This window comes from Taudactylus pleione, unplaced genomic scaffold, assembly GCF_031769625.1.
Source record: "Taudactylus pleione unplaced genomic scaffold, aTauple2 ptg001084l, whole genome shotgun sequence".
In the NCBI taxonomy this organism is placed as follows: domain Eukaryota; kingdom Metazoa; phylum Chordata; class Amphibia; order Anura; family Myobatrachidae; genus Taudactylus; species Taudactylus pleione.
In genome coordinates, this window is record NW_028285485.1 from 166222 (window position 1) to 310400 (window position 144179).

At 46.9% G+C, this 144179-nt stretch overlaps 3 protein-coding genes across 7 annotated transcripts; 2 read left to right on the forward strand and 1 right to left on the reverse strand.

Annotated features, from left to right (window-relative positions):
* Nucleotides 1–27894: 27894 nt before the first annotated feature.
* On the reverse strand, nt 27895–71754 carry TACC3 (transforming acidic coiled-coil containing protein 3). Of its 3 annotated transcripts, none has more exons than XM_088461625.1 (16): nt 71621–71754; nt 48963–49125; nt 48659–48804; nt 46325–47791; nt 43658–43733; nt 42379–42562; nt 35639–35697; nt 35324–35448; nt 35141–35249; nt 34658–34804; nt 32022–32098; nt 31582–31625; nt 30306–30466; nt 28872–28978; nt 28591–28711; nt 27895–28072 (listed from the first exon to the last, which is right to left on the reverse strand). In XM_088461625.1, the coding sequence occupies exons 2-16, from the start codon at nt 49122–49124 to the stop codon at nt 28007–28009; spliced, it is 3051 nt and encodes a 1016-aa protein (XP_088317751.1). In that variant the 5' UTR covers nt 49125; nt 71621–71754; the 3' UTR covers nt 27895–28006. The 3 variants fall into 3 exon arrangements, with proteins under 3 accessions (XP_088317751.1, XP_088317753.1, XP_088317752.1); XM_088461627.1 differs by lacking the exon at nt 71621–71754 and adding an exon at nt 71595–71614; XM_088461626.1 differs by lacking the exon at nt 71621–71754 and adding an exon at nt 71554–71614.
* A 4786-nt stretch (nt 71755–76540) lies between these two features.
* Nucleotides 76541–91178, forward strand: TMEM129 (transmembrane protein 129, E3 ubiquitin ligase). The gene is made up of 4 exons (XM_088461635.1): nt 76541–76838; nt 78140–78614; nt 87610–87769; nt 90836–91178. The coding sequence occupies exons 1-4, from the start codon at nt 76634–76636 to the stop codon at nt 91082–91084; spliced, it is 1089 nt and encodes a 362-aa protein (XP_088317761.1). The 5' UTR covers nt 76541–76633; the 3' UTR covers nt 91085–91178.
* A 12149-nt stretch (nt 91179–103327) lies between these two features.
* SLBP (stem-loop histone mRNA binding protein) lies at nt 103328–117401 on the forward strand. 3 transcript variants are annotated; one of them, XM_088461637.1, is made up of 9 exons: nt 103328–103649; nt 104309–104437; nt 105914–106048; nt 106888–107025; nt 107684–107746; nt 108520–108651; nt 110772–110918; nt 112886–112937; nt 114219–117401. In XM_088461637.1, exons 1-9 carry the CDS (start codon nt 103612–103614, stop codon nt 114318–114320), a joined length of 936 nt encoding a protein of 311 aa, XP_088317763.1. In that variant the 5' UTR covers nt 103328–103611; the 3' UTR covers nt 114321–117401. The 3 variants fall into 3 exon arrangements, with proteins under 3 accessions (XP_088317763.1, XP_088317764.1, XP_088317765.1); XM_088461638.1 differs by having other exon boundaries at nt 103333–103649; nt 106918–107025; XM_088461639.1 differs by lacking the exon at nt 103328–103649 and adding an exon at nt 103650–103725.
* The last annotated feature ends 26778 nt before the right edge of the window (nt 117402–144179 follow it).

Below are 144179 nucleotides of genomic sequence, written 5' to 3' on the forward strand. Positions count from 1 at the left end.
CAAACCATGTTGCAATGCAAATATTGTTTGTCGCACTACTGTGATTTCCTGTGTTTTTTTAATTCTTTTTTTGTTGGTGTTAGTTTGGTTATTTTACACGTTTTCTTTTCATTATAAAATTAATTATGATTAATTGATTTTATTTATTTTTTGTTTAAAACAGATGAAATCCCGGTTGCCATGGCAGCTAGATCTAGTAGGGGGTCAGCTCTATAGTTTGGTCCCGATTGTCTAGACCAGGGGTCTTCAAACTTGGCCCTCCAGCTGCTGTGGAACTACACATCCCAGCATGCACTGCCACCTTTTTGATATAACAGCATGCTAAAACTATGTGCAGTGCATGCTGGGATGTGTAGTTCCACAGCATCTGGAGGGCCAAGTTTGAAGACCCCTGGTCTAGACCATGTGACTGATTAGACTGAAGTTTCCATGCTGTATGTAGCAATAGACCCGTCATGATGAACAACGAGGACCCACCCCATTTCTGGATTGGAGGAGGATGTTTGTGAGCGATCTTTCTTTCATCACTGGCCACCAATTTCAAGTCTCCCGCTGCAGAGCTCAGCTCAGCTCTGCCAAACCCAGTCCCTATATCATGAATGCTGAAGAGGGCTGAGGTGATCCTGTTGCCTGGTCTGACCGATCAAGCTGAAAGGCTATCACAGTCCGCAGCGGGTGAGCAGCCAGGAGATGCACACTGCACAGGATACATAGGGATTTATGTATCAAGCAGTGAAAAGTGTGGAGAAGTGGACCAATGGAGAAGTTACCCATAGCAACCAATCAACCCCTACCTATTACTTTATAGACTGTACTTGATAAATGCTACTTCAAAGCTGATTGGTTGCTATGGGCAACTTCTCCACTGGTTTACTTCTCCACACTTTTCACTGCTTGATACCAGTACATCAACCCCATAGTCAGGTAAATTGCCTGTGTTGGGGAGAGACGTGATTCCTAGCCTGATTATGGTAGGTAGCTTAGTGGTGGATTCCATTAATGTGCACAGGTGTCACCAGAGAGGTCCTGGGATGCCATCCAATAGCGGTGTTCCCTGCCTGTCAGGTGCAGCACCAGTCAGCAGTGTCTCGCTGTGAATGCATTGGTAGATGAAAGCAGTCAGACGATTGTACAAGCAGTTATTATACAATCAAAAGGTACAACTGCAAGCCCACAGGGTCAGGAACCTGGTGGTGTTTATGTTTGGCCAGCAATGTGTATAGATAACACACGGGCAGATGTATGAAGCTCTGAGAAGTGATAAAGTGCAGAGGGATAAACGACCAACCAATCAGCTCCCAACTGTCATTTTTCAAACACAGCCTGTAACATGACAGTTGGGAGTTGATTGGTTGATCTGTTATCACTCTGCGCTTTATCACTTCCCGGAGCTTCATACATCTGCCCCATTGTGTGGTATGGAGCGCTCTAATATACCATCCAGCCCACTTGGAAACCAAACCATGCTCCCCTATTTGGCATCATTTTAACGTCTTCCCTCTAAAATATTATTATTTATTGGAGGCAATACTGTGTGGCATACTATGAATTTGAGGAATACTGTGTGGCATACTATGAATTTGGGGCATACTGTGTGGCATATTATGAATTGGGGCATACTGTGTGGCATTCTATGAATTTGGGGAACACTGTGTGGCATACTATTAATTTGGGCATACTGTGTGGAATGTTATGAATTGGGGCACTACTGCATTAAATATTTTGAATTTGGGGCAAGTATAGGCATGTGGCAGAATCCGATGACCATTGAAGAGGCATGTGTGGTGGTCTGATGACATGTGAGGGTGTTGAGGGGCATTGAAGGGGCATGTGTGGTGGTCTATACAGCTTTTCATATATTTTGGTCTCATACGATGGTCTGGCTCGTAAACCTTTAAGCTGGCCCCTATATTTTACAAAAATTTGTTGAGCCCTGATCTAGGGGCCCCACACCCTGCACCCATAATAATACTTACCTCTCCGGAGTCCCACGTCGGCGCGGGCGTCCGGCGCTGTAAAACAACTGGAAAATGGCAGCAGCGGCCATTTTCCCGTCGGTGACTATAGACTCTGAGCACACTCTAGTATGCTGGCCGCGCATATCTCAGTGCGCTGCCGGGCGGAGAGGAGGGGGCCTGTGTCGGAGACTGCACACAGGCCCCCTCCTCTCTAGAAACGCCCCTGCAGCTCATGTACTACTTAACTGAACAGTTAGCACCTGGCATAAATTATCTGTACAATGAAGATATTTTGCCATGATTCAGAGTTGGGAATATTGGTGAAACCATGCTGCACTGCAGGTGGGGCAGATTTAAAATGTGCAGAGAGATTTAGATTTGGGAGGGAGGTGTCCAAACTGACATCTAAATTGTAGAGTAATAATAAAGCTGTGCAGTATTTGTGGGCTACATGTAAAAGCAGCCAGTATTTACCCCACATGCAAAAAAAAAATTTGTATTTACACCCCTTGCATTGCAACATGGTTTGTCCAGGTACACAGTTAAGTGCTATCTCTCTCTCTATTCCCAACTCTGATTCAGGCCCATTGTACCCATTATCCACAGCAACCTGAAATACAGAGAACAATTATACTAGAAAATACTGCTGTAATAAGGAAATAAACATGGATCAGATGTATGCATATGTGATGTATGCATATTTATTAAAATTATACAAAATATATTCTGCAAGATATAACCTAAGCATCAGTGGTGTCCTTACCTGTCTTTGCACCTGATGCGGCGCCGACTAATGAGGGGGCGTGGCCTCGCGGGAGGGGCGTGGCCTCACGGTCCGAACACCCGTTTTTATTTCACACCGGGGGTGCGGGAGGTGCAGGCTGGCTTCGGGCACCAGCCTGTGTGAAGTGCCGGCTCCCTCACTGTGCTAGGAGCCGAGTGCGTAATGCAGCACCCAGCTCCTGTCACTGTGAGGGAGCCAGCACTTGGGTGTCACCCCTCAGACCACTGGAGCGGAAGCAGTGTGGTCGGTGTTTGCAGGCAAGTCTGCAGTGAGATGTAGCCACCGTCAGGTGTACACTTGGTAGGCCAAGGGGCACACTAGATGTTGCCAATATTACACTTCAGGAGTGAATAGGAGGCAAAATGAGTAGAGATGGAGCAGAGTAGAGGGTAGGGGAGTCCCCAAAAAGAAGGATCAATAGCTTGGTAAGCAGGAGCTCCAGGGGTAAAAGTCTGGTGCAGTCGGCAGTTCATGTAACAGGCGTGGCCCTGTTGCGCCTTAAAATACATTGCACATCAATATTCTCATCCAGCCAGAGCGTGAAGTATTTCCTTGGATATTACAGGCAGTGTGAAGCAGGGGGCGGGGCCACAATGATGCGATTCGGAATGAATCGCGTCACAGGCCCCCCGCTGCCGGGGATTTTCTTGTAATTGTGGTGGTGGGCAGGAGGGGTTGGCAGCTGCCAGGAGACTTGCCTGACTTCCCGGGAGGTCGGGAGTGTCACCTGATTTTCGGGAGGCTCCCGACCAAATCGGGAGGGTAGGCACGTATGAGAAACCCTCTTTTTTTCCGTTTTGGAAAGCTGAATTAAAGTGGAAGGAAAAAGTATTTCTATGAGGTGTCAATTTGCTTTTAGTTTCTAGCCACTTACATTTTATTTAGAAAATCACTTTTCTTTTCTTTTAAAGAGGAATAAGCAAATCATATTATTATCTGAAAAGTCAAAGTCTTCTGGAACACAACAAACAAACCCCAAAAGGTATCATTTGTGTGGATACCGCATAAACAAATGACTAAAGTGCCAAACTAGTCTCAGCAACGGGGTGTAAAAGAATAGGATGATCATGAGACCCAAATGAAGTCAGTTTGTAGAATGAAAATGTTGCCCCATCCTTCTGTAGATTCAAATCCCATTTCTGCAGTGCTCCACATAACTCCATCCAATGCCTCCTATCGGATCTGCTCCAAAACCCATCTTGCATCAAAAACCTCTCCACTTTGGCATAAACCTAGTTCCACTTGCTGTAATGAAAGTAAACAGTACGTCCAAAGACGGTTTTACACTGAACCTCTTATTTTTTGTGCTACATAAATGAGGCTAATGCTAGCTACACACCTGAGCAACTCCACTCACACCTGAGCAACTCCACTCACAATCTGACCAACTGTTCTGGAGGAATGTTGTGTAGCAACATTCTTGCGATCCGACTAGGTTCTGAACAATATCCGGCGTACACACTCTGAGATTATCGGCCTGAGCAGCTGATTGGCCTGACTGTTGCATAGGGGATGTAGTTAGTATTTTGGCTGTAGGAAAGCTGATGCTTAGAATGCCGGGGTCGGAATCCCGACACCAGTCACAATCCCGGTGTCGACATCCCGATGGTAAGTATTCGGGGTAAGGGGTTAGGCACTAGGGGGAGGGTTAGGCTGCGTTAGGGTTAGGCTGTGGGGGGGGGGGGAGGTTTAGGCTGCTCGGGGGAGGGTTAGGTTTAGGCTGCGGGGAGACAGGGTTAGGATGCCAGCATCCCGTTCCCAACCCTTGCATACTGATGAGAAGATACAAGATTAACGAGACGAAAGCTCAACTCTGCGTTCTACACTCACTGTGATCTAAACTATGTTTTAATTGTTAAAATGTTTCAATCTACAATACAGACAAAACCTGGAACACATTGATTATAGAGCAAGCGCATTAGAGCATGATTACAGCATGTTAACGGCTTCTTCTCTGATTTGTACAAAGCAAAGTAATGTATTTTCTTTACTTGCTGTACTCCAGAACAGATGTACATTTTATTTGTTTATCCGCAACATTTCTGGCTAGTGGCCGGACTGTAGGAAATGAGATGGATGGTGCCTATGACCCCGGATATATAATAGGCTGCTAATGGGTGACACATGCTCTTTTACTTGAACTTAATACCTTACATACAGGCTCTCTGCTGGGACACAAATATACTGTAATATCCCAATTATTATACACTCATAGGACTGACAGTGCGGATGCAAAGCGCTATCAAACTGCTTCTACTGTGACCTATGCGTCAGGTTATACCTTCCTGCGTTATGATTCTCTGATCACCATACGCGCATAGGTGCTGATTGCTCCTGATTTCTGTTTTAGAGATTTATCTATAGAAATGTCCCCGTTTTCCAAGAATAAAATTCTTCTTTTCTTGCTTCTATATTTTCTTGGCTTTCTAAGTATTTATTTATTGGGGAGAAGTATTTGTAGTCACTGAGCCTACTGTACATTTTATTTCAAATAATGATAGCAGAACGGTCTATGTGCTAAGCCTTGGAGAGAGATAAAGTGGATGAAGATAAAGTACCAACCAATCAGCTCCTGTCATTTTTCAAACTCAGGGCCTTATTCAGCAAGGAACGCTATTCTGCTTATACGCACGCAACGCAGTTGCTAATATCAGCGGTGATATGTAAATGTTTGCATTCGCATTGCGATTGCAGCCTGACATCCGTATACTTAGGCAACATAGCGAAACAATCGGTAACATCGAGTAACATCGGACCCATACGTACAGATAAGGCAGATCGCACCTCACTGAAGAATTGCTGAGTTCAGCGCACGCTATGAGGCCTCAGGCTGCGAATCGTATCGCAGAGGATAATTTATGCACGCCCCTGCAACGCCTTTGAAACGCACTGGAACGCCGGCGTTCCCCCGACCACCCCCCATCACCACCCACAAACAGCGCTTCCTGTCAATCACTCTGCCATGGGTCTGCGTGGCCCTGATCGCAGTTACCAGTTTGCGCATGCACACTGCGATGCGTACGAGCGCACAGTACGCAACAATTGGCTGATTGCGTGCGTATAAGCAACTGCGATCCTTGCTGAATCAGGCTCAGTCTGTAAAGTGACGGGAGCTGATTGGTTGGTGCTTTATCTCTGTCCACTTTTTCTCTCTCTAAAGCTTAGTACATAGACCCCAATATTCTGTATAAATCTGACGGATAAACTGAATTGTTTACTGACTGCACCTCATTCTGCCGCTGATCCAGTATAAGGCAAATATAAACGGAAATTTTTTTTGAATGTTCCAAATAAAGGAAAACTTCTCCCAGACCCAACATTAAACTGGATGTGAAACCAATACTGTAATTACAACAACACAACCGTCGTTTACATAACATGAGCCTAAACTCGAACACTCTAAACACGATCTTATATAGTCATATCCACACTTACCTACTCTCCTGGAAGTATCGGGAGGCTCCCGAATTTTCGGTGAGGCCCCCCACACCCCTGGAAAAGTATCCTCATCTCCAGCATCCCACCCAGTTCCTAATGAAATTGCCGTGAACCGTGGCTCCGAATGGAAGGGGCGGGGCTAAATTATGCGGCAGTTTGCAGCAGTTTGCCGTGGCGGGGGCGGGACCTAATGACATAGGAATCCAGACCCGCCCTCCAAAGTGGCCAACTGTGTCTGCTCCCCGGGTACCCACCCCCTAGTGGTAACAGTTCCCCAGTTAAGTGGCATCTCCCGTGGAGCAGATACTAAAAGTAGGTCAGTATGGTCATATCGTATGCACAGTATACTGTAGGCAAATATGCATGCATTGCAAAACGATAAAACAGGATAAAAACAAGCAGCAATGTTACAGAAGGTTTATTCCTCCAGTTATTTCTAGCAGTTTGGTTTCCCTGAAAGGATGTATACATTACTTCATACGGTAAATACAACTTAAATGTTTCGACAAGCGGTTTATGCAGTAGAGACCGTCAACATTTTCCAGGAGTCTAAACATGTCAGTCAGATCAACAGGAGCCGATGTGTTACGCTTTGTTTATTTGTTGTCTGTTTAGATGAATTGGTGGTACTAGCCTGGCCTTTCCCACTTCCACTGTCGTCAGGAGCCGTGCACAAGTCCTCCTGGGTAAACAGCTTATTTCCACAAACACATTCAGCCATCCAGGATGTGTTTGTTTATAGTAATTACATCACAAGCCGCGCTCTCCGCGCTCTCTGTGCTCTTGCTGTTAAAATTTATTGGAATTCATATAAAAAAAATAATAATAATCTCTGTCTTGAAGAAAACATATAAAGACATTCTTTTCCAGAAATGTTAATCTTGGCAATTAAATAAAAGCCTATATTAAATTGAAATATACTTGGCATGTATCTATAAATGAATTCGGGAAACATAACCAAAATAATCAATTTTAAACATGTATCCTGTATTAGAGTGAAATTAATAACGCAAATGGTATTGTCAAATTCCAGAACCACCCACATCACCTCCATAAGCTATCCTGCCCAATACGAGCAAAAATAACCAAACAGGGTGGAAATGACATCATGACCGGGCCGGTTCTCCCGTTACGCATGGTACGCAGCTGCGTAAGGCGCCACATAGTGAAGGGCACCACAGCTGCGTACCATGCGGGCCGCGGGCAGACTGTGTCTCTGTGACACAGCTGCACAGTGTGTGTAGCGATGACCGGATGGAGTTCGGTCAGCGCTACACAGCATAAACACACAGCCGCCGGCGCTTTAGCAGCTGATGAGAGTCAGACAGACTCTCATCGTCTGCTGCACCCACTACCAGAGCCGGAAATCTTCTGGCTCCCGCAGTGGGTAATGGGAGTGACATCATGACATGACGTCACTCCCATAATGCAAAGCGGCGGTCGGAGGAGCTGATATCGGCAGCAGGAGCGGGTTCCAGGTAAGTGTTTTTATTTTATATTTTTTTATTACGTCTCTACTGTGGGCGGGGGGAGGTGGATTACTACTGGGGGCACCACAAGGGGGGATTACTACTGGGGGCACCACAAGGGGGATTACTACTGGGGAACCACAAGGGGGCACTGAGACTTTGGGGCACTACAAGGGGCGCTACTACTGGGAGCACTACAGGGGGGGCTACTACTGGGGGCACTACAAGGGGGTTTACTACTGGGGGCACTACAAGGGGTGGAATACCACTCGGGGCACTACAAGGGGGGGGAAATACTACTGGGGGCACTAAAAGGGGGGAAATACTACTGGGGGCACTACAAGGGGGGGATTACTACAGGGGGCACTACAAGGGGGCTACTACTACGGGCACTACAAGGGGGGCTACTACTACGAGCACTACAAGGGGAGATTACTACTGGAGGCACTACAAGGGGGGGAATACTACTGGGAGCACTACAGGGGGGGCTACTACTGGGGGCACTACAAGGGGGGGATTACTACTGGGGGCACAAGGGGGGTACCACTACTGGGGGCACTGCATAGGGGGAGTACTACGGGGGGCACTGCATAGGGGGAATACTACTGGGGGCACAAAGGGCACTGCACAGGGGGGACCACTACCGGTGGCACTGTAAAAGGGGCACTGCATAGGGGGGCGCCAAAAAATATACTCGCTTACCAAAAAATTTGTTCTAGGTCCGGCCCTGATCATGACCCTTGTCAGAGATTAGGCTTTTTGTGGACTCTGGTCAGGAACCGCTGGTCTGGCTGGTGGCGGAGTGAATGACGTTAGGTGGTCTGATGAAGCTCCTCCTCATTCAGTAGTTCTAGCTGGTGAAGGGCATTGTGGATAGGTACCAAAGCAGAAAGGAATATTAGCAGTGATTCTCTGCAGAAGGAATGCTGACACCTGCTGGAGTAGCTGAGGAGTGCGCACAGGGGGAGTGCTGGTATTCACGCAGTAGAAATGGTGATATTGATAAGAGCGCACAATAGGTGAGATGCTGGCGATTGCTGCACAGAAGCATAGGTGTTCCCTAAAGAGAGCGCACAGCAGGTGAGATGCTGGCGATTGCTGAATGTTGCACAGGAGCACAGGTGTTTTCTGAAGGGAGTGCACAGCAGGTGGAATGCTGATTGCTGAACAATAACACTGGATTCACAGAGGATGCACAGGAAGTTATAGACCAGAGCCAGGTAACCGGTCACAAGTGACGTTGCTCTGGCAATGTGCTGCTGCACCAAGGGTAGTGTAAGTAGAGCACCCAGGATCCCTATTGGCTGCTCAAGTCAGCTAAGGGGAAAGGAGCTTCTGATTGGTGAATCCGGATTCAGCCGAGTGTTACCAATATGGCGGCGCCATAGCAGCACTGGGACAGGGAAGGTTCTGGAAAGAATCTAACCTCAGACACGATGCTTCATCGTGGCTGATGCATTGTCAAGATTTCAGTGGGTTAGATTTCGTTCTTTGGCTATTTAAGCAGATGAGGTTGGTGAGCTTTGCTATTCTTATGATTGGCAGGTGATTGAGCTGGCATGGAGGGCTTAGCAGTGTGGCCCACGGGAAACTCTGCATGCTTATTGGTGCACTTGGAAGAGTGGAAAGTTTTTTCCCATGCTCTCAGGCATGGAGATAAGAGAAGGCATCATTTGATATTTTCTTTGCGTCTGCCCTATTGCCCTGGTGAGCGCTTGTATGACTTTCCGTCCGACTCTTGGTAGATTCACGCAGATGGTACACCACTAAGTACCAATTTAGTTTTGAAGCAGTGTCTCTGGCATCGACCCTCACTGCAAGAATTTGGTACGCATTCCTTCCGTACCGGGGCTGCTACTTCTGCGTCAGCTGCTGGTTTTTCGGTGCTGGAAATTAAAGCCTTGGTCCAATGGAAATCGGCCATTGTAATGACCTGTTTGATGAACTTGCAGTTGGTGTTATTGTTGTTCTTGTTCATAGATCCTTAACTGTTTATACCCAACGTTCTGTGCGGTCTACGTGTTGGTCTCTCTGGTCTCCCTTGTCTTTCCTACTTAGCTTTACTGCTCATCACTGTTGGCAGTGGGAGTCTTGATGGATTTTATTTATTGGCAGAACTAACGGACCTAATTCGATTAATTGAATTATAATGATGCATTCTCTTATTGTACCTCTGCGGGTTGTTTATTTAATCACCTCTCGCCAAGTTCACTTGTTTTTTGTTTTTCTTTTCCTTCCTTCCTCCCCAGATTTTCCCATTGTGTATTTTGTTTGTCCATAATTCCTCAATACAATCTTATTGGCATGAGCAACTAAATGTTATGGTTTTTTTTTGGCAGATCCTCTTTAATAATTTCAGAATTTTATATATTTAAATTTATGTATTTTTATTTTATTCTTTTGTTTAGCAGCTAGACCTGATGTGTTGCAGGTGTGGGTTACTGGCCACTCCTATTTATTTTGGGCTAAGTTTGTGGCTCGCAGTGGGGCCCCAGGTCTCCCAGGCTCTGAGATGGTTAGGTGGATTGGTTTTAGAGGCACGTTATGGCATTCCTTTAGAGCGAGGCTTTTGGAGTCGGTTGGTAAGTTTGGTCTTTCGGAATTGTTGTATAGGAACGATTAGGGGATGGTGCTATTTCTTGAGTATCTGGGGGGCGTTGGATGTGTGCACCTATCTGACTGGAATTTAGGAACTGGATACTCCTTCAAGTATTGGGACCCTGTGTTTGACCCCTCAGGAACTCCAGATAATCCAGGGACCAGTTACCTAGGGGTCCCAGTGCTCTCTCACTGAGTGGGTACGTGTTCCTACCTTTCTTACCTTGTCTGCATTTCATGTTCCCAGAATAATGGTAATTGTTAATTTGCATTTTGCACATTGTATGTTCTGTTTATTCCCTCAGCTTTGAGGGTAGTTTGTTTTTCTACCTTGGATTCCACCATGTAATAAATATGTTTGAGTTTATCTGACCACCTACTGAAGCCTTTACTTCTTAATATGAGAGAGGTCTGTGTTTTGTTTTAGATTGGACAACATTCCAAAGTGTCATCCACGCTATATACCTTTGAGGTTTTTGCCAATTCTAACCTGATAACCTTTCAAGTGCAGATGCTCCAGTTATATCATACATTGTTCTCTATTCTCTCTACACCTTTTGTCCCCTAACACAGCGCTGCAATGAAAATTATCCATTATTTTGGCTTTATTGTATGTACCAGACCTATTGTGGTGAAAGGGCATGATCTTATTTCCACCAGCTGCAGAGTCTTTCCCTGACCCTGCGTCCAGAGTGTTCACCATTTTTATTTATATCTGTTGTTTCTTCGTTGGCTTCGTAGCTTTTGGGTGGTGGTTGTGCAGCGGCTCTGTAATCAGAACCTTACTGTGGCGGTAAAGGATGGTGGGTCAACAAAGGAAAATTAAATACCTTGGGGTCTTCCTGACATCCCGTTATGAGCATTTATATCAAGAAAATTTTCCCCGTTAGAACGACTCTGTAAATATTGCCCCATGTCTAAAGGGATGATCTCTCAAATATACGGCATTCTTATTGATGCTGCTCTGCCTATTACTAATCGCCATGAACCCTCCTGGGAGATAGATCTTGGCCCTCCACCTGACACAGAGGCTTGGGATAACATGAGACTGGCAACTGCTAAAACCTCTATCTCTACCCGCCTTAACCACTTAACTGACGAATTCTTTTTCCAAAAACCGCTCCAAAATTGTCGGTTTCTTTTATGATTGAATTACGTCAAGAACATAATTTTAAACTTATTCATCACTATTTTATTTAAAAAAAAATTTTTATTTTAAAACCCAGTATACCATAAAAATAGCAATTTTTATGTTATACTGTAGTGATGGCCATTGACAGCTGTACCATTGATGGTTCAACCATCGTTAGAAGCCATCAATTGTTTAGCAATTGGGCAAGATCTGTGTAGACCACAACTGTCGATGTTTCCTAAAGATCGATTGATGACTACCATCGATGGTGCAACATTGATGGCCACCAGCAATGGCAAACCACTTGTTTTCAGTCAGACCAACGATGTTTGCAAACCATCGATGGTTGGTTGCCAACCCTAGACAGAGGCTCTGCGATATCTATCGATTATATATATATATCGAACATATATATATAAATGCATATATATATATATGTATATATATATATATATACACATATTTTATTACTAATTTTATATTTTGCCTGATCACTGTGGCCAGCAGTGATCGGGACACATGGGGACTTGGGGAGGTGGAGCTGAGGCCAGACAGGAGTGGGAGGGGCTGTCGTGGTAGCATAGCAGATCACTGTGATCCGAAGCCGCAGCGGGAGGATGTCCCGCTAGCAGCCCAGCTACATAGCAGCAGCAGCGGCAGCTACCAGAGCCGCCGCTACTGCCTATTACTGAAATGGCTGCCCGATCACTGCTGGCCACAGTGATCGGGTCACAGCAGCAGCAGCGGCTACATGAGCCATGGCTGCTGCTTCTAGGGGGGTGCCGCCGGGGCCCGATCACTGTGGCCAGCAGTGATCGGGACACAAAGGAGGGGGAGCCGCAAGTGTAGAGGGACCAGCAGGTCACTCTGAGGTGGGCGGCTGCTGGAAGTTAACTTCTAGCAGCCGCCCAATGTGTGTTTCTGACAGGGAAAGCCCAGTCTGGTATGGTCGTATCTGATACGACTGTGCCAGGCAAGTGGTTAAAGAAACTTCCTATAAATTGTATTACCGTTGGTACTATAGCCCAGTACGGCTCTCTCGTATGTTCCCTTCTGCCTCACCCCTTTGTTGGAGAAATTGTGGCCTCCGGGGTACTCTAGCCCATAACTGGTGGACCTGCCCGCCCCTTGAACCTTTCCGGACCTCGGTTCATCCTCTTCTGAACACTGTCTTTGGAGACCCAATTCTTTTTAAGTTACCCCCCTCCAGATCTCAGCAAACGCTCCGTTAAATTGTTGTCCCACGTTCTAGTTGCTGCTAGAAGTTTGATTGCTCGTAACTGGAAAAATCGTCTTCCACCAACGCTCTCTGCCCTAAAATCACAAATCCGGCATATAGCGGAAATGGAGAACATTACCTATCTTCACGATAGAGGCCATATGTTTTCTCAGGTTTGGGCCCCGTGGCTCTCATACGATAGTACACCGCCACCTCTGCTCCCTGCGCTCGCTGCCCATGTGTGACTCATGCGAGTCTGCTCCTCCCAATCTGACTCCTCTGTGACAAACCCCCCTAAATAATTAACTGCATACTCTTCTCTCCTGTTCCCCAAATGACACGTTTTTTTTCCTTATAACGCTTTTTGTCTAGCATTTGGTACTCTCTATGATCTTCTGCTTCCTTTGGTAGTCCTGTTCCCACCCCCCCACCCTTATATGCTTATTGCTATATAAAAAAAATGGCTCATTTGTACTGTTTATTACATTTGTGTTTTTTCTATGTTCTTCTCTGTGAGCTTTCTAAATAAAGAATTAAAAAAAAGAATGGTGGGTCATCAGTCCAGGGGCAGCGTCATCACCCTAGCGGGTGCTTAGTCTAGTAAGAAGGTCACGTGCATACCTTTGTTGTGTGATTGTTTCGGTTTTGTGCACCTTGGACGGTATCCATATACAATGCAGGTTGTTGTTAGTTTGTACTGCATTATTGTATCGTTTTCATTCTGGATGTCCTTTCTCTGCCACCATACTTATTTAGGGGTTTATGGGGCTGACTCGGCACAGCAAAGCTGAATGCTTGGTACTTTATCTCCCTCCAAGTCTTAGTACATAGACCCCTTAGTTTTTAAGATGTTCAATTAATTTAAATAAACAGCTAGCAGTATTCTGCCAAATTATCTGTGTCTATTATTATTATTGTTGTTATTATTATTATTATTGCTGTGGTTTGGTATTTATGTGGTACGCCCGCATTACACCCCTACACAGCCTATAGAAGGTTTCAGGGAATTAAACCCGCTGGCGTCATGCACATCACTATTTTTTATAGAAGATCATTTTGATTTCATCTCATACAGATATTAGTATTCATAGTTCTCTCTCTAGCTGGGAGACTGATTCATGCTGAGCACCTGCTGAAGATCTGAATGGGGAATAAATATGTATTTAAAAGGAAAAATATTAACCACTTTACTGCAAGGTCAGTTCCTCTGCTGATGGTGTCAGTGTAAATGGGGTCAGACCTGGAGAGCACCGATCAGCGTCAGTGTTGCAGATGACATGTTATTATGCAGGTGGACACTTTACAGCTTATTGGATGTAGTTCATGATGAGACCCTGGTGGGCTGACATTAGACACTTGGCCTTGAAGCAATACTTTCACACTGTCTCAAAAAGTATTCAGCCTTTTATTACTAAACTTAGACTGTTTCGGCTGAAGTGGTCACAGCCCTTACACAATCCAAAGAACAGAATGAATGAATCACTGTACTCCCAGCTCTATTTAAATGAAACGTTGTGTCTGATTCTGAGTGGGACATAACCGCGTCCCTGTCTGCGTCTTTTGCCGCTGTTGCGTCTGCGACTTATATGCTAATGCGGCTACAAGGCCCTTCCCTGCTATACATCTGTGCGTATGAATGTGCAAGGACTGGGACGCCCACTGTCAGCTTCCATACATGCTGTAATACCACTTCTATAGATGCCACCATCGGACACACCATTGAAACTTGCGCCAGCCTATGGCAGGTGCAGATTGTCCGTCTGAGTATGGCCTCCTATGTGTGCGATTCTGCGTCTGTGTACGCAGGCACTATCAGCAACACTCCCATAAGATGCAACATCTCTGCGCGTCTGTTTAGCTGCCCCCCCGCCCCTGTTATAGTCCAGTACATGCCACATGTACAGTTCGACTACCCCAAATCGAAATTTGTACTGCAACAAACAATCAGTATGTATGCGCGGTGCCACTCAGACGTTTTTGAAAAACATATGTGAGGCGGCAGTACGAGGCAGCAATGCAAGGCGGCAGTACGAGGCAGCAATGCGAGGCGGCAGTACGAGGCGGCAGTACGAGGGAGCAATGCGAGGCGGCAGTACGAGGGAGCAATGTGAGGCGGCAGTACGAGGCAGCAATGTGAGGCGGCAGTACGAGGCAGCAATGTGAGGCAGCAGTACGAGGGAGTAATGTGAGGCGGCAGTACGAGGGAGCAATGTGAGGCGGCAGTACGAGGATAATCTGAACCAGGGACCAATTCAGATGGCCTCTTGCCAGTATCATAATAAGGGATAACAATCAATGTCGCCAGTCACAAGTGTGACACCATAACGTCATTGCCAAAATTTAGATACAAATAGAAATTTTAGGGCTAGGCTTAAAATAAGGTGTTGACATTTTGTACCTGTTGACAAGTCGACATTGTGGTTGACAACATTTTAAACATGTCGACATTATGGTGTCTGTATAATGACCGCCAACATTATGATCGTCAACTATACATTCCAAGAGTAATTTGCATTTAGAACAACTGACAGTGACACGCAATGTGTAGCGCAGTTTCTCTGAAAATTTTTTACTTTATTTTAAGTGGATTGTACATAACACAGTGCAGCAATGCCACCTGGTGGTTACTGTTGAAAGTGCATAAGGAGACTTGCAGTTGCATTTTCGCAAATGAAACCAAAGTGTTTCAAACACCATTATTATGGACAACTTGATACATTTAAAGGGCTGCACCTCTCGCCTTCAAAGGAGTTGCACAGATTAATCCCTGCATTCAGAAATATCACCTATATACTCATTCTACAATTCATGTATGTTCTTGACAAGACAGTGTGTGCGCTTGGTGGAATGTGCTTTGCTGTATACTTCAATGAGCCTGCGGAGAGAATAACAGAGTTTATCAAGTATGTGCCACTTAAGGCTTACTGCCTATAGAAAAACATTTGGGGCAAGAGACTGGGGCTGTGTGCGCAAATCAAAATTTGATGGACAGGAAGTCCTAGGAGTGTTTCAGTGGGTACCTGTGAAGCTCCAAACCTACATCAGTGGCCCAAAGTTAATGGTTGTTTCAATCCACCATGACACCCCACAGCTGGAGATTAGCAGCTCTTCAGTGATTCAGGGGCTAGTCGCAACATTGCAGATAGGGGGAGATTTGCCAAAGTTTGGCGAGAAAGTACCAATCAGCTCCTGTCATTTTTCAAATACAACCTGTAAAATGTTAGTTAGAAGTTGATTGGCTGGTACATCTGCCCTATAGTTACATCATAAACAAGACAAATTTGAATCTTATTATCTGGTTCAGAGATGTATAAATTGTTCCAATTCTATCCTCCTCTAAAGACATTTATGCCAGAGATTGGGCATTTCTTTATACAAAGCCATGTGTGAGGCCGAAAGCCTGGCTTCTCACCCTCCTTTCTATACAAAATGGCTACTGTTCGTGTGGCAAGTGCACAGGAGCAGGGGTAAATAGTGACCTACAGTGCTCCATATGGCGTGTGAACTGATGTTTCTAGAACTAACAAAATATACAGAAATCCCTTTGTAGGTGTCTATATAGTCCATTAGCTAAATCATGAGGCAATTTTTATTTAATTTTTTTTGGCTTACTTACCTTTACACAATCAAACCTCTGCAACAATAACACAGAGGTATCTTTCCTGTTTGACATCACCATTGGTTCTGGATTATGTGTGTGCATTTTTATTTTACATTGAGATGTGATAAATTTAGGTTTCCACACATCAATCTCTTATCTCACTATGCGCTGCATTCACCTCAAGCTGGTTACAAGTCTTTCAACCAACTACAAAAGGATATATTTATATCATAGATAAATTCATGCAATACTACCTCCAGCCCTTTATCTAATTCTATGCTCATTGCACAAGTTTACAGCTAAAACCCAAAAAGGATTTTCAGTTTCTGGAAGAAATTTGCTGTGTTATAAGTATAACCATATCAAATGCAACAATCCACATAAAGTGACAGCTCAGGGAGGTATACAGCTTAATTGCAGTCACAATATACACTAGACTTCAATACTGCCAAGGCCCTATCCATGTGGAGTATCTTTTCCCTGTGTTTGTGTGGGTTTCCAAGAAGAAGAAGAAAAAAAAAAAGCTTTGTAGGTTGATTGGCTTCAGAGAAAATGAGAGTTATGGTAAGAACTTACCTTGGTTAACTCTCTTTGAGGTCCACAGGGGGACCTTGGGGTGTAGGTTGGATCTGGATCCCCGGCACCACACAGTTAAAGCTTTGCTCTCAGGATGCACTATTTCATCCTCCCTATACCCCGCCCCCGAGCCAAAGGCCGAAGGAAAAAGAGAGAAGGAAGACTGGAACACTCGAGAATCACACTCACAGAGAAGGAGACGGGAAACCGGTGACCAGCAACATAGCCCATATGAAGCCAAGTGAGTCAGGGTGGATGCCCTGTGGACTTCGGAGAAAGTTAACCAAGGTAAGTTCTTACCATATATCATTTTCTTCTTCAGGGTCCATAGGCTCCACAGTGAGACCTTGGGGATATCCAAAAGCAGTCCTTTTAAGGCTGGGGACGCTCCTGCGCTGAGAGGAGAATCCGCCGCCCAAAGGAAGCATCCTGAGAGGCAAAGGCATCAAATGCATAGAACCTTAGAAAGGTCTGAATGGAAGACCACGTGGCCGCCTTACAAAGCTGAACAGCCGAGGCGCCACGGCGAGCTGCCCACAAACATAGTAGAATGACCAGTAACAGAAGCCGGAACAGACAAGCCTGCCTGTATGCAAGCCTCCGAGATAATCATACGAAGCCATCTGGCCAATGTTTGTTTATTGGCTGGCCATCCTTTCTTGTGAAATCCATAGATCACAAATAGAGTCTGATTTCCGAAGGGAACTAGCCCGGTCCACATAAATCCGGAGAGTACGGACCACATCCAATGAGGCCTCACCTGCCGAGAGGTCAGGTGACTGAAAGGCCGGTACAATAATTCCCTGATTAATATGGAAATTAAAAATTTTAGGAAGAAATTCAAGGCGAGTGCGAAGCACAGCCCTGTCCAGGTGAAATATCAGAAAAGGAGGAGAACAGAAGAGCGCCCCCATTTCTGACACTCTCCTGGCAGAAGCAATAGCCAGGAGAAAGTTTTAGCCGTTAATCACTTGAGATCCACCAAATCTAGTGGTTCAAATGGAGGCCCCTGGGGGGCCTGAAGAACAACCGCCAAATCCCAAGGAGCTACAGGGGGGACAAAGGGAGGATGAATCCAGAGAACACCTTGTAGAAAGGTGTGGCTATCCAGGAGCGACGCTATCCTTCGTTGGAACCACACTGTCAGAGCAAAGACATGTACTTTCAACGAGACCTGGCGAAGGCCCGGCCCAATCCTGCTTGAAGGAATGCCAGCATCCTGGAAATACAAACCACCTGAGGGTCGTAATCCCGAGAGCGACACCACTGAAAATATGTATGCCACACCCTGTGATGTATCCTGGATGAAGCAGGTTTACGTGCTCAGAGCATCATGCTGATGACTGAGCTAGAGAATACCTTGGGATCTAAGGATGGATGTCTCAAGACCCACACTGTCAAAGACAGATGATCCAGGTCCGGGTAAAGGCAAGGACCCTGAAACAACAACAGCAACAACAGGTCCAGACGTTGAGGCAGCAGGAACGGAGTGTCGATGGAGAGACTCCGAAGAGCCGAGTACCAATGACGTCTGGGCCAAGTTGGAGCCACCAGCAGGACCGTGCCTCAGTCTTGTTTGAACTTCCGAAGAACTCGAGGAAGCAGTGATACTGGAGGAAACAGGTACGCAAACTGAAAGGTCCACTTCACCAACAAAGCATCCATCAAGGTTGCCTCGCCATCTATTGTTCTGGACCCGTACACTGGTAAACTTGTGATTGTGTCGGGAGGCCATGAGGTCCACCTCCGGGAGGCCTCATTTGTCCACTAGGAGTTGAAACACCTCTTGGTGAAGAGACCATTCCCCTGGATGCATGTTGTGACGGCTGAGGAAGGCCACTTTCCAATTGAGAACTCCTGGAATGAACACTGCCATAATTGCCGGGAGGTTGCACTCCGCCCATGTTAGAATGCGTGACACTTCTATCACTGCTGCCTGACTTAGAGTGCCTCCTTGATGGTTGATGTAAGCCACTGAGGTTGCGTTGTCAGACTGAACCTGCACGGGCTTTCCGTGGAGAATGTGACTTGCCATCCTGAGGGCCCTGTACACGGCCCGAAGTTCCAATATGTTGATGGGCAGGGCTGCTTCGACTGCTGTCCAACGGCCCTGAAAGGAATGCGGACCGGTAACTGCACCCCAGCCCCGCAGACTGGCATCTGTTGTGAGGAGAACCCAGTCCGGGAGCTAAAAGGGCCGACCGTTGGCGAGATGAGCCACCAAGACAGAGACAGGCGCACCTCCGGAGAGAGCACCATCGTCTAATCCGGTGGGCTAAGCCGTTCCATGTGGAGAGGATCAGCCCCTGCAGGGGCCTTGAATGAAACTGAGCATATTCCACCATGTCGAATGTGGACATCATGGACCCTAGAACCTGCATCGCCGAGTAAATGGACACCCGACGACTGGGGAGGAATCTGTGCACTCGCAGCGAGGAGATCTTTTCTGGAGTTAGGAAGATTCTCTGCTAGTGCAAATCCAGAAAGGCTTCCAAATGAACCATCCTTTGAGAGGGAATTAGGGAGGACTTTTTCCAATTTATCAGCCACCTGTGCGCTTGTAGACAAGCGATCGTCAGGCGTAGGTGGTGGTGAAGTACCTCTGGAGAACCCGCCAGGAAGAGGCGGTCATCCAGGTATGGCAGGAGTCGTACACCCAGACTCGGCAGATGGGCTGCCATGATAGCCATAACTTTTGTAAAGCCACTTGGAGCCGTGGATAGGCCAAAGGGCAGCGCCCGAAACTGTAAGTGTTGGTGCAGAATAGCAAACCGTAGATAACGTTGGTGAGAAGATGCTATGTGGATATGCAAGTAAGCTTCCTGAATGTCCAGGGATACTATGTAATCCCCAGGTTCCATAGCCAGTATGATGGAACATAGAGTTTCCATCCTGAACTTGGGCACCCTGAGGAACTTGTTCAGAGATTTGAGGTGGAGGATAGGCCGATGAGACCCATTCTGCTTCTGAACCAGAAACAGTAGAATAACAACCAGTCCCTCTTTGAGATAGTGGGACTGGTACAATTACCCCTGTTTTCAGCAAGGACTATGGCTTCCTGGATCTGCAAGGCCTTGTTCTTGTCGGAAGGAGGGCTTTTACAGAAAAACTGGTGGTGAGGTCTTCGCCGGAATGAGAGGGCGTACCCGAGAGACGACTTCTTTTACCCAAGCATCCTTGGTGGTTTGACACCAGCACTGGGCGTACTGAAGAAGTCAGCCTCCCTCTCTGGGATCCCCCTAAGGGAGGCCCGTCCCATCAGGCTGAGGGTTTATCCTCAGACTTGGAAGCAGGGCGTCTTGCGCTCCAGGGCTGTTTCTTAGGCTTGGTGGTAGTTTCAGTCACCGATTGTCTAAGGAAAGACTCTCCTTTGGGATTTCCTTGAAGACGAAAGGACCGAAAGGAAGAGGTTCTAGCCTTGGAAGGTGCAGATGCTGATGGCAGAAATGCAGATTTAGATTTTGCCAGTGTCTACAATTTTCTCCAGATCCGGGCCAAACAATATCTCCCCATTGTAGGGCAAGGCCTCCAGGCCGTTTTTAGAGTCAGCGTCCACCCTCCAGGAGCGCAGCCACAGAGAGCGGCGAGCAGACACTGCCGCAGCCGAGACTCTGGAGGTCAGTAGACTGGCATCCAAAGAAGCCTCACCAATATAAGCAGCCACATCTCTAATGAGACTCAGAGGTCTTTGGCGGGTCACAGGAGCCTCCACGGGCAAAGTGTCTCCGGAACATTTGCATGGGCAGCGTGGCACTTTTTATTAAGCGAATATGAGAATCCACCGCAGAGGATTCCCACTTCTTGCAGTGCCCCTCAAGGAATGGATAACATGAGACCAAACGCTTTTGCAGATGATACCTCTTACTAGGTGCTTGCCAAGCCTCCGCCGTATGATCTACCAGCTGGTCAGAGTGTGGAAAAACTGCCGAAGTCACCTTTTCCTGTTTAAACCGAGGGTATTTGGATTTAGGGGCAGGAAAGTCATCCTCTATATCTAGTATGGATCAGACCGCCCGCACCAAAGCCAGAACATTAATGTTTGATGTAGGCTCACCTCCTGTGAAGGGGAATCAGACGCCTCATCCACTTCCCCATCAACCAACAACACATCTGTGTCTGATAGTTGTGTATACTAGGAAGACCTACTCTGTCTCCTCCACCTCCTCCTTCCTTTATCTCCCCTCCTCTGTCTGCTGTCCTCCCTCTCCTCTCCCACTAATACACTTTCATTCTCTTCTACCCCTGCTTTGTCCTACTACCCCACTGATAATCCTTCCTCCAAACCTCCTTTCCATGTCACCCCATACCACCCCCATCATATTAAACTCTCTCCCTGCCAACCACCTACAGGTTCCCTTCCCAGCACTGGTCCCCGCATAATCTCTCCACTACATTCATCTCGGCCACCCATATTAAACTCACGTTCTCGCTACAGCAACCCAAATAATCTAATTCACATCTCTCCCACAAACACTGTCCCTCTATCCTGTGCTCTCTGGAATACCAGATCAGTATGTAACAAACTCGTACCCACCCATGACCTTTTCATCTCTAAAAACTTGCATCTCCTAGCCATTACTGAAACCTGGATTTCACCCTCTGACACCACTTCCCCTGCTACTCTCTCCTCTGGGGGCCTCATCTTCTCTCATACCCCTCGGCCTGGGGGTCACCATGGTGGTGGGGTAGGGGTCCTTCTATCCCCCGGTTACTTCTACCTACTCCTACCCTCTGAACCATCTCTTACTTTCTCTACATTTGAGGTTCATGCTATACGCCTCTTCCAACCAGTTCACCTTAGAGTAGCTGTGATTTACCATCCCCCTGGCCCTCCTTCCAAATTCATTGACAACTTCGCTTCCTGGCTTCACTTTCTCTCCTCTGACCTTCCCTCTATTATCCTAGGTGACTTCAATATTCCTATTGATATCCCCACAGAAGCCTCTGCCTCCAAACTCCTCAACCTCATGTCTTCATTTGGTCTCTCCCAATGGACCTCCTCACCCTCTCATGTGAGTGGGCATTCACTTGACCTGGTCTTCACTCACCGTTGTGATATTTCTGATTACTCCAATTCCCCATTCCCCCTCTCTGACCATCACCTTCTCTTTTAACCTATCCCTCTCTCCCTTCCTCTACCTCCTAAGGCCACTATCACTAAGCGTAACATTGACGCGATTGACAGTTTCTTTTTCTTCCCAGCTTGACTCACTTCTCTCCCCTATCCTCTCTCTCCTGCCCTGAACAAGCCATTTCTCTATACAATACCTCCCTTACTTCTGCTCTGGAGTCTGTTGCTCCGGCAATCACTATTCACCCTCGCAGATTTACACAATCCTGGCATTCCAAATGCACCAGATACCTGCAAAAGTGTTCACGAACTGCCGAACGACAGTGGAGAAGATCACGCTCTAAGGCTGATTTTCTCCATTTCAAATTTATGCTCTCATCATACAGTGCTGCCCTTTCACTCTCTAAACAGTCATATTTCAAGAACCTCATCTCCTCTCAGTCCTCAAATCCCCAACGTCTCTTCACCACCTTCAACTCCCTAACACTCTCTCCAACTACTGTCCCATCTCTCTCCTCCCTTTTGCTTCCAAGCTCCTTGAGCGTGTTGTTTTCAAGCGCCTTACGACCTTTCTTTCCTCTCATTCCCTCCTTGACCTTTTTCAGTCTGGCTTCCGTTCTCTCCACTCCACTGAAACTGCCCTCACAAAAGTCAGCAATGACCTCCTTGCTGCTAAATCCAAGGGCCACTACTCTCTGCTCATTCTCCTTGACCTTTCTGCTGCTTTTGACACTGTGGACCATCCTCTCCTTCTGCAAATCCTTCACTCCCTTGGTCTGCGTGACACTGCCCTCTCCTACCGATCCTTCTGTCTCCTCTCATGACTCCTTCTCCCCCACAGCCTCACTCTATACATCCTCACTAGGTGAACTCATCAGCTCTTTTGACCTCAAATATCATCTCTATGCTGATGCTACTCAGATCTACCTTTCCTCCCCTGACCGCTCTCCTCACTCGTGTCTCCAACTGTCTCTCTGCCATTTCTTCCTGGATGTCCCAGCGATTTCTTAAACTTAATATGTCTAAGACAGAGCTAATCATCTTCCCTCCTCCCTACATAACCACACTTCCAACCATTTCTTTATCAATTGATGGCACAACTATCTTCTCTAGCCCCAAAGTGCGCTGTCTTGGAGTCATCCTGGACTCCTCCCTCTCCTTCAAACCACATATCCAGAATCTCTCACAGTCCTGTCGCTTTCATCTTAAAAATATTTCCAAGATTAGACCCTTTCTCACCAAGGATGCCACTAAAACCCTCATACACTCATTGGTCATTTCCAGATTGGACTACTGTAACCTTCTCCTATCTGGCCTCCCCAGTCTGTCCTCAATGCTGCTGCTCGGCTCATCTTCCTCTCAAAACACCCTGCATCTTCCTCCCCTCTCCTACAAGCCCTCCACTGGCTCCTCTTCCCCTTTAGAACCCAATTTAAAGGTTCTTACACTCACTTACAAAGCCCTCCGCCAATCCTCTCCCATTTACATCTCTGATCTCATCTCCCTTAACTCTCCTGTCCGCCCTCTTCGTTCAACAAATGCACGCCGCCTCTCATGCCAATTGATTACTTCCTCCCACTCCCGCCTCCAAGATTTTGCCCACGCTGCTCCACACCTTTGGAACTCTCTCCCGCTTCCCATCAGACTCTCCACCTCTCTACAATCCTTCAAACAGGCTTTCAAGACCCACTATTTCATCAATGCCTTCCAGCTCCCATCTTAACTTGCTGCTACATACTCCCTCCTCCCTGCCTACCCCATCTGTTTCACCCCTGTTTGTCTGTCACTCCCCCTTAGAATGTAAGCTCCTATGAGCAGGGCCCTCTACCCTCTTGCGCATCTCCTTACTATACCTTCAACTACTTCTTACTCTCTACCAGGGCACCTAACACTTGATTGCTTTGCATTGTTGCTTATCTGGGTGTTATGGTCGTGAATGTAGCAATGTATATTATCCATGTCCTGTATTGTATTGTACTGTACATCAATCTATTTGTTTATGTACTTTGTAAGGCGCTGCGGAACACTTGTGGCGCCATATAAATAAATTATAATAATAATAATAAGACCATACAGGGCGTTAAGATGCCTTCTTAGGCCTCTCATTCTGCAACATGGTCTGAAAAGCCACAGAGGAAGCTGCCAAACTTTGAACTTAACTAGAGAAAACATCCACCCAGAGCGGATGTACAGCTTGTGTTAGTCAGGCCAGGGACTGGCAGACTGTTGTGATATCGAAGGGGATTCTATATACTGTGGTAATCCCTGGTAGGGAGTAACAGACTGTGGAACAGGAGTAGACTGTAAACAATGCGGGATACCCCGAGAGGGAAGGATGGTTTGTTGAGATAAGCCCATATGGGGTAAAACAGCCGGGACTGCCAGGCGACCCGCAATAGAGGCCAGGACCTGAGAAAAACACACCCAAGGGCAATCCTGTCCCATTGTTGGGGGGTTTGAGGGGCCATGTAACTGATCGCACCTCACACATAACCCATCCTGAGTTAAATCCTCCTTACTGGAAAATCAGGAAGCAGTACAGTGGTCCTGACTAACGCTAAGAAACTTATGCAACACACTGGTCCAACAATATGGCACCGTGCAGCACACAACCATATGTGACAGACTTCACAACTACTTGAATCTATATATGTGAGGTCAAAGAACCACCCCAACTACACCTGTTAGGGCTGGTAGTAAAGGAAAGGGATAGGTATAAACTGAGAGCAGAAAAAAAAAAAAAGTCAATGCCAGCATAAGCCACATACCATGCTGATATATATCATATACTGCAGATTGGCACTACAATCAACTGCCCAGATTCAGTGTCTGGGAAGGCTATAGTGCTGTATACACTAACCCAAGGGAGAGTTATACAGGGGGACTGGACCACAGGCTGTCCTGAGAGATCTGCGATGCACCATCCAGAGAAAATGGCCACCAGAGTGACTTTTCGCCTACTTCACCTGTTTTGTAGGCAAAGTATTGCACGCGTGCCCACTTTACCCCGTATTCAGGAGTATTTTTTCCAGAAAATTACTTATCCCAGCAAATTTGGGGTACTTGAAAATGGGGGTTAGCATTTTTAAAAGTTGCTAAATTGAAGTTGAAAAAAAAAATTGTGAAAAGGCCACCTGCCGCAAGCACCTGCAATATAAAAAAAAAAAAAACACACACTTGGGGCATACTTGGTGAGCCCCCAGGAGTCAAGTTAACTAGTTTTTAACTTTGTCCCAACATTTTTTTCACCCCCTTTTTCAGTAATTTTTTGGGGTGTCCTTAAGTGTTTTTTTAGAAAATGTTTGACACCAGTTTACCTTTGGGGTACTGTCTGAAGGCTGCAGGGGGGTTCCCACAACATTGCACCCCCAATTCTGCATTTTTTTCTGCCTGCTATTCATAGGTGAAACGGTTTCGCCTAGTACATTGCATTGACTTTCCGCCTATGCAAAAAAAAAATCTTTCAAATTGAATACGGGGTAAAGGCAAAACAGGCGAAAATGACGTCATAGCGAAAAAGTATCGCGGATCCGGACTTTTCGCCTCAAATTGAATACGGGCCCTAATACTTTACCTTGAGTGACCTCTTGTGGTGAAAGACTGAATTTCACACCAAAGCAGTTTATTACTAGCGACATTACATAGATTTATCCTAACAATAAAGGTTATATTACTGACAAATGTAGCATCCAATAATATTCCAGGGGCATTGTCACCGCCGGTGACACCGAATATCCTGGGCAGTTTGTTGTACATGTTATTGTGTGCCGGATAAATGGCAGCAACTCATTGGGGTGCACATATTTTGTTATGTTTTCAGTACACTTTGTAATCCAAAGATTAAAGGAAGGGACACTCAAATTTTACCAATAAATAACAATCGCCCCTAACCCTCCCGTCCCCTAAACCTCTAACAGCCGAAAGAGGCAAGAAAGATGCCTAATGCATTTCTGGAGTATACAGCAGTGGGCTATGGACAACACCAATAAATCAAAGTGAGTGAATCAGACTGTTGAAGGCACCGTACAGCAGATCAGGACGGCACCACATAAAGGCGACAGAATTTAGTGCCAACATCAAGAATTCCAGACAACCGTTAAAATTTATAGGTAGAGTTCTTTAATATTGTTAAATATTCACATCATTTTCCATTTAGTGCCACCTAACTGCTAATTTCCCAACCCCAAAGACTTGTACATCAGCTATGCAGCTAATGGTGGACAAATCAGAACCCAATTGTTAGCTTGTTTACTTTTGTTGCAACAATGTTGCTGCACTCTACAAACTAGGAAAGCCACAGCAGTGCAGAGGAGCCAGCACCATACTAGGACAGCCACAGCAGTGCAGAGGAGCCAGCACCATACTAGGACAGCCACAGCAGCGTAGAGAAGCCAGCACCATACTAGGACAGCCACAGCAGCGCAGAGGAGCCAGCACCATACTAGGACAGCCACAGCAGCGCAGAGGAGCCAGCACCATACTAGGAAAGCCACAGCAGTGCAGAGGAGCCAGCACCATACCAGCAAAGCCACAGCAGTGCAGAGGAGCCAGCACCATACCAGCAAAGCCACAGCAGTGCAGAGGAGCCAGCACCATACCAGCAAAGCCACAGCAGTGCAGAGGAGCCAGCACCATACCAGGACAGCCACAGCAGCGCAGAGGAGCCAGCACCATACTAGGAAAGCCACAGCAGCGCAGAGGAGCCAGCACCATACCAGCAAAGCCACAGCAGCGCAGAGGAGCCAGCACCATACCAGCAAAGCCACAGCAGTGCAGAGGAGCCAGCACCATACCAGGAAATCCACAGCAGTGCAGAGGAGCCAGCACCATACCAGGAAATCCACAGCAGTGCAGAGGAGCCAGCACCATACCAGCAAATCCACAGCAGTGCAGAGGAGCCAGCACCATACCAGCAAAGCCACAGCGGTGCAGAGGAGCCAGCACCATACCAGGAAATCCACAGCAGTGCAGAGGAGCCAGCACCATACCAGGAAATCCACAGCAGTGCAGAGGAGCCAGCACCATACCAGGAAATCCACAGCAGTGCAGAGGAGCCAGCACCATACCAGGAAAGCCACAGCAGTGCAGAGGAGCCACATTCCTTTTAATAACGTTCATTACTGCAAATATACAAGCATCTGCCCACCTAACCGTTTGCTAGACACATTCTGCATATAACGTCTCATTTATATCAATATATTCTATCATAGTATATGAAAGGATAAAGCGGACTGTTTTCCCTCATACCATCTGGTAGGGGAGGGAATATACCATTACACTGTACAACAAAATACTTTTAAATTTGTTTCCTTTCTAATAATAGTCATACATTACTAATTTGAGGGCAAGAAAAACAAAAAATTTCAGAATGTTTTTACTAGCTCTATTTTTTGAGCTACACTACTTGCACTATACTGTATGTACATTAGTAATATAGTCATAGTGAAAAGCGATTTTAAAATAATCTATTTTCTTGATTGAATTAAAACTGTTATTTTCTATCACAAATAAGAACACAAAACAAACATACAGCATAGGAAAGTACTATGTAATATAGTGGTCTATTCATGGGGGTGCTTTCTCTGTGCTTGTACTCCTCTTCTCACTGTCCAACAGTAGTGATCACCGACCCTGATATCTTTGTTCCATTGCTGAAATGTCTTGGTGGAATCGCTCACTATGCTTGTCACTCAGTGCACCACAGTTATCTTGTGGGGGTAATCCCATGTATCGCATATATTTGAATAGGGGAGGGGACAAAACGGATTCATTTAATTGGGTCATTAGGCCCCGCCCCCTCTGCACAGAACGCAGATTGCTGGTAAGATTCTCTCCATTCTGCCCACTACACTAGGAATACCCCATACATCGTCATAAATGGGCTATATCTCGGAACTCAGCTAACAGAGTTTTAAATGTCATTCATTCTTTGCATGCTGACATCAATTAGAAGTAACTATTATCACATCGGAAACATTTTCATTGTTATGCAGCGTTATTATAGTTACACAAGTGTCTCAAGGGATATTGAAAATAACCACACTAGCATTAAATTAAAAGGTTCTATTTATTAGTGCTTAACATATAAAAACCACACACAGGACCCTGCGACATAAATGGGAGAGACAACATGTATAAAGTGCTGTGCACAGGAGGACGCTCAGATTTTCTCCATCTTTAGGATCAGGTCATCGCATATTTTTGTCAGTTCATCATTTTCTTTTGCCTGAAATGAAAAACAAATATTCATAAGTCTGTTACGCAGAGTATTCCAATTCCATAGCAAGTGTGCAGCCCGGCCACGTGTGCCTTCTGCTCACAATACTACATATCTAGTGTGGCCCAGGACAAAGGCCGCTGTATGGGCGACTGCTGCACCCGTAATCGCAATTAACCAGTTACTATACTTAGAGCTTAAAGCCGTTGTATAAACAGTTTTTAGGTAAATAAAAAGTACGATGTTGTTGCCGGCGTTCAAACACCATCACATGGTCGGCATCACCGAAATCCTGCTGGTAACTGAACACAACCATAGCCCCATGTCTATATATTACCAGTAGCCTAGTGTGGCATAAGGGGCAGGAGACCTTAGGGGGAATAAGTTCCGGTAGTCCACAGACATAAGTATGGGGAGAACTGGAGCACCAATAGTTACTTATCCCCTGGCTAAGGAACAGGTTTACAACTTGGAAACCCAACGCAGAACAGTGGCTGGTGCATTGTATTATAATAAGGAGGACTCGCCTTTTGCTCGAGGGAGCGCTCCAGTGACTGAGTCTTCATCTGCTCCTTGCGGAGGGAGGCCTGCAGTGCCATCACCTCTCCCTTGGCTTTGTTCCTTACTTGGGCAATTTCTTCATTTGCTCTGTGAAAATAGAGAAACTTTACATCAGGGCAGAGAACATGAATAGCAGAATTTGACACACACACACACACACACACACACACACACACACACACACACACACACGCCATCAGGCCGGCAGCATAAGGGGGAAGGCAGGATCGCTTATCCCATGCATTACCGATTGAGCTTCTCTTCCGCGTGCGCTTTCAGTGCTTGGTAGCGTTGCTCCTCCTTTTTAATCCGTGCAAGATAATCTTCCACGCACATCTTCAGGGCCTCTTCATTCTGAGAAGGTGACAGTAAACATTGAGCATCTGGCACATGTAAGATTACTCTCCTACCCATATGATCTGTCCCGACCGAAGTTCCCTTATACAGAGAACAGCGTTAGGAGAGTGCGAGCGGGAGCTCCTCCATTTTATAAAACAGAAGAGTTTGATTGCGTTAATTCAATTTCAAAAATGGACCCAACGGACAGGTTCTCTTGGACCTCACCTCAAGGAATGGCCTGTGTGGACCATGGCTGTCAGTGCTGGTGGGCTGAACCTGTCCCTAACGCTGCACTAGAGAGACTTAATGAAAAACTGAGACATAACTCAGAGCCCATGAGCATAGTTCAGTGTTGGAAAGCGATCTGCTCCACACCAAGAGGTCCAGAAGAGGGCATGATAGGACACATGGTTTAGGGATCACTATCTATATATAATCAGAAATCCACTGCACTCGCCACTCCCAGATTTGGGGTGCAAACCTGCACTCACTATTCCCAGGACTGGGGTGCAAGTGGCTTGTGACCACATTGCTTAAATAAATAAAAACAGAAAATTCAGCACTCACCATTGTTAAAACACTCACAATAATTGGTTCATGGATTGATCATTGCGTTTAAGCCTGCAGCCCACATCACAGGACCTCATTTCTCTGTAGGTCCTACACTATCTGTCATACTTATGGAAACCTGGTAACTGCTATCAGAGTTTAAACTGAAAACATGTTAACTGTTTAAAGCTCACCTGCCAACTAACTTATGGCTTTTAAAGGCAAGACAGTCACCAAACATCTTCTATCATACTACCAAAAGGGCAGCTGACACAGGTTATTATAAATGAGCTAGCACAGGGGTGCATGAGAAAGCAGTGATCACAAAAACACTAAAATTAAAAAATGTAAACAAGTTCAGTTTAAACTGATAGCAGCTACCAGGTTTCCATAAGCATGACAGATATATATATATATTTATTATACACACACACACACACTGAGACTATTCCTGCATTGTTTTGCACAGTTTCCAATCTTTTAAGGTAGAGGAGGCAAATAAAATTCCTGGGGGTAAGTTCACCCCCCCCCCCCCCCCCAAATAGGAAAGTAAAGTTGAGGTGAAAACCTGGTGATGTCAGGGGGGATGTACAGTGACCTGTAATTTAATTTCCCTCACTGAATCAAAATGAAAATAGCGATGAGTAAAACTACCCCAAATACATCTAATATTTACAAAAAAAAATTAATAAAAATGAGTACCACCCTTATTAGTGTATGCACTCAGTGTCGGGCTCTCCATAGCATATACATCATATGGGCGATTAAACAAATAGATAAAAAGACCCTTTACCTTGCGATACCCCTCCAGCACATCTTTCTGCTTCTCAAACCTTTTAAAGAGCTCTGAGAAGGAGTTCTCCATGGAGTTTAGGTCCATCTGCATGTGCTGCTTCTCCTGTAAGACTTTCTGCAGCTCTAGTTTGCCCGTTTCTTTGTGTTTCTGTGAATCCTCTTAAGGAAAAGAAAGGAAGTTTCAGGTGCATATAATAAGCTGCAGTATTCGTTGCCACCACTATGGCAACAGGGTCATGTGCATCACTGGTGTAGACTAATGGACAATAAATCCCGTTTCTGGAGGAAGAATGCAGAGAGGCGGCAGGACCAGGGCCGCAACTAGGGGGGGGGGGGCGCTGGAGTTGCACGTGCACCAATACACCAGACGCCTCCAGCCCGATGCCGCAGGGAGGCTCCAAGCCGGAGGCCCGCTGAGAGTACCAGCGGGCACCCGGCTCCTATCCTGCAACGCTGCAGTAGCCGGAGGCTGGAGTGCTCTCCTGAACTCCAGCTTCCAGCTCTCCCCACGGGCACTATGGGAGAGACGTCATGACATCTCTTCCATAGTTCCGAGGAGCAGCTAGGCGGACCAGACGTCGGCGCAGGGTTTAAGGTAATTAATTTTTATTTTTTTCTGTAAGTGGCACTACTACAGGGGCATTACCATATGGGCACTACCACAGGGGCTTTACTATAGGTGCACTGCTTAAGGGGGCATTACTATAGGGGCACAAAAATCCTAGTTTCAGCCCTGGCAGGACCCAGCGAGCGGGCGCAGACTGAGGTGTTATACAAGTCCTTGTATTTAGTAACACTTAGGGGACATCGGAATCAGACTTCTGTGCAAACAAACTTTTTGGGGTGCAGTATAACATTTGTGAGTAGCCTTATCCTCATTTTGAAGGCTAGACTTTAGCATTTATATTGTTAATCCCACAATTCACGTTAGGCTAGCAAGTTGGGGCTAAAAGCTGCTCTTACTTGTGGCATCTTGAACAGGGCAGTGTAACTCCTTATCTCTAGGGTGCCTGTGTCCCAAAAAAACGAGAGAGGTCTGCCATTTAGTAATGGCAAACATAATTTTGGCAACAGTCTGTCCCATGTTTTACAGGAATCTGGGGGGACCAGATTTTACTTTGATATCGCCGACACATTAGAACATGGAAGCATACACGCAAAACGCACGCACAGCTTGCAGGTCCGCACTACAGTCCATTTCTTCCTAAGGAAGGGTCCTGTAGCTCAGCCAAATACATTATCCCCTAACACGTAAGGGAAAAACATACAATTACCCAGCAGCTGTGTGATCGTGCTTTCAAATTCAGCAACAATTTTCCTACAAAAGAAAAATGAGATTAGCTAACAAGTCACAGAACAACAAAACCTAAGATATGAAGTGTTTATGATCTCCCACTCCTAAAGTGGAGCTAAAAAGGAAAAGATTCTGTGAATCAGCCAATGATAGAGCAGATGGAACGTAAGCTCCAACACTAGAACTGCTGTGCGAGATCTTCTCAGGGCCTAACAAGCCCCACAGGTGGGTGCCTGCTGGAAAGGAGTCTCTAGGTCACCGCTAGCCTTTCATACTGCCCCCAAAAGAGCCGGCTGAGCCCGGGACACCGCAGTCTCCAATACTGGTCTCACCTTCAGAAAGTGCTCCAACACCCAAACCTCTACGTAAGCTGGGTTCCACCCTGCTCATCAACAATATATACGTGCATACAACACTCACCCCATTTCCACATATTCTAAATAAAGCTTTTCATGCTTTTTTCTCCATTCCAAAACTTCAAGTTCTTTTTCTTGAACCTTACAAAAAAAAAACAAACACAAACTTCAGTTAACGCCGCTATTTAAACCTTTGACAGATTTACAGGAGAGGTTTTAATAACTAGATTAGAGCATGTCTCATGAGCATTGGAGGCTGGGATATGAGTCAGGGGGTTTCTGTATACACCAAATCGATTTATGGTCGATGTGATGGGCAAAACCAGTTCTGGTGGCTGTCAATCATAATACATCTATTCAGCAACCCATAACTAAACCGAAAGGATGACGACAGATCAATATTAAAAGTAAATTGTGCTTTTCAAATGAATCAGAGATGGATGCTAGTGCGATCGCAGCTGCGAAAATATACTAATAGTTCCAAAGCTTAAGCGAGCATAGGGACGCCCACTGCTGCCATCTTATCTTTACACTGGTACACGACGTAGAACGCAGACAGGCAACATCGCTCAGCCATGCAGGATTGCAAAATGATGTACACAAGGCCAGGCATTCTGGTGCACCAAACAGACTTTTTGCCAGCAGCGCTAACAATTTACTGCAAAATCTTTCTGTATCTAGCAAATAAAAGCATAGAGATTTAGGGCCTGACTTCGCATGGATAGCAATTGCAGATCGGCCGATTGTTGTGTACTGCACGTGCACGGCGATCGCACTGCGATTACGGACGCACTGTGGAATCCATTGTGTGCATTTGGGGGGCGGCGTTGTAGGAGTGGTTGCAGAAAGGCAGGCGTGCCTGTCCGTTTGAACGACGTTGCTTGGGTGTGCATAAATTTGCCACTTCGATTGCATACGCAGCTTATGTACTCACTTCGTGCGACGAGACGTGCAAATTCTGAGACAGGACAGGCCTGCTGTAACTGTGCGCGAGGAGCAGATGTTCTCCGCTGTTACTGAAATACACGCGGGACGGCGAGGTATTACGGGTATGATAGGGCAGTAGTGGGCATCTCTATGCTGGCTGAGCGGTGGCAGACCTGAACATTTTCGCAGATTCATTGCGCGCGATTACGCAGCTGCGATCGGTGCTTAAATCAGGCCCTATTTTGCGGATTCTAATTGAAGGTTCTCTTTTCATTTCAGATTACTAATGTTGAATGGATGCAGGACTAAGTCAATACCACTGTTACTGCAAAAAAGGCTTAGGAGATGGAGTTACAGGATTTCAGGCAGCACCCTGGAAAGGTCAAGCAACCGCTCTACATAAACTTGGGACATTACCAGCTACTGACGTCTGTCGGGTAGAGGACTGACAGAAAAGAGGGGTCAATAAAACCAACAGAAAACACAGACGTACTTGCCCAGAATGCCCTTGGTGGGCCCCCATGGTCTGTTACAGATTACTTGCTCAGATATTACATTTTTAGTTACCGCCACACCAAAATCGCTTTATGTAACGGACCCTGCATAGCAGCGGAAGCTAACCTACAATGTTTTTCCATTTTAAATGGATTCATCCCCTACACATTCCAGAAGTAGTTGTTTTTTTTTGTCGGCCAATCTCACATTTTCCAAAAGTTGCCCATGAAAGCACTGGGAACCAGCACCTCACTAATAAAAGAGTCAGGTATCCTGAATATGTAAATGGCACCCCTTGATTGAGTGGATAAGCAATGGCATGCATCATACATGACTGCAGAGGAAGAGCCCATACAAAGGGAGATTAAAACCATCCTACCAAAGCATGGCAAGACACTGCTCACCACATGCCTAAGGAAAGAGCCAAGGCAAATAATGCCCCTTGGTTTATACTGCGAGAACATAAGTTTGGTGTGAAACCCTGTGTCCAGATTACACACGCAGGAGGTAGATCTTGTGCTTCCCAAACTGGGTGCCGCAGGTTGGTATTCCAGGAGCATAAAAGATGATATTTATGGTCCATGCGATTGGCAGCCGCTATCAAAACAGAAACGCAAGCCTGCCCACCATCACATAAAATAAGGATGGCCGGTACAACTTCTCAATAAGAAACTTTTGGCCTTTGGAGTGTCATGAAAAAAAGTTGCCAATACTCCAGGGTACAGTGATTTAAAAAAAAATAATAATTTAATAACCAATATGTATACATAATTTTTTTTTTTTTTTGCAGCCACCGGTATATACAGACATTGACTGCTGTTGGCTCTGCTTCAGCCGTGTTCTGTACAGTTTAAGCTGCTGTTTAAATAGTGATCATTTATGCCTAGAGCAGTGTAAACACAAGTCACCAGTACATCTATGATTTAACCCGCATATAACAGAGTATGCAGTGTGTTCTACTTTTAGTCTATGATAATAAGCTAGTGACTTTCTGCACCAACTATACACAAGTGAAGGATCCACATTTTAGAAGCTGTTCAGTATATAGTAACAAACCATATTTATCTTTTTATAGAAGTAGATGTCAAATATCTCTCCTGCAAAACTATAAACGCACCCACAAGAAGCAGCAAAAAGGCACAAGACCTTTAGACATCCAGTACTAGAAATAGCTCACTTAAAATAATGTGTATTTTACTAGAATGGGCATAAAACAGATAGCACAAGTCAGCATTACAATGTAGCACCGTTGATAGAACAGACCACTACGTCACTTACCTCCAGCCTGACATGCTCTATAGCCGCGTCCATGTCCTTTTGGCTGTACTTAAGGACTTCGACAATTGCTCCCACATCAGACGGCAGGAGGAAAGGATCGGCGGCTGGTACGCTGGTCGTGATGTCTGGGATTAAGGGAGCAGCGTCCTATGGAATAAGTGGATATTTAGACAGGTCTGCTGTTAGTAACTAAACACCAGACGAGTACCTGCTGCTTAAACACACAGCTGCTATGGTAACAAAGAGTTAAGGAGAGTCACTATAGCCAGGAGGAAAAGTGACAGCAGCTATCTGGAGGGAGATCAGGTCACTGGCTGCTGAGCCAGGAGACTACAATATCTTCAGACTGGTTTACAAACTCAGTGTTAACAAGCCAACTGGGTAAACACGGCGATTGTTAGACAGTAGCAACAACACAATGACAATAGACGTTGGCACACCTGAGGGTGATGCGAGAGCTTTGTGAATGCGTCACATACTTACAGAGACTGTGAATGTCCCCAGGAGGTCGAGACCTTCCGGCTTCTCTTCATTTTCGAGAAACGGTCGTCTAGGGAAAGGCGCTTCGGCTAAGGGTCCAAAGAGATCTGAACTGCAGTGATAAAAAAGGAATTTAATTCAGTATCATGTCTCTGGTAAAGAACGAGCACAAGGCACGATACCTACCAGCTCCGCAGCGGCACATGGTCCATCAAAACACTGCCGGCAGGAGCAGACTTCTTCGGAGACTCTCGCAGCAGAGGATCGAATTTCAGATACAGGGACTGTTTCCTGAGGGCGGACTCTTTGAACTGAGACAAAAAGGAGCTGGGTAAATTCCAAGGGTCATATGTCACAGCAGCCAAAACTAATATACGGAGCAGGAGTGAAATAATAATGCAAAGAGGAATACAACAAGGAGAACAAAAAAAAACAAAAACAAAAAAAAAAGTCATTTGACATTGAGAGCCAAGGGCAAGAAATAAGATAATTCCTACTTACTAAAGAAGTACCAAAATTCTCAAGATAGTCTATTTCTATCGGCTGGCCAAATCCTTCAACTGCGATATAAAGATAAACGGAAACAGGATTAGTATAATTTGTGCTGCACAACACTGAAAAATGATAAAAGCAATAAAATAACCAACACATCACAGTCCTGCCAAATAATTTTCTTTCCCATTAGAAACAGTCATACCTCAAACAAACCAAGGTCCAGGAAATATAGGGAGACCAATTCCAGGAGTCTATAAAACATACTTAGGTCACAGACACACCGGTGCCCTGCGATTTACACTGGTGACACCAGATACATGCATTAGTCACCTCTATGCACTGTAGGCTACATCACGTGACAGTGTACAGAGATTAGTTTTTAAACTATGTAGACAAAAGTGATTGGACACCCCCGCGCAAGTGAAATGCATACCTTTGCACACGGGTTCCTAATGGCCACTAATGTGGCGGTTTTAACAAGAACACTTGGTAGGGAGGCCCATGCACTTCTACGGAAACAAATGTTATTATCGACGACGACGCCACCTGTCATGGTTTCCAGGGCGATGCTGGACTGCTAAACAGAAAAATGGGATTTTGTTACCCACCGGTAAATCCTTTTCTCTGATTCCACAAGGGACACTGGAGGTTGCTTACGCTGGGGTATAGAGGCGTGGATAGCTGGAGCTGGCACTTTAAATCATTTAGAAGTGTGAAGCTCCTCCCCCTCTATGCCCCACCAGCCCTCAGTTTAGAAAATGAAGACTGAGAGGAGATGGAGAACAAGTGGAGTAAAAGGGAGAGAAGAACACACAATAATGAAAACATACCACATACGGAACAAACTGAACAGGCAGGCTAAGAGCGCAGAGGTGGGCGTCCAGTGTCCCCTGTGGAATCAGAGAAAAGGATTTACCGGTAGGTACCAAAATCCCATTTTCTCTTTCATCCACTAGGGGACACTGGAGGTTGCTTACGCTAGGGACGTCCCAAAGTTTTCCCCACGGGTGGGAGCGCTCTGCAGAACCTGTATAACAAGACGGCCAGAACGTAATGCTGAAGCAGCAAACGTGTCAAATCTGAAAAAAAGGATTTTCAAAAGTGTGAACAGAAGACCAAGTGGCCGCACTGCACAATTGTGACGTGGAGGCTCCCCTACCGGCCCCCACGACGCACCCACAGAACGTGTGGAATGAGCCGAAAAGGACGAAGGAGGCCGACGTCCAGCACTAATATATAAGCCTGATGAATAGTCAGCCTATCCAACGTGCCAACGTCTGCTTAGAGTTGCCCAACACCTCCGAAAAGCATCATAGGACAAAAAGCGACTGACTTACGGAGGGACGCTGTCCTGGCAACATAAATGTGGAGAGCACTAACCACCCCCAAGGTAGAAGAATCACCCGAGTCCTCCACCAACGACAGAACCACAATAGGCTGGTTGATATGGAAACTGACAACCCTGGGAAGGAAGGCGGCTACAGTCCAGAGTTAAGCCCTATCAGCATGAAACACAAGGTAAGGTGGCTTATAGAACAGATCGCCCAAGTCCGGAATTCTACGAGCCAAAGCTAGAACCAGAAAGATGACCGTCTCCCAGGACAAGTACTTAAGATCAACCGCTTCCAAAAGGTTCGAACAAGGGCGACTGAAGAAACAGAATTACTAAGTTCAAATCCCAAGGAGCTACCGGAGGTACAAAAGGAGGTTGCACACGCAAGACCCCCTGAAGGACTGTTTGCACCTCAGGAATGAGGGCCAATTTGCGTATAAAAAAAAAAAAAAAAAAATGGAAAAAGGGCAAAGACCTGCACCTTTAAAGTTCCAAGGCGAAAGCCATAATCCAATCCAGTCAGGACGAAAAATCCTAGACGGAAAACCACGACCTATAAGAACGCCTGATTCGATGATAATGCGCAGCCGCAAATGGCTTCCTGACGCGCAGCATGGTAGGAATAACAGAGTCTGGGATACCTCTACGTCTTAAGATATCGTTTCAAGAGCCACCCCGTTAAACTCAGCTGCACTAAGTTGGGGTGGACGAAAAGACCTTGCTGAAGAAGATCCGGCCGCAGAGGAAGGGGCCACGTCTCATCTACCAATAGGGACCGAAGGTTGGAGAACTAGCTTCTCAGAGGCCAGCTTGGAGCCACTAGAATGAAAGAAGCAGACTCGTGTTGTATTCTCTTAAGACTAGCAAGAAAAGGAATCGGAGGAAAAAGGTCAACAAAGTCGTAGATCCATGGAACTGTCAGAGCGTCGACTGCCTCTGCCTGCGGATCCAGAGTTCTTGACACTTATACTGGGAGCTGATAATTTAATCATGACTCTGAGGTCCACCTGAGGACACCCCCCGCGATGAATCAGTGCATAGAACACGTCTGGATGAAGCTTCCATTCCCTGGGATGGATGTCCTGGCGACTTTGGTAATCTACTTCCCAGTTGTCCACACCCGGGATGAATACCGCCGACAGGATTACTGACTGAATTTCGGCCCACGGGAGCATCTGAGTTACTACTCGCATGGCCATGCGACTTCGAGTCCTGCCCTGTCGGTTGATTTAAGCGACGGTCGTCGCGTTGTCAGACTGAATTCTTACCGGACGAGACTTTAGAAACTCTGTTTCTATAAAGAGAATTGTAAATCGCTCTTAGTTCCAAAACATTTATGGGCCACTTCTGTTCCAGAGGGGACCATCTACCCTGAAAGGGAGATACTTGAGGACTACTGCTCTCCATCCTCAAAGGCTGGCATCCGTTATTACGATAGTCCAATTCCACTATCCGAATCTTCAGCCCGCCAAAAGATTGTTGGATTGTGACCACCAGAGGAGAGCCCCTCTGGTAACCGGGCTCAGACGGATCTGTCAATGCAGAAGCAGATGAGATCCTGAGACTTGTGACAGGAGGTCCGGTTGAAACACTCTGGAGTGGAACCATCCGAACTGTAGTGCATGGAAAGCAGCTACCATTTTTTTTTTTTTTCCAAGAGACTCAGACAAAGTAGGGACACCTTCTTCGGTCTGAGGACCAACTGAACTAACAACAGATATCCCGGGTTTTGTCTATCAGAAGAAAAAACCCTCTGATGCCGTATCCAAGAGAATGCCCAGAAACAGGAGCTTCTGGGATGGATAGGGATGTGATTTCTTGAAGTTGATTATCCAACAGTGTTGGATTAAAAAGTGTGATATGTCAGTAAGGCATGGTCTGAGAGAAGGGTTACCGATGAAGCCTTGAGTAATAGGTCGTCCAAATAAGGGAATATGTTCACTCCCAATGACTGAAGGAAAGCAATCATGGCTGACATGAGTTTGTAAAAATGTGGATAACCTGAACGGTAATGCTCGAGATGGGTAGTGATTCTGCAATATAGCAAACAGCAGGAAGGCTTGATGCGGTTCCCAAATGGCAACATGAAGATAGGCATCCTTGAAATCCATGGATAAAAGGAATTCCCCTGGTCTCACCCCTGACGGACTGCAGAGATTCCATTTCTGGAACAATACATCCTCAGGTACAGGTGTAAGGACTTGAGGTTTAAAATGGATCTGACCGAACCAACCGGTTTGTGCACCACAAACAGGTTAGAGTAAAAACCCCATAACCTCATTGATGCTCCGGAACCGGAACTAACCCAGATGACACTATTAGAGACTGGATAGCCTCTTGTAGAACCCTGGCCTTGTCTGTAGGTAGTGAAGAACCGAGGTGGATGGGGGACTCTGAAGTCTAAGAGCGGCCGCGGAAGGTGCGTGTGGGAGCAGCGACAGTGCCTGCCGGCTCCCACATGTAACAGTGCCGGCATACAGAGCCCCTCTGCCGCAGTGAAGGTCCCGGCGGGCAGGGGAACACGTGTGAGCCCCGCTATGCTGCAGCCGCTAACGCGCGGCTACCAGCGTGGGCTGAATAGTTAACAGCGCTGTAGCGCTAAGTACCTGGGCAGTAGGAGAGGCACGATAGGTAGCAGAGGGGGGAGGTGTGTGAGGGGAGCAGCGGGGAACACGCAGCCACATACTCACGGCGTTCCCCGGAGGGCTCTCTCAGCTTCAGCACTCTCTTCTTCCTTGTTAGAGATGTGCTGTGGTGATAAGGAGCTGTGAGTGCTTTTAGTATAAGCACTGTGCACTCCTTCCTGCTTCTAACAAGTCAGGGTGCCGGGTACCCGGACCCCACCTTTAGAGAGGTGGCGAAGGGTACCCATCAAGTGTAAAAGATGTAAAGAAAAAAATAAAATCTAAATTAAAAATATATGTATTGCTGGAGCACAGCAGATTGTGACCAACTCCAAAGGGCACATTTTCTAAACTGAGGGCTGGTGGGGCATAGAGGGGGAGGAGCTTCACACTTCTAAATTATTTAAAGTGCCAGTTCCAGCTATCCACGCCTCTATACCCCAGCGTAAGCAACCTCCAGAGTCCCCTAGTGGATGAAAGAGAAATTTGGTAACTTGGATGGACTGGTCAGCTCAGAGTCCAGATCTTAGCCCCATTGAGAACCTCCGGGACGAATTGGAGCGTCAGCTGCGTTCTAGGCCGACTCGACCTTCTTCAGTGTCACAGTACTTAATGGATGACAGCAGGCGGTATGTCTTGCCAATCTGCCTTAACTTGGGTAAAGTTTGCCAAGAAGGGCGTTTTGCAGTAATCACTGCACGTGGTGGACCTACAAAGTACACACGTCAAATTCTTGCTGATCTATTTGCCATCAGTGTCCCATCACTTTTGTCTACATAGCGCAAGTTGTATGCTGCTCTTCAGCACGAATATTTTATACATACCAATATGTTGGGCAAACATACCATCCATGACCAAACTGCACAGAAGTCAGTGTGTACACCCAATCATTCATCGCATCATCCCATCTGATTCTATGTACGATGTGGCACAGAACGTGTGTACATGTGACCAACAGGAGCAAAGATTGATTGGATAGATCAACCATCACGATAGATTGTGCAGTCAGTGCGAAAACTGCATTGTCTGTATGCTCAAAATCATGTGTAATGGGATCGTATGGTCGTAAGTGAAATCGGAAGAATTGACGCATCATTTGTTACATCATTCAGGTGTGTAGCCAGCTAACATAGGCCCTGCAACTGGGGACCCAGCATTGCTGCACCCCAACAGGCTGGCATTGGTCATTAATATCAGTTATTCTCAGGCTGAGAAAGAACAACCTTTCAGCAGGTTGGGTGACCACAGCAGCAACAGGGATGTCTGATCGAATACCCGAAATATCTGTTGAGCAGACGATCGGCTCTGGACCACAAAACCAGAATCTATAAAGGAAACAAGCAAAAAGGTACGGCCTTAAAGCAGACTACCATTTTCCTCACAACTGCAAGCACTGGAGAACGGACACTTGTCTCCACCCCAACACAGACCTCACCCGAGTCTGTAGAGGCATTTTCCGACTCTTTCAAAGAGACCGAGAAAAGGGCCAAAACCAGATGGAACTTTGCAAAAAATTGTTTGGTCACAAATTGTAATCAAACTTAAAAAAAACCACAATGGCCAGCTGTTACCACTGACACAGCCTTGATTAGAAGGTCATCCAATAAAGCTCGATGACGCAGTAGTTCACCCCTGTCCAGGATGTCTCCAAGTGTCCTGAGGCTGCCTAATCCCAGTTGGGAGGCGTCTGGGAATAGCACAGCAGGACTGGGAATGTGCACCGCCACTTCAGACTGAAGTGCCATCACCTGGCTATGTTCCACAAAAGTATTGTCACAGATTTAACCTATTCAGGAAACTCCGTTTAAGAGTCGACAGTCATCGTTCAATCGCTCGTTATTCGGGCACAAATCGGGCATGCAAATGTCGAAAACTACCAGCGATGCGTGCTCCCGCTGGTAGTTTCCGACACCAATTATCGCCCAAACATGCTGGTCAATCTGCCGATGACAGATTGACCATGTTCAGGGATGATGGAGGGTGCCTACACTGAACGACTGATCGCTCAGTGTAGGCACTACAGGGGATGGGGAACGAAGGTACGATTACGATGTCGTAATCGTACGGTGTTCCCTGGGTCTGGTAGTGGATGTGCAGCATAAGACTCACCTGTATCTTTTTCTATTTAAAGAGTTTTTTTCCTCAAAGCTATGCACATGGCTCTACACACCACGGAAATCCATTTGAAATTTCTCAAAACATTTACCACTAAACGAGACTCAAGTTTCCCTCTGAGACCTGGGGGTACATTTACTAAAGTGCAGGTTTAAAGAATTGGAGGAGTTTCCCATAGAAACCAATCAGATTCCAGCCGTTATCTTCTAGAAGGTATTAGATAAATGAAGAATCTGATTTGTTGCCATGAGCAACAACTCCACATCTAAAAACCTGCACTTTAGTATATAGAACCCCAGATAATCGGTTTTAAAGTTTCCCCTACAGTGCACCAGTCCCCTATACACATTGGAAGCTCTGGCCTAGACCAACATTAGCAAGAATGCAATCCAAGATCTGGCATAGGATGCCAACATATTCCACAAGGACTACCTTGGTACATCAGGTTCTGCCCTAGTAAGTCTTCCTCCTCTACCAAAGGTACGCAGACATATGCCAGAACCAATTCATTTACTAGGTTTCTTTATCAGAGAAGGAAACAGTACTCAGATTGGGAAGGTTAGGGGCTACACAGCCCACTAGGGTTGAACAGATCACTAATATGGTTTACATTAGAGAAAGAAGAGTAACAGTGTAATAGGATAAGTGCAGCTTATGAGTATAGATGTTCTTACATTCCGTAGCAGGCTTGAAGTCATACTCCTCTGCCGGTCTGAAGTCACTGAATTCCGGTACTCCTGAATCATTATTGGGCGCTGCTTTAGGTGTTGGAAATTCCAAATAATTTTCGGAGGATTTGTCACAGTCATTCAACAATTGCGTTTCCTCTGCGGCCAAGATCACGGTAGCATCTACAACCTGGTAACAGAAGGGGTAGGACGTTAAGGGGCATGCATGAAAATACATCTGATACAGCGCTCACCGTACAGCGTCAGGTACTTGATTGGCTGTGACCTAAGAGAATCATACTCACTGTGGGTACATACCAGCTCCTATCCATACAAGCTGGGACCAGCTTGAAGCATTAGGGGTCCACTTATGAATAAATTTAAAACCATGAATGCTGGGAAAACAAGTTTTCCCAGGATTATATGAAAGTGACGCAATTGCATCTCTATGGTGAAGTGACTATTTAATAACCTCTCCGATAGCAAACGCCATCTGGAGAGCACATTAGCGTGTGGCACCTACGGTGAAAGCTGGTCAGAGGGGTATCTGCTGGTCCTCCTCCCCTCCCTCCAGTGTAAGGTTTATGTGCAACTTTTCTGTGACCAGAAGCAAGGTCTCAGCAAGCGTTTAATGATAGTTAGTAATTCATTCATTATTGCACGAATCTGAGCTATTACAGATAACAGGAAAAAATAGCCACTTATTGAGTTAGTTACACTCTACAAGTAAGCAAATGACTAATGGAGATATTTGTGAAATACTATAGTATTTCTGATCTGACCTGTTTAAGCTGCGATCGGCCTATGGTAAAGCTAAAGGACAGTGCACTCTATGGATTGGGAGGTGAAGACAAGTTTGTAGAGGGTGTTACCCACATACAGCAAAGCTGCATACACTAATGGCACAGTAGGCTTGTGGTTCTGCAGTCAGAAAGAGGTCTGAATTACTGTAGAATGTGATTACAATAACAAACATAACTAAGGCACGGATTTTCTAGTTTATAAAGACCAATCAGTGATAAGCGCAGATACCATGTAATTAAGGATACATTTTTGTCTATCATCAATGACAATTATGGAGCTAGTTATTACACTTTTTTAGTTAAAGGAACTGAACGTTTAGAGAGGTTACAGAAGTTTTTATAGCACATTTGTCTGAATTCTAGTACACTTCGCACCAGTGTGACCTTGGTAAGGAGAGGTTTCTAGTGAGATGTTTCTGTGGCCTGAACATTCCAATTGCTCTATACAGGTTTAGTCAGGGAGAGAGACTGCTGTTCCTCACCTTGTGTTCCTGTGCGATATCCAAGTTTCTCACATCTGCCGGCTTTTCCTCCGCTGCATCAGCTGGTTTGACTTTCCTATAGCAAAGCACAAGACAGACATAAATGTACCACTCACACAGCATACAACACTAGGCAATACACCTACATCACTTTCCAGTACATGTCTTAGTTTGGGGGCACGGCACCTTACATGAATGGACTGAACTCTGCTGCACATCTGGCTGAGGGGATTGCCAACACAGAGGAAGCCTTCCACATACAGTATCAAAGGGATCAAAAGTGCCCAAAAGTCCCAAGGCAGTCCAGCAAGTACATAAGAAGCCTCCTGATGCTGGACTATCCTAGTTTGGGAAACAGACACCAAGCCCTAAATCTGGGCCAAACTGGAGAATCACTTGGGCCACAATTCGGCTGACAGACAAAAGCCATGTTGTATCCGGACTGCGGCCTCACGCTACAATACATCAGTGAGCAGCACGCTGGAAAGCAGTACTGAACCCAAGGCCTAGAGAGATGGGGGTCAGGGGGGACCTTGGGCTATGACATTAAGCAGAATGCCTTTCTGGGGACAGTCTTCTGCGACTTTATACAGCACAGAGTACCGCCAACCTCCCCTTCTTGTATACGTGGAACCACGCCTATAACGCCTACCGGTTGGTAAAATGGCAACTAATGCTGTATATGTACCAATGATTACCACATGAAGCAACAAGATGAGAAATATTGAAACTGCCCACACACCAGTCTGGGCTATGTGTTCCCTCCCAGGCCAGCTCTGCCAAAGCAGTACAGCTGCGACCAGCACAGGTTAAATACAAGCACCAGTAACAAGTGGACCTACTGGTAAAGAACTTCATTCATTACTTTCTCTACTCTAGGCAGAGCCGGAACCCAATTATTTGTTAGTGAGCAACACCACTATTTTTGTTAAATTGTTTAAAGCTAAAATCGGTCATCAGTTATTCTGTACATGATAGGTAGGATTACCAGTTCATGACAACACAGATCTCTCCCCGTAGAATCAATAACCCTGCTGCTTATTTTGAGGGTTTATACACAATGTTGCATTAGTGATTATAACAATGATCTTGGCCTGGGTTGTATCGTACTGTAAAAAGCTGGGTACACAACTTGTCCAATTCTCATTCAATCCAACCAGTTGGTCAGACACTGGGAGTGTGTACACTCACAAGACCTCTGGTTTCATCCAATCTTGGTTGTCTGGTCAAAAGAATTATAAGTGTGTACACTCCTGAGTTTGCCTTGTCCAATTCATCCCACTGAGTGGCAGCCGGTCTGCCAAAGATTGGAATGGGGCATACACGGTCCAACTTTGCAGGACGATATGAACGATGTCGTTTATGGTTATATAATTCATAGTTCACACTAGCTCCGGCGGCAGTCAGGGCGCCGGAGCAAGAGGGCACCTTTGTTGACGAGTGTCCGAAAAGGGGGCGTGGCCATTGAAAAGGGGCGTGTAAGACTCGGCCCCTTTCCGTCACTCTTGGGGGCGTGCGCGGCACTTACAGACACGCCGGGCAGCGCCCAAGCGCTGCAGACAGGGAGTATAGATGCCGGGCGCATGCACCCGGCGTCTACTCTCCGGCGGTGACAGGGTCACCGCACATTTCTCCACCCGCGGGACACTGCGACCCGCGGGTGAAGACGGCACCCACAGGCTGTGAGGGCAGGGCGCTTTTTGCCCTCCTTCTGGAGGGCAGGGTGCTTTTTGCCCTCCAGAATGAGGGCAGGGCACCACGCTTTGCTAAAACAGCCTAGCGGGAACACGATCATTAACTTTTTTTGCATTGAACGACCAACGATGCACGTGACCGTATGGACGATAACGATATCTGAGATCGACCGTACATGCAGGCTAACTTGGTCGATATTTAAAATGTCATATCATTTATGATAGTTGATTAAATCGTTCAACGATATCAATGATCGAGCAAGTTGGACTGTGTGTATGCACCAGAAGAGTACGGTGATACAATCCTCTCAGCAGATTGTTGCAGCAGATGTAGATTGGAGATCTGCTGCAAAACTGGACAGGTGCGTACGTATAGCTTGGAAGTAGAATCTGCAACCAGGTCTGCAGTAGGATTGTATAAACACAGTCTTATTTGGAGTTGGATCCAAGGAGGAGAATGTAAAAAGAATACTTAGAAAAGTAGTAATTTTAGAAACTGGAGCAAAGTACAAGAGATATGATCGGGACGACAGACAAGTCTTTCTATTGCAGAAGGCCACTATGGTGACACACGTACCCATCTCCTGACAGGTGTTACATTGATTGTGTTTTACAATGAGCCACATAAGCAACTGTCAGCCACGGGTCACTAACGCACCACCGTCACACTCAGCTCTGACCCACGACTGACAGATTTTGGTGGAGATGTATCAAGATATCAAAAGAATGGAGAAGTTGTCCCGGGCAACCAGTCCGCTCCTAGCTAGCATTTATCAAGTAAATTGTATAAAATGATACACAGAAGTGAATGTGTTGCTATGGGCAACTTGTCCACTTTTCTTATGGCTCGATACATGGAGCACTTTATTGGTTCCCAATTCATGTTATCTGGGGTGCAACTTCAGCATAAGCTACAAAACACATCTGAACAAGCCTTAAAAGATAAATATATAAAAGAGTAGTACGTACTCACTTTTCATGAAGCTCTGATTGCATGGATATTTCACTTTCTATATTTTCCCCTGACAGGTCTGTGGTGGTTGCATCTAGTTTAGGTGGATCCTCCTTTTCCTCCACACTTGCTTCCACACTGGCAGGCTCCGAGACCGTAGTGCCACCAAGTTTCAATCCACCGCTACCAAAGGGATTAAAACTGGGATCATCAAATTTATCCCAGTCAAAGTTGTAGGAAGCTTTGGGGACAATTATATCATCTTCTGGGAGTTTCGGTGCATCTTGTTCCTTCAGTTTCCCTGCTGCTGGCTCCTGGTCCACGGGCTTCTTTTTTGGTGCGGCTTTGACACCAAGTTTCTTCCCCAGTTTTCTAGGTGGCGGCTTTCGCGCAGGGGCATCACCGCCAAAATCAAATTCCAATTTCAGTGGTTCGGATTTAACCACATTATCCTCCTCTGAAACTGGTTTTACTGGTGAATTTTGCAGCTTTGAATCGCCAGTTGTAACCATATCCATTTGGCCAGAATCAGTCTTTACTGGTTCAGCTTTAACTACATTCGCCACTTCTGAAAGTGGTTTCCTTGGAGACTTTAGCAGCTTAGACCCAGTACATGGATCAATCGTATCAATTTGGCCAGAATCAGAATCCAACTTTACCGGTTCAGCTTTAACCGCATTCTCCTGCTCGGAGACCAGTTTTACTGGAGAGTTTTGCAGCTTTGACCCACCAGTAGTAAATGGATCAATCGTATCAATTCGGCCTGGATCAAACTCCAGGTTCACTGGTTCGGGTTTACCCACATTGGAGTCTTCACCCAAGTTTTTGGGGGAGTTTTGCAGCTTTGAGCCTCCAGTATTAAATGGATCCATCATATCAATTTGATCAGGATCAAATTTGTAAGATCCTTTTTTAATCGGGGGAGAAAGCGGAACTTCTGAGCATAAGACATCAGCCTCGCCACTGGTGGAGTCCAGGACCACATCTGTAGCACCGCTGTCTGTGGTACAAGCTTCCTTCTCAGCTGGGACAAGCTTCTCTTCTAGCTCACTATTTGCTGGTAGACCTGGTGCACTCTCTAGGACGGCATCGGATTCCACCATCAGGGGAATGGTGTCATCTAAAGCAGTTTTATTAGAAAAAGTGGAAGTATCACTTCCTGTGGAAAACTGTACAGTAACTGGAGAATCTAGACTGGATGGGTTAGCCTGAAACTGTGCCACGTCCACGCCAGGTAGTACGGTAACAGGTTCCTCCTCTGGCAAGCTCTTACCCTCCAAATCAGCCAGTGGCTCAGGGAGGTTTGTTGGGAGAGACTCCAGTTTCACTGGAGAATTCTGCATTTTAGTAATGCTTTTAAATGGATTGATCTCGTTCATTTTGTCAAAGTCTATAGTATAGGCGCCCACGGCCTGCACTGGGGTTTCATCATCAGGGAGGGTGGGTCGTTCTCTTATGACGACGTTTGCAGTCTCTCCTGGATTTAGGCTGATCAATAAAGAGGAAAAAGGAGAGCAGAAAGGTTTTTTTTTTAGTAAGTCTAACATGTTGTCCATTGTTTGAATGAACATAAGATATTAACATTTAAGTTTCATAGAAAGAACAAAACATAAATGATAATTAAATGACCATAGGGCAAAAACTCTGCTCAGTTTTTTTTTACTAGCGTCTGTCTAGTGCATTTACCCAGCCCCTTGCAATGGAGTCACAGTCAGTATCATTCCAATGGTTCCGATCATTCTTACACACAGCATGTGTAAGCAAACAGTATAACATAGCCGGCATTTGACTGCAGTGATCTCACTATGACAAGTTAGCAGATCTCTACCAATGTACGTTAGTCACCACCCAGTACCATGCTAAATATATCAAAACCTTATTTTTCAGCCTGACAGTTCTGCCATATATTTCTTCTGACTTTAATGTTTGAGTAGAGCTGCCAAAATCTTTTCAACAAAATAAACAGAGTACACGTCCTCTACGTCCCATACAAATTAACCGTAACTGTACACTTTAACAAACTTATTAGTACAAATGATTACATCATTACCCGACACCTATGCAGTGGGGGTGGGGGGTAAAAAGATAGACAACTTATTATTCGGCTACCAATTTTATACAAAGGGCTGACTTCAGCACCTCTTCTTGTGGCCTTCACACATTACAATTACTTAAATATGCAACATTACCCATTAACTAATTTGCATTCATATGTCTTGTAGTAATTACAAATCGATCAGTAGTGCTCATTTATACCCCCCAAAACAGGATATAAAATATATATATATATATATTTCTCAATCTCAAACTGGAGGTGCCCAGTAAAAGTAATATACCATTAAAGCAGATACTTACCAAGAAGTGTCAGACAGCGAGAGATGAAGCTGCTCCAGTGCCTGCGCACAGTCATCCAGGCTAAAGACGCTCTCTGGTTTGCCGGCTACGCTGGGAGTTACAATCTTACGAGTCTGAGGATCCCTCATTGGTGTCTGGAAAGTTACCTAGAAGGCAGAGAGTTACACACTCACTGCCAGAAACACATGCATGCCTGAGAAGAGTTTCCTGTGAGCCCGGAAGTGCTCCACAGCTCAGACCCTTATACATGTACCGTATTTCTACTACACGTCAACAATTATAACCTGGCTGACATAGAAAGTACCTTTGTGCTCTTCACAACACTTTTAGGTGGCAGATTGTCTTTCTGAGAAGGACGTAGTATGGAGGGTCTGCCGGTGGGCTGAGGAGGAGTAAACAGGAAGTCACACGACTCAGCTGCTATGTCCTTTTGAAGATTCTCATCAATAAAGACTTGCAGACTCATTCTAAAAAGAAAAAAGGACAAGAGGAGTGTGTAAGGCAGGGCTATGAGCCAGCTGAGGCGTTATACATCATGGAAGCCCAGCAGGATGTACACAACAACAGCTCATAATTATTCACCCACTTGCAAAGATTTTAGTAAATACAGCCTGCAGCTTACTTATATGGAAACTGCTAAAACCGCAGAGAAATCACAGATAATACCTCTTGCCACATAATTTTTCTTTTTAAATTTATTTATTTATTTATTTTAAAAGGGGATAGAACGTAAAATTTATCTAAACCCTTCACTGCCGAGTGCTATTTTGGCACTTTTCTGGCTGGTCACATTCAAACATCAATATAAGTAATTATTTAAGCATAATCAAAACACAAATTAGACCTTTTTTCAGAAGTCTTTGAATTTCCAGAAAACAGGTTGTGTCTGCAGTGTCTGCAATGTGATTTAAAAAAAAAGTCTAACAATAATGGCCAAAACATTTCAACTAAAATCACAAATGTGTCATTTTTCTAACCACCACCACGAGCTACTTTGTGGTTCTTGCCTGGTATTTCTACCTTTCCAGAACAGCAGAAAGCCAAATTCTACACATCGGGTACATTAAAAAAAAAAATCTGCACTTGAAAATGACAAACACATAAAATGTGTAGGAATAATGTGGTAAGCCAACAAGGTATACTTATATGAAATACACAATCTACAGCGTCAAATGAAGGGGACAACTGTTTATTGATGCCAGGAAGGGCAAGATCTGGGCACGAGAACCCCACCATTATGGGATGCTTTCTGCATTATAGGTTTGTGCCCGATGATCAGACAATAACCAGTAAGGGGCACACTGCTTACAATCCGGCAAGTCTTCTTTCAAACGAGGGGAAATATTAAGTGCCCTCCCCAGCTGCCAACTCTACTACGATCACCAGACAATAACCATTAAGGAGCTACATCTGAAAGCGGAGACACTTCTCAAATCACGGTGCCACTGAATTCATGGAAAATCAGGATGATAGAGAAATTCCCCTATACCAAGACCTCATTATTAGTCTTCCCGTTAGGCTGTTTGGCAGGGCGCCGCACACTGCCCAATTTTAAGACGGCAAAATGCGCCCTGCCTTACCTGCCGGTGCCCTGCTGAAACAGCCTGCCGGGTGCCGTCCCGACGGGGAAAAATTGCAGTGCAGCAGTCACCGCCAGTGAATAGATGCCATGTGTACAGCATCTATTCACAGTTAGGAGAGAGCTTGGGGACACACCAGCATGTATTGATAAAGAAGATCGGGAGGGTGGGAAGATTATAAACTCAGTCATATTAAGTTTAAAGAAGCGATGGGACATCCCGGAAGGGATAGCAGAGAGGCAGTTGCAGATACGAGTGATGAGAGGGGTCAGGGGAAGAAAGGTAGATCTGAGTATCATCGGTAATGGAGGTCAAAAGAACTGATGAAGTCACCTAGAGAGGATGTATAAGGAGGGAATAGGAGAGGTCAAAAACAGAATGGGGGGAGACGGAAGTAACATCCAGAGAGATAGGAGGACAGTCATCAGGAGAGGGTAGTATCACATAGACCAAGGGAGTGGCAGATTTGCAGCAGGAGAGGGTGGTCCACAGCGTCAAAAGCAGCAGAGGTCAAGGAGAATGAGCAGAGAGTAGTGACCTTTGGATTTGGCTGGCTTGTGAGGGCAGTTTCAGTGGAGAGGAGAAAATGGAAGCCAGACGGAAATGGGGGTGGGTAAGAAAGTCGGTAAGGCGATTGTAATCAATACGCTCAAGGCATTTGAAGAGAAAAGGGAGGAGAGAGATGGATCAGTAGTTGGAGTGTATTAGGATCAAGGGATGTTTTTTTTTTTTTAAGAATGGGGGAGTCAAGGGCATGTTTGAATGCAGAAGGGACAGTCCCAGAAGAGAGGGAGATTGAGGAAGTGGGCAAAATGGGAACAGGCAGGAGGCGAGGGGTAGCAGGAAAGGATAGGGTCATGGGGTAGGTGGGGGGGGACCAGATGAGGGCCATGACATCCTCGGCAGTTACATGGGAGAAGGATGGAGTTGGTAAGATGGATGGTCAGGGAAAGGACGAGGTGTAGTGTAGAGGGTCTGGTGGGATATGATGTATGGAGTCAATTTTAGATGTAAAGTAGGTGGCAAAGTCAAGGGCAGAGAGTGAGGAGGGGAGGCGAGGGGGGAGTGGAAAGTGGTGGAGACACACACCGGGGGTTTGAAGACTGGGAGGAGATGATGTTCTTGAAACGTGACTGTTTAGAGAATGTCAGGGCAGCTCTGCAGGGTGAGAGCATAAATTTGAAATTGAGAAACTGCCGCTCAGCAGTGTGTAACCACTTGCAGGTATATGGTGTATTGGGAATGCCAGGGCTGAGGTGTGGATCTGCGAGGATGAATAGTGATAATGGTACCTACACACAACAAGAGATATGGTAAGAACTTACCTTTGTTATCTCTGTTTCTACGAAGTCCATAGGGTCCACAGGGTTGACCTTGGGGTATAGGTTGGGAACCAAATCCGGGCACCACGCAGTTAAAGCTTTTAGCTCCCAGGATGCACTTGGGTCCACTCTCCCTATAACCCCACCCCCAGCCAGAGGCACCTCAGTTTGTAAGTAGGCAAAGGCCGGAGGAGGAGAAAAAAAAGAGAGAAAACTGGAACACTCGATAACCATACTCACAGAAATGGGAGACGGAAAACCGGTGACCACTCACACAGCCCATTTGAAGCCAGGTGCGTCAGGGCGGGCGCCCTGTGGACCCTATGGACTTCGTAGAAACAGAGATAACAAAGGTAAGTTCTTACCATATCTCTTGTTTTCTACTTCAGGGTCCATAGGGGGTCCACAGGGTTGACCTTGGGGATGTCCCAAAGCAGTTCAACCAAGGGAGGGGACGCTCCTGTGCTGAGAGGAGAATCCGCCGCCAAAAAGGAAGCATCCTGAGAGGCAAAGGAAACCAATGCCTAGAACCTTAAAAAGGTGTGGACAGAAGACCACGTGGCCACCTAGCAAGGCAAAGCAGCCAAGGCGCCACAGCGAGCCACCCACGAGGGTTACATGGCCCGAGAAAAAACAAGCAGCAACAACAGAAAGGCCTACCCATGGGTAGGCCCCTGAAGAAGACATACGAGGCCGTCCGCCAACATATGGCCATAGGCCGGCCATCCTTTCCTGTTAAAACCAGAAATCTCAGACCACCAATAAGGAGTCCGATTTCCGTCAGGAACTTGAATGGATCACATAAATCCGCAGAGGCCGGACCACAGTCAATGAGGCCACACTAGCAGAGAGGACTGGGGACTGAATGGCCGCACCATAAGTTCCAGAATAATATGGAACCTGAAAATCACTAAGAAGAAACACAGGGTGAGAGCAACTCACACCCTGACAAGATGCCCTCCAGAAGAGGGAGCCACATGAGAACGCTCCCAATTCCGACACTCACCTGGTTGATATAAACTCCCTGATAGAAAGAGAGAAAGCCAAAGCAATAGACCATGTAATGGCAATCACAACCAGCGGTTCCATTAACTTTCCCCGGAGTTAACAAAGAACCACTCCTAACTCCCAAGGAGTCCCTAGGGAGGACAAATGGAGGCATAATCCAGAAAACACTCCAAAGGATGAACTGGATATCAGAGCGAAGCAATTCCATAACCTAATCATACTGACAGTGTAGAGATCTGCACTGTCAGGAAGGCCAGGCCGAGGGTGAAACCCAAGCCAGCCGGAAGGAATGCCAGAATATCTGGAAATCCTGGACACCAGAGGATCGTATCGATAGGTATAATACCATAAGAATGATGGCTGCCACAGTTTGTGGTAGGTCCCAGCAAAAGCTGATCCATGTGCCCCAATCATTCCAACGATGACAAAGCCATGGAAGCCGTAAGACCACTGTAGGGACGTAGTCAAAGGCAAACCCCAGGACCCTGAGACAACAGGTCTGGGTAGTGAAGCATCAGGAATGGAGTATCGATGGAGAGACTCCGAAAAACCAAGTACCCCTGACATCTGGGGCAATCAGGAGCCACCAGCAGGAAAGCATCTCTGTCTCGATTGAAACACTTCCCTCGAGGAATAATGGAGACTGGAGAACACAGGTACGCAAACTGGAAGAACCACTTCACCGACAGAGTCACTGAAGGTTGCTTCAGAATCCCCAGAGTTGGACTGTAACACCATAGTGTGATAGTCAGAAGGCCATGAGTGTCACCTCAGGAGGGCCCCCCCCCCTGCTCACCAGGAGATGAAACCTCTCTTGGGGAAGAGACTAGTCCCCGGGATGCACGTCGTAATGGCTGAGGACTCCCGCTTCCCAATGGAGAGCACCTGAAATGAACACTGTCGAGATGGTCGGGAGGAGACCCTCAGACAATGTCCGAATGTATGACATACCTGACATTGCCACCCAACGAACAGTATTGCTAAAAAGGAAGCTACTGTTCTGACCCTGTCGGACTGAACTTTTTCAGGTTCACCGGGAAACAAGGGCTATGCCAGAGTGAAGGCCCAAGACAGGCTAAAGTTCCAACAAGTTAATTGACAGGGTGGAATCGACAGACATCCAATTGCACTGAAATGGATGCGAACCAGACACTGTCCTTAGCAAAGAATACCCTGGACGAGATGGTCATAGTCACCCGAAAAGGGACAGACTTGCCTCCGGGGAGAGCAGCATTATTTGAACAGTGATCAGACAGAAAAAAACTTGTTCCATCTGGAGATAAGCCAATTAAGGAAAGGCCTGGAATGGAACTAAGCCCATTCCACCCTTCCAAAAGCAGACACTGAATAGTGGACCATGCCTCCCAGAGTGCAAAGACATATGTCGACTGCGCAGACATCCATGTACTCCTAATGGAAGAGTGGAGATGCCGTCTTACGCCAGAAGAATTCTCAGATTCTGAGAATCCAGCAGGGCTCCTAGGTGAAGAATACCCAGAGAGGGATGCAGGGAGGACTTTTCCCCATTGATTAAACTTCTGCACCCTGAAGAAGCCAGTCAACCTGACCCGGCTGTAAAGTACCCCGGTGATCCTGCTAAGAGCAGGAAGCCATCCAGGTACAGGAGCATTGGGATATACTGAACAGAAGAACTGTCAGAAAATCCAAAACGCTGGTAAACCCCTGTGGGGCTGAGAACAGTCCCAACAGGCAGAGCCCGAAAACCGTAAGTGCTGTGATACAGCAAACCTCAGTCCCTGCTGAGGCAAGGTCTCTGTAAGTGCCCGTAGGCACGCGTCCTGTATATCCAGTGATACCATAAAGTCCCCAGGTTCCAAACATAGTATGATTGAGCATAGGGATTGCCTCCTGAGCCCAGGTAGCTTTAGGAACTGGTTCAGGGAAATGAGACAGAGAATAGGCCAAAGAGGACCATTCAGCCACCGCACCAGAAAGAAAGCAGAACAACCAGTCCCTCGCTGAGAAAGTGGGGAAGGCCCAATTAGCTCCGCTTACCCCAACAACTGTATAGCTTTCTGGATTCGTAAGGCCCTGTTCGGGTCCGAATAAGGGCCTGCGTACCATCACATGGAAATAGGCCGCCTGAGCAAAGAGAGGGCGTACCCTCCTACCCACGTAGCCGCGGCAACTAGACACTAGTACCGGGCGAACTGAGAAAATCGCCATCTCCCAGTGGTAGGCCTGTCTCGTCATGCTGACGATATATCCGTAGGTTCAGAAGCAGGATCGGCTGGCAGTCCAGGCCTGCTCGGTTGAAGAAACAGACCTTTAGGCTGACCCAGAGGACAAAAAGACTTAATAGACTTACTCTGAGGCCCTGTAGTGGGCATAGCTGAAGGCGGGAAATTTGTACTGCCACTGTCAAGGTCAGGACCCAACAAGATCTACCCTATAGATGGTATCTGCACCTCTGCATTCCCAGAGCGCAGCCATAGGGTATTACGGAGGATACCGTCGCAGCCGGAACTCTGAAAGTTAGGAGACTGGTATCAAATATAGGCATGTCCACCTATGACAACTGCATATATTACATGAGCGACCAAATACATTTGAACCCCAGACGTGTTGGTGGGGAAAAAAACATTACAAATGCATCAGCTCAGTATGCAATAGTATTAACCAACCATGCTATAGCCATGGTAGGATGGGTAACAACCCCTGAAAGCGAGTATACTGATTTCAGGCAGAGTTACCACCTACGGATCAGAAGAATCTGACCACGCAGGAATGGGATGCATAGTAACGTCTGTAATCTGACGAGTAACACGCCCATCCACCCCATGAGGGGCTCGTGATGACCCTCAGGGAATTTGGGACAGGAGGCCAAACACTGTTGTAATACCTCATAACTGACAACAGCCAGAGTCCCGCCATGCGATCCCCCCGCTAGTCAGCAACAGGGAACCAGAAGGCACGCAATACTGAGGGTGTATGATACAGGTGCAGGTCAACATTCACTCTAACCAGAATGGACCTGCCACCAGCCCAAAGCAGGGATAATAATACTTGAAATAGGCTTCCCCCCCGTGTAAGAGGGAAAGAGCCCAAAACAGTATCCAGTTCACGCAGAGCCAACTGGGAAGTAACCACAGGGCGTCAACCACGCCAATTTGCGTTTCGTAGAAAACGACATCCACCCAGGGTGGCCGTGGGAATCCCTGCAAGGGGAATGACAGACTATGGTGGCACCAGGGGGATCTCATATACTGCGAAAAACCCCTGCAGGGAGCGATAGTCTGTGTCACAGGGGAAGAGTGCAAGAAACTGCGAGATACCCTGAGATGAAAAGGGCAGTATGGTGAAGTAACCCCAAGTGAGGTACAACAATGGGGCCCACCCGGCGATCCGCAATTGAGAGGATCCCGAGAAAACAAACCTCCCAAGGGGGTCGTGAAAGGGGCCGGCACCAGATGACGCCACACACAGAACCCTTAATGAAACAAATCCTCCGCACTAACACCTGCAGCACATGACTTGCAGGATAGCAAAAAATATGAGATATGGTAAGAACTTACCCTTGTTATCTCTATTTCTACGAAGTCCATAGGGTTCCACAGGATACCTTGGGGTATAGGTGTGACGTCAGTCGCAGGGCACCAAAGAGTTAAGCTTTCAGCCTCCCAGGATGCACTAGGTCCCCCTCCTATACCCCGCCACCGGGCCAAGGCACCTCAGTTAGTTACCAAGCCATAGGCCGGAGGAGGAGAAGGAAGAGAGAGAACAAAGATCTGGACACATACAAGAATCACATTCTCACCAGAGGGAGACGGAAAACCGGTGACCAGAGCAAAGCCCATCTGCAGCACAGGTGCGACAGGGCGGGAGTCCTGTGGAACCCTATGGACTTCGTAGAAATAGAGATAACAAGGGTAAGTTCTTACCATATCTCATATTTTCTACTTCAGGGTCCATAGGGTATCCACAGGATACCTTGGGGATGTCCCAAAGCAGTATCCTTTAAGGGTGGGGACGCTCCTGTGCAGAAAGGAGAATCCGCCGCCCGAAGGAAGCATCCTGAGAGGCGAAGGTGTCAAACCTGTAATACCTCACGAAGGTATGGACAGAAGACCACGTAGCAGCCTTGCAGATCTGAACTGCCGAGGCACCACGTCGAGCTGCCCACGAAGGACCCACAGACCTAGTGGAATGAGCCTTCAGAGAAGGAGGGACCGGTAGGCCTTCATGAAGATAAGCTTCAGAAATAGCCATACGGATCCAGGCTGCCAAAGTTTGCTTTGAAGCAGGCCAACCCTTTTTACGGAAGCCAAAGAGGACAAACAAAGCGTCCGACTTCCTAAACGAAGAAGTGCGGTCAACATAAGTCCTTAAGGCCCGCACAACATCCAAAGAGGCCTCACCCACGGAAAGACCCGGTGAGTTAAAGGCCGGAACAACTATTTCCTCGTTAATATGAAACTGGGAAACAACTTTGGGAAGAAACTCGGGCCGAGTGCGGAGCACTGCCCTGTTCCCATAAAAAACCAAGAAAGGGGGTCTACAAGAAAGAGCCCCTAACTCAGAAACACGTCTGGCCGAAGCAATGGCCAGAAGGAAAACAGTCTTAGCTGTTAGCCATTTAAGATCCACTGAGCCCAGTGGTTCAAACGGCGGTCCTTGGAGAGCCCTCAGGACCACAGCCAAATCCCAAGGCGCCACAGGTGGAACAAAGGGCGGCTGAATGCGGAGAACACCCTGCATAAAGGTGCGTACATCCGGGATTGTAGCAATCCTACGGTGAAACCAGACAGATAGGGCCGAAACCTGTACCTTCAAAGAAGCAAGGCGAAGCCCATGATCTAGTCCCGCTTGCAGGAAGGCGAGAATCCGAGACAGACGAAACTCCCGCGGTGCATAACCTCTCGGTCGACACCACTGGAAGAACGTATGCCACACGCGATGGTATATCCTCGCGGAAGACGGTTTCCGAGCTCGTAACATGGTACGCACCACAGAGCTGGAAAACCCCCGGGACCTCAGCATGGCCGTCTCAACAGCCACGCCGTCAAAGACAGCCGAGTCAGGTCCGGGTGAAGGCAAGGACCCTGAGACAGAAGGTCCGGTCGTAGCGGCAACCGCAGAGGACTGTCCACGGACAGACCCTGAAGGTCTGAGAACCAGTGCCGTCTGGGCCACGCGGGAGCTATCAACAGGAGCGTCCCTCCTTCCTGTTTGAATTTCCGGATTACCCGTGGAAGAAGGGAGACCGGAGGGAACAGGTATGCGAACCGGAACGTCCACCGGACGGACAGAGCATCCACCAGAGACGCCCCTTCGTCTCTTGTGCGAGACCCGTACACCGGCAACTTGTTGTTGTGCCGGGACGCCATGAGGTCGATTTCTGGAAGACCCCACCTGTCCACCAGTAGTTGAAAAACGTCCGGGTGCAGGGACCATTCCCCCGGATGAACGTCCTGGCGACTTAGAAAGTCTGCCTCCCAATTGAGCACTCCCGGGATGAAGACCGCTGATATGGCCGGAAGATTGCGCTCCGCCCAAACCAGGATCCGAGAGACCTCTACGAGAGCCGCCCGACTGCGAGTTCCTCCTTGCCTGTTTATGTAGGCCACGGTGGTAGCGTTGTCCGACTGGACCTGCACCGGGCGACCCTGGAGAAACCGCTGTGCCTGCTGGAGAGCATTGAAGACCGCACGGAGTTCCAAGATATTTATTGGAAGCTCCGCTTCTGTCGGCGTCCACCTGCCCTGGAACAAGTGTGGACCCGAAACTGCTCCCCAGCCCCGAAGACTGGCGTCCGCTGTCAACAGGACCCAATTTGGAACCCAGAACGGACGCCCCTTGGTGAGCACAATCGTCTGGGACTTCAGAGACTGAGTCAGCCCGTTCCACTTGGACAGGATCAGGTGCTGCAGAGGTCTGGAGTGAAACTGGGCGTATTCCACCATGTCGAACACCGACACCATGGAGCCCAGTAACCTCATCGCCGAGTGTAAGGACACCCGGCGGCTGTGCAGACAACTGCGCACCCTTGACTGTAAAGCAGAGATCTTGTCCTCCGTCACGAAGATCCTTTGCTGTCCCGAGTCCAATAAGGCTCCAAGATGCAGAATCCTCCGAGACGGGATTAGAGTGGACTTCTGCCAGTTGATTAGCCAGCCGTGCCGTTGCAGCAGTGCAATGGTCAGGTCCAAGTGGCGTAACAGGAGCTCTGGAGATCCTGCCACCAATAACAGGTCGTCCAAATACGGCAACATGCGGACTCCCTGCAGCCGCAGAGAAGCCGCCATGACCGCCATCACCTTGGTGAAAACACGTGGTGCTGTTGCCAGGCCAAAAGGTAACGCCCGAAACTGGAAGTGGTCGCTGCTGATTGCAAACCTGAGGAACTGTTGATGGCGCCAAAGAATAGGGACATGCAGGTAAGCGTCCTGTATGTCCAATGACACCAAGTAGTCCCCAGGTTCCAGCGCCAGAATGATGGACCGTAGGGTCTCCATCCGAAACTTCGGGACCCGCAAAGACTTGTTGAGTGCTTTGAGGTTGAGAATCGGACGATATGACCCATTGGGTTCTGTACCAAAAATAGATTTGAATAGAAACCCTGGCCCCTCTGGGAGAATGGAACCGCCACTATAACTCCAGCCTGGAGCATAGTGTGCAATACCTTCCGCAGCTCCGTAGCCTTGTTCCGGTCTGATGGGAGACCCGTGGTGAAGAAGCGAGCCGGGGGTCTGTGCCGGAAGGAGAGGGCGTATCCGTGAGAAACCACCTCCAGAACCCAAGTGTCTGTCGTAGTGGTCGACCAACACTGGGCGAACTGTAGCAGGCGGCCTCCCACCCTGGGATCCCCCAAAGGGAGGCCCGGACCGTCAGGCCGCAGGCTTGTCATCTGGCTTGGGGGCCGGACGTCTGGTACTCCATGCCTGCTTCCGGGGCTTGACCGATTTCTTAGGGCCAGCCTGTCGAGGAAACGACTGTGGTTTGGGCCTGCCCTGGGCCCTAGATGACCGAAAGGACGATGGTCCCGAACCAGAAGGAGCAGCGGCCGACGGGAGACAGGCAGATTTGGCTGCCGCCAGCGTGGCCACAATCTTATCCAGATCCGGACCGAAGAGAACTTCTCCGGTAAACGGCAACGCTTCCAGACCTTTCTTGGAATCTGCGTCCGCCTTCCAGGATCGCAGCCACAAGGTGCGACGAGCAGCTACCGCTGCTGAAGAAATTCTAGACACCAGAGTACTAATGTCTAGAGCCGCCTCGTTGATGTAGGTGGCCGAATCACGGAGATTGCCAATCAACTCCGCCTGATCGGCCGGACAGTCGGATTCAAAAGAAGCCTCTAATGAATCCGCCCAGCGCTCCATCGCTCTGGCAACCCAGCAAATGGCCATAGCCGGCCGTGCTGCCCCCCCTGCAAGGGAATAAGCGGACTTCAGGCAGATTTCTACCTTGCGGTCCGTAGCATCCTTAAGGGAGGACATGGATGGCATCGGCAATGTGGCACTACGGACAAGACGGGTCACGTGAGAATCCACCTGTGGAGGGGATTCCCACTTCGCAAAATAATTATCCGCGAACGGATAAGCCACCGCCAGGCGTCTCTGCGGCTGGTATCTTTTGCCAGGTTGTTTCCACGCCTCCTCTAAATGGTCCACCAACTGACCCGAAAGAGGAAAGACTGTGGCATCGCCCTTCACATCTTTGAAAAAGGCATACTTAGATTTAGCCGCTGGGGGAACTTCGTCCTCAATCACCAAGGCTGTGCGGACCGCCCGAATAAGTCCAGGAATATATACTTTGGACTTAGCATCAGCGTCCTTAGTATGGAGAGGTTCCTGATCGTAAGGATCTAGAATCTCCCCATCATCAGTCGTCCCTTCGTCATCCTCATAAGGAGCGGACAGAGACGCCACCGGCCTTTTATGAGACCGCATCACAGACTCCCCTTGCAACACATCCGACAAGTGCTGTACAGAACTCGTCAGGGAGTTAACCCACGCTGGCTCCTGAGAACCCGGGAGCGGGGAAATAGGGAGACTGTGGGGTACCACCAATTGTCGTGGGAACCCCTGCATGGGTGACGACACCACAGACTGCTGGGACAAACCCATCGGAGTAAACGCGGGCTGCGGAGCTAACTGGCCCACTAAAGCTGTTAACGCCTGAGCGAAACAAGCCCAGGGCGGCTCCTGTACCGGTGCTGTAACCGTAATAGGCCGCGCCATGGACAAACACTGCCGGCAAAGGCCCTCCGCGCTACCCTCCCCCTCCGCTAACGGTACTTTGCACGTGGTACACTGTAGCCGGAGGGGAAAATCACTTTCAGACATGATGGCACCACGTATGTGACCTCTCTCACCAATTAAGTATTAAATAGGCGAGAGACCACCCTGCAGCACCGCACCGCAAGGGCTTTAGCAGAAAGAACAGGGACAGTAATAAAGCTGACAGTTTAGATGAAGAAAAGATTACAGGCAGCAGCGCTAGCACAGTCACATACAATGCAGAAAAATAACAATTCCTGCACTAACAGCGCTGATCACTCAACTACACAGACACAGGGCCTGGTAGGACACAGCGCTGCATACACAGACCTGACCACAGCGGAGGAGAGGTATGCGGGGGGACCCAGACCACGATGCTTCCGTCCAGCGCTTCCAGCAGCGTTCACCATGCGTTCTGGAGAAGATGGCCGCCGAGGAGCAGAGAGGAGGCTGGCCTGGGGGAGGAGCGCTGCCACAGGACCAGTCGGCAGCATGCAGAGAGGGCTGTGTGCAGCGGGGGAGGCGCCGGCTGTGAGACAGGGAAGGCGCGCTCCCCTGGCATGCATTTAACCCCTGGGACGCCGCAGCGCTACCGCTCTGCTGCGGTCCGCTGTCCCAGGGGGTAGTGGAAGCGCAGGTTGGTCGCCTGGCTCCACGCTGCAGCCAGTCCCCAGGGAGCCCCCTGCCTGGGGACTTAGGACCATGTGATCAGCGGGGACCCACCGCGGGACCCCGCTGCTTACCTCTGTCCCCCTTGAATCCGGCCATGGTCCGGAGCATCTGGGGTCACCGCTAGCTGTGACCCCAGACGCCCACCAGCATCCCCGGATCAGTACCGGCGTTCTGGTACCGGCGGGGTGTAGGGAAGACAGCATGGACGTCAGGACTGACTGTCCATGCTGTTCATCCAGTTGTGCAGCCGCAGCTGCATGAAGAATAAGCTTCAGGGGCTCTTCTAGCCCCCACTCCAACAGGTGCACCCGACTCCGGCCGGGCACCAAACTAAACTGAGGTGCCTTGGCCCGGGGGCGGGGTATAGGAGGGGGACCTAGTGCATCCTGGGAGGCTGAAAGCTTAACTCTTTGGTGCCCTGCGACTGACGTCACACCTATACCCCAAGGTATCCTGTGGATACCCTATGGACCCTGAAGTAGAAATGGGTGCCGTATAACGCTCCATCTCCTGGTCAAACATATCTGATCAATCTTGGCGGAAATATCAAGCAGTGCTATACTGGTCCTGACTGATGCTAAAATTAGCCGCAGGGACCCATTTTCAGCGTATGCAACACACAGTTCCAACGAAAATGTGGCAACGTGCAGCACGCAACAGTATGTGACAAACCTCACAAATATCAACGAGTATATAAATGTGAGGTCTCAGAACCACCCTAAGTACAGCTGTATTAGGGCAGATAAGGAAAAGGGATAGATATACACTGACAGGTGAGAGAATTAAATACAGACAGTCAGCACTAGCATAAGTCACATACCATGCAGATAATATGAGATATGGTAAGAACTTACCCTTGTTATCTCTATTTCTACGAAGTCCATAGGGTTCCACAGGATACCTTGGGGTATAGGTGATGACGTCAGTCTTCAGGCACCACAGAGTTAAAGTTTTCAGCCTCCCAGGATGCATCTGGGTCCCTCTCCTATACCCCGCCCCCGGGCCAAGGCATCTCAGTTACGTCACAAGCCATAGGCCGGAGGAGGAGAAGAAAGAGAGAGAAGAAAAAAAATCTGGACACTCACAAGAATCACATTCTCACCATAGGGAGACGGAAAAAACGGTGACCAGAATAAAGCCCATCTGCAGTACAGGTGCGACAGGGCGGGAGTCCTGTGGAACCCTATGGACTTCGTAGAAATAGAGATAACAAGGGTAAGTTCTTACCATATCTCATATTTTCTACTTCAGGGTCCATAGGGTATCCACAGGATACCTTGGGGATGTCCCAAAGCAGTATCCTTTAAGGGTGGGGACGCTCCTGTGCTGAGAGGAGAATCCGCCGCCCGAAGGAAGCATCCTGAGAGGCAAAGATGTCAAAAGCGTAATACCTCACAAAGGTATTGACAGAAGACTACGTAGCAGCCTTGCAGATCTGAACTGCAGAGGCACCACGTCTAGCTGCAAACGAAGGACCCACAGACCTAGTGGAATGAGCCCTCACCAAGGAGGGAACTGGAAGACCTTCATGAAGATAAGCTTCTGAAATTGCCATACGAATCCAGCCTGCCAAAGTCTACTTTGAAGCAGGCCAACCCTTTTTACGGAAGCCATAGAGGACAAACAAGGCGTCCGACTTCCTAAAAGAAGAAGTGCGATCAACATAAATTCTCAATGCCCGCACAACATCCCAAGTGGCGTCACCCACCGAAAGTCCAGGTGAATTGAAAGCCGGCACAACAATTTCTTCATTGATGTGAAAACTGGATACCACTTCGGGAAGGAATCCCGGACGAGTGCGAAGCACCGCCCTATTCCTATGAAAATTCAGAAAAGGGGGTCTACAAGAGAGAACCCCTAAATCCGACATCCGTCTGGCCGAGGCAATGGCCAGAAGGAATATGGTTTCAGCTGTAAGCCATTTAAAGTCCACTGAGTCCAGTGGTTCAAACGGCGGTCCCTAGAGAACTCTCAGGACCACAGCCCAATTCCAAGGCGCCACCGGTGGAACAAAAGGTGGCTGAATGCGAAGAACACCTCGCATAAAGGTGTGCACATCAGAGAGCGCAGCAATCCTACAATGAAACCAGACTGACAGGGCAGACACCTGCACTTTCAGAGAAGCCAGGTGAAGCCCATGATCCAGTCCAGCCTGTAGGAAAGCCAACACCCTAGACAGGCGGAACTCCCTAAGGGAATAACCTCTAGGTCTACATCACCGGAAGAAAGTATGCCACACACGATGGTAGATTCTTGCCGAGGAAGGTTTACAAGCTCTTAGTATGGTTTGCACCACGGAGCTAGAAAAACCCTCTTGACCTTAGCATGACCGTTTCAACAGCCACACCGAGTCAGGTCCGGGTGAAGACAAGGACCCTATGACAGCAGATTCGGTCGTAATGGTAACCTCAGAGGAACGTCTACTGATAGACTCTGGAGGTCGGAGAACCAGTGCCGTCTGGGCCACTCGGAAGCTATCAACAGTAGCGTACCTCCTTCTTGATTTGAATTTCCGTAATACCCGCGGAAGAAGGGAAAACGGAGGGAAAAGGTAGGCAAACTGGAACATCTACTAGACGGACAGGGCATACACCAGAGACGCCTTTTCGTCTCATGTTCGAGACCCGTACACCGGCAACTTGTTGTTGTGCCGGGACGCCATGAGGTCTATCTCTGGAAGACCCCACTTGTCCACCAGACTCCGAAAGACGTCCTGGTATAAAGACCACTCTCCCGGTTCCTCCTTGCTGGTTTAAATAGGCCACCGTGGTGGCGTTGTCCGACGGGACCTGCACAGGGTGACCCTGGAGAACCGGCTGTGCCCGCTGGAGAGCTCTTGACACCGCATGGAGCTCCAGAATGTTTATTGGAAGCTCCGCTACCGCCCGAGTCCACCTGCCCTGAAACAAGTGTGGACCCGTGACAGCTCCCCAGCACCGGAGACTGGCGTCCGTTGTTAACAGGACCCAGTTCGCCACCCAGAACGGGCGTCTGCAAACACCAGGTTAGAGACAGGCGAACATCCGGAGTGAGCCCCATCGTCTGGGACTTGAGACACTGAGGCAATCCATTCCATCTGGACCGGATCAATAGCAGCAGAGGTTTGGAGTGAAATTGGGCGTACTCCACCATGTCGAATACCGACACCATTGAGCCCAATAATCTCTTTGCCAAGTGTGTCGACACTCGACGACACTGCAGACAACTGCGCACCCTCAACTACAAAGCAAGGATCTTTTCCTCCGTCACAAAGATCCACTGCTGCCTGGAGTCCAATAAGGCCCCGAGGTGCAGGATCCTCTGAGACGGGGTGAGAGTGGACCTCTGCCAGTTTGTCAACCAGCCGTGACGTTGCAGTACCGCAATCGTCAGATCCAGATGGTGTAAAAGAAACTCTGGAGACCCCGCTATCAACAGGAGGTCGTCCAGATAAGGCAACAGTCGGACTCCCTGCGTCCGCAGGAGAGCCGCCATGACCACCATGACCTTGGTGAATACCCGTGGAGCAGTCACCAGGCCAAAAGGCAGTGCCCGGAACTGGAAATGTTCGTTGCAGATTGCCAATCTGAGGAACTGCTGATGGCGCAAAAAAATAGGGACATGCAGGTAAGCGTCCTGGATGTCCAATGACACCATGTAGTCCCCAGAATAATGGACCGCAGGGTCTCCATCCGAAACAGAGGCACCCTCAAGGACTTGCTGAGGGCCTTTAGGTTTAGTATTGAACGGTAAGACCCATTGGGTTTCTGCACCAAAAATAGAATGGAATAGAAACCCAGGCCCCTCTGGGAAATTGGAACATGCACTGCGACCAGCACCGGGCGAACTGAAGCAGGCGCCCCCCACTTTGGGGTCCCCCAAAAGGAGGCCTGGACCGTCAGGCCGCAGGTTTGTTATCTGACCTAGGAGCCGGACATCTGGTACTCCAGACCTGATTCTTGGGCTTGGACAATTTCTTGGCCCCAGCCTGCCGTGGACAGGACTGTACTTTAGGCCTACCTTGGGCCCTGTGAGGCCAAAAGGACGACCCACCAGCACTAGAAAGAATCGTAGCAGACAGAAGACATGCAGATTTTGCTGCTGCCAACGTAACTACAATTTTGTCCAGATCTGGACCAAATAGTACCTGTCCAGACCTTCTAATCCCTTTTTGGAATCCGCGTCCGCTTTCCAAGAACGCAACCATAAGGTGCGACGAGCAGCCACGGCTGCAGAGGAGATCCTAGAGGTGAGCATACAAATATCTAAGGCCGCTTCATTAATGTAAGTGGCCGAGTCTCGGAGATTGCCCACCAACTCGGTCTGTTCAGCCGAACAGTCAGAGTCCAAAGACTCCTCCAAATTATCCGCCCAGCGCTCCATAGCTCTGGCTACCCAACACACGGCCAGAGCCGGTCTGGATGCTTCCCTGCAAGGGAATAAACGGCTTTGAGGCAGATCTCCACTTTGCGGTCAGTGACATCCTTCAAGGATGACATCGAAGGCATAGGCAATGTGGCACTTTTGACTAGGCGTGTGACATGTGAATCCACTTGCGTAGGGGATTCCCGCTTAGAAAAATAATTGACCGCAAACGGATAAGCCACGGCTAAGCGTCTCTGGGGCTGAACCGTTTACCTGGATTTTTCCACGCCTCCTCTAAATGATCCACTAATTGATCAGATAGAGGGAACACCGTAGCCTCACCCTTAATATCCTTAAAAAGGCATATATGAATGTTACCACCAAAGGATCAATATCCTCAATAACTAAAGCCGAGCGGACCGCTCGAATAAGACCAGGGATATACACCTTGGACTTAGCGTCCGGCTCTTTGGTACGGAGAGGTTCTTGGTCAGATAGATCCAGAATCTCCCCATGATCTGACGTCTCATCGTCATCCCCATAAGGAGCAGATAAAGACGCCACCGGCCGTTATGAGGCCGCAACACAGACTCCCCCTGTAAAACATCGGACAAATGCTGAACCGATGTAGTTAAGAGTATTAACCCACGCAGGCTCCGGAGAAACCTGGGAAGGGACAGGGAGACTGTGGGGTACCATCAATTGTCTCGGGAACTCCCGCATGGGTGACGACACCACTGACTGCTGGGACAAACCCGTCTGGGTAAACGCAGGTGGCGGAGCTAGCTGGCCCACAAGGGTTGTAAGCGCCTTAGCGAAACAAGCCCAGGGAGGTTCCTGTACCGGGACCGTGACCATAATCGGCCGTGACAGTGCCAGGCACTGGGGGCATAACCCCTCCGCGTTACCCTCTCCCTCCGCTATTGGTACCTTACATTTAGTACACATGAGCTGGAGAGGAAAATCAGTCTCAGACATGATGGTAAGTATGTGACACTCACACCTATACGTATTGGTATAGTGTGAATAACACCCTGCACACCGCGCACCGCAAGGGCTTTGAGCAGAGCAAGATCAGGGACAGTAATAAAGCTGACAGTAGAAAGTGAAAGTACAGACAGCAGGCTAGCAGTTCAGTCACATACAATGCAGAAGAAACAAATCCCTGCACTATTAGCGCTGATTCTCAACTACTCAGACCCTCAGGCTGGTAGGACTCAGCGCTGCATACACTGACCTGTGACAAACAGAGGAGAGGTATGCTGGGGGACCCAGACCGCAATGCCACCGCTCACAGGCTTCCAGCAGTGTTCACCATGCTTTAAAGATGGCCACCGAGGAGCAGAAGATGAAGGAGGCCGGCCTGGGGAGGACAGCTGACACACTGTGGCCAATCAGGCAGAGCAGAGAGGCTGTGTGCAGCAGGGGAGGCGCCGGCTGTGAGACAGGGAAAGCGCGCTCCCCTGGCATGCATTTAACCCCTGGGACGCCGCAGCGCATGCCGCTCAGCAGCGGCCCGCTGTCCCAGGGGGTAGTGGAAGCGCAGGTTGGTCGCCTGGCTCCACGCTGCAGCCAGTCCCCAGGGAGCCCCCTGCCTGGGGACTCAGGACCATGTGACCAGCAGGGACCCACCGCGGGACCCCGCTGCTTACCTGCATCCCCTTGGATCCGGCCATGTTCCAAAACATCTGGGGACACCGCTAGCCGTGACCCCAGATGTCTACCAGCATCCCCGGATCAGTACCGGCGGGGTGTAGGGGAGACGGCATGGACGTCAGTACTGACTGTCCATGCTGTACTCCCAGATGTGCAGCCAGCGCTGCCTTTAAAAGAAACTTCAGGGGCTCTTCATAGCCCCCCTCTGCACAGTGCCTCCGACTCCGGCCAGGCACCGACGAAACTGAGATGCCTTGGCCCGGGGGCGGGGTATAGGAGAGGGACCCAGATGCATCCTGGGAGGCTGAAAACTTTAACTCTGTGGTGCCTGAAGACTGACGTCATCACCTATACCCCAAGGTATCCTGTGGATACCCTATGGACCCTGAAGTAGAAATATACATAAACATGTCATATAATATACTGCACTATTACACTGCATTCAACTTACCCAGATTCAGTGTCTGGGAAGGCTACAGCGCTGTGTACACTGACCTGATGGTGAGGTACGCATGGGGACTGGACTCACTGCCATCTCCGGAGCTCTGCTGCTGCACCACAAGAAAATGGCCACTGGAGACCTCAGAAGAAGCGTGGCCCGCGGAGGAAGCAGCTCAGCGACGCCAGACTATACATACTGAAAGGCGCGCTGAGCTGAGGGGAGGAGCCGCTGTAACAGGGAAAGCTTCCTCCCCTGGCCGGCTATTAACCTCCCGGGATGCCGGCTCCCAGCGCCGATCAGTAAGTCCCTGGTGGTCTAGTGGACACACGGGGTATGGGGGGCCCGCCGCCACTGCCGGCGCCTCCGGTCTGTCCCCGGAGACCGGAGGCACAGGACTGCATATTAAATGCGCGGATCACCGCAAGCGGTGATCCGCGACCTTACCTGCTCCCCGTAGATCCGGCAGCAGTCCTGGGCGCCCGCAGAGTCTGGCTAGTACAGACTCTGGGGTCCCGCTGAGATCCCCAGATCTGTACTGGCGTCTCAGCGTCGGCGGGGTGACGGAGCGGCAGCTTAGACGTCCTATGGACAGTCCGACGCTGCCGCTCTGAAAGTCCAAAGTAAAAATAAAAAAACTCTGTACTTAGAAAAAATAAAGCTTAGGGGCTGCTAATCAGCTCCCCACTGCACTAAACGGTGACCCGACTCCGGCCGGGCACAACTTAAACTGAGGTGCCTCTGGCTGGGGGTGGGGTTATAGGGAGAGTGGACCCAAGCGCTTCCTGGGAGCTAAAAGCTTTAACTGCGTGGTGCCCGGATTTGGTTCCCAACCTATACCCCAAGGTCAACCCTGTGGACCCCCTATGGACCCTGAAGTAGAAATACCGATTTTTTACACGATCTGGCCGATTCTGACAGATCGTGTAAAAAAATGCCAAATTGGCGAGTCCCCGCTGGTCGCACATCGCATCGTCAGATCTGCCTTGCTGTAGGGCAGATCTGACAATCTAGGACACGATGCACTGTAAAAAGTCTGGACACCAAATCGTGTGCAGAGCTGCCGTGGAGAGTTTCACGGGAAATCGTACACATCAGCTGATCGTGAGCACATCGCTATGTGTGTAGGCATACTAGGCACCTTTAATTAATTTGAGATGAGCGGTTCAGTTTTGACTGCTCTTTTCACCAAAGTAGAGCAAGTTCAAAATACATTTATTGGCTTTCCAAAGCACGCAAGAGCCTGATAGCTTATGACAACATTTTTTAGATCAAAACATACCAGAGTATAAACTGAACCGCTCAACTCAAATTGTTTTTATTTTATTGCTATCACTATTAAACATTTACCTATGTCCACATCACAAAAAGGTAGAGAACAGTGCTTGCCTCTGCTCCCTCACTGTAATGCCAGGTACACACTAGACTATATGTCGTCCGATCTGGCCGGCTCGGACGACATATCGGGCACATCATCTAGAGCAGTGGTTCCCAAACTGTGCGCCATGACACCCTGGGGTGCCTTGGGACACTTGCAGGGGTGCCTCAGGTTGGTGGTCCAGCACCAAATCAAATTATTTATGGTCAATGTAATGTAAATATGTGGACAAACAGGAGAGCAAATCTGTCACCCACTACATAACTGAACCTAAGGATGACAGGTAAGGACAATTTACTTCACTTTACTACATTTCTGAATTTCTCAATAACAAATTTTTGACTTAAGGGCGCCGTGGTTCAATAAAATTTGGGAACCACCGGTCTAGTGTGTATACGCCAAGAGCCGTATTCAATATGAGCCGAGCCGCAATACTTTTCCGCGGACCGGACTTTCCGCCTACTTCACCTGTTTGGCAGGCGGAAAAGTATTGCACGCGTGGTCGCTTTACCCCGTATTCAATATGAAAGTACACAAAAACGGCACCCGGCGAAACTGAAACAGGCAGACAGTGCTGTCAGATTTGGGGAAATCAGCCTGACACCCCCCAAAACAGGCTCTGACATTGGGGTTCACTATGGTACCCCCCGATTTGCCTTGCTGAAGGTATTTGGTGATTTTAAACAGGTTCAATAGCATTTTTCTATACGTGATGCAGAATAGTATTCAGGAGTATTTTTTCCAGAAAATAACTTATCCCAGAAAATTTCAGGTACTTGAAAATGGGGCCAGCATATTTAAGTTGCTAAAGTGTAGTTGTAAAAATCGTGAAAGATCCAACTGCCGCAAACACCTGCAATAAAAAAAAAAACACTTGGGGCATACTTGGGGACCCTCCAGAATAAAGTTTGCTAGTTTTTAATTTTGTACACCAACTTTTCTTTTTTGCCCTTTTTTTCAAAGTCATTTTTTGGTTTAAGTGTTTTTTTTTTTTGTTTTTTTTACACAGTTTACCTTTGGGGGACTGTCTGAAGGCTGCACGGGGTTCCCGCAACATTGCACCCCAAAACCCCAATTCTGCACTTCTTTCCACCTGCTATTCATAGGCAAAATTTTTTCGCCTGGTACATTGCATTGACTTTCCGCCTAGGCGGAAAGGCCTTCAAATTGAATAAGGGGTTAAACCAAAACAGGCGAAAATGACATCACCCGCGAAAAAGTTTCACCAAAAACACACGAAGACGGCTTTTCGCTCTAAGTTGAGTAGGGGCCTATATTGCTGACGCTGCACGCTCCCATGTGATATCTCCAGTCAAACCTGCATGCAGGTCCGACGGGTGACAGTTAGCAAGAGCCATGCTGCCCGAAAGCAGCATGGCCCCCACCATTACTTTGCTACTGCCAGGATCTGCAAGCGTGTATGTAATTGCCAATGCCGGCACACCACCAGGTCCAGCCCGCAAATGAGGTCAATACACACTAGACAGTCATCGGGCAGGACAGGAAAGGAGGGGGCAGCTCAAGCAGACAGCCCAAGTACATGTGTGTGTGTTTTGGGGAGGGGGGGCAGCACAGGCAGGCTGCCCAAAAATGTAGGGGGCACAGTGTAGACAGGCAGCCTAAGAAAGGGAGCAGCATTGAAAGGCAACCAGGATTCCATACAGATCCCCACAAACAAGTAGCCCAGGAGTAGGGGGGGCAGGCACCTCATGTGAGGTCAGGGGGAAGGCAGTACAGACAACAGACAGCCCAGGAGGGGGGCAGCACACAGATAGTGGGGGAAGCAGCACAGACAAGCAGGACACCCAGGCGGTGGGGGGCAGCACAGGCAGCTCAGGTGTGTGTGTGGGGAAGGCAGTACAGAGACAGCCCAGGAGGGGGGCAGCACACAGATAGTGGGGGTAGCAACACAGACAAGCAGCCCACCCAGGCGGTGGGGGGCAGCACAGGCAGCTCAGGGGTGGAGGTGTGTGTGGGGGGGGGGGGGATTACGATAGGTGGGAGGTCGGCACAGCCAAACTGCTGTAGAGGTTTTGGAGATGGGGGCATCACAGGCAGCTTAGCGAGAGGAGGGGGCAATACAGCCAAGTAGCTCAGGAGGTGGGGGCTACGCAAGCAAGCAGAAATCCCAGGCGGGGGCAGCTCAGTTGTGGGCGCCCAGGCTGGTAGTAGCTTTGGAGGGGACAGCGCAATATCTGCAGCCATTAAATGTTCCCATGTAGGACGGTTAGCCAGTGCCTGCCCCTGGCTTACCCAGCGTGGAGACACTGATGCGAAGCACCGTGGATACTCACAGGCTGCACCTTATGACCGGTCTTACCTGGCGAGCTGGGGGTCCCCGTGCGCCGCTATATATATATATACACACACAGTCCGTACACCGCCACCAGCGACTCACACACCGGCCTCCGCTGCTTCTGTTTGAATGCCGACAGTTCGCGGCAGCGAGCCAATCACCGGCCAGAACGACTGACAACGTCACCACGCTGATACGAACCGACCAATCACAAAGCGGGACAGAGCGGGGACGAGCCCATGTTGGCATTGCTTAGTCCCGGGGACGCGCGGGGGGGAGCTTTTGCGCATGCGCACCATTTGGGCGTCTCTTCCTAGTTAGTTGCAATTACATTTTAATTTTTGCCCCTTTTCGTGATCTGTAGAGCATTTAATGACGCTGAATAACAGATTGTATATGTTGCTAATGTTATCAATAAAGAAATACCGTGTAGCTCCCCAGTTACCCTGATTTAAAGGACCGCTTCAGGATTTTCCCCTGGTCCTTATTTCCCTATCTTAAATATTGACCATTATTTTAATAAAAACAGTTATTTAGTACTGTCAACAGTGTGCACTGCACCCCCTCCCTCCCTCTCCTGCTGCTATAATATTAATGGCTAGATGTCTATTTCTTTGATTAAATTAATTGTTTTAACTGTTACTGAGATTACTGGTAATGTGCGTTTATTTTGGAAGTTAGCGGGGGCGCCCATGATGGGCACTAGATCACTGACATGGAGGCCTGTTACTCATCAATGTGAATGTGCCTGTTAAACACAAGGAAACAGTAGTTTCTGCATGTTGTTCACATTTATAAGTGACGGACCCTGATTCATAGATTTGCAACTCACTCGATATCACCGAAGTCCCAATGCCACAGAGATCAACAGCTTCAACATTCTCCTGGTCCCTGGAGTACGCCTCCCCGGATTGTAAATAAATATATATATATATATATATATATATATATATATATATATACCGTATATGTATGTATGTATATAATGAGAATGTGCTGGCAGGCACATCTGTGAAATGTGCGTATGCGGTTGCATTGTTCGAAGGCCGGAAGATTACTGTCACAGCATTGAAACGCGGCCAACAGCACCACAATCCCCTCGTGGCAGGATCTCGCCCTGGACTTCTGGATTTTTGCACGCAGACCTAAGGGGCTGCACGCAAAAATGTGCGAGTCCAGAGGTTTAGTAAGTGCTGCATACAGCCGTGCTTACTCGCGCCACGGGGGGACTCGCAGGTAATTGAATTGATCCGAATGTGTTACAAAAATTATACCCCTTTTCCACCGCCAAGAAAACCTGGGTTATTGCCGTGTCAACCCGGGTCGTGGCTCAGTGGAAAAGGAACCTAGGAAAAAAATCCCAGGTCTCAAGCAGGGTTTTACGCGGATAAAACTCGGGTCAGGCTCACTGTTATTCCATGTGCTTCTGATTCCCATTCTGCATCTCTGAGCCCTAACAGTTGGGACGCATGTGCAAAATAAAAACATTCAGGCAGCATGCGACAGCCTCAGGCCCTATATCTTTACAGCGCAGCAAGTTACACAGTGCCACATCGGTATGGTTAGGCAGATCTGTCACTGTGCTGTCCGAAAGGTCGGCACCAATCAGAATGCATCAGGAAGTTGAACAAACTAACATTAGTACAAAACCATCAATGGGCCTGATTTAGAATTGTAACCCCAATTCGCTCATCTACACAATGTCCCTCTTTTCTGTAACACCCCCTCCCTCAGTCAGCAGCTACATAATTCTCTCTTCTATCACCAGTTCCCACCTCTTTCCTCCCTCCATAGTCTCCTCTTCCTTCCCCTCCCCCTTTTCTCCCCTCCTCTGTCTCCCTTCATCCCATCTAGTACTCTCCACCGCATCTCCCATTACTCCATTATCAATCATTTCTCTTCCACCATGGTCCTGCTACTCCACCACTATGCCCTGCATCCTCCCTTCTCTCCATGTCACCTCTCCTCTTCTCCACCCACTCCACACTAAGAGGTCTATTTACTAAGCTTTGTTAGGTGATAAAGTGAATGGAGGTAAGGTACGAGCCAATCAGCTCCTAACTGTCATTTTTCAAACACCACCTGTGACATGGCAGTTAGGAGCTGATTGGCTGGTTCCTTATCTCCGTTCACTATATCTCCTAAGAAAGTTTAGTAAACCTCCACCTTGCCCACCACCTGCTGTCACCCTTCCTCATTCAAAAGCCCGCCACATACCCACACTCTCCTCATCCCCCTGCTCTAAATCAATCTCACCTCCAAGCTACAGCAACCCTAATAATCTCATTCTCATCTCTCCTCTTGACTGTCCCTCTCTCCTGTGCCCTCTGGAATGCCAGATCTGTCTATGATAAACTGGTCCCCATCCATGACCGCTTCATCTCCCAACTCCCTGAATCTCCTAGCCATCCTGGATTTCCCCCTCTGACACCACTTCTCCTGCAGCTATCTCCTTTGGGAGCCTCACATTTTCTCACACATCCTGGCCTGGTGGTTGCTATGGTGGTGGTGTTGAAGTCCTTCTATCCTCTGGTTACTCCTACCAAGTCTTACCATCTGAACCCTCCCTTTCACTCTTTCCATTCAAGGTTTATACTATTCGCCTCTTCCAACCAGTTCACCTTCGAGTAGCTGACATTTATCGTCCCCCTGACCCTAGCTCCAAACTCTTTCATAACTTTGCTACCTGGCTCCTAATCTTCAAATGGGCTCTCAAGACCAACTTCTTCCTCAAAGCTTTCCAGCTCTCATCCTAACCCACTGCTCCATGCTCCTTCCTCACTGTCTACCCCATCTGTGTCACCCCTGTCTATCTGCCCCCTCCCCTTTAGAATGTAAGCTCTCAGAAGCAGGACCCTCTTCCCTCATGTGCTTCTCCTTCCCTTACTTATACTATCATTTACTGCTAATTCCCCACAACGGCACCTTACACTTGGTTGTGATGCCTTGCTGCTTATTCAAGTGTTATGCAGCAATGTGTATGAACTATGTCCTGTTTTTTGTGTGTGCTCATTTGTTTATGTACTGTGAAAGGCGCTGCGGAACCCTTGTGGCGCCACATAAATAAAGGATAATAATATGATAATTCTGTCGAAGCTGCAAATTTGTAGGCAGCTGCTATGTGAAAATATGCAAATGTCGCAGCTGCCGGAAGATGTATTGAGACATCTGCGGCTTTGCACATCCAAACATCTGCGTGCAAAGACGCAACATCGAACACAGACCATTCCTTTGTTGCAATCCTGAGTGAGGTTATGGTCGTGCAGAATGGTTGTGGGAATTGAGATGCTGGAGCCATATACCTTGCGTGTGGGTTGGCAGTCGCAGGGTGATACACCATACCCCCCCACCAAAACGTTTGCGTCGCACCTGCATTCTGTGCCGCCACTCCCCATTACCTTCCCCAAAAGCGCCCTAACAGTCAATCACACTGCGAATAAAAAGTCGCACGGTAATGTATCCTGACACATGCTCTCAACTCCAAATACATTGAAATAGTATTTAACATTCACCATTGATGGCAAAACCACTGACCTTTGACCAGTGGAGGCTCTAGAGGTGGGGCTGCAGCGCGGTCCAAAATTCGAATAGAGGAGCCACACCAACTGCCAGTGAGTCCCAGCCAGTGATGTTTTGAGTGACAGTTGGTGTGGCTCCCCTATTTGAATTTTTGACTGCGCTGCAGCCCCTCCTCTGGGTCTGCCACTGCCTCTGACCATTGATGTTCGATTTGCAACCCTAACTATGGGCCAGACCTAGAGGTGAATGCAGTGTCGATTTCAAATGTAGTGGAGCGATTTTTGGCTACTGCACATGCGCCAATGCCGCACGTGCAGCAATGGGTTTGAGACAGCGGATGCGGTGTGGATTTAGGGCCTGATTCAGCAGTGCACTGATCGCAGATTTGCATGCGCAGGACCCATTCTGCGAGTTTGCAGAATGGGTCCTGCATAGCCGCACGCAGACCCTTGAATGCCTCTGCCTGATTGACAGGCAGAGGCATTTAAAGGGTGGGGGTCCGGAGCAGTCGGTGTACCCAGAAATGGGGGCGTGTCTGCCGTTTTCCCGGGTGTGGCCAGCCCAGGATCTGCGTTGATCAACACAATGTCCTGGATTCACAAGCCGGCCTGCCTAAGTAAGCTGAGGCTTACTCAGCTGGCTGGACGCCCGGCGCCATCCACCATCGCGACCATTGACCATCGATGGTTTTGATGGTGATCCAAGCCTGCGACCTCCGTCGCAAGTGCTGGGATCGCAATGCAGAAGGGGATGTAGTACACCTCCTGCTGCATTTGCATAATACCAAGGATCGTAATAAGCTGCCTGCGCGCAGCTTTGCAATTGTGATCCTTGCTGAATCAGGCCCTTAGTCACGAAGTGAGTGACAGGCAGTCAGCGTTTGGGAGAGGTAACGGGGGGTTGGCTACAAAAATGCAAGCGTGCCTTGACCATTTTCTGGGTGTGCCCTAGTGAGCCCCTGCAAATATGTAGGCAGCTGGAGAGGCCCTGGTGTCTTAGGTGAGATGGTCAACGGTCATTTCTGAGACAGCATAAGGTTGCTGAGAGGTTCGATGTGCGACCGAAGTTTCCTCTTTTGTACGTAAGCGGCAGATCTGTGACGCCTCTGTTAGACGACGGCAGCTGAGTCATTAGCATTATTTTGCAAGTCGCTGCGTACGTTATCGCAGCAGCAAAGGGCATGCGCCCCTCTGAATCAGGCCCCATGTCTCCTAGGCTGGCCCCAGTGGTGCCATCACCACTTAAGTTCTGTGGTCTAGTTAAGAGATGCAGATTTGTGGCTTTACTAGCAATAACTCAGTTTCACGAGGAGGCACAGAGTGGTCCCAGTTACAATGTTTATCATCCCTCTGTCTGTGTCACTGTCTGTGTATCACGTGTGTGGGCAGCGCCCCGCCCACCGATAGATCCCACGTGACTGGCATCTGATCCATTGCATCACTTGACGCCGCTAGTGCGCGTGGACTACAGCTCCCGGCGCCCCGCCGGGCGGAAGTACCCAAGCTGCCCACAGCTGCCATGGAGAGCCCGGCGGCCACCTTCACATTAGCCTACGTGGTGTTCGCTGTGTGCTTTGTCTTCACCCCCAATGAGTTCCACTCGGCTGGCATCACGGTGCAGAACCTGCTGTCCGGCTGGCTGGGGAGCGAGGACGTGTGCTTCATCCAGCACCACATCAGGAGGACCACGGCCACGGTGCTGCTGCACTCCATACTGCCCCTAGGTGAGCTGTGCCCGGCGCCTCTCCTGCCCTTCCCTAGTCATCCCTCCTGTGCCATCTGCTGCTCTTCTCTGGTCAGCTGTGCTGTGCCATCTGCTGCCCTTCTCTAGTCACCTGTGCTGTGCCATCCCTTCCCTGGTCACCTGCGGTGCGCCGCCATCTGCCCTTCCCTGGTCACCTGAGGTGCGCCATCTGCTGCCCTTCCCTGGTCACCTGAGGTGCGCCATCTGCTGCCCTTCCCTGGTCACCCGAGGTGCGCCATCTGCTGCCCTTCCCTGGTCACCCATGCTGCGCCATCAGCTGCCCTTTTCCCACACACCTGTGCTGCGCCATCAGCTGCACTTTCCCGGTCACCGGTGCTGCGCCATCTGCTGCCACTGCCTGCTTGTGGTGCTGTATGCTATACTTCGTGTTCCCACTAGGCTGTTTTAGTCAGGCGCCGCGCCCAACCCTATTTCAAAAGGGCCCTGCCCTTTTGGCGGTGCCTTGTTGGTGCCATGCTAAAAACAACATGCAGGGTGCCGGCCCCACCCATGGGCTGCAGTGTCCTGCGGGTGGGGAAAATTGTGGTGCAGTGTGCACAGCATCTATTCATAGAGAGCGGAGCGCTTGGGGGCAGCCCAACATGTCCGTAAGTGCTGGGCATGCACCCAAGAGTGAAGAATAGGGCGCGCAAACTACAGTGCCTTTTCTACGGTCCGGCACCCTACCCCGCGTCGGACCTAGGGTGAACACTAATACTCATCCTATAATATTGGGCCTGATTCAGAGTTGTACGCTAATGCCTTTTGCAGCTCCAAATTTGTACATGGCTGCTATGCAAAAATATGCAAATGTCAAAGCTACCTGAGATGTATTAAGACGCCAACCTGCGGCTTTGCAAATCCAAGCATCTCTGTACATCGGTTGCAGATCATTTGTCGCAGTCCTTGTGTACATGATTGCAGTCGCGGGGTGAGACATGCCCCCAAAATGGTTGTGACACGCCTGCGTTTTTACCGCCACTTCCAGTTACCATCGCCAGATGCTCCCTGACTGTCATTCACAGACGGTCAGGGAGCAGGGCCTGACTCTGAATTGGGAAAGCAAACAAAGGCAAGTAACTATGCACCAGAACAAACCATGTTGCAGTACAAGGGGTGCAAATAAATGTATTTATTTTTTTTGTATGCAGGGTAAATACTGACTGCTTTTGCATTTAGCCCACAAATGCTGGACAGCTTTATTTTCAAACTGCAATTTAGAGACCCCTAAATATGTCTATTTTTTGTAAAGCAGTAATCTGATTTTCCCCTTGTCTGCAGGCTATTACATTGGAATGTGTTTTGCAGCCCCTGAGAAGAAGCTCTATTATATCTACACGGCTAGTGATGGCTGGAAAGTGTACACATTGATTGCAGTCATCCTTCCGACGATTACAAGCCTCCTCACCCTCTACTGGTCACAGAAGAGGTGGAGTAACCACCCTCTAGCGAGGTTGCTGTCCTACCATGCGCTCCCACAGTCTGGCTGGTGGGTTGTGGCCTCTTCTATCAACACTGAGTTCCGGAGGATCGACAAGTTTGCAACCGGGGTGCCCGGGGCCAGAGTTATTGTCACTGACACATGGGTTATGAAAGTGACCACTTACAGGGTTTATGTGGCCCAGCAACAAGACATTCACCTTACAGTCACTGAATCCAGGCAGCACGAACTGTCCCCTGAAGCAAACACCCCTGTCCAGTTTATTACCATCCGGGTGGCCAGCATTAATCCAAAAGTTAGGCCTTTTGATATCAGGTAATTTAGATTTTGCTGTAAGTGCTTTTTGGATATTATTTTAATTGCAGGTTTAGTCGTACCTGGATAGATGGGTAAATGCTAAAATGTAAATACTCCTATTAGGCGAAAAGGGGAAAAAAAAGTTTAAATATTAAAAGGGATAAAACATAATAAAAAATAAAACCACATGGGGACTACTGTAGAGTTCTACTGCTAATGCACACCGAAAACATATACTCATCTGTCCCTATAGTGACTGACGCATTTTTGCACTAATTATTCTTTGCACTTAGAGAGGTGGGATGGGTTGGTGGGGGTGTGCGCAAATGTGTCCCATACCATCTACAAGAATGGCGCATATGACCCTGTTAGTAGGTGGATCATTTATGGGCAATCGACCCCTGGTGCAAAAAACTGTATGCCCTGATAACAATTGGAGGCCAGTTTTGATTGGCAGATTGCGCCTTTATCCATCCCGCTATTGTGGCGGCTGTGATCTATTCACATTTTTCCATTAAAATTAAATTGTCCGCAGCAAGAAAGCAGATTGCATTCAATATTTTAAAGGGGTTTGTAGTTAATTGAACTTTAAATATTATTTTGTATGTGCGTCAGTTTTTTATTGCACTTTGCATGGTATATGAACCGTTATTTATAACACTGCATAGACATGGAAGGATTATACAATGTACTGTCATTTTAGCATTTACTGCTACTAAAAAAACATCTGGAGTAAACTAGGCATATATACTACTGTCATCTCTTGGCGTAGAACAAGTACATATACTACTGTTGTCTCCTCGCGTAGAACAAGTACATGTGCTACAGCTGCATCATGTGATACGTCTCCAGCTCTGGAAACTATCAAAGCGCACATTTCTTCTTCAGGGTCCACAGGAACTACCTTGGGGTATATGGTTGGAGAGATCTAGGCACCAAACAGTCAAAGCTTTAGCTCCCGGAATGCACTGGTCCTCCTCCATATATACCCCGCCCCTAGCCACAGGCATTCAGTTTTTTGTTTGGTGCTCAGCAGCAGTTCAGACGCACCTTTAGAACAGGGAACTGCTCTGGTAATCCCAAACTTTTTATTTTATGGTTTGGTTTACTTACTATTTTACAGGGTTAGCAGTCCTCAGCGTCCTAATATGACGCATGCACTGCGACGACTCCTACCTCCGCCGATGCTGCAACACCAGTAACGTCTCTGGTGATTTCAGCAGAGCTTGGCTAGAAGTGATACTGGAGGCCAGGACTGCAATCAGACTCACAGTGATGTCGGGTTAGGCGATTCCTCGTTTATAGGGAATAGTGCACGGAAGTCTTTGCTTCCTGCGCTGGAGACGCACCCGAAGCAGCTGCAAGTGAAGGCCCGGCCGCTCCCCCTCAGTAGACCACCGGGACCTTATCATCTGACGCTGGGGATCGGCAGAAGACTATTCTACTGCCATGAGGCCAGTGTACATGGTATGTTGATGCAGCTTATGGGAGATAGGCTCTTGACGGCGTGGCTCTTGAGTCTTCCGTCTTGAAATCAAAAGGTTTTTTACTTCTGTGATTCATTTTTTTTTTCTGTGGTGTTCCCATAGAAAGTATGACCCTAAGGTTTTTAGGGTCGTCCGAGTTCTTGCTTTTCTCCAGACTGGACTAGAATTAGGCCATCGTCTGGCTACCTTGAGAGTTCAGGTATCTGCATTGTCAGTTTGGTTCCAGCGCAGAATTGCTCCTCTGCCGAATGTTAGAAAAATTTTTCAGGGTGTTCTCCGTCTACAACCTCTGTTTGTCCCTCCGGTGGCACCGTGGGATTTATCCTTGGTTCTTAGGGCATTGCAGGCTCCTCCCTTTGAGTCCTTGGACGCAGTCGACCTTAAATGGTTGGATCGTACCAATTCCATCAGGAAATCTGATGCGCTTTTTGTGTTGGCTGGCCAGCCTCGCTTGTGAAAACCATATAAAAAGCAGACTCTGGCTCGCTGGCTGTGTATGACTATTTCTCAGGTTTATACACAGGCTGATCTCCCTGTCCCTAACACAGTGACAGCACATTCTACTCGGTTTGTGGGATCATCGTGGGCATTTAGACATGGCGCCTATGTGGAACAGTTGTGCAAGGTGGCCATCTGGCTTTCTGTCCACACTTTTATTAAAATTTTATGCTTTTGATACTTTTGCCTCCAAGGATGCTTCATTTGGGCAGCGGATTCTCCGCTCTGCTCAGGAGCGTCCCCACCCTTAAGGGAATTGCTTTAGGACATCTCCAAGGTAGATCCTGTGGACCCCGAAGAAGAAAATAAGAGTTATGGTAGCCTTACCTTTTTGTTAACTTTTTTTTTTTTCCTTCAAGGTCCACAGGGCGCCCACCCTGATGCACCTGGCCTCAGTTGGGATCTCTTCCTTCTTGTCACTGATTCCTTCATCTTTGTGAGAGTGTTTCTAGTGTAATTTATGTTTCCTTCACTTTTCTTCTGCCATTTGTGCTTGCTTACAAACTGAATGCCTGTGACTAAGGGCAGGGTATATATGGAGGAGGACCAGTGCATTCTGGGAGCTAAAGTTTTGACTGTTTGGTGCCTGGATCTCTCCAACCACATACGTCAGGGTAGTTCCTGTGGACCCTATGGACCTAGAAGAAGAGTTAACAAAGTTAAGTCTACCATAACTCTTATTTTTTGGGGGAGCACAGTCCTGTAATCGCAATAGTCAGAACACCCTGCAGAAGGGTTATAAATGATGGAAATCATTAAAAACATGGTGTATTTCTACTTCAGGGTCCATAGGGTATCCACAGGATACCTTGGGGTATAGGTGTGACGTCAGTCGCAGGGCACCAAAGAGTTAAGCTTTCAGCCTCCCAGGATGCACTAGGTCCCCCTCCTATACCCCGCCCCCGGGCCAAGGCACCTCAGTTTAGTTTGGTGCCCGGCCGGAGTCGGGTGCACCTGTTGGAGTGGGGGCTAGAAGAGCCCCTGAAGCTTATTCTTCATGCAGCTGTGGCTGCACATCTGGATGAACAGCATGGACAGTCAGTCCTGACGTCCATGCTGTCTTCCCTACACCCCGCCGGTACCAGAACGCCGGTACTGATCCGGGGATGCTGGTGGGCATCTGGGGTCACAGCTAGCGGTGACCCCAGATGCTCCGGACCATGGCCGGATTCAAGGGGGACAGAGGTAAGCAGCGGGGTCCCGCGGTGGGTCCCCGCTGATCACATGGTCCTAAGTCCCCAGGCAGGGGGCTCCCTGGGGACTGGCTGCAGCGTGGAGCCAGGCGACCAACCTGCGCTTCCACTACCCCCTGGGACAGCGGACCGCAGCAGAGCGGTAGCGCTGCGGCGTCCCAGGGGTTAAATGCATGCCAGGGGAGCGCGCCTTCCCTGTCTCACAGCCGGCGCCTCCCCCGCTGCACACAGCCCTCTCTGCATGCTGCCGACTGGTCCTGTGGCAGCGCTCCTCCCCCAGGCCAGCCTCCTCTCTGCTCCTCGGCGGCCATCTTCTCCAGAACGCATGGTGAACGCTGCTGGAAGCGCTGGACGGAAGCATCGTGGTCTGGGTCCCCCCGCATACCTCTCCTCCGCTGTGGTCAGGTCTGTGTATGCAGCGCTGTGTCCTACCAGGCCCTGTGTCTGTGTAGTTGAGTGATCAGCGCTGTTAGTGCAGGAATTGTTATTTTTCTGCATTGTATGTGACTGTGCTAGCGCTGCTGCCTGTAATCTTTTCTTCTCTAAACTGTCAGCTTTATTACTGTCCCTGTTCTTTCTGCTAAAGCCCTTGCGGTGCGGTGCTGCAGGGTGGTCTCTCGCCTATTTAATACTTAATTGGTGAGAGAGGTCACATACGTGGTGCCATCATGTCTGAAAGTGATTTTCCCCTCCGGCTACAGTGTACCACGTGCAAAGTACCATTAGCGGAGGGGGAGGGTAGCGCGGAGGGCCTTTGCCGGCAGTGTTTGTCCATGGCGCGGCCTATTACGGTTACAGCACCGGTACAGGAGCCGCCCTGGGCTTGTTTCGCTCAGGCGTTAACAGCTTTAGTGGGCCAGTTAGCTCCGCAGCCCGCGTTTACTCCGATGGGTTTGTCCCAGCAGTCTGTGGTGTCGTCACCCATGCAGGGGTTCCCACGACAATTGGTGGTACCCCACAGTCTCCCTATTTCCCCGCTCCCGGGTTCTCAGGAGCCAGCGTGGGTTAACTCCCTGACAAGTTCTGTACAGCACTTGTCGGATGTGTTGCAAGGGGAGTCTGTGATGCGGTCTCATAAAAGGCCGGTGGCGTCTCTGTCCGCTCCTTATGAGGATGACGAAGGGACGTCTGATGATGGGGAGATTCTACATCCTTACGATCAGGAACCTCTCCATACTAAGGACGCTGATGCTAAGTCCAAAGTATATATTCCTGGACTTATTCGGGCGGTCCGCACAGCCTTGGTGATTGAGGACGAAGTTCCCCCAGCGGCTAAATCTAAGTATGCCTTTTTCAAAGATGTGAAGGGCGATGCCACAGTCTTTCCTCTTTCGGGTCAGTTGGTGGACCATTTAGAGGAGGCGTGGAAACAACCTGGCAAAAGATACCAGCCGCAGAGACGCCTGGCGGTGGCTTATCCGTTCGCGGATAATTATTTTGCGAAGTGGGAATCCCCTCCACAGGTGGATTCTCACGTGACCCGTCTTGTCCGTAGTGCCACATTGCCGATGCCATCCATGTCCTCCCTTAAGGATGCTACGGACCGCAAGGTAGAAATCTGCCTGAAGTCCGCTTATTCCCTTGCAGGGGGGGCAGCACGGCCGGCTATGGCCATTTGCTGGGTTGCCAGAGCGATGGAGCGCTGGGCGGATTCATTAGAGGCTTCTTTTGAATCCGACTGTCCGGCCGATCAGGCGGAGTTGATTGGCAATCTCCGTGATTCGGCCACCTACATCAACGAGGCGGCTCTAGACATTAGTACTCTGGTGTCTAGAATTTCTTCAGCAGCGGTAGCTGCTCGTCGCACCTTGTGGCTGCGATCCTGGAAGGCGGACGCAGATTCCAAGAAAGGTCTGGAAGCGTTGCCGTTTACCGGAGAAGTTCTCTTCGGTCCGGATCTGGATAAGATTGTGGCCACGCTGGCGGCAGCCAAATCTGCCTGTCTCCCGTCGGCCGCTGCTCCTTCTGGTTCGGGACCATCGTCCTTTCGGTCATCTAGGGCCCAGGGCAGGCCCAAACCACAGTCGTTTCCTCGACAGGCTGGCCCTAAGAAATCGGTCAAGCCCCGGAAGCAGGCATGGAGTACCAGACGTCCGGCCCCCAAGCCAGATGACAAGCCTGCGGCCTGACGGTCCGGGCCTCCCTTTGGGGGATCCCAGGGTGGGAGGCCGCCTGCTACAGTTCGCCCAGTGTTGGTCGACCACTACGACAGACACTTGGGTTCTGGAGGTGGTTTCCCACGGATACGCCCTCTCCTTCCGGCACAGACCCCCGGCTCGCTTCTTCACCACGGGTCTCCCATCAGACCGGAACAAGGCTACGGAGCTGCGGAAGGTATTGCACACTATGCTCCAGGCTGGAGTTATAGTGGCGGTTCCATTCTCCCAGAGGGGCCAGGGTTTCTATTCAAATCTATTTTTGGTACAGAAACCCAATGGGTCATATCGTCCGATACTCAACCTCAAAGCACTCAACAAGTCTTTGCGGGTCCCGAAGTTTCGGATGGAGACCCTACGGTCCATCATTCTGGCGCTGGAACCTGGGGACTACTTGGTGTCATTGGACATACAGGACGCTTACCTGCATGTCCCTATTCTTTGGCGCCATCAACAGTTCCTCAGGTTTGCAATCAGCAGCGACCACTTCCAGTTTCGGGCGTTACCTTTTGGCCTGGCAACAGCACCACGTGTTTTCACCAAGGTGATGGCGGTCATGGCGGCTTCTCTGCGGCTGCAGGGAGTCCGCATGTTGCCGTATTTGGACGACCTGTTATTGGTGGCAGGATCTCCAGAGCTCCTGTTACGCCACTTGGACCTGACCATTGCACTGCTGCAACGGCACGGCTGGCTAATCAACTGGCAGAAGTCCACTCTAATCCCGTCTCGGAGGATTCTGCATCTTGGAGCCTTATTGGACTCGGGACAGCAAAGGATCTTCGTGACGGAGGACAAGATCTCTGCTTTACAGTCAAGGGTGCGCAGTTGTCTGCACAGCCGCCGGGTGTCCTTACACTCGGCGATGAGGTTACTGGGCTCCATGGTGTCGGTGTTCGACATGGTGGAATACGCCCAGTTTCACTCCAGACCTCTGCAGCACCTGATCCTGTCCAAGTGGAACGGGCTGACTCAGTCTCTGAAGTCCCAGACGATTGTGCTCACCCAGGAGGTTCGCCTGTCCCTTACGTGGTGGTTACAGACGACCCACCTCAACAAGGGACGTCCGTTCTGGGTTCCAAATTGGGTCCTGTTGACAACGGACGCCAGTCTTCGGGGCTGGGGAGCAGTTTCGGGTCCACACTTGTTCCAGGGCAGGTGGACGCCGACAGAAGCGGAGCTTCCAATAAATATCTTGGAACTCCGTGCGGTCTTCAATGCTCTCCAGCAGGCACAGCGGTTTCTCCAGGGTCGCCCGGTGCAGGTCCAGTCGGACAACGCTACCACCGTGGCCTACATAAACAGGCAAGGAGGAACTCGCAGTCGGGCGGCTCTCGTAGAGGTCTCTCGGATCCTGGTTTGGGCGGAGCGCAATCTTCCGGCCATATCAGCGGTCTTCATCCCGGGAGTGCTCAATTGGGAGGCGGACTTTCTAAGTCGCCAGGACGTTCATCCGGGGGAATGGTCCCTGCACCCGGACGTTTTTCAACTACTGGTGGACAGGTGGGGTCTTCCAGAAATCGACCTCATGGCGTCCCGGCACAACAACAAGTTGCCGGTGTACGGGTCTCGCACAAGAGACGAAGGGGCGTCTCTGGTGGATGCTCTGTCCGTCCGGTGGACGTTCCGGTTCGCATACCTGTTCCCTCCGGTCTCCCTTCTTCCACGGGTAATCCGGAAATTCAAACAGGAAGGAGGGACGCTCCTGTTGATAGCTCCCGCGTGGCCCAGACGGCACTGGTTCTCAGACCTTCAGGGTCTGTCCGTGGACATTCCTCTGCGGTTGCCGCTACGACCGGACCTTCTGTCTCAGGGTCCTTGCCTTCACCCGGACCTGACTCGGCTGTCTTTGACGGCGTGGCTGTTGAGACGGCCATGCTGAGGTCCCGGGGGTTTTCCAGCTCTGTGGTGCGTACCATGTTACGAGCTCGGAAACTGTCTTCCGCGAGGATATACCATCGCGTGTGGCATACGTTCTTCCAGTGGTGTCGACCGAGAGGTTATGCACCGCGGGAGTTTCGTCTGTCTCGGATTCTCGCCTTCCTGCAAGCGGGACTAGATCATGGGCTTCGCCTTACTTCTTTGAAGGTACAGGTTTCGGCCCTATCTGTCTGGTTTCACCGTAGGATTGCTACAATCCCGGATGTGCGCACCTTTATGCAGGGTGTTCTCCGCATTCAGCCGCCCTTTGTTCCACCTGTGGCGCCTTGGGATTTGGCTGTGGTCCTGAGGGCTCTCCAAGGACCGCCGTTTGAACCACTGGGCTCAGTGGATCTTAAATGGCTAACAGCTAAGACTGTTTTCCTTCTGGCCATTGCTTCGGCCAGACGTGTTTCTGAGTTAGGGGCTCTTTCTTGTAGACCCCCTTTCTTGTTTTTTTATGGGAACAGGGCAGTGCTCCGCACTCGGCCCGAGTTTCTTCCCAAAGTTATTTCCCAGTTTCATATTAACGAGGAAATAGTTGTTCCGGCCTTTAACTCACCGGGTCTTTCCGTGGGTGAGGCCTCTTTGGATGTTGTGCGGGCCTTAAGGACTTAGGTTGACCGCACTTCTTCGTTTAGGAAGTCGGACGCTTTGTTTGTCCTCTTTGGCTTCCGTAAAAAGGGTTGGCCTGCTTCAAAGCAAACTTTGGCAGCCTGGATCCGTATGGCTATTTCTGAAGCTTATCTTCATGAAGGCCTACCGGTCCCTCCTTCTCTGAAGGCTCATTCCACTAGGTCTGTGGGTCCTTCGTGGGCAGCTCGACGTGGTGCCTCGGCAGTTCAGATCTGCAAGGCTGCTACGTGGTCTTCTGTCCATACCTTCGTGAGGTATTACAGGTTTGACACCTTCGCCTCTCAGGATGCTTCCTTCGGGCGGCGGATTCTCCTTTCTGCACAGGAGCGTCCCCACCCTTAAAGGATACTGCTTTGGGACATCCCCAAGGTATCCTGTGGATACCCTATGGACCCTGAAGTAGAAAATATGAGATATGGTAAGAACTTACCCTTGTTATCTCTATTTCTACGAAGTCCATAGGGTTCCACAGGACTCCCGCCCTGTCGCACCTGTGCTGCAGATGGGCTTTGCTCTGGTCACCGGTTTTCCGTCTCCCTCTGGTGAGAATGTGATTCTTGTATGTGTCCAGATCTTTGTTCTCTCTCTTCCTTCTCCTCCTCCGGCCTATGGCTTGGTAACTAACTGAGGTGCCTTGGCCCGGGGGCGGGGTATAGGAGGGGGACCTAGTGCATCCTGGGAGGCTGAAAGCTTAACTCTTTGGTGCCCTGCGACTGACGTCACACCTATACCCCAAGGTATCCTGTGGAACCCTATGGACTTCGTAGAAATAGAGATAACAAGGGTAAGTTCTTACCATATCTCATATTTTTTGTCTCCATATAAAGGTAATCACCGAGATTAGCTGTAGTATATCTGTCGCATAATCGCACTGCAGAGGTGCTAACTTTTCAGATTTCAGTATTCTGAGGGAGATGTATCAAACCTTTTGAGAGAGACCGCAACCAATCAGCTGTATCGCTATCATTTGTGTAGCAGAGTCTTAAAAATGACTTAGAAGCTGGCTGGTTGCTATGGGCAACTTCTCCACTTTATCTCTCTCGAAAGTTTGATGCAGCTCCCCTTCAGTAAGATCTGTGCAGGTGCCTTGTACTTTTATTCATAGTAATCGTTGATACATTTGCAGGTTGAATTCAACAGAATATGGGGAACTGCGGGAGAAGCTTCATGCCCCCATCCGAAACGCAGCCAATGTCGTCATCCATCAGACTCTGAGTGACATCTTCCTGGAGACCTTCCGATCTGTTGTGGAAGCCAATCGGTTCTACGAGCTGCCTAGCAACCAGGTGAGAAGAAGACTGCTTGGTAGCCAGGCGCCAGAATGTGCATCTGCCATAATCAGTGATTCACAGTACACCTGGAAAATGGGCATAAACTACTGTAAATAAGAGAGCATGGAAAATGGGGTATGTTCATCCATACCCAGAGCCATACAAGATTATCGGCAGTGTGCGCGCAGTGTTCACTTAGTCATCCTCATTGGTGGTGGTGATACATATCCTGGCAGGTGCATATTCGTGTGTTTGCAAACGTGCCATCTTGCATAATGCGTGTTTGCTTTGTAAGCGTGTGCCCACGCAATATACACTGCGCAAACCCGTTCTCACTGTGCCTCAAGCCTCTTGTGTTCTAAGAGCTTAAGCACATTATTATCAGTATGTTTCGTAACCTATATCGCAAAATATCCTTATTCCCGTTTTTTGAATAATTATTTGTCACAGGATTATTCCTCTAACCGGGGTCTTTTTGTTATGTCCTGTCTCACCTTTCAAGGTGCCGTCAAAAGTGCCGATTTTTCAGGGATTTTGTCTCGGGACTTAAAGTTGCAATTTTTTATTTTTTAAAGGGAAAACCAACCTGATTTTGCCTTTAACATTGATTTTTAAAAGGAGCAGTTGGCTTAAATCCTGTTATGCCCGTGCACTGCCTAATGGTTGACCAGTGTATTATTGCTAGGATAATGTAGTAAATTATTACTTTGTTGGAGGGTAATGTGCTGTGTGATAAGTTGAAAGAAGAATTTATTGGGATCTAGTTGATTTTGCCAACTTCTCAGGTGATATTTTTGACAATATTCCAATATTTGTATAGTGTGGTACCTTTTTTATTTGAATTTTTTTTTTTTTATATTGTTTTGGTATACTGATTTAATATTGTATATTCTTAATCTTCTTTTTTTTAAAATAAGAAATGGATCTGGGGATGCAGTTTGTAGCTCTAGGTTTTATATTCCAGATACTCTTGTTTGTGTGTGTGCTTATGTGTGTGTTTATGTGTGTGTATGTGTTATATATATATATATATATATATATATAACTTTATGTGTATAATACTGTGTGTGTGTGTGTATATATATATATATATATATATATATATATATATTGTTAATGTACTTCTAGAAACCAATAAAAATGTACTCAATTTAAAATAAAAAGCAAAAAAAACAAAACATTGATTTAAAAAAATAAAAAATTGCCCCTTTAAATGCCACTGCAAAATTGCCATTTCGACAAATCAGAATCTATGTTTGCCCCTCAGTCTTTTGTTTCATTGCTTCCACTATATGTAAAGTCAGCTTAGAAAGCAGACCAAGCTCTTCGGGTTGTCGACAATATGGCTGGTTTAAAGCTGGGTACACACTATGCGATGTGTGCGTATTCTGCAATGGAATCCGGTGTACGACGGCGCAATGCATCGCTACGTGCTACACGTTACAGCATGGCGTCGTTAATTGCCTCGTCCCGAATGACCCTCGTGAATGCACACTTGGCATACACACTGCGTGATTTGTATGATGTATCGTTCCAATCTGCGTTGGAACGATATATTGTTAGATAGAGATGTGTCCTTTGCTGCAGTCACCATAAAATGACCCTCTTAGCCCGCCAGGTCCAGAGAGACTCTGCTAGCGCCTGGCTTCTTTTCTAAAATGCGCTTAGGTCGCAATGCGAGTTTGACGCTCAAGCAGATTATCTGAATCTGTATAGGAAGTGCTAGAATGTAGCGGACGCAGATTTTTTTTTTCATTCCGAGTTCCGTTGTGGTTCATATACAGACTCGCACACAGATATACGAGTGTCACATATCCAATATCATTTTCAGCAATAAAAGACGCCCGGCGCCAGCCGAGTTTTACGGGACCTGGCGACTCGCTCACGCCAAGCACGTCACACTGCGTGGCGCATAAGAACACCTCTGTATATCATATAGTGTGTACCTGGCTTAACTTAACTGCAAGTTATGTGTACAGTGTATCATTGTATTTTTGCTTATTCCCTTAAACACGGCCCATATATAAAATAGTATATTCGCAGAGTTTCCCAAACTCCGCCGTTACAGTCCAGGTTTTAAGGATAGCCATGCTTGAGTCCAGATGGTTAAGTCAAATTGCTGAGGTACTAATTAAGTAACCGATGCTCAAGCATGGATATTCCTAAAACATGGACTGTAATAGCTGAGTTCGGGAAATTCTGGTACGTATATTGAAACATTATAGTTGTATTCAGTACAGTGTATATATACAATCCATTGAAAACATATTTATTATCTTCTATAAAAAAAGAATGTGTTAAGTCCTACATCACTGGTCATAGAACTGCTGGGCCCACCAAAAATGGAAGGGGGATATAGTCACGAAGCCGGCGGTCAAAATGCCGACCGCCGGCTTCCCGACAGCGGGATGGTTAGGTTCAGGGACTCCTGGGGGGACTTGGGGTTAGGCACCCCCCGAGAGACTTAGGGTTAGGGGGGGTTGGTGTCAGGCACCACCAGGGGGAGGTTAGGGTTAGGCACCCCCCGGGAGGGTTAGGGGTAGGGTGCTGGGAGGGGGGGTTAGGTTTTTGGCACTAGGGTAAAAGGTTAGGGTTAGGCACCCCTAAGCGAGGGTTAGAGGGATGGGGGGGGGAGCGGATAGGATAAATACTCACCTCAGTCAGGATTTTCATCTGCTGGCCTTCCGGCGTCTATATTTCATCTGCCAGGTTTAGGTCCGGCGGTAATACATAACGATTCCGTAGGAGGGATCGAGTGAGCGCCGTCACTGATCGCTGACTCCACTAATTGTAGGAGACAAGTGCACATTAGAGAATGGAAATCTAATGACAATGGGCCTGATTCTGCTCTGATCATTATTGCGATCGCGGGTAGCAATCGTGCACGCAGTTCTGCTGCGAAAATATGCTTGTGAATGCGGTTGTAATGCAGTAGCATATGCTTTAGCAGTTGCGTTCCTTGCTGAATCAGGCCCAATGTCCCATTCAGGATTATTTGCTGTTTTATTTGTCCTCGGGCCATTCTACTGCATTCTAGTATTACTTATACATGTAACAACCCTTCAATACATGTCTTCACAGGAGCTGGAGACCTGCATTGGCTGCATGCAGACTAACGCCAACATCAAGCTGGTGAAATATTGCCAGGAGCCCAACGAAGGAGAATGTCAGCAGTGTTACTGCAGGCCCATGTGGTGCCTTACCTGTATGGGCAAGTGGTTTGCAAGCCGCCAGGACCAGCAGCACCCAGAGACCTGGCTGTCGAGCCAAGTGCCTTGCCCAACTTGCCGAGCCAAATTCTGCATTGTGGACGTCTGTATAATACGGTGACTCTTCCGACCCCCCCCCCTCCCCCCTCCCCCTTGCTCTCCGGGTATCTTTCTATTCCGGACTTGTTCTATAAGCCAACGTGTTCTGGTATGTTCCCCAAACTTAGAAACATGAGCTCTGACGTGTTTTTTTCACATACAGTATATATGGATTCTGGTTGTCCTCAGGCCACGTATGTAAAGGTAAAGGTGGGGTGAAGATTGTAGATGGCTTTCATACTAATCGTAAGAGACGTTTCTACTTTTTCTCCAGATTCAGGTTTTTATATAACTTCAACTACAGTGCAATGGGAGGAGGTTTCTAGATTTGGTTTCTCAAGACTTACAGCGACCTTCAACAGGCCGTTCTCTCGCCAGAGTCTGCCACCAACTATCCTTTTACAGCAATAGGGATATTGTATCTATATATGGGACGGAAATATCCAATGCTCCTATCGTTCTCTCTCTGTATACAGAGGGCCCTGCACCGTCACAGGTCCCGGTCAGTATAATAATCGGAAGCAGTCGGTCACAGTATGATTTGAGGTTACAGGTAGTTTTATTCTACTGTCTTTTATAGTATAAATATGAAACCTTCTCATCGGCTTGATCTTTGCTGCGCAGTAGTTGATGGTTAAGGTGTAATAGAAGCGAGACATAAATTTAGGTTAGGTGGTGAGAAGCCTATGAATTGTAGTATATTCTTTTTAATATTTTATTTGGCTGCTGTGATTTGCGTTTACAATTTGTACTGTTTTTGTTTTTTTTTCCTCAACATTTCAGTATGTACGACTATACGCTCATATTTATGAGTGTACTACTCTGCACTAGTACTATCTGAGCTGAGTGCCCACTTACTATGATGGGGTTGGCTTTTGGATTGATGCTGGAGACAGGGCAACAGGGTCCGGCCTAGATGCCCCGCTCCTTTTGTCCAGTTAGGACCCCGCTGTGATTCTTGTCAGAAATCCTTCCAGAAAATATCCCCACTATTAAAGAAGTGACCTTGCTGTTTTGGGATTACCCCCATTTTTCTGTTATGGGGGGATGGGACTGTGGGAGGAGGTGACAGAAACCTCTTTTTAATTAATTCGGACTTCTTATGTAAAATGTATTACTCCATTTTAATGTATTAAACAAAATAAATATTTTAATATCTTTTTTTTTTTTCTTCATAAGCTGTGTAGTGTGACATTTTGATGGAGCGTTAGCATCATTACATCTGGCTCGGGTTCGCCTTTAGGAACATGAACCAGCCAGCCAAAGATTGGGCATGACGAGGACGTCACGTTAATGGCGGGACATTTTTCTTGCTCCCCATGGCTGCCATTAATGGCACACTGCAGGAACCACACGCTCGGTAAAACATAGCGATGAATGTGATCGCTGTGTAATGTATGCATTGTGGTTGCTATGGAGACCCGACAGTCATTGTGATGTCACCGGGGATTTCTTTGTAATCGTGATCTAATGGTGGATGGCTTTATTTATTAATATAGAGATATACAATACGAGTAGTGACAAGTGAAATGAAAAGGGCCGCATCCACAAGAAAATATTCATAGCATAAAGACAAGAAGATACATACAAAATAAGGTGCGGAAAAAAGAATAGGGCAAAATTAATTGCCTAAAAATCAGACGGAAACAACATGCGATGCTATGTTCCGAACCTAACTAAAATGGTCCCAAAGAATCCACAGATTGTAGCTACAGTCATTTTAAAGTATAGGGGTGGAGCCTGACTGGGGGTGTGGCAAAGCTTAGAGCAACCCTTACTACTAAAATCTTTATTTATAATTGTACAGTGTTCTCCCCAGAATTTTTTTTCCAGGCCGGGTGGCATCCAAAAGTAGCCGGGTGGAGGCCTTCGTAATTATACGCGCGCCGAGAAAAGTGGTATCTCCCTTACCAATCCAGCCCGACAGGTCTCAGGCTGCTCCCCCACTGGCTCTCAGTCAAAAGTGCCCATTATACAGTGCCCCCTGTAGTTTTCCCCTTTATGCATTGCCCCCTGGCTGAAGTAGTGCCCCCTATGTAGTGCCTGCAGACTGGCCCCTTATGCAGTGCCCCCAGGTTTAATAGTGTCCCTTATGCAGTGCCCCCAGGGCTGGCCCCTTATGCAGTGCCCCCAGGCTGGCCCCTTATGCAGTGCCCCCAGGCTGGCCCCTTATGCAGTGCCCCCAGGCTGGCCCCTTATGCAGTGCCCCCAGGGCTGGCCCCTTATGCAGTGCCCCCAGGCTGGCCCCTTATGCAGTGCCCCCAGGCTTAATAGTGTCCCCTTATGCAGTGCCCCCAGGTTTAATAGTGTCACCTTATGCAGTGCCCCCAGACTTAAATAGTGCCCCCAGACTGGTCCTGGCCCCAGCCCAGCACTTACCTTTACTTGCTGGCCGCTCCCGCTGCCTCGCGCTGACTGGATCTAACTAGATCCAGCAGGTGCGCAGAGCAGGCTCCTCACGTCGCGCAGAAAACAGCCTGGGGAGAACACTGTTGTAGGTTCGCAGCACTAACATTATGTGCATGTGCCTGCCAAGCGCGCTAATATATCGGTGCCCATCTGTGCGCCAGACGTGTTCCCACCCACGCGTGTCACCAAAACTGTTAATGTATGTACAGAGCTCAGGCTGTATCCATAGGAGCGGCCAGGTAATAGGCCTCTATGACGCAGCGGGTAACAGGAGTGCCTATACTGAGTCTGCAGGGGGGAAGGAATTCAGAACAAAAAATGCAGGCTATCGTGTTGTACTTGTTAGATGGAATCATAAGACTTCAAACCATACACAACTAAATTAACCAAATAAACATATTAACAGTAGTTTTATATAATGCATAGCAAGGGCTGATCTGGACCATTTATATTGTAAAGAAAAACCTCTGTGTTCCTTGTGCTTTGTCCTCCTATCTGCTGAGCACCTGATCCATCGTGTGTGTGTCGCCAGCAGATAATGTATCGCCCTGATAACCAATTAATGTCTCTTTTATTTTAGTTTTTACAATCTTCACAATATATAGTGGTAGCGTAGCAAAGGGAAATTAATCAAGTGTAAATCCAGACACCATCTAACACACTGCAACCCTATTTACATGTCTTTATTGCTTTGTTATTCGCAAAAGGTACGTTCTAATGGTGGCCTTGTGCACAGTTGGGGGTTACAATTAGCAAGTATGTTCTCAGAGGGTGGGGGGGAAACTGAAACACCTGGAGGAAACACACACAAACACGTGGTCAGCATATAGGGGGGGGGGATTCACTTGTTAGCGCTGGGCGTCTATTGGAGCAATTCCATTGTTGCTCCAATCAGACGCCCATTAGTATTATACATGCAAGGCTGCGAGAAATAAATGCGACTGCTACGACTAATGGGCGTCTGATCGGATTCCTCCGATAGACGCCCATCACTAACAATTAAATTCACCCCCATAGAACATTTCATGTAAACACTGGTTGTGATTTTTTTTTTATTTTTTTGTTCGTGTGTATCTTGTTGGGGATTAGACGGGACATGTAGAAGCAGCCAAAGGGCCTGATTCAGAGCTGAACGCTTTGACCAGAGCGCTTGCTCTGAATCAGGGCCCTCTACCTGTTTTAGGAACGTCCTCATGGGCGCTCGCATAGCTGTGGGTTACCACCCACAGCTTATGCGAGCGTCCATGGGCTTGCAACGGAGACCCTGCGGTAGGGTCTCCCTGCCACAAGCCCTGGAGTGATTTTGGCTCTATCAGAGCCAAAATCACTCCCACTGACATCACTAGTGATGTCAGTGGGGCCGGCTTCAGACGGTAGGCGTTCCCATGGGAACGCCTCAGTCTGGCCGCCATGCCCCCGACACGCCCACCAAAGGTGGCGTGCTGTCAATCAACATCGACAGCACGCCCCCTTTGGTGCGAGACCCGGAGTGACAGCTTGGCTGTCGCAGTCCAGGTCTCGCGCATGCGTACGACGGAGCTCCCTCCGTCGTGCGCATGCGCAGTGGGACAACATCGACCCGTTTGCGAGCGTCCTTTGCTCGCGAACGGGTCTGAATGACCCCCAAAGTGCAGTAAGGGTGTATCGATGTGAATTGTGGCCAAGATGGTTGCCGATAAAGTTTAAATTTAGCCTATTTGGGCGAGAGGTGACTTGCGGGTGCTTAAACCATGGCCCAGTTGCGAGCTGATGATGATGATGATGATGATGATGGTGGCCACTGGCTGTGCCTGATTTGCCAAACGCTTTTAAGTCTCATTCCATTACGAAAATGTAGCATAATGGCTGCGACCTCGTAGCAGGGTAAAGCTGCATACACACATAACGATTTAGTAAATGAACTATTTTAGTAAACGATTTTCGTTCATTTTTCCCTTGAAAAAATGAACGAAAATCGTTTTATAAAATCGTTCATTTACTAAATGTAATGAACGATTGTAGTTTAAAATAAACGATTTTTGCATATTCCCTTACTGAAAATCGTTGAGTTGGCCAGTCTGACTGAGCTACAAACGTGAACACATATGAAACGATAATCGTGCATCGTTTTAAAGTGAACGATTTTTTTGAACGATAAACGATATCATTATCTATAATCGTTCAAAAAATAAAATGAAAACCTCTATTGTTTGGACTTAAAAGAAGTTTACGTTTTAGGCTCACGTCTTCGTCGATTTGCATGTTACAGGCTCCAAATGACTTGGGAACATCTTATCTACACTTACCAGCCATTTACTGTACCGTGTATGAGTTGTGTCCTGTGTTTTTGAGCGTGTTTGTACTCGGTGAAGTCACACCTCTTGGTGCATCTGCTCCTGTTACATTAATGGGGGAGGAGGCTGAAGTCGCATCTTGCGCCTGTGGCCAGCTCTGAATAGGTAGCAATATGTTGTTCTTTTTTCTTCTCCAGACTCTGTTAACGTTCGCATCTAACTCTGAATGAGGGTCATTAACTCAACACAGGTGGGGCTCTGATAAGGAGTCTTATTCATGAACCCAGCACTATGAGGTAGCAATAGTAAACACTGTGCTGCCCATCAACAAATCCTCAAAACACAATACAACCCTCACTACACCATCGTATACACAAAACACTGTACACCCCTCCCCCCACATTACCAAATCCCTAAAATAATCACAGCATGCCCTCTTCTCTTCCCCCAGCAGAGATGATTACCCTACTGCCCCACAAAGATACCACAGCTTGATGCATTGATGGTAGAAGTATACCCCCTCATCTGCATATCCTGTACTGGGCAGCATGCTGTGAGAGTGGGACCGCCCCAGATGCTGACAATCTACAGGATTTCCAAGGAGAGGGGCTGGGGTGTCGCACATCCGCCGTGCCTGGGGGCTCAGACATCCGGGCAAGCAGAATAATGATTGCCAAACACTAATGCCTCATAAATAGCAGGAAGCAGCACGTGGCTTCCTACTACGCATTTGCCTCTCTTCTTTCTATAATAGAAGCTCACTTGGTTACTAGAGGAGATTTATCAAACTTTCTAAACAGGACAACTGGAGGTGTTGTCCTTAGCAACCAGTCAGCTTTTATCATATTTCTAATGCTGAGGTTCTCCAACTGCTGTGGGACTACATCTCCCAGCATGCCTTCCCACAGTTTTGCTGTTGGGGCATGCAAAGACTGTGGCGGGGCATGCTGGGACAGTGATGGCCAACGAAGGCTGTACTATGAATGGTCTTAAACCATTTGTAGAAAACCATCGGAGAGTTAGACATCGATGGCTGAGCAGCATGCCCAGACTTTAGCCTTTGGACCGGCGCTGCCAATGTTTTCCTAGGTCGGGTATGATTTACCGGCGGATGAAACACAGACGCTGGAATTCCGATGGTGAAGTATCCCGACAGGGGCCGGTAAGTACCCTAACACTCCCCTGGTGGTGCCTAACCCCCCCCCACCCTAAACCTAACACTCCTGGGGGTGCCTAACACTAGCCTCCACCTAGCAGTGCCTAACCCCCCTTCCCACAGCCTAACCCTTCCCAGGGGGGGGGGGGGGGTGCCTGACCCTAAACCACCCAGGGAGGCTGCTAAACCTAATCCCCTCCATAAGCTTATACTTACCCACAGCGTCGTCTTTCGGGATGCCAGTGGTCGGATGCCGCTATCCTGATGTCTTCGGGATAGCGACATTGGCATTATGCTGGGCGTCTGGATTCCGGTGCTTTCCTGACAATGGGCGCTGCCATTGATTGTGTGGCAAAAACACTTGCCATCGTCCATAGACTATCCATGGTTGATGGCTATCCCTATGCTGGGATGTGTAGTTCCACAGCAGCTAGAGTGCAACAGGTTGCTTACCCCTAGTTTAGTGCATACTGTAAACTGATAGCTACAATCTGATTTGTTGCTTTGGGAAACCCCGCCACTTGCTCTCTGTAGGCTCGCTAAATCTCCCCCTTAGATCAAGGAACAGCAGTGGGCTACACACAAACTCGCTCACCCCTGATCCCCTGCTGCAATGGGGCCATTCCAGTTCCCACCTCAGGCAGCAGGATGACTGCACTACAGCCAGTTAGCTGCAGGTATTTTTATTTTTTGCATCAAAACAGTTGCCGCTTACTCATTTATTTTTGTTTTACTTTTTATGATCTCCGTTTGTTCAGGGATAAAAGGTATACTGTAGGATGGTGCTATCTCCTATTTATAATACCAGTTACATGGCGCTATGTGTGTCCAGATACATACAAAGAAAGTTCCTGTTTATTGCTTTATGTTCAGGACCAGTAGCAGGTCCAGAAGTAATCCCTAAATCCATAGATGGTGTTTTCAAAGGAAAACTACCATAAATCCAGATACAATCTAACACATTGCAAACTGTCTTTAGTGCTTTGCCATTCACACTCACCATCTTTGACACTTACTAATGGTTGCACACAGTGGGGGGGTTAGCTATTAGCAGGGTTCACATCCGCAAAAAACGATAGCAACCAACTTAATAGATCCCTAAAAGCTGATTGGTTGGAATATGTTGCTGTGTATTCACACAGTGATAGTAACTAGCCCCTGGTAACGCCACCTATACTGTATGTTAATGTGGAGATGACCAAATGGTGGTGCGTAAACGCTCTTTGTGAACGGGGCCAGTTGAAAACCAGTTCTGCATCCATCAAAACAACAGAAGGTTTGTAATCGGGCACCATGAAGGATCAGATGCTGACAAACACATATAAGGAAAATCGTCTTCCTTCTTAATTATGCTGCATTGTCCCTTTAAATTATTTATTCTATCTATTACATTTTTTTATATAGTGCACCCATATTCTGCAGTGCTTTCACAGAGAATATTTGGTCATTCGCATCAGTCCCTGTGGAACTTACACTCTATATTCCCCTACCACATGTACACACATACAGGGCCTCATTCAGAGGCGGTCGGAGGATGCGGCCACTTGCATCCTGACCGCCCGCCTCTGTTGCGGTCGTTAGGCTGTGGGTTAACACCCACAGTTCTAACGACCGCTCGTGTGATGGTCGCGATGGTCAGAGACCATCGCGACCATCGGGGCTTACGACGAGACTCTAGGGTAGGGTCTCACTTGTCGTAAGCCCCGGAGAGCTTCTGGCTCTGTCAGAGCCGGAAGCTCTCCACTGACATCACTAGTGATGTCAGTGGGGCCTCCCCCAAACAGCAGGCGTTCCCATGGGAACGGATCCATTTAGGCTGCGACCCCCCCGGCCCGCCTTCCAAACGGGGCGAGCTGTCAATCAACATCGACAGCTCGCCCCCTTTGGAAAGAGACCCGCTACGACCGGCGATGTCGGTCGTAGCGGGTCTCACGCATGCGCACGAGGGAGCCGGCTCCCTCATGCGCACTGGCAAAACATTGAGGCGGTCGTAGACCGTACGGTCGCCTCTGAATAAGGTCCACAGTACCTACACACTGGTGTTAATGTTTGGTCAGAATCCAATTCACCTACCAGTAGGCAGAGCCTTAGCATGTAGCCATGGTGCCCGTGCATCCTAGGCGTGTCCCCCCCCCCCTCTAATTGTGTGCCAGGGATGTGGGAACAAATTAAAGGGCAATAAATCGATGGAGGAGGAGTTGATCTCCATTATATTCGTATAACAGCCTCTGCGACATTGTTCATGTGGCGCAAAAGCGACTTTTTATGTTTGGAAATGGGACATTTAATGACATTCAAGATGAAAAATTCAGGGCCATCAGGAACACAATATCACCTACAATATCTATAGCCAGTTGTATAATCTCTATTCGTTTAGGATTCCGGCGGATGGAATGCCGACCGCCGGCTTCCAGACAATTTAATTCTGACGAGCGACGAATGACAGACACCTAAATCTAGACACCTGTAATTTTAGCGACGCTGGGAGACCGGCGCCCAGCATCCCGATCAAAGTGAGGCCAGGCGCCGCAGCGGACATCCACGAGGGGAGGGGGAGGGTTAGGTTTAGGGCTCCCCAGGGGGGGGACAGGGTTAGCCTTCCCCCCGGGAGGTTAGGGTTAGGCACCCCCCTGGGGGACTTAGGTTTATGCAGCGGAGATGGAGAGGATTAGGGTTAGGCACCCTAAAGGAGGGTTAGGGGGAAAAATAGGTTAGTTTATACTTAGCTAGGGACGATCGGGATTTACTCCTCTGTCGGCCAGCCGCTATCTGGATTTGAACCGCCGGTCGGGGTCACCTGTAATTCATACCGATTCCTTATAATCTTGTTCCAAAAGGCAGCCAACGAAGGACAAAGCCACCGAATGTGCTAAGGGGATCCCATGCTCCCATTACATCTCCAGAGTGCATTGTGGAGACTTGGTACAGATGCCCCAGTGTCCTGAGCAGAATGTTCCCATCTAGTGATGAATTTATATTGTGTCTCAATAACAGAAACACTCTGAGCTGAGAAATATCAATATTTACAGATGGTCAATCTCTGTTTATCAGTAAATTGCAGTCCCATATCCTGGTTCTAAGCAGTGGTAACCCTGGGCAGATAGACAGACACTCTAACAGGATCTTATAGATAACTGAGAGAGAGTGACGAAGGGGTTCCTTCTGCATACAAAGCCCCTCAAAAGGGATCAGGCGTCTAAGCAGGGCATCAAGTGTTTCGCACAGAGGACTCAAGTTGGAGATCAGACCAATATTCAGACTGGGGAAAGTCCAGCACCTCCGGCAGTGGGGGCAACAGTAGGATGATCAATCTTAGGGATGGACTGAACCCATGGCACGGCTTCCAAAGGAACAGGGCTGGGTCGTTCATCTATTAAAACTCACTGTTTAACAGGGAGAAATTTAGACCAATCTCCTATCCTGTTTAAGTGGATGTTGTAGTAAGAAATTCGGGAGTTGGAGTGTTCCATTAACCGTTTTTCTATGTAATGTGTCAGGGCGGGATCTAGGTTTCCTGACAAATCATATAACATCCGGTATGCAGTAGAGGACCACATCAGCCCTTTGTACAGATGCTGTGTAATTGCAACAAAACTTTAATGCGTTTCGTCTTCATTCAACATCTTCCAGGGAATATTATTCAGTCCTTCATACCTTTATAAATGGGAACTGCTTTGTTACATTGTCTGTTTTCCTTTAGTTCTCCTGATATAGTGACAACCAGATCCCTTTCCTCCTCGGTATCCAATATTTTACTGCCATTAATATGATATTCAGCCTTTGGGCTTTCGAGACACAAGTGTATGAGTTAGCTTTTATGTTTAAACTAAACTGTATCTGCCACACCCTTGACTATTCCTCTAGTCCTGGGGTTTCGCAACCATGGTCCTCAAGGCACATTAACAGTCCTGGTTTGAAGGTAAAGCCATACCTGAGCACAACTGACTTAATTAGTACCTCAGTTACTTTGATTGAACCATCTGTGCTTAAGCATAGATATCACTAATACCAGGACTGTTGGTGTGCCTTGAGGACCGAGGTTGGGAATCACTGCTCTAGTCTATGTCGTTCATCAATCATTTTGTTTACACTCTCCTTCCTGGTGTGCTCACCTTCAATATACTTTGAAATGGCACCAATAAGAATCTCTCAGGTGTTGGCATGTTGCCTGTCGCCATTTTAACAATGTCAACCTTTTGATTACATCCCCTAAGGACAGATCCTAATGGTACTCCCCTGGTGACCTCTCCCTCTTCTGAATGCGTTCCATTTAATACAACTCTCTGTTGTTCATCCCTCAACCAATTTTGAATCCAATCCCACGCTTAATCATTTGTTTAGCAGCCTTTGGAGGGAGACAGTATCAAAAGCATACTGACAGATGCGCTTTGGCTATTAATGTGGTCGTCCAGTCAAAAACAGTTGATGCTCTAGCCCAGTTCTGTGGGACTAAACCCTATTCATAGTAACAGGTTGAAATATTCTGTTACTGGTTACCAGCGCAACTTTTAGCTCTTTAATCATATATTTGGATGAATCTCAACTGCAGGGCCGTGGGCAGGACAGGTACTCACCTGCTTCCCAAAATCCGCCTGGTTTTGTCTGACACCTCGAGCATCTCCCCCTCGGTTCTTTTTGACTTCTGCAGTCTTATAGGCTTCTCTACACGTCTTTTTTTCTACTGTTCTGTCTGCTGGCGGATCTTCTTCACTGAGGCAGCAGATGTGACACCCCTCAGCACCCGTCTTGCCACCCTCGGAATGGCCCGACTCATCTGGCCCCATTGACTTGGCCTATGGTTTTGATAGTTTTTTTTTTGGAGTCTTTTTTTTTTGTAAATTGACTTGTGTATGTTCTATAAAGGAACTTGTGTCATGATCTTTGTATTTTGCAGTTGCCCTTTCTATTCTGCTATGAATACTGAACCAAAATGAGTATGAAGATTTGATTTGCATTCTCTATATGGCTTTAGTGTCACTCAGAAAAAGGTACCTAAACTAATTTCCGGCATGCTGATGGTCCTGTGTCCTCCTAGTTTCTAATGTATCTGGGGCAGTGGGGTCTGGTGATACAAGTTCCAAGCGGGAGTATTAACAAATAGCATGATGGTAGAACTTCCTGTTGCCAGGAATAAAAAGTTGCCAGTACTTGATGCCACTAAGTGTCAATGGAAAAATAAAATAAAAGCAGTGGTCGTACTGTTTGTCTTTCTTTCACTTCTGGTTCTAAAAGTGTTTTGTCCCCTTTTCCACTTACCTGAAAATCCCGGGATATTTCATGTGAATGCGCAACAAAGTTTAATCGGATCCCGTCACCTGGGAAGCCAACCCTGCTAGCAAGCATAGTTTTTCCAAGGAAGGCCCTAGGTTAGACTCAGTGTCAATGGGTAACCTGGGTCATCCAAAACAAGACCCGCTTACAGGAAACAGAAAACCACATTCTGGTGGAAGGAGATGTTGTCATCTCCAAGCACAAGCACTGCTGTGCCCAAATGCAATGTGAACGGTGCCGATCCGGGAATAACCCGGATCAGCGCCGTGTGTAAAAGGGGTGTGTCCCGGGTCTGACCTGATTTGGAACCATGTTCCAAATCCTGTGTCAGATTCGGGACTTTAGTATAAAAGGAGTACTATGACTGTGCCACCTCCTCAGTTTGAGCTAGGGATGACCATAGATGGTGAACCACCATCGATGTTTTGCCGTCAATGGTGGAGATCCTATAGTTCTGTGACATCGATGGCAGAAAGCATAGAGATGGTTTTCTTTTTCAGTCGCTGCTGGTTCCATATTCCCCAGAGATATGCTGTGGCACAGTGAGTCTACACTTCGTGCCCTGGCTAGTGAGGAGACCCTGCTTGGAGACCGCACGTAAGGACCCCTCCTAAGACGCAAACAATGGCGTGATATGATCAGGACAGTGGCCCCAAATTGGAAGTCACGGTCAAAATTAGCTGTCTCCATGTGTTAATGTTCTGCTCCTGCTTTTACCTCCATTCCTACAAGCCACATTATATTAAGGGCTCCCTTGAGATTATTATTTGTCTTTTGTTTACTTGTGTTTTTTTTTCTTTATTTATTTATTTAGCAGCTCATTCATTATATTTTCTTTCTTTTTGCTTCACTTTTTTTTTGCGCCAAAACAAGCAGATCAGGACTTGGCGGGGAAATGGGGATTCTGCCCCCGCCCTCCCCCATTCAAAGCACATCTGAGCGCTCTCTCTCTCTCTCTCTCTCTCTCTCTCCACAGGGCGGCAGCCAATCAGGCCACTGAAGCCGCTGCCGCGGCGCCCCGCCCACCCAGTGACTGACAGGCGTGCCCAGCCAGTCGCGTGACAGCAGCTTTCCCACGCTGACCAATCACAGGCACTTCGGGGGATCGTTCCAAAAGCAGCAGACAGCGTGGGGGGGGGGGGTTAGGTTAATACACACAAGTAGACGCCAATTCGTCAGTAAAGTTGAGTTCTTCACATACTACTGCTCCGTACGGTAACGGGGGTCAGCTATTTGCGGGAGGTAACGTTCGGGTAGAGTTAGCCGTCGGTCACGTAGCAGTGAGGCTATATATGGTTTAGTCCACCCCTACAAGCTGACGGTGGTACATTCCGGAGGCGGTATAAGGCCGTGTTCCTGGCGCGCTGGCCTCATTAGGCGGAGAGGGAAGTGTCGCGGTGTGTTGTGATCGCTCCGGCAGGATAAGCGCTGACAGTCACCATGTATAAGCCTCTGAGAAGCCGGTTGGGTGAGCGCAGGTAAGCACCGCACAGTGTGACGTCGTCTGGCCGGTCCTGTATGGTCACCGGTCTTCTAGGGGTTACCCGAGGCCAGGTGGGTGAGCATGGGGCTGTGTAAACCGGTGCGGGCTATGGGGTAAATGTCGACCTGGCTCAGTGAGCAAGGGCATCTGCTGGCCAGGAGGAAGCTCTTTGTGCTCGCTGGGTACCCCATCCCACAGGCCCCACTGTCCCCATAGGGTGGTAGGGTTCCCGCCCGGCTGCTTCCTATAGTCTGATCACTTTGTTTATTTTAGTACCAGATTATTTTCTGTGTGTGTATATATATATATTTCTGCATGTGTCCTGTTGTGTATCCTAAACTCTTAACTAATTCACTATGTACATGCTGTCTATCTACATTGTGTACTCTACCTGTTTAAATCTTCAATATTAATTTATATACAATCTGCATGTCTGACTTGCAAGTAGCTATATGTATGTGTGTTTGTATACCCAGAATGTTTTGGGTGTGAGTAGTATTTGTATGTGTGTATATGTGTGTATGTATATATATATATATATATATATATATGTATGTATATATGTGTGTGTGTGTGTGTGTTAATTTACGAGTATATATTTTTCTCCCATGTTCAGAGCAAAACCTTTTAAGGTACCAATTTTTGTATTTTCAGGTCTCCACCACCCACTAGTTGGTCTCGGGGATGCAGTCAGGAGTCAGATTATTACTTTAAGCGTCGCGAGGATGAAATGGGCTCAGATGACGCAAAGCCCGTTAGAGAGCCAAGCAGATGCCCTGATAGGTAATACATACTCACCCCCCCCCCCCCCCCATGGTGCCTGTACTATGTGGGCAGCACAATGTTTTTGCGGCCAGGCCTTGAAGCTTTTGTCATGTGTAGTATTTTATGCCTATAAAGTTCTGTATTGTCATGGCAGCCATTTTGTCTCTACAGTGCCTAAACTAGTGACTGGTAACTAGATGAGCATTGGTAAGTTTTGTACTATGTACAGGCCGTGTAGGTGCCATGATCTCAAAGCTGTTTTAAAAAAAAAAAAAAAAAAAAAAAATTTAATTTGCTCTATGGTACTTGGTGTTTACGTTGGCTAGTGTAACTTGCACCAGCCATAGACTGCCTATTAGTGTAGCCATTCTATAAGGCTGAATACACCCTAGGTGACCTGCCAATGCAACGCCTGAAGGTGCGACTGAACAGTATATCCAGCGGTCAGTACACACTGCAGGATCTGGCGAATGACCCTGATGTATCGTTGACCTGCGCTATGCACCTTCTTGGCGTCAGCAGCTGTTATATCCGATTGGCGTCCGAAATGGAGAATTGAGCTGATGTATGAGAGCTCAAGTCTCTCTATTGAACGATAATCATTCAAAGTAGTAATTACATTGGTTGATTGGAATGATTATCGCTTAAGGTGCATACACTGAATGATTCATTTCAACGATGTTTCCTACATTGTTCCGTGTAGTCAATGAATGACCGAAGATGCGTTTTCTCGCTGAACGATATTGGCTATCGTCCATGCATGCAGGCCAACTTGGACGATATCGTTCTCTCCATAGGGATCCGCGATCGTTTATCGTGGGTCCTTGGTGGTTTTTGGGTGTGGATGCATCCAGCACACCAGGATTTTTAAAGGGAAATCGTTCAGCGATATCGTTATCTCTGATTATTCCATGTGTACCCAGCATATAAGTGTATGGCCAGCCTTAAGCTAGGTACAAACTATACAATTTTTGTGTAGACCGGTAATAATGGGTAGTTTGCCCGATAAATGTGTAAGATGCGCCAGGTCCTGATAGTCTGTTTAAGACCCATAGGATTGGTTCCTGATGTAGCGTGTTGCACACGTCTTTCACATAGTTTTGGTATACTTCAGAAAATAATGTATGGACCTCGGCAGATGTCTAGTTGGCATTGCCCTACGGAGATCAGATAATTTAGATACAAAGGCTTAGAACTATTCTATTCGGTGGTGAACATCTGTTGATTTCGGGATCTTTTTGGTCAGTCAGAATCTAGTTTCCAGTGTTTATCACATCTTAGTGTTATATGGTAAGGCTTGATCTAGCTCAGCAATGAGGGAACATGTGGGCTAGGATGCAGCCCTTTGTTCTAGTAGTATCCCACACCACCCCCCTGGGATAAAATGCCCCAGAAAAGTTTGGGAGCTACTGGGTTACCTGTGTCTAATTTTTCCAGTGTTTAATTTGCTTGTGTGCATGTAGTGCAGCGCTAAACTCTTTATTTTATGTTCAGGTGTCCACCACCGTCCCGTTGGTCTCAGGGACGCAAGCGGCATTCGGATGGTAACTTTAGGCGCCATAATGATGAAGAATCCACCATCTTCGATGACGAAAAGCATGCAGGAGAGTCAAACACACGTCCTGACAGGTAAGATATTTTGCACTACATTTGTGTGTTGTAGTTTTCAGTAAAGCTGTAAAGCCCTCATACGTTTATTATCTATAAGTAACGCGTTAAGTACCTCCTTAAGAATTGGAGTTCCTCCTTTGTAGGTATCCTCAGAATCGCTACTGTAATACCGTACTGAAAGGCAAACACGGATGGCTTTCCACGTTTACTGCACGGCTTAATTCAGTGACGTACGCAAACCCGATGGTTTACATAAATCTACGCTGTTTGTCGATCTGTACTGCACATGTGCAGGTTTATCTCTGAGATGATGGATGTGCAGGGGCCAGTGGCTGTGGATACAGCTGTCCTGGCAACATGAGAACATCAGCCAACCTGGCGGTTACTCAGATGTCCCATGTTCATGTAGATATCTGATGCTGCGTCTTGGGTGTAGTAGCCAATCACAAGCAGGCATTGGCAGATGTTTTTCAATTAGAAGCCTCCCGCTTTTACCATATTTGCACACCTGATGCTGCACGTTTAGTGTCCATCTGTCAGACATGTAATGACGAGGTGCTTGTTTCTCTGCTCCACTGTATTATGATATAATTATGGTTGCACTGAAAAGGTACTCAGTGAGCAAGCTCTGCATGGTCTCATCCACTTAAGCCGCATATACACTACACAACTATTGGTACAATGCACCGGCTCCACCGCAGCTAGTTCTGCCCCTGTGCTCAGTGCAGCTCAACTGCCGGGAGGTGGGGGATTTTTACCGGGCGCACCGTCTGTCAAAGCGTGGGGAGAGCACTGGTCTTCCAATGTCAATCCCTAAGATGGGTGCACATTACTGCATTTTGTGCTTGTTCTACCAGGCTGACATCTCGGCATTCCTTTCCTACCAGCTTCACCACCCCGGAAAGCCACAAGCCGGTGTCGAGATGTAAAGACTGGGGCACTGTAGTGGAAGAGGAAGAGTCATTGAAGGAAACTGTGGAAAAAGATTTGGCCAGGTATGATGCAGCTCAGTAATACACAATGCGCTTCTCCGTTCTGAAGTCATAATTGTTTATATAGCATCATATTTTGCATTGCTGTACAGTGTACTTCATAGTCTCTCTTCTCAATGGAGTGTAGTCTAAAATCTTGACTACACACAATTGGGGTCTAATATGTCAGAACTACCAGTACATCTTTGTACGAGAGGAAACCTGTACAAACATGGAGAACATACAAACAACGCACAGATGAGTGCCTGCTGGTCAGTATTAGGAATGCATTAGCTTAGGTGCTAAATATTTAATTGGCCTCATGGCATTTTATAGAAGGGGTGACCAATCTCTGTCCCAAAGGTCCCATTGTCCTTGTGCAAAGGTGTCTCCATTACTGTCACACTATAATACTTACATGTGGTCCTTGTGGACAGTTTGGCCACCCTGTATAATGGTATGCAGTAAGCGTTCTCAGCTTCAGTCCTCTCAATATCACCAGCAGGTCATGTTTTGCGGAGGTCTTTAACCATGCACAGGTGAGTCTGTTTGCTGGGTCAGAAATGTTTCCATCTGCTTCCACACAGAAATCCTCAAATCATGACCTGCGAGGACCTTTAGGGTTGAGAACCAGCCTCCGGGTGAGGCTTACACCTTTAACAGATCACATTTCCTGTTTCAGGTACAAGCGGAAGCTGCTTATTAATGATTTTGGTACAAGAGAGAGGAGAGCGTCGTCTGCAAGGTAAGGCTTTTATCTCTTAACTGCAAACTTATTGCTAGATGTTATTTAGCAAAGCAAACCTGAACATTTCTTTAGGGTTTGTATCTTGTATTGCGGTACATGCCTAAACCTGGCATGTCTGCTAAAGGTAGCCCCTGCTCTTTTGTCCAACTAAGATCCTCCGTGTAATGAGGCAGAGTAGATTACTAGATTTGATCTCCCTGCATTTGTTAGTTTCCCTTCATACCACTGTTGCCATCACTGTGTTCAGCACTGCGGTGACTATTGTGACCTGGGACCCCTTTCTCCAATCGCTGCCTGTTGCTGTGTCTTCATCTGTGGTTCTGCTGCCTCACCCAGCAGTTACTGTACTCCTGAGCATACTGCTGGGTGTTTCCAGTACTTACTGTATGGCCAGAAGTCTACAGAAATTGTATAAAGGTATTAAAGGACTATTAAACATGTCCGTGTTAGATGCATGATACGCAGGAAGTTGCGTTTATAGCAGAGATGGGCGATAACCTGCCCTCCAGCTGCTGTTGACCTACATATCCTAGCATGCCCTGATAGCAAATCTGTGGCAGGGCATGCTGTTATGTATAGTCCCATAGCAGCTGGTAGGGCCTCTTGCCCACGCCTTGTTTATAGACTTTGGTATTGTTAGTGACTTGCTAATATACTTCATGGGGACTGGTTGTGTGCTCCATAGGATTTAACAGTTTCCAGGTGGCTTGTTTAATATGAGGGATTTTGTTTTTTCTTATCTGGTTGTGCTAACGTTCTGCTGTTTGCAGCTCAGATTCAAAGGACTCTTCTACTCCTGGGGAAATGGAAACAGACCAGGATGTTCTCACTAGAAGACAGAAGCAGATCAATTATGGGAAAAACACAAATGCATATGACCTATACCTAAAAGCTGTGCCAAGGTATGAGCTGTGCATCTAAACAATGAATCCTCCAGATCTGTAGATTGGACACATGGGTAACGGGAGTTCAGTAGTTTGGGCGCAGTGATCCAATCAGAGCTCGGCCTGCTCACAAGTGGTTACTATTGGGGCTACTCCAATGGGGGCAGTCTCTTAAAATCTTGACCTGCATTCAGTCAAGTAACGTTTGCTTCTGCTGAACCTTTCTGTTGGAGAGGAAAATAGTACATGCCATCCTGCTATAGACAAGATAAATACAAACTTGAACTTAAGACAATCAGACAATGTAACAGTGGGAAATCCAGTCATTAAAAAATACAACATGCATAGTTCCAGTATTCCTGTAGTTGTTGTTCTAGTCCAATGATAATAGTGGCTGCTTCAGGTTTAATCATTCTAAAAGGATAGGTAAGAGGTGTGCGTTTCCTTTTGGCGCGAACACCTTAATGTACATTATAAAACTAACCTTGGTACGAAAGCGCACATTGAAAGAGTAATTACCTAATAGGCATAAAGACACGTATATCAAAATACATTCACTTTATTTACTATATATTACCCTTATCCCAGCTACACACTAGATATGTTGTCGGGTGACAGATCTAGCACATCGTCTGGTGTGTACACGCTATGTCGCTGACTATGCTCGCTCCAGCGTGTCGTCTGCGACATCGCAAAGGTCTGACTGGCAACATAGTTGGCGAGAGGGCCAAGCTGCCGAATGCGGCATGGTCGCTGCTGGCATCGGCAAGAGTGTACACACTTGCAGATGCCGGCACCCCACCCCCCACTAGTGTGTACTGGCCTTCAAAGGAATGAAATTCTTCAATGATAGAAGCCCAATATATGGTACAAAAAGGATGTTCATACCAGATAAACACGGGGGGGCCCCATGACCACCTGACCCTGGAACCTCCAGATTTTTTTATAAGGGGATGGAGACATGGGCCCAAATGCAGAAGTCCTGGTACCCTTTCTAGAAGGATTCAGTCATCTCCAACGTGTTTTGACCTGCAACTGGAGCTTCCTCCAAATCCACTTTATCAATTGTAAAAGGGATGCAGTTTTATAACTGGATTATAAGAGATGGAGAGAGGTCTGGTCTGGAATGAGAATAAATGTTGGAGACCTGGTTTCCATAGTGATGAAACGACAACTGTTCATGTAACTTGTTGGCTGACTAGTGGCTGATTCTGTTAGGTTTAAACTGGGTTGAATTGATTGTAACACTATCCAGTTGTCTCCCAAAGGCAAACGCGATCAGTATATTTATACTTGGGGTTCGCTTGGGTTTATGTTGTAGGAACATCGCACCGAAAGCGGGAGGTATTAGGGCAGGTTCTCCTGGCATCTGTTGCATGTCATGTTAACCAGCAGTTATTGAGTTAAGATACAAAGAGGTCTTTCAATAGTTGGTACACTGTGGCGAACTGAGTAACAGTGTAACTGGGGTAAGCATGGAATAGACTTGCCATATAAGGGAATAGGATTTTATCGATTGGTAAAAAGGAGGTGCTCTTTGGGGCTAAGTATGTTATTGGTAAAGGCTGCTGGTGCGGGCTTCTGACTTATACCCGGCACATCTCTGCAAGCCACCAATATTTCATTATTCCTCCCCAAAGGGATGTGCATGCATCTGATCGTACTGTAATGCCCCAATGATCAGTGCGGCTGACAAGCACTCATCCCAGGGAATTGATAATGGGCACTTCAATGCTAACAAGTTTCTTTAGTCCCTCTTGCTATAATCTTACAATGATGGCCTATAAATGTATTCTGGATATTAATTGCAGTCCTAACGTATTGGTGGCAAGTGAGGCTGAAATATGATGTAGTAAAGGTGTGGTAACACTGGTCTGTGGACTGGTCTTGTTCTCACACTTTAAAAAAAATGGGCTGGTGCAGACACCGATGTGTATTTTAATGTATCCAAATGGGACACTGATTTTGTCTATACTGAGCCATACAACTAGAGAGGACCTGTTTTGGAACCATTGTCAGCCCACAACCTCTAGTATGGTCATGGATCTAATGGTTACATTCTTTCATGAGATCCTGCTCTAATTTTAAGAGTTGAAGAAAAGCGCTTAAAACTATTGTTTTCCCCCTGAATTTAACAGGCACACAAGACAGCCCGGTGTTCATCCGCGAACCCCTAACAAGTTTAAAAAATACAGCCGCAGGTCTTGGGACCAGCAGATTAAGCTTTGGCGTATTGCGCTACACGCATGGGATCCTGTTGAGGAAGGCGACGACCTGCAGCCATTGTAAGTACTTCCAGTTATGGGGTTTTGGGGTTTTAGACTTCTGTAAACAATTATGATTAACGGTTGCGCTAATCACCACAACTAGACCGAAAATAGAAGTGTACCATAACTTTGTATGTGTATTTCATGAGCTAATCACGATTGATGGTACTGAGAAAATTCTTGTTTTCCTGTATACAGTCCGGACTTGCTGTCGTAATCCCATCCATGGGCATGCAGTAGTCTATGATAGTGATCACAGTACCAATGATGTAAATATCTGATTTCAGGGTCTATTCCTTGGTAAGATCAGACTTGGAGAACCACAAAATCCAAGAAAGTGTAAACTGAATAAAATCTATGTACAATGAGGGGAACTTGCTGCAGTTACTGATGACAATGGAGGCTAATTGCTCTAAATTACTTTATTCAAGATTGTGATATTCTGGTAATGTGTATTTGCAAGCAGGGCCGTAGCTAGGGTAGTGTGGCCAGTGCCATCGCACCACAGGGCAGGGGGCGCTGTTTGGGCTTGTCAATTTTCTGTTTATGATCATTCTTGCTTGTAGCTTCCTCTTTTCTTCATCTCCAGCATCTCCTGGCCTCCCCTATCTCTTCCTTGGCCCTTCCCCATGAAGACATGACCCTTTTTTGGGTGCATTATATCCCTTTGAAAAATGAGGGGGGCGCCAATACTCTTTCTGGCACAGGGCACCAAAAAGTCTAGTTACGGCTCTGCTTGCAAGTATAACATCACTGACTTATACACTGCAAACCTACAGAGTCCTGTATACTGTACATACTGTAATTGTTCCTGTAGCATGCACAACACCGCCATACCGTGTTACAGTAGAAAATACTGGCTCTACAGTACTGACAGAGGATATTTTAGTAGAAGTTAATTTGTCTAATGAGACTTTTATAGAAAATTGTCCTGTTTCACAATTAGGTTATATTTTCAGGGCAGCAGCAGGGTATAGTGGCTGTCCCAGACATCCCCAGGTTCCTATCACATTGCTGGCCAATTCTGCCCCAGTACAGTGTTCAATATTAAAACTTGTGTATAGCTGAATGCAGCCTTTATAGGAGGAAATGCTGCCACCAGGTGTTTCCTTTATGTAAGTGCAGGGGGAGGGATTCTTCCATTCTCCCTGCTTGCTGGTGAAGGCCCCTGTCATGCAACTGATTGGTGTTACCAGTGATCGAAGTGAGAATGTTGAAGTGGGGTTATGGAAGTCTTCGTTAAAATCCCACCCCACACACTTCCCTCCACCCAACCCCTGCAGCTCACACTACATACTTCCCTCTTACTCACTGTACCTGTCCAGAGTCTGCGGTTACAGAGTCTGGGTTCTCCTCCCGTTCCCCCCGGCTGGCAGTGGAGCTTTGCTGGCAGATTAGCATCTTCCTTCCAGGCTTTAGACTTTGTACCGGCTGCGAACCAAATAGTTGCAGCTGTGTGGTAGCTTCTGATTGGCTGCAGGTCTGCAGGCTGTGATTGGCTAGCGGCCGGCACCAAATCAAAATGGCCACCGCTGATGATTCTCAAGTCCTTAATTTCCTGCCGGTCTGATTGGTCACAGTCGGCGCCATGTTTGTAGTACTGTAGCCACATCTGTCAGGTTGCCGGCACCCTCACCTCATGCTCGGTCAGGCCAGCGCTGCTTAGAGGTGGATACCCCAGTGGGACACATCTCCACATTATGCCACAGCAGCTCTTTAGCTCCCTGCACCGACTGAGTTGGGACACTGGCTGAAGTAGCGGTGTGGCATACCGATGTATACCGGAACACCATTCCCTCTTACATAAACATTGTAAAAGGGAATTGTTCAGATTGCATAAGGATTTAATGATATGGAGGTAAAGTAATGCACACTGGTAACATTAGGGTATGATACATGGGCAGACCATAGAGTCCTAGCACTGAGCACTGTAGCCTCTGTGTGCTGTGGTAGACTAACTGACACAACGTCTTTTCCTTTTACAGTACTGAAGACATGGTCTGCACAACAGAGGAAACCACAGCTGATGATCTCCTTGTAAGTAGAGTAAATAACAATATATCTAAGTTTGTCCGTGTCAGCATATGCCAGGCCCACATGCCCCCCTGTTGGCACAATGGTAGCCTTCTGCTGGTGCTCTTCTGACACTGGTAGGAATGTTTGGTTGGGGGGGAGAATTGAGCCATGGCTGAGATGGGACATTGTCTATTTTATATATTTAAATACCAGGATTTATTTTTAAATGAACTAGAGCAAGCGAATTACATAACTTGATGGAAGAATTGTCTAAAGCCCATAATTTATTTTTTTTCCCTTCTGGGTTGTATAGTTTTTGGGGACCCAGGTGTGGTATACAGGGTGGGTGAAGGTTGTATGTTGGCTTCTGTCTTGGAAATATTAATTTTGTCTGAAAATATAGTGGCTGTCCCAGACATCCCCAGGTTCCTATCACATTGCTGGCCAATTCGGCCCTAGTACAGTGTTCAATATTAAAACTTGTATATATCTGAATGCAGCCTCTATAGGAGGAAATGCTGCCACCAGGTGTTTCCTGGTGTTGGGAATCATTTGGCGGCTTTACAATAACTGTCTGTATTATAGTGGCTTGGACTGGTGGTAAACCTAGAATGTTTTTTTAGATGTAAAGTTCCTATCCTTTTATAGTGAGTCATGGTGGTCCTCTGTGGAAACGCCCTTTTGCTAGAAGATTGCATGATTACAGAATGGCTGGATACATCGGGCGCTTGTTGTGGTTACATGTATGGCACTTTCTGGTACTCGTGAGATTACTTTTCACCTAGAGCTAGTTATGTTTTACTTGCATTTGCTTGAGAATAAAATCAAAAGGAGAATTATTGCTTCTCCAATGTTATAGTAGCTGCTTACAGTCACGGGCACTGGGTGCCCAAATGCCACCAGTCCTTTGTTTTGAAATGTTTGCAGTGGAAATCAAATCTGGTTCTTATCATACTGTGTATGTATTGGGGTTATGCGTTCTGCATTTCTATTTTCATGCAGTGATTCTTTGTTCATGCCCGTTAGATTTGTACATTTTTAAATTTCTTATAAATAAATATGCAATTAAAAAAGAAAAATAGATGGCTGGTCATTATATTGTCAGAGTATACATAAGGGCTGGAACCAGAAACTTACTAGTGGATATGGTGAAGCAGTTACGGCTGTATGCCTACTGTTTGCCCACAATCTCCCTGTGCCCTGAATGGATATTTAACTTTACTACACTGGCATCTATGAGCAGTACACTGACACAACGCATGCAAGTATTTCCCACTCATTCAGGTCACACTTTCTGTTCAGTTTACAGGCACTCCCACCAAGGTCCGAAAAGTTGACGCAGAAGGAGACTTTGATCTGGACGCCTGCTTACAAGATGCAGGTGATGCCCAATGGCTGAACTAGGCGTTACAGTCCGACATGGTTACAGTTCCTCCAAAGCTTGTATGCACTGTACATAAGTGTTCCTGTAAGTTCCCAGAGGCTGACGCTCTAACCTGATGCTCATTCTGCAGACTTTGGACTCAGTGGCCATCTATTCAAGATATTAGTGCTGGCAGCTATATCTTAAAGCACTTGATACCGGAATAGCAGAGTTGTTTGTCCGTTGTCACTGGATGACTATGCTGGATTAGCAAAACTGAAGAGCGGATGCATCTTTTAACAGGCCTTAAAGGACAACACTCTGGAGAACAGTCTCCTGGTTAAGCTTTGTCATTAAACAAGTTGGTTGTCTCAGGTAATCTTAGAACTTTAGTTTGCTCCATATTTAATAGGCTTGTGGTGGTCACTTCTCGATCTCTTAGCATTATCACTCTGCTGTTTTGCAGCGTTTTCAAAGAATATTTCCCAGAGAGAACCTCACTCTTCCTGCTTTTTGGTTTCTTCTGTGGTGTTAATGGGTTACCCTTTTTCCTAATAGCTTGTGTTTTTAAGCCATTTGCCCTTAATATAAAGTGCTATTAAATCTATTCTCAGTCGGCCGTTGTAGAAGAGTCCACATAAGAGATAATGGGGCAGTGCCCAGATAAGACTTCCATCTATTAAAAGACTTGGTTTTTAAACCCAGAGACTAATTGGTTTGTGCTTGCCACCCTGTGCTTATCATCGCAATTGTCTTTTAAACACCTACCAGCTCAGGCTTATGAACAAAAAGAAAAACAAAAGTTGAATGATTTTTAAGAATGTCCGGTTTCTGCAAATGACTGAGATAGGTATCTGCTCCAATTAAATCGTAAGATTGTAGGTGGAAAGGAAATGTATTTCATAGCTGTGTGCACACAATGGTGAACTCCCTTTCCTTGGAAATTCTAAATGGAAACCGCTACTTGCAATCCTTAATTTCTCTTGTACATAAAACAAATTTCTGTGAGCAGGAACTCTCCAATAATCCCGGATAGCTGCGGCTAGATTGCCATGTAATGGATACTACTTCATACTGTCCCAAACAGGCCACTGCAAAGCTATGGCCCTATATATATTCATACCAGGGCACATGTATTGCTGGTCCCGCTTACCCAATACTCTAGCGACTTCTCCGGTAACTATGCAATGACTGCTAGATATGAGTGTAATTATGTTGTGCTTCAGTAGAGATCCGGAGAGCAATCTTATTAGTGGCCATATGCTGCCAAATGTTCCATGTTTAGCTGGGCTCAACGATGGGGTCAGCATTGCTACTTTTCCTGCTCACTGTGCTGGGGTGCAAGGAAAATGTCAATGTTTCTGCCCGTGATGTGCTGTCCTGGAGCTGCACATCACGCCTAAACCCCTAATGGAAATGTCCCTATTGTCTGATGTGACTGGCACTTTTTGGGTTTTACACTAGATCATGTAAGCCAGGGGCAGCATTACATTGAGTGAAGCTAGATGTCTCCATAAAGCTTCAGGCTGGGTACACGCTACGATATATCGTTCCAACGTGGATCTGAACACTGTCATACACATCGTACGTCCAATCTGTTCATTGCATTGTCCCAACTGCTGTCCTGCACAGCAGATGGGACAATGCAATGAACGACTCGGTGCGTTTGCATGTAACGTCACGTTGCGCTGTTGTACACTAGATTGTGCGGTGTACGGCGCGAGCAAGGTATCGTTACATAGGAATTGCACAGGCGCGTGGTGTGTACCAAGCTTACGTCTATCCCAATTGCCCAAATTGAAGCAGGAAGAATGATCTAACTGCCTCTCAATTTGCTCATACACCCTTTAAAATGGTAACCTGGATACAGCGTCACGCTGCCCATACACATACATAGAGGTATGTGGCATAATCTGAAATCTGGGCCATACTGCTATTGTCATTTGGTATCAGGACAAGGAACCAGGCTTCCTGATTGGCTTGTACTAAATCAGTGTGGTTGGTCCCATCACATACCAGTAACACCTAGTGCAGCTTGGTCTATGGACGCAGTACTGTAGGTGTTATACTGGGTATATACTATGCGAAACATCGTTCATATAGCCGATGAACAATATATCGTGCGTTGACTCGTGTGTACGCATGGTATCAGAATGACAGATGCGATAGTGTGGGCGGCCAATACACCGATCGCCCGTACACTGGCCTCAGGAGTTGCTGACATCAGAACTGCGTGGGCTAATTTAAATGCACGCCCAGGTGTAATATCTGGCCAGGCCCATTGAATGCCCATGTTGTAGGTGTATAGCTTGCCATATTACCTGTATGGTTGGCTGGTAAAGTGTGTACCCTGTATGCACAAAGCCTACAATGATCAATCTACAAGTGGGTGTGGTACTGACTTCTATTTGTCCCATCTGATAAGAGTTGTGAGATTTGTGACCTATTAACATTGTTGGTAAATGACAAACCTATACAACGAACACCAGTCAAGACGATGTGAAACCGGTTTCCAGTTAGATATTTCGTCCTTGTGAGCAGTAGCTGGTGTCTGTCTTGTACCAGACAACGAACTTTAATTTGGTTAATATTTCAAGAACTGCAAACTTGCCCATTACACGTCTGCTAAACATCAGCCCTCATCTTTCTAGCACAGGGACGGCTATAACCCTGCTCTACATGACAGAATTAATATTTGGCAAACTAGGGGCTTGTCTGGATCCAGCGGTCTGTAACCTATTTACTAAGACTTGCAGTAAGTTGTCGGCTTTACCCGTCGCTTCTTCCATAACATAACCGTACAGTGCGTGTATCGGGAAAGACTCGTTCACAATGACTTGTTAGCACAGCTTTGCTCTGGTCTGTAACATTGCTTCGTGTAAGCTGCCTGGTCCGTTTTAGAATGTGAGCAGATGCTGACTCAATGTATATATTGTCTGCTTCAATGTACATATCCGCTTGCTGTGATTTCATACTGCATATATTTAAATGATTTTTTTTTTTTTTTTAAATAGCCATGCTTGATGTACAATTGTAAATGCACCCGGTGTACATGCCGCTGTATACTGTCCTGTTAATAGTTCCTTTGTAACAGATTTTCAAAATAAAACCGGTTCTAGTTTTCTGTGGCTCCCCGTCTTACTCATAAGGAAATGATGTAGCAATGCCTCTTACCTCACACTTGTTGCCTCATTGGTTTTGTTTACACCATTTATTAGATCTAAAATTTGAATCTCAAATGTATGATCGCTGCCAGAATAAATGTGTTTATAGGTTAGTAAATGTGTCATATTATCTATGGCTTTGAATGGTTTCTTTCCTCCTATTGGGTGATGCTGGACTGGTGGGGGGGGGGGGGGGGGTACGTAGGTTCATTCTGGAGTTAATGGCACTGTGGGTAGGAAGTGTGCCCAACTCTGCAGCTTATGAATGGCCTACATAGGAAGTTTGAGGCTTTAGAACATAATGCAAGAGCTTGTGGACACAGGAGAGGTGTTGCCATTCTTTTCAGCACCTGAGTAAGGACCAGGTTATACAAGTTGGGATTATAAGGGGTATTTCAATGAAATGTGATATTTAATAATTGTCCCCATCACACTTTGCACTGAAGTTGGGGGAAGCAGCTTATGGTGCCTAGTGCTGGGTGTTTATCTGTGATGACCCGCACTACATCATAAGAGACAGGTACTAGTTTAGTCCTAGTTGTTGAACATTGCAGCCAATTGAATAGCTCTGGGCACACAATTACTATGGCTGATTGCCTTTGAAGCAAAGTGCATCTAACAGGGGTATTCAATATGGGTGCGATAACAACATCGTTTTTTGCGTTAATATCACTTGTTTTAGTTTTACACCGTATGCAATTTCAAAGACTTATCGCAGTTTTGAAAAGTCTTTGATAAAAAACGGTGATAACTTTTCACCATTGAATAGGTGTCGAAAAAAAGTGCAGAATTGAGGTTTAGGGGTGCAGGCTTAAAAAAAAAAATAGCCTGCACCCCTGAGATTGACATTTAAAAAAGAACTGTCAAAAAAAAGTTTTTTTAAAAAAAATAGGGACACCCCAAAAAATTTATTTAAAAATTGGGGTGCAAAAAAAAAAGGGAAAATATTGTTAAACAATAGGGAAATAGGTTCAGGGCTATTCTGCAAGTATGCGGCAGATGTTTTCTAGAATAGATTTATAGCGGCAGGTGCACAAATGCAGAATTTTAAATAAATTACTTTAGGGACACCAAAATATGCTAGTCCCCATTTCTTCTTCAGGGTCCATAGGGGGTCCACAGGGTTGACCTTGGGGTATAGGTTGGGAACCAAATCCGGGCACCACGCAGTTAAAGCTTTTAGCTCCCAGGATGCACTTGGGTCCACTCTCCCTATAACCCCACCCCCAAGCCAGAGGCACCTCAGTTTAAGTTGGTGCCCGGCCGGAATCGGGTCACCGTTTAGTGCAGTGGGGAGCTGATTAGCAGCCCCTAAGCTTTATTTTTTTCTAAAGGACAGAGTTTTTTTATTTTTACTTTGGATTCTTCAGAGCGGCAGCGTCAGACTGTCCATAGGGCGTCCAAGCTGCCGCTCCGTCACCCCGCTGGCGCTGAGACGCCAGTACAGATCTGGGGATCTCAGCGGGACCCCAGAGTCTGTACTAGCCGGACTCTGCGGGCGCCCAGGACTGCTGCCGGATCCACGGGGAGCAGGTAAGGCGCGGGTCACCGCTTGCGGTGATCCGCGCATTTGAAATGCAGTCCTGTGCCTCCGGTCTCTGGGGACAGACCGGAGGCAGTGGCGGCGGGCCCCCCATACCCCGTGTGTCCACTAGACCACCAGGGACTTAGTGTTCGGTGCAGGGAGCCGGCGTCCCGGGGGTTAATAGCCGGCCAGGGGAGACAGCCTTCCCTGTTACAGCGGCTCCTCCCCTCAGCTCAGCGCGCCTTTCAGTATCTATAGTCTGGCGTCGCTGAGCTGCTTCCTCCGCGGGCCACGCTTCTTCTGAGGTCTCCAGCGGCCATTTTCTCTGTGGTGCAGCAAAGATCTCCGGAGATGGCAGTGAGCCCAGTCCCCCTGCGTACCTCACCATCAGGTCAGTGTACACAGCGCTGTAGCCATCCCAGACACTGAATCTGGGTAAGTTGCATGCAGTGTAATAGTGCAGTATATTATATGACATGTTTATGTATATATGTGTATATCTGCATTGTATGTGACTTATGCTAGTGCTGACTGTCTGTACTTTATTCTCTCACCTGTCAGTGTATATCTATCCCTTTCCTTATCTGCCCTAATACAGCTGTACTTGGGGTGGTTCTGAGACTCACATTTATATACTTGTTAATATTTGTGAGGTTTGTCACATACTGTTGCGTGCTGCACGTTGCCATATTTTGAGTGGAACTGTGTGTTGCATACGCTGAAAATGGGTCCCTGCAGCTAATTTTTAGTATCAGTCAGGACCAGTATAGCGCTGCTTGATCACAAGGCTTGGTCAGATATGTCTGACCAGGAGATAGAGTGTTATACTGCACCCATTTTTACTATCCTGCAAGCCATGTGCTGCAGGTGTTAGTGCGGAGGATTTAACTCAGAAAGGGTTCTGTATGTGGCGTCATCGGGTGCCGGCCCCTTTCACGACCCCCTTGGGCGGTTTGTTTTCTCGGGATCCTCTTAATTGCGGATCGCCGGGCGGGCACCATTGTTGTACCTCACTTGGGGTTACTTCACCATAATGCCCTTTTTCATCTCAGGGTATCTCGCAGTTTCTTGCACATCCCCTGTGACACAGACTACCGCTCCCTACAGGGGTTTTTCGAGTATATGAATTCCCCCTGGTGCCACCATAGTCTGTCATGCCCCTTGCAGGGATTACCACAACAGCCACACTGGGTGGATGTCGTTTTTCTACTTCAGCTATGCTCACTATAGGGCCTCAGACTATTAAGTCTTTTTGTCCTCTGGGTCAGCCTAAAGGTCTGTTTCTTCATAGACTGTCGGCCTTTACAAGGGCCGACATATCCAGTTCCGAGCAGGCCTGGACTGCCAGCCGATCCTGCTTCTGAACCTACGGATATATAGTCAGCCTGACGAGACAGGCCTACCACTGGGAGATGACGATTTTCTCAGTTTGCCCGGTACTAGTGTCTAGTTGCCGCGGCTACGTGGGTAGGAGGGTACGCACTCTCTTTGCTCAGGCGGCCTATTTCCATGTGATGGTACTCAGGCCCTTATTCGGAACAGGGCCTTACAAATCCAGAAAGCTATACAGTTGCGGTAAGCGGAGCTAATTGGGCCATCCCCACTTTCTCAGCGAGGGACTGGTTGTTCTGCTTTCTTTCTGGTGCGGTGGCTGAATGGTCCTCTTTGGCCTATTCTGTCTCATTTCCCTGAACCAGTTCCTAAAGCTACCTGGGCTCAGGAGGCAATCCCTATGCTCCATCATACTATGTTTGGAACCTGGGGACTTTATGGTATCACTGGATATACAGGACGCGTGCCTACGGGTACTTACAGAGACCTTACCTCAGCATGGACTGAGGTTTGCTGTATCACAGCACTTACGATTTTTCGGGCTCTGCCTGTTGGGACTGCTCTCAGCCCCACAGGGGTTTACCAGCGTTTTGGATTTTCTGACAGTTCTTCTGTTCAGTATATCCCAATGCTCCTGTACCTGGATGGCCTCCTGCTCTTAGCAGGATCACCGGGGTACTTTACAGCCGGGTCAGGTTGACTGTGGCTTCTTCAGGGTGCAGAAGTTTAATCAATGGGGAAAAAGTCCTCCCTGCATCCCTTTCTGGGTATTCTTCACCTAGGAGCCCTGCTGGATTCTCAGAATCTGAGAATTCTTCTGGCGTAAGACGGCGTCTCCACTCTTCCATTAGGAGTACATGGATGTCTGCGCAGTCGACATATGTCTTTACACTCTGGGATGAATGGTCCACTATTCAGTGTCTGCCTTTGGAAGGGTGGAATGGGCTTAGTTCCATTCCAGGCCTTTCCATAATTGGCTTATCTCCAGATGGAACAAGTTTTTTCTGTCTGATCACTGTTCAAACGATGATGCTCTCCCCGGAGGCAAGTCGGTCCCTTTTCGGGTGACTATGACCATCTCGTCCAGGGTATTCTTTGCTAAGGACAGTGTCTGGTTCGCATCCATTTCAGTGCAGTTGGATGTCTGTCGATTCCACCCCGTCAATTAACTTGTTGGAACTTTAGCCTGTCTTGGGCCTTCACTCTGGCATAGCCCTTGTTTCCCGGTGAACCTGAAAAAGTTCAGTCCGACAGGGTCAGAACAGTGGCTTCCTTTTTAGCAATACTGTTCGTTGGGTGGCAATGTCAGGTATGTCATACATTCGGACATTGTCTGAGGGTCTCCTCCCGACCATCTCGACAGTGTTCATTTCAGGTGCTCTCCATTGGGAAGCGGGAGTCCTCAGCCATCACGACGTGCATCCAGGGGACTAGTCTCTTCCCCAAGAGAGGTTTCATCTCCTGGTGAGCAGGGGGGGGGGGCCCTCCTGAGGTGACCCTCATGGCCTTCTGACTATCACACTATGGTGTTACAGTCCAACTCTGGGGATTCTGAAGCAACCTTCAGTGACTCTTTGTCGGTGAAGTGGTTCTTCCAATTTGCGTACCTGTGTTCTCCGGTCTCCATTCTTCCTCGAGGGAAGTGTTTCAATCGAGACGGAGATGCTTTCCTGCTGGTGGCTCCTGATTGGCCCAGATGTCAGGGGTACATGGTTTTTCGGAGTCTCTCCATCGATACTCCATTCCTGATGCTTCACTGCCCAGACCTGTTGTCTCAGGGTCCTGGGGTTTGCCTTGGACCTGGGTAGTTTGTCTTTGACTGCGTCCCTACAGTGGTCTTACGGCTTTCCTGGCTTTGTCATCGTTGGAATGATTAGAGCACATGGATCAGCTTTTGCTGGGACCTACCACAAACTGTGGCAGCCATAATTCTTATGGTATTATACCTGTCGATATTATCCTCTGGGGTCCAGGATTTCCAGATATTCTGGCATTCCTTCCGGCTGGCTTGGGTTTCACCCTCGGCCTGGCCTTCCTGACAGTGCGGATCTCTACACTGTCAGTATGATTAAGATATGGAATTGCTCCGCTCTGATATCCAGTTCATCCTTTGGAGTGTTTTCTGGATTATGCCTCCATTTGTCCTCCCTAGGGACTCCTTGGGAGTTAGGAGTGGTTCTTTGTTAACTCCGGGGAAAGTTAATGGAACCGCTGGTTGTGATAGCCATTACATGGTCTATTGCTTTGGTTTTCTCTCTTTCTCTCAGGGAGTTTATATCACCCAGGTGAGTGTCGGAATTGGGAGCGTTCTCATGTGGCTCCCTCTTCTGGAGGGCATCTTGTCAGGGTGTGAGTTGCTCTCACCCTGTGTTTCTTCTTAGTGATTTTTAGGTTCCATATTATTCTGGAACTTATGGTGAGGCCATTCAGTCCCCAGTCCTCTCGGCTGGTGTGGCCTCATTGACTGTGGTCCGGCCTCTGTGGATTTATGTGATCCGTTCAGGTTCCTGACGGAAATCGGACTCCTTATTGGTGGTCTGAAATTTCTGGTTTTAACAGGAAAGGATGGCCGGCCTATGGCCAAATGTTGGCTGGACGGCCTCGTATGTCTTCTTCAGGGGCCTACCCATGGGTAGGCCTTTCTGTTGTTGCTGCTTGTTTTTTCTCGGGCCATGTAACCCTCGTGGGTGGCTCGCTGTGGCGCCTTGGCTGCTTTACCTTGCTAGGTGGCCACGTGGTCTTCTGTCCACACCTTTTTAAGGTTCTAGGCATTGGTTTCCTTTGCCTCTCCGGATGCTTCCTTTTTGGCGGCGGATTCTCCTCTCAGCACAGGAGTTTCCCCTCCCTTGGTTGAACTGCTTTGGGACATCCCCAAGGTCAACCCTGTGGACCCTGAAGTAGAAAACAAGAGATATGGTAAGAACTTACCTTTGTTATCTCTGTTTCTACGAAGTCCACAGGGCGCCCGCCCTGACGCACCTGGCTTCGAATGGGCTGTGTGGCTGGTCACCGGTTTTCCGTCTCCCATTTCTGTGAGTATGGTTATCGAGTGTTCCAGTTTTCTCTCTCTTTTTCTCTCCTCCTCCGGCCTTTGGCTACTTACAAACTGAGGTGCCTCTGGCTTGGGGATGGGGTTATAGGGAGAGTGGACCCAAGTGCATCCTGGAAGCTAAAAGCTTTAACTGCGTGGTGCCCTGATTTAGTTCCCAACCTATACCCCAAGGACAACCCTGTGGACCCTATGGACTTTGTAGAAACAGAGCTAACAAAGGTAAGTTCTTACCATATCTCTTGTTTTCATGTACCCCAAATTTGATGGGACCACTTAAAAAAACGAAAATAACCTAAGTGCTCTTCTGCATCACTACTTCAATGTCGGGGAAAAAAACACCTGCTGCGGCTATTTAAATCCCTGACTTTCAATTAAAGGCTAAAACGGGGGTATCCATAGTGTTCCCCCATGTTTTTACAACTTTAGGGGGGGGGGGGGGGTCTTACAATTTAAGGAAAAATTCGTAACTTTACGCAAATCCAACTTCGGAGTTTCCCGTTTTCGTAAATTTTATTTTGAAAACGTGGATCAGCGGGAGCGCGCACCATACCTTTACGCAGAAAAAAACTCTGATATGAAACGTTAACTTTGCCAGGGAAGTTAACATTTCATATTGAATTCCCCTCTAAGTATTTGATCTACTTTATCAATACAACTTTCTGCAGAGTGTGATGGTGCAGTCAGGACCATGCGCTGTAGATGATAAAACTGCTACTGACCTACCTAGTTAGACGGACGCTTCACTACATTGCAGCCTTTACAATGTGTTTTACATAAATGGAATGCCCTTGGATGTATATACTACAGCTTCTCCATCTGTCGCTTCATGTCTTTAACTAGGTAGGTCTGTAGCAATTTTCTTTCATAGTGCATGGTCTTATCAGTCTGGCCGATGCACCATGTTCATAAAGCTGATGATAAACTGAGTAACCTCTCGCTATGCTGTCAAATCGTGCACATCTATAACAGAGTGGTGCTTAGTGCATGCACACCATATGTGAAGCACCTGGGAAGCTGAGTAGTGGCTTACGCACTGTTGGGACAGCTTCCTGGAGTAGGATGGAGCCTGAATATGGACACCAAGCAGCTAAGAGAACAGCCTGATATCGGCACTTCTCAAACAGTCCTCTGAACACACTAACAGTGCATGTTTTCCAGGTCTCCTCACAGAATCACAAGTGAAATTAAAACCACGGGAGGGTCTTAATGTTAGAAATGCTGGGTGTGCATGACCAGATAATGTCTGACACTTTATCTGACATCTGTGTGATCTCTGTATTGTTGCCAAATTTCTTTTTCTGGGCCAGGGGAATAGGCATTTCCCCTGCCCCTTCCCTGTGTGGGAATGGGAGATGTTGGTTGGCTGGGTATAAACTACCCAATGTGGCAGACTTTCAATGCGAAAATATTAGATTGAGGGGGCATCCAGGATGCCTGACCAATATATATTTACAGATTGGTTGCCTGCATATATTGCAATTATCTAGCGGATCTGTTGGATAATTACATTACACTGGGCATATATGTGCCTGTGCTCCAGTAAAGGGATATTGAAAACATGCACTGTGAGTGTCCTGAAGCCCTGCCATAATGGTGGTTTTATACATAAACTGGAAAGCTTGTCGAGCTGCGTTTTTAGCAGTACCCGTGGAGAAAGTATTGGGAAGAAAGAAGGGAAATTTGGATCAAAATAAAGCTGTAACTTGTGATGGCAATGTTCTACAGAAAATGTAGGGTTCTTTTTGTGATGCAGGCAATTTGCAGACTGAAGAAATTGAACAATATAAAGAACTGAAGGATAAAGGAGGGGATAGGAGAAGCTTGCAGGCTATACTGTAGGTCAGGGGCGGGGAATTTTTTTTTCCCTCTGCCAAGGGCTGTTATTGATAAATGTGTTTGTGGGCCTTGTGCAGGCCACACCCCTCTTTGTGATGGGTAGGGCCACAATTGCTGGTGAGTACAGCAATGCCAGGAGCATCCTCAGGATGCTCTGGGGAGCTGTAAGGGCAGCGGTGTGACTGAAGTGTCGTAAGGACGCTCCAGGTGGCACTGGTGCATAGGTTCTGGCTGCAGGGTGCCATTTTAGGCACCCTGCTAGCCAAATGAGGCTAACAGATTAAAAAAGCAGCTCAGAGGGCCAGACCAAATGATTTTGTGGGCTCTATACAGCACCCAGGCCAGAGGTTCCCCATCCCTGCTGTAGCTAAAGGAGTCTTCCTCACATCAATAGTTTTACCGGATGCTTATTTTCAAATACCAATGGCGCCACAGTGTCTTCAGTTCCTCAGGACAGGAATGTATGTTCGGGATACCCTTTCCATTTTATGGGTCTATTTGGCTTCCTATCTCCTCTAAGAACATTTCTAGAGGAACTGGTAGTCCAATCGTTGGGTCACAGGCAATTGCAATTTGCATTTTATCTGGATCATGGTCTAGTACAGGCCTGGCCAACCTGTGGCTTTCCAGCTGTTGTAAAACGACAAGTTCCAGCATGTTTTACCAGCTGAACTATGGGAGGGTATGCAGGGACTTGTAGTTTTAAAAAAATAAATAAAGATAACTGGAGAGCCACAGGTTGGCCACTCCTGATCTGGTAGAAATATCAGGAAGCAGTGCCTAGTGATCGATCTTGCAGGGACATGGATGGGTTATACATGCCAACATGTCACCAGGTGCTGCCTCATCACCTGCAGTTTCTGGGAATACAGATAGACACAAAGAGGGAAAATTAAGTTTGCATATGAGAAATGTGACCAATATATTCAAATGATGAGACTGAAATGCAAGAACGCTGGAGCAGCCTCAGAAGATGGCTGCAGTGTGAAGAAAGTCTCTAGGTGGGTGCTGAGATCAGACCTCAGAAGAGCACTTTTCTCAGAGCCAGCATGGACTTAACAGATTCAAGCTCCAGTTCTTGCGGTGCTCTTTGTCACAGCAGGTAATACAAGATTTAAGGAGGAGTTGGGAAGAGAGATGGCATGCGCTCATCTAGGCAAGGGCAGTGCGGTACGCAGAAACAAGGAATGGCTCTACTTTCATCATGGGACGATAGTAACTTTCATACAAAATGAGGCACCAAAAACAAGTGCAAGATATTGGACATATCAAAGCTTGTGTCATGATCAGAGAAATGTCGATCGTCCCTTACAGTCCTTCATATAGCCGTAGCTGGCAATGTGATGGCAGATTACTTCTATCCATATCTGATCTTCCCAGGAGAATGGTGGGTGAACTAGTCATGGTTCACATTAGCTAAAGGAATGCTACTAGAGCATACATGGCTGCTGGACCTTCTACGCCTGTCTTGCACCCGAATCCAGAGAAGTTCTCTTGGGTATGGGGGTTATGCAGTCATGTTGAAGAATAGAAGTGTCTCTTACGGTGCGTACACACGGTCAGACTTGCTAGATCAACGATGAACGATTTTACCAACGATCTCATTAACGATGAACGATTTCTGACCGTAGTTAAATGATGAAGTCGGGGGGCGTGGCCACGGCAGCAATAGTGTAGGACACAGGGACTCTGAGCTCTCCGGCTGATAATCCTGCTTACCCCTCCTGAGACCCCTATATCAACATTACTACCCTGCTGTCTCTCACATACCTTGCCAGGAACCTGCTGACTTGGTTGGAGCTGTGTGGAGTGAGGAGAGTGGCTCTTGAGGGCCTCCATTGCATTCCCTGGGCCTGCCTATCTCCAGATCCTGTGATTCCAGAGCTGCACCCAGGCCTCTCCTCTCCTGTTGGCTTCAGTATTATGCAGCCTGTCTGTGCCTGACAAGGGGGCTTTGCTGGGAGCTTCTGGTCTGCTTCTCCTGCCTGGCTTGTGTTTAGAGTCAGGGTCTACGGCGGTGACCGGATCACCGCATGTTTGTCCACCCGCGGGACACTGCGTCCCGCGGGTGAGAACGGCTCCCGCAGGCTGTTAGGGCAGGGCGCTTTTTGCCCTCCTCCTGGAGGGCAGGGTGCTTTTTGCCCTCCAGAAGGAGGGCAGGCCGCCGCGCCCCGCTAAAACAGCCTAGCGGGAACACTATGCTCTAAAAAGACCATGGGTGAGATGGGCTTATCACTCCTCGCATACTTCATCGTCCAGGGGTGTCTCCATTCTTATTAATAAATCTGTCCCTTTTTCTTTTACTGCGGTCCAAACTGACCCTTATGGCAGATATGTGTTTCTGGATTGTGTACTGTATTCTAAGCCCATTTTATTGTTAGCAGTGTACATCCCCCCTCCTTTTTCATATGACGTTTTAAAAAAAGTTGCTGAATTTGTGGCCCGTTCTCCAGATATGCCAGTGCTCTGGGAGACTTCAATAATATAATGGACCAGTCTATGGATAAGTGGCGTGAGTCTTCAAGTTCTCTTTCTAAAGGTGGTGAGGGCTTTGCTAAGTTTGTAACTGACTTGGGATGGGTTGATGCGTGGCGAGTTAAACACCCTGGAGTACAACAATTCTCCTGTTTTTCCTCCGCGCATCACTCTTTCTCTAGATTGGATTTGGCCCTGGTGTCCCCATCTATTGTACCTAATATAACTAACATTGAATATAAAGCCAGGGGAATCTCAGATCACTCCCCACTTCTAGTAGAATTGAATATGTGTAGTCCTAGAGGTCTCCGTTTATGGAAACTACACCCCTCTTGGCTTCTTCAAATGGGTGCAGGTTCAGAGCTGGAAGTTATGTGATATGGCTATTTCACTGACAATGTGGGATCTGCCTCTGTATCTAATGTTTGGGACGCCTTCAAGGCCTATTTACGTGGGTCTCTGATCAAAAGGGTAGCAGAATTAAAAACATTTTATAGGGAAAAAGAACGTGTTTTGGAGATGGCCTGTAGAAATCTTGAGTTGGATTACTTGGGGGACAGGTTGGAATCTTCACGTTTAAAATGGTTGACTGCACAGACAGAGTGGACTGATCATTTGACAGATAGAATGAACCGTAGACTGTTATTCCGTTCTCATTTATATTATATGCAGGCTGACAGAACTGGTAGTTTTTTGGCACACTTGGTTCAAGCTGATCGTCCTTCTGCTGTTGTCTCGGAACTAATTGGGCCTGAGGGTTCTATGGTCACATCTACACAAGATATTGCAGAGCTTTTTAGTTTATTTTATAAAAACTTATATCAAACACAGTTCACTGAGGACGTGAATGCTTTGTCATTATATGTTGCTTCTGCTAGGCTTCCAAAATTGTCATCCGAGGCTCGGGCGTATTTAGATGCCCCGTTGACCCTGGAGGAGGTAGATGCTGCGATTAGTTCCTTTCCCGGTAACAAGGCACCCGGATCTGATGGGATTCCCATAGAGATATATAAAAAACATGCTCGTATCTTTGTTCCAAGACTTTTAGATCTGTTTAATGGGCTCTATGAAGAGAATTTGTTCTCTCCATCTATGTCTGAAGCCATAATTGTTGTGCTCCCTAAACCCGGGAAGGATCCTAGATACCCTGATTCCTATAGGCCAATTTCTCTAATTCCCACAGATGCCAAAATTTTGGCTAAGATCCTTTCTATTCGGCTAAACACTGTTATCACTTCGATTGTTCACCCAGACCAATCAGGATTTATGCCAGGCAAGTCGACGTCGGAGAACATTAGAAGGCTGCACACTCACTTACAGGCCTCCCATGGCGAGGAATCGTCCTCTGTTATTGTGTCATTAGATGCTGCAAAAGCATTTGACTCTGTGGAGTGGCCCTTTTTGTGGGAGGTCATGTTATGTTTTGGGTTTGGGCCGGTATTCTTGAAATGGGTAAAGCTTATGTATGCGAACCCTACTGCCAGGGTGTCAGTGAATGGGTTTATCTCCCCTTCCTTCCCCCTGTCTCGGGGCACAAGACAGGGTTGCCCCATGTCCCCAACCCTGTTTACATTGGCTATTGAGCCGTTAGCCTGTATTATACGTTCTCACCCTGATATTATAGGTCTACAATTGGGTAATAGAATGGACAAAGTTTCCTTATATACAGATGATTTATTACTTTTTTTGTCTGACTATGTAACAGCTATGCCTGTGGTTCTTCAAGTCATAGAACAATTTGGATTTTTTTCTGGTCTTAAGATAAACTGGGACAAATCATCTATCCTTCCTCTTAGGGGGTTGTATCCGACTGTTCCCATTGTCACTCTCCCTCTCTGTTGGGTAAATAAATTTAAATATTTAGGTATCTGGATAACTAATTCCCCAAAGGACTATATAGTATTGAATGTTGAGCCCCTGTTTGTCTACTTAAAGGGCAAACTTCAGTCCTGGCGCCGGCTCCCTCTTACCGTTACTGGTAGAATTAACTTAATAAAGATGGTGGTGCAGCCAAAATTTGTGTACGTTTTGCAGCATTCTCCTGTTTTTATTACAGATACATTGTTTAGGCGTTTGAATAGTCTTCTTTCTTCATTGGTCTGGGTGAATCGTCGACCACGTATTCAACTGGCAGCTCTGACCCGATCTAGGTCTGGGGGAGGTTTGGCTCTTAAAAATGTCAAATTTTATTATTATGCGGCGCAGTTGGCACATATACGGTTATGGCTTCAAGATGACTCCCCTAATGCCCTGCACGTTTTGTTGGTTTCTCAGATTTTCCCTAACTTTACACCATTGCAGGCCTTGCTTGCGGGTAGAATTATACGGAAAGGCCCTCCACTGTTGATGCAAGCTATTAAGATATGGAAATTGGTATCTAGTATTCTACAGTTTACGGGATTAGATCCAGACACTTCTCTATGTAGTTATCGTATATTACCTGAACTGGCCTCTTTACAGCTTGAGGTGACATGGGGTTCTAACGGTGTAACTACATTGGGTCATTTATATGACACTTCAATTCTTAAATCTTTTGCACAACTCCAAGAAGCTCATCATCTCCCTCAATCATATTTCTATAGATATTTACAATTACGGCATGCTCTCTCGGCTCAATTTTCAGATGGCCCTCCTCTAATTCAAATCTCCCCATTGAAGTCATTCCTTTTATCTTTAGGTCCCCGGAAGACGCTTTCTTACTTATACTCCTATATATTGTCTTCTTATCATAAGGATAGTTTACCAGAACTTAGATGAACTTAGATCAAAGTGGGAGAGAGATATTGGCCTTATAAGTGATACGGAATGGGATAATGCTCTAGAAGCTCCTCGTATTTCCACGACTTCTATAAGATTTCAACAGATTCAATTGTTTATTCTACACCGTACCTATTTAACTCCTGTTCGTTTGCTAAAATTTGGGGGGAGAGCATCTGACATATGCCCTAAGTGTAAAATTAGTAGCGGTACTTTCTGGCACCTTCTATGGGATTGTCCAGTGGTTAGCACTTTTTGGAATAAGGTTCTGAGAGTTTTGTCCAATACAGGTATTGCTCCCACTTTAGCTACGCTATTGACGTGCTATTTAGGCTCTATGGACAATGAGGTAGTGGACAGATATCTTAAACAATACATTGTCAATATGTGTACACTAGCTAAGGTATGTGTGGCTCGGTCGTAGATGGCTCCTACAGGACCAGATTATAATGCTTGGCTGTCCTTGGTCCGTACCACTGTTGAACATGAAAAACATGTGTTTATTTGTCACAAAGCTGAGAAGTATGAACGTATCTGGAGCAGTTGGCTTAAATCCTGTTATGCCCGTGCACTGCCTAATGATTGACCGGTATATTATTGTTAGGATAATGAGGTAGATTATTACTTTGTTGGAGGTAATGTGCTGTGTGATAAGTTGAGAATTTATTGGGATCTAGTTGATTTTGCCAATTTTTCAGGTGTTATTTTTGACAATATTCCAATATTTGTATAGTGTGGTATTTTTTTTTTTTTTATGTGTATGTATGTGTGTATGTATGTGTGTATGTATATGTGTGTGTGTGTGTGTGTGTGTGTGTGTGTATATATATATATATATATATATATATATATATATATATTCTCTATGTTTATTGTTTGGTATACACATTAATATTATATTTTTTATAAGCAATGGATCTGGGATGCAGTTTGTAGATCTAGGTTTTATATTCCAGATACTGTTATTTGATTATGTATTTATGTGTGTATGTATGTATATATATATGTGTGTGTGTGTGTATATATATATATATATATATATATATATATAATGTTATTATTATTTTTATTTTTTTATTATATATTTTTTATTTATTTTGTTTGGTTATTTGTTAATGTATTTCTATAAAGCAATAAAAAATTACTCAATTTAAATGATGAAGTCGTCCAAGTTGGACTGCAAACACAGATGACTTCAGATATCGTTATCTGACATGCGGGCATGTGCATCGTTGGTCGTTGCATGCCAAACATGTCAACGATATGAACAATTTCACGATTTTTTCCATCGTTACCGTTCATATTTTCAAGAATATCTGACGGTGTGTACTCTCCATTAGTATACCATGGTTTAAGGAGAACAATGCATGTTTTACTGAAAATCCAAATTGATAAAAGCACTTGATGCAATAATATAGCGCAAACATTGGGCCGTATGTAGGAAGGTTCACAGAAAGGTCTTTTCCCTTAGGGCACTGATGGTACAGGTATCAGTACTGAGGTACTAGGGGCATGAGCAGGCAGCATTTGGGGAAAGGGATACGAGAAGTGAAGACGATACACCTCTTATCTCCAGTCGCTGTCTGCTGGAACCATGTCCAGGCTCTTGAGGTGCGTACTGTCGTTCAGTGGGGCCTGTGAGCACGTCTTCCTCACCCCTGCGATGGTTACATGTACACCTCTTTCCATCTAGCAGCACTCAGTGTGTGTGTATCAGGCCCATGCACGCTGCATATATGTACGAAGAACAGCATTGGCAGAATCCGGATGGGGCAGAGCACTGGCCTTCCAGGCTGTGCACATGCATTAAAATTGTATCCCCTTCCCAGGAGCAGGATCCGGAGCTGCATGTGGTAGATGGAGAGATTGTGGCCTTCCATATTCTATTACTAGGCTGAGGCGGCTCAGTGTGTATGAATACACTAGTGTTGCATGAGTGTTAATAGTTATAAATTGCCAATCTCTGTCTTCTGGGTGTTGGGAGATGCTGGCTGGACAATTTAATCCCGGGAATCCGAGCATTACAAAATTGGGGCAGGATTGGCTTCCCTAAAGTTTGAGGAACCACTTCTGAATACACACTCGGATAGTGTTGCTGTGAACAAATCCAGCATTTTCACCTGAAGTGATCACCAAGTTTCATGTCATTCAAGAAATTGTACTTTGTGTCTTTTTTATCCAAAATCCATAAATAAGGTGGAGAAAAAATAAATAAATCCTACCCTGGGCCTGATTATAGCGACTGAAATATCTGTTGTTCTAAAAATATATCTGCTATCTATAGAGGTCAACGTTTTCTACTTCTAGACGGTCCTCGTTAGTGTCAATCTCCTTCCAGGAACACACTGGGGTGCTGGATTAGAGAAGTCGCCCCACAAATAGACATACGGCGGTAGAAAACATTGAGGGCATGCTCCATGATAGTAGTGAGAACCTCCTGGCCTGACGGGAATTGGGCATCAGCAGATCTTTCAAGGCAGGGTTATAGTCGTCACCTCATTTGGTTTCCAAACATTACCTTCTGGTTTTAATTACTAAATATAGCACTCCTCTGTGTGGAAAGAATATTCTCAAAGCAATTAATAAATATCTATTTTCCTGAATGAATGGATCTGAACTTGAATGAATGGATCTGAACTGTTGATCCTTCTTTGGACAATAATGGACATCATTCCATAGTTACTGGGGAGGTAAGCACGACAGTACCGTGACACCCAGCTCTCCGGGTTTATGCCCGGGGCGATGTGTTGTGCAAGAGACAAGTAATAGATGGGGATCCGTAGGGGAATGTCATGTAAATGTGCCCATTATGGCGCTAGCTATTGGGCACAAGCTTCGGAATGTTTGTGCCCCCGTCAGTCACGCTTCCCAAGCATTCTTAACACTGCCTGTAAATTAGTCTGACACCGGAGACCATTGCTTCTAGTGTCTTCAGACTCACCAGCACTCGCTATTGTCGCAATTGCGTTCCAGTTTACTGAATGTATTTTTTTATTAATGCATTTACCACATGTATGCATTGGAGGAGCCTACAGCAAGCACCATAAGCCAGCAAACCGCTAGTAACAATCGCCTGTCAAATGCTTACATCTACAGTGGTTTTAAATGTTATTGCATCTTGAAATTAAAAAAATATATATATATTTTAATGACACCAATACCATTATTAAATTGGACACATAACCTACAAACCATAGAGGCAGCCGTTTTCTGAGCTGAAATAATATTCAGCCTATCAATTCACTAGGATCTAGTGACATCACTGAGACGTGGGTATTGGTTCATACCACAAAATGGCTGCCTCCACTGTAGGTATGCTTCAGACACGCTATAAATCACAACAAGTTTGAACGTACAGTGCATTCCAGTATCTAGATATCTTGTTTGAAATCCACTGTATTCCAGTGGTCAATTGGGGTTGAAGGAAACTACAAGTTCCCTCATCCCCACCTAGTTGTATCTCACTGGTGGGCCCAGTTTCCCCACTGCTGCTGCAAAAAGAGAAAAATCGGTGATATCACAGAAAGATATTTCTCTAAACCATTTGCAGCATGACTGCTGATATGGCCAAATACTACCTGCAGGGGGCAGTAAGAGATCTTCACAAGTAAAACTTACTCAGGAGTTCCCCTACTTGACTGAGAGTAGAACATTCCCCCTTTTGTGTCCTTCAAAACCACCTTTATAATGTGGGAGATAGTTTTAACTCCAGTATATGCCGGAATTTTTCATCTAAAAATTTTTTTGGGATATGACATTAAATATAAGATGATTGTGACAAGTTGTGTGTATGTGTCTGATCTGTGTGTGGCAATGTATTATTACCTAGCTCATTCAGTGCCTGTATTAGGGACACAGCTACTGTTATACCTAGCTCATTCAGTGCCTGTATTAGGGACACATCTACTGTTATACCTAGCTCATTATTATTATCCTTTATTTATATGGCACAACAAGAGTTCCACAGCGCCTCGCAAAGTAAATTAACAAATGAGCAAACTCGTAAAACAGCGACTTACAGTACAAGACAATACAGAATAAGAACATGGTTTGTAAACATAGCTGCAGCGATCATAACACTCAAAAAAGCAGCAGGGCGTCAGCTGGCAAGTGTTAAGTACCTTTGTGGAGAGTTTGGAGTAGATGATCGTATGAGTGAGGGAAGGAAAAGCACATAAGGGAAGAGGGCCCTGCTCGTCAGAGCTTACATCATTCAGTGCCTGCATTAGGGACCCATCTTCTGTTATACTGTTATACCTAGCTCCTTCTGTGCTTGTATTAGGGACACTCTTCTGTAATACTGTTATACCTATCTCATTCAGTGCCTGTATTAGGGACACATCTTCTGTAATACTGTTATACCTAGCTCCTTCTGTGCTTGTATTAGGGACACTCTTCTGTAATACTGTTATACCTATCTCATTCAGTGCCTGTATTAGGGACACTCTTCTGTAATACTGTTATACCTATCTCATTCAGTGCCTGTATTAGGGACACATCTTCTGTAATACTGTTATACCTATCTCATTCAGTGCCTGTATTAGGGACCCATCTTCTGTAATACTGTTATACCTATCTCATTCAGTGCCTGTATTAGGGACACATCTTCTGTAATACTGTTATACCTAGCTCCTTCTGTGCTTGTATTAGGGACACTCTTCTGTAATACTGTTATACCTATCTCATTCAGTGCCTGTATTAGGGACACTCTTCTGTAATACTGTTATACCTATCTCATTCAGTGCCTGTATTAGGGACACTCTTCTGTAATACTGTTATACCTATCTCATTCAGTGCCTGTATTAGGGACCCATCTTCTGTAATACTGTTATACCTATCTCATTCAGTGCCTGTATTAGGGACCCATCTTCTGTTATACTGTTATACCTAGATCATTCAGTGCCTGTATTAGGGACACTCTTATGTTATACTGTTATACCTAGATCATTCAGTGCCTGTATTAGGGACACTCTTCTGTTATACTGTTATACCTATCTCATTCAGTGCCTGTATTAGGGACACATCTTCTATAATACTGTTATACCTATCTCATTCAGTGCCTGTATTAGGGACCCATCTTCTGTAATACTGTTATACCTATCTCATTCAGTGCCTGTATTAGGGACCCATCTTCTGTTATACTGTTATACCTAGATCATTCAGTGCCTGTATTAGGGACACTCTTCTGCTATACTGTTATACCTATCTCATTCAGTGCCTGTATTAGGGACACTCTTCTGTTATACTGTTATACCTAGATCATTCAGTGCCTGTATTAGGGACACTCTTCTGTTATACTGTTATACCTAGATCATTCAGTGCCTGTATTAGGGACACTCTTCTGTTATACTGTTATACCTATCTCATTCAGTGCCTGTATTAGGGACACATCTTCTATAATACTGTTATACCTATCTCATTCAGTGCCTGTATTAGGGACCCATCTTCTGTAATACTGTTATACCTATCTCATTCAGTGCCTGTATTAGGGACCCATCTTCTGTTATACTGTTATACCTAGATCATTCAGTGCCTGTATTAGGGACACTCTTCTGTTATACTGTTATACCTATCTCATTCAGTGCCTGTATTAGGGACACTCTTCTGTTATACTGTTATACCTAGATCATTCAGTGTCTGTATTAGGGACACTCTTCTGTTATACTGTTATACCTATCTCATTCAGTGCCTGTATTAGGGACACTCTTCTGTAATACTGTTATACCTATCTCATTCAGTGCCTGTATTAGGGACACTCTTCTGTAATACTGTTATACCTATCTCATTCAGTGCCTGTATTAGGGACACATCTTCTGTAATACTGTTATACCTATCTCATTCAGTGCCTGTATTAGGGACCCATCTTCTGTAATACTGTTATACCTATCTCATTCAGTGCCTGTATTAGGGACCCATCTTCTGTTATACTGTTATACCTAGATCATTCAGTGCCTGTATTAGGGACACTCTTCTGTTATACTGTTATACCTAGATCATTCAGTGCCTGTATTAGGGACACTCTTCTGTTATACTGTTATACCTATCTCATTCAGTGCCTGTATTAGGGACACATCTTCTATAATACTGTTATACCTATCTCATTCAGTGCCTGTATTAGGGACCCATCTTCTGTAATACTGTTATACCTATCTCATTCAGTGCCTGTATTAGGGACCCATCTTCTGTTATACTGTTATACCTAGATCATTCAGTGCCTGTATTAGGGACACTCTTCTGTTATACTGTTATACCTATCTCATTCAGTGCCTGTATTAGGGACACTCTTCTGTTATACTGTTATACCTAGATCATTCAGTGCCTGTATTAGGGACACTCTTCTGTTATACTGTTATACCTAGATCATTCAGTGCCTGTATTAGGGACACTCTTCTGTTATACTGTTATACCTATCTCATTCAGTGCCTGTATTAGGGACACATCTTCTATAATACTGTTATACCTATCTCATTCAGTGCCTGTATTAGGGACCCATCTTCTGTAATACTGTTATACCTATCTCATTCAGTGCCTGTATTAGGGACCCATCTTCTGTTATACTGTTATACCTAGATCATTCAGTGCCTGTATTAGGGACACTCTTCTGTTATACTGTTATACCTATCTCATTCAGTGCCTGTATTAGGGACACTCTTCTGTTATACTGTTATACCTAGATCATTCAGTGTCTGTATTAGGGACACTCTTCTGTTATACTGTTATACCTATCTCATTCAGTGCCTGTATTAGGGACACTCTTCTGTTATACTGTTATACCTATCTCATTCAGTGCCTGTATTAGGGACACTCTTCTGTTATACTGTTATACCTATCTCATTCAGTGCCTGTATTAGGGACAATCTTCTGTTATACTGTTATACCTAGCTCATTCAGTGCCTGTATTAGGGACACTCTAATGTTATACTGTTATACCTAGATCATTCAGTGCCTGTATTAGGGACACTCTTCTGTTATACTGTTATACCTATCTCATTCAGTGCCTGTATTAGGGACAATCTTCTGTTATACTGTTATACCTATCTCATTCAGTGTCTGTATTAGGGACACTCTTCTGTTATACCTAGTTCATTCAGGGAATGAGAAAACTACATATGCTTCAAATCTCCGGACACACTTTAAAGATATTAGAAATCCTGCAAATGAAACTACAACCCCTCAAGGAATGTATACTTTATATTTAATTTTCCTTTTATGTTTTATATTCACTAGCGCCTAATCCTATACCCTTGTGTTCATTTTATTGTGTGTTAGAGGAGTAGGTGATATCCTCAAGAACTCAGGGGAATACTTTTGGGCTGCTTGTGGGCAGTAAGGTTGTGGCACGACTATATATATTTTTCAATTCTAGTTCATTCAGGGTCCTATTCATCATCACTTAACTGTCACAAAAGCAGGTGAAAAAGCACATTTTCACCTGCAATTGTGACAATTAAGTATTCGGGCCATTCATTAAGAAGGTGAAGCAGGAGATATCACAGATATCTCCTACTTACCTTCTGTTTGCGGAATGGCCCGCTGTCCCCATACACTAGTATCACAGATATCTCCTACTTACCTTCTGTTTGTGGAATGGCCCGCTGTCCCCTTACACTAGTATCACAGATATCTCCTACTTACCTTCTGTTTGTGGAATGGCCCGCTGTCCCCATACACTAGTATCACAGATATCTCCTACTTACCTTCTGTTTGTGGAATGGCCCGCTGTCCCCATACACTAGTATCACAGATATCTCCTACTTACCTTCTGTTTGCGGAATGGCCCGCTGTCCCCATACACTAGTATGGGGACAGAATTCATCAAGCTCCGAAAATATAATATCTTCAGATGGCGAATACCCCCGCTTGGGGTTCGCAACCCGCTCTTCCCTATGGGAAGTAGGTCCGGGTTGCCAGAAGGGATCCTTTCGTATCCCTCCGCCCCTGTCCGGCTCCTTCCACTGGACGTCGGGGCTCTCGTGCGCATGCGTGAACTGTAGGTCGCGCATGCGCACCGCCGAAATGATTCACTGTTCCGAAAAAGAGCAGTGAAGCTGCTCGCGGGGGCAGCTGATTTCACATCAGCTGCCACCGCGCGCGCCGGAGCAATGATGAATTGCCCAGGTGGCCGAGGCGAATTAGAATGTTAATTATTGGGGTCCGTTGGGACCCCGATAATTAACATCATGAATAGGCCCCTCAGTGCCTGTATTAGGGACACTCTACTGTTATACCTATCTCATTCAGTGCCTGTATTAGGGACACTCTTCTGTTATACTGTTATACCTAGCTCATTCAGTGCCTGTATTAGGGACCCATCGTATTAGGGACACGCTTCTGTTATACTGTTATACCTAGCTCATTCAGTGCCTGTATTAGGGACCCATCTTATTAGGGACACGCTTCTGTTATACTGTTATACCTAGATCATTCAGTGCCTGTATTAGGGATACTCTTCTGTTATACTGTTATACCTATCTCATTTAGTGCCTGTATTAGGGACCCATCTTCTGTTATACTGTTATACCTAGTTCATTCAGTGCCTGTATTAGGGACCCATCTTCTGTAATACTGTTATACCTATCTCATTTAGTGCCTGTATTAGGGACCCATCTTCTGTTATACTGTTATACCTAGCTCATTCAGTGCCTGTATTAGGGACACATCTTCTGTTATACTGTTATACCTAGCTCATTCAGTGCCTGTATTAGGGACCCATCTTCTGTTATACTGTTATACCTAGTTCATTCAGTGCCTGTATTAGGGACCCATCTTCTGTAATACTGTTATACCTATCTCATTTAGTGCCTGTATTAGGGACCCATCTTCTGTTATACTGTTATACCTAGCTCATTCAGTGCCTGTATTAGGGACACATCTTCTGTTATACTGTTATACCTAGATCATTCAGTGCCTGTATTAGGGACACTCTTCTGTTATACTGTTATACCTATCTCATTCAGTGCCTGTATTAGGGACACTCTTCTGTTATACTGTTATACCTAGATCATTCAGTGTCTGTATTAGGGACACGCTTCTGTTATACTGTTATACCTAGCTCATTCAGTGCCTGTATTAGGGACCCATCTTATTAGGGACACGCTTCTGTTATACTGTTATACCTAGATCATTCAGTGCCTGTATTAGGGATACTCTTCTGTTATACTGTTATACCTATCTCATTTAGTGCCTGTATTAGGGACCCATCTTCTGTTATACTGTTATACCTAGTTCATTCAGTGCCTGTATTAGGGACCCATCTTCTGTAATACTGTTATACCTATCTCATTTAGTGCCTGTATTAGGGACCCATCTTCTGTTATACTGTTATACCTAGCTCATTCAGTGCCTGTATTAGGGACACATCTTCTGTTATACTGTTATACCTAGATCATTCAGTGCCTGTATTAGGGACACTCTTCTGTTATACTGTTATACCTATCTCATTCAGTGCCTGTATTAGGGACACTCTTCTGTTATACTGTTATACCTAGATCATTCAGTGTCTGTATTAGGGACACTCTTCTGTTATACTGTTATACCTATCTCATTCAGTGCCTGTATTAGGGACACTCTTCTGTTATACTGTTATACCTATCTCATTCAGTGCCTGTATTAGGGACACTCTTCTGTTATACTGTTATACCTATCTCATTCAGTGCCTGTATTAGGGACAATCTTCTGTTATACTGTTATACCTAGCTCATTCAGTGCCTGTATTAGGGACACTCTAATGTTATACTGTTATACCTAGATCATTCAGTGCCTGTATTAGGGACACTCTTCTGTTATACTGTTATACCTATCTCATTCAGTGCCTGTATTAGGGACAATCTTCTGTTATACTGTTATACCTATCTCATTCAGTGTCTGTATTAGGGACACTCTTCTGTTATACCTAGTTCATTCAGGGAATGAGAAAACTACATATGCTTCAAATCTCCGGACACACTTTAAAGATATTAGAAATCCTGCAAATGAAACTACAACCCCTCAAGGAATGTATACTTTATATTTAATTTTCCTTTTATGTTTTATATTCACTAGCGCCTAATCCTATACCCTTGTGTTCATTTTATTGTGTGTTAGAGGAGTAGGTGATATCCTCAAGAACTCAGGGGAATACTTTTGGGCTGCTTGTGGGCAGTAAGGTTGTGGCACGACTATATATATTTTTCAATTCTAGTTCATTCAGGGTCCTATTCATCATCACTTAACTGTCACAAAAGCAGGTGAAAAAGCACATTTTCACCTGCAATTGTGACAATTAAGTATTCGGGCCATTCATTAAGAAGGTGAAGCAGGAGATATCACAGATATCTCCTACTTACCTTCTGTTTGCGGAATGGCCCGCTGTCCCCATACACTAGTATCACAGATATCTCCTACTTACCTTCTGTTTGTGGAATGGCCCGCTGTCCCCTTACACTAGTATCACAGATATCTCCTACTTACCTTCTGTTTGTGGAATGGCCCGCTGTCCCCATACACTAGTATCACAGATATCTCCTACTTACCTTCTGTTTGTGGAATGGCCCGCTGTCCCCATACACTAGTATCACAGATATCTCCTACTTACCTTCTGTTTGCGGAATGGCCCGCTGTCCCCATACACTAGTATGGGGACAGAATTCATCAAGCTCCGAAAATATAATATCTTCAGATGGCGAATACCCCCGCTTGGGGTTCGCAACCCGCTCTTCCCTATGGGAAGTAGGTCCGGGTTGCCAGAAGGGATCCTTTCGTATCCCTCCGCCCCTGTCCGGCTCCTTCCACTGGACGTCGGGGCTCTCGTGCGCATGCGTGAACTGTAGGTCGCGCATGCGCACCGCCGAAATGATTCACTGTTCCGAAAAAGAGCAGTGAAGCTGCTCGCGGGGGCAGCTGATTTCACATCAGCTGCCACCGCGCGCGCCGGAGCAATGATGAATTGCCCAGGTGGCCGAGGCGAATTAGAATGTTAATTATTGGGGTCCGTTGGGACCCCGATAATTAACATCATGAATAGGCCCCTCAGTGCCTGTATTAGGGACACTCTACTGTTATACCTATCTCATTCAGTGCCTGTATTAGGGACACTCTTCTGTTATACTGTTATACCTAGCTCATTCAGTGCCTGTATTAGGGACCCATCGTATTAGGGACACGCTTCTGTTATACTGTTATACCTAGCTCATTCAGTGCCTGTATTAGGGACCCATCTTATTAGGGACACGCTTCTGTTATACTGTTATACCTAGATCATTCAGTGCCTGTATTAGGGATACTCTTCTGTTATACTGTTATACCTATCTCATTTAGTGCCTGTATTAGGGACCCATCTTCTGTTATACTGTTATACCTAGTTCATTCAGTGCCTGTATTAGGGACCCATCTTCTGTAATACTGTTATACCTATCTCATTTAGTGCCTGTATTAGGGACCCATCTTCTGTTATACTGTTATACCTAGCTCATTCAGTGCCTGTATTAGGGACACATCTTCTGTTATACTGTTATACCTAGCTCATTCAGTGCCTGTATTAGGGACCCATCTTCTGTTATACTGTTATACCTAGTTCATTCAGTGCCTGTATTAGGGACCCATCTTCTGTAATACTGTTATACCTATCTCATTTAGTGCCTGTATTAGGGACCCATCTTCTGTTATACTGTTATACCTAGCTCATTCAGTGCCTGTATTAGGGACACATCTTCTGTTATACTGTTATACCTAGATCATTCAGTGCCTGTATTAGGGACACTCTTCTGTTATACTGTTATACCTATCTCATTCAGTGCCTGTATTAGGGACACTCTTCTGTTATACTGTTATACCTAGATCATTCAGTGTCTGTATTAGGGACACGCTTCTGTTATACTGTTATACCTAGCTCATTCAGTGCCTGTATTAGGGACCCATCTTATTAGGGACACGCTTCTGTTATACTGTTATACCTAGATCATTCAGTGCCTGTATTAGGGATACTCTTCTGTTATACTGTTATACCTATCTCATTTAGTGCCTGTATTAGGGACCCATCTTCTGTTATACTGTTATACCTAGTTCATTCAGTGCCTGTATTAGGGACCCATCTTCTGTAATACTGTTATACCTATCTCATTTAGTGCCTGTATTAGGGACCCATCTTCTGTTATACTGTTATACCTAGCTCATTCAGTGCCTGTATTAGGGACACATCTTCTGTTATACTGTTATACCTAGATCATTCAGTGCCTGTATTAGGGACACTCTTCTGTTATACTGTTATACCTATCTCATTCAGTGCCTGTATTAGGGACACTCTTCTGTTATACTGTTATACCTAGATCATTCAGTGTCTGTATTAGGGACACTCTTCTGTTATACTGTTATACCTATCTCATTCAGTGCCTGTATTAGGGACACTCTTCTGTTATACTGTTATACCTATCTCATTCAGTGCCTGTATTAGGGACACTCTTCTGTTATACTGTTATACCTATCTCATTCAGTGCCTGTATTAGGGACAATCTTCTGTTATACTGTTATACCTAGCTCATTCAGTGCCTGTATTAGGGACACTCTAATGTTATACTGTTATACCTAGATCATTCAGTGCCTGTATTAGGGACACTCTTCTGTTATACTGTTATACCTATCTCATTCAGTGCCTGTATTAGGGACAATCTTCTGTTATACTGTTATACCTATCTCATTCAGTGTCTGTATTAGGGACACTCTTCTGTTATACCTAGTTCATTCAGGGAATGAGAAAACTACATATGCTTCAACTCTCCGGACACACTTTAAAGATATTAGAAATCCTGCAAATGAAACTACAACCCCTCAAGGAATGTATACTTTATATTTAATTTTCCTTTTATGTTTTATATTCACTAGCGCCTAATCCTATACCCTTGTGTTCATTTTATTGTGTGTTAGAGGAGTAGGTGATATCCTCAAGAACTCAGGGGAATACTTTTGGGCTGCTTGTGGGCAGTAAGGTTGTGGCACGACTATATATATTTTTCAATTCTAGTTCATTCAGGGTCCTATTCATCATCACTTAATTGTCACAAAAGCAGGTGAAAAAGCACATTTTCACCTGCAATTGTGACAATTAAGTATTCGGGCCATTCATTAAGAAGGTGAAGCAGGAGATATCACAGATATCTCCTACTTACCTTCTGTTTGCGGAATGGCCCGCTGTCCCCATACACTAGTATCACAGATATCTCCTACTTACCTTCCGTTTGCGGAATGGCCCGCTGTCCCCATACACTAGTATCACAGATATCTCCTACTTACCTTCTGTTTGTGGAATGGCCCGCTGTCCCCTTACACTAGTATCACAGATATCTCCTACTTACCTTCTGTTTGTGGAATGGCCCGCTGTCCCCATACACTAGTATCACAGATATCTCCTACTTACCTTCTGTTTGTGGAATGGCCCGCTGTCCCCATACACTAGTATCACAGATATCTCCTACTTACCTTCTGTTTGCGGAATGGCCCGCTGTCCCCATACACTAGTATGGGGACAGAATTCATCAAGCTCCGAAAATATAATATCTTCAGATGGCGAATACCCCCGCTTGGGGTTCGCAACCCGCTCTTCCCTATGGGAAGTAGGTCCGGGTTGCCAGAAGGGATCCTTTCGTATCCCTCCGCCCCTGTCCGGCTCCTTCCACTGGACGTCGGGGCTCTCGTGCGCATGCGTGAACTGTAGGTCGCGCATGCGCACCGCCGAAATGATTCACTGTTCCGAAAAAGAGCAGTGAAGCTGCTCGCGGGGGCAGCTGAT

What these genes read in the sequence shown, in the direction of transcription:
- SLBP (XM_088461637.1), top strand. Translation starts at nt 103,612, where the DNA reads ATGTATAAGCCTCTGAGAAGCCGGTTGGGTGAGCGCAG. An exon ending in AGGAGAGCGTCGTCTGCAAG is followed by an intron (nt 107,747 to 108,519) that starts GTAAGGCTTTTA and finishes TGCTGTTTGCAG; the next exon opens with CTCAGATTCAAAGGACTCTT. An exon ending in TACCTAAAAGCTGTGCCAAG is followed by an intron (nt 108,652 to 110,771) that starts GTATGAGCTGTG and finishes TGAATTTAACAG; the next exon opens with GCACACAAGACAGCCCGGTG.
- TMEM129 (XM_088461635.1), top strand. Translation starts at nt 76,634, where the DNA reads ATGGAGAGCCCGGCGGCCACCTTCACATTAGCCTACGTGGTGTTCGCT. An exon ending in GCACTCCATACTGCCCCTAG is followed by an intron (nt 76,839 to 78,139) that starts GTGAGCTGTGCC and finishes CCTTGTCTGCAG; the next exon opens with GCTATTACATTGGAATGTGT. An exon ending in GTTAGGCCTTTTGATATCAG is followed by an intron (nt 78,615 to 87,609) that starts GTAATTTAGATT and finishes ATACATTTGCAG; the next exon opens with GTTGAATTCAACAGAATATG.
- TACC3 (XM_088461625.1), bottom strand. Translation starts at nt 49,124, where the DNA reads ATGAGTCTGCAAGTCTTTATTGATGAGAATCTTCAAAAGGACATAGCA. An exon ending in TCGCTGTCTGACACTTCTTG is followed by an intron (nt 47,792 to 48,658) that starts GTAAGTATCTGC and finishes TTTATTGATCAG; the next exon opens with CCTAAATCCAGGAGAGACTG. An exon ending in CACGATCACACAGCTGCTGG is followed by an intron (nt 30,467 to 31,581) that starts GTAATTGTATGT and finishes CTTTTCCTTAAG; the next exon opens with AGGATTCACAGAAACACAAA.